Genomic DNA, 121,896 nt, shown 5'->3' with positions numbered 1-121,896 from the left:
TTATTTATTTATTTGTTTGTTTGTTTGTTTGTTTTTCGATGCAGGGTTTCTCTGTGGCTTTGGAGCCTGTCCTGGAACTAGCTCTTGTAGACCAGGCTGGTTTTGAACTCACAGAGATCCACCTGCCTCTGCCTCCCAAGTGCTGGGATTAAAGGCGTGCGCCACCAACGCCCAGCGATTTTCATCCTTTATATAGTAAATTATTGAAAGTTAAAATTACACTTCTGCAAATCTCTCACCGTATCTTTCCACATTAAAATATCATACTTGTTTGTTAAGTCTACTCTTATGAGAATATTTTAGTCTACTCATTGATATTCCTGTGTGTGTATTCATTTCGAAGTCTGCAAGGGATTATCAGAACACTGCTTTCAGGAATAGGTTCTGTATTGCCACCAGGTAAGATTCAGTCAGGCAGTGGAGATAATCATTCTTTCTGGCAATAAACCATTACTAGCTGATGCATCTCAATGTCCAATCACACTCATCTTTCAAACTCACAAAAGAATCAATTTAACCAATGCAGCATCACAGAGTTAATACTGGTGAGAGTTCCACACACTGTAGTTTTCACTGTGAGATCATTATGAGTTTGAGCAGAATGAGAAACACATATGGGAACACAATACTTAAATTGACAGACAGTTTAAATTTTATTCATTCTAAAGACTTTGAATATTTTCCCATATTTATTCCAAACATAAAGGCTTTCACCAGTAGGAAAAATTGAGTATAATAGTACCTATAGCTGCTAATGGATTTGTCACATAGCTGCACATATAAGGACTCTCCCCAGGGTGAGTTCTTGAGACCATCATAGCAGCAGCAACAGGTGAAGGATTTTGAACAATGCTTAAATGCATACAAGCACTGGGCTTCTTGTCAGTGCAAATTCTTCCATGAGGGTTACAGAAACTGGAGGTGGCCAAGGCTTTCCTACCATGCTGAAACTGATAAGGCTCCGCCCCAATGTGAGGTCTTTTATGTTTGATAAAATGACAAGAACAAAGAAAGTTTCCCAAATGTTTACAAAGGGTTTCTCTCCATTGTGAATGTTTTAATTACTGTAGTGCCAAGTGGAACTAGTGAAGGCTTTCCCACAATGCTAGCAAGCATTAGTCTACTGACCAGCATGAACTGTTTCATGTCTGTTATGATCACCAAAGCAGGTGAAGGCTTTCCAAATGCTTCCATGCATAAGGCCTGTCTTTTGAATGAACTCTTTCATGCCTGTTAAAATCACTAGGGTGAATGAACTGTTTCCCACATTTTACATACAAAGGGTTTCTCTTCGTTGGGATTTTTTTTTTCATGCAAGTTAGGACAAGTAGAAATGTTGAAGATTTTTCCACAATGTTTACATGCATAAGACTTCTCTCATGTGTGCTTTCTTTCATGTCTGTTGCTACCAAGGGAGTCCCTGAAAGCTTTGCCACAATGCTGGCATGCATAAGGCTTCTCTCCAGTGTGAACTCTTTCATGTCTTTTTTGACTACTGTGGTCAGTGAAAGCTTTTCCACAATGCCTACATGCATAAGGCTTTTCTCAAGTGTGACTTCTTTCATGTGTGTTATGACTACTAGAGTGACTGAAACATTTTCCACAGTGCCTACAAGTATAAGGTTTCTCCCCATTGTGAATCCTTTGATGAACATTAAGAATACTGGAGCTAGTAAATGCTTTTCCACAATGCCTATAAGCTTAAGACTTCCGTTCTGTGTGAGTTACTTAATGATTCTCAAAACATTCTGCATATTTAAATGTTTTGCCACATTGCCTACAATTGTACCTTTCCTGTCCAATATGGCTTTTTTCATGGTAGAAAAGGTCAGAGGGATCAATGAAGGATTCTTCACGGAGTTTACATACAAAGTGTTTCACTTCTTTATGGGTCCCTTCATCATTCTGGTCATGTGTGTCTCTCACAAAGTCATTCTCATTGAGTTTGTCTCCAGTGTGACTTCTCTCCTGAGGATGATCAGAAGAGAGACTCCTACATGCTTCATTACATGGTTGACACTTAGAACACTCAAGTACCTGATGTGATTCAGAATGAGTGGTACCTTTGCAATCTCCCTGCTGTCTATAAGGTGTTGCCATAGCTTCCATACACATAGATGGTATCTGTGTAGTTTGGTCTCTGAGATCGTCCTGTGAGGATGAATGGCCAATGATGTTTCTTCCAGGCAGTGGGCTGTCATGAACTCTTACTCCAGGAGGCATATCTTTACTGCTGATATTCTCTGTAATAGCTTCCTGCTTTTTATCACACTCAGTATCACATTCATATCCACAGTCTTCCTCAGCCATTGGAGTTCTACAAAAAATGAGGAAAGCATTAGTGTAGCCAAGGTAAATATTGGAGGCTAGACCACTACAACTATAATATCTTAGAGGCAACACCAGTATTTAGTCAATGTTAAGGACAATATGGACCATACATAAAGATGTGTAAAGATGTAGAGGATTGACTTTACTTCTAGAAGAACTGTGAAGGAGCCTTATCACAGATTGGGAGGTTAAAAACAATTTTTGCTATTGCAGTAGAACAGACTTTGATGACCAACATTCATGTGGATGTCACAAAGTTTCTGCTACTCTTGATCTGATAATCAAGGATCCCTTCCTCTCTTATCCCTTCCCCAAATGTTGTTAGCCCAGCTCATGTACACAAGAATACATACACATACACAAACAGGTAAAATAATTAAGAGACACAAAAAGAGTGGACAAGAAGGCAAAGTCCTGGTGATAGTAGACAATCATAACAATCACATAAGGTGGTGAAACTCTGTGGCCTCTGGCATTCTACATACTAAGCATGTGTTGGTGACTTAGTTATCAACTGGACCAATTGAGGGATGTTAGAGAACAGGGATCCTCAAAGGAGAAAATGCCTCAGGTTGGCCTGCAAACAAGTCTGTGGAAGCATCTTCACATTCCTGATTGATGAACGGTGGCTTAAATTATGATGTGTGTTGTTGCCATGGTTAGGAGGGCATGAGTTGTGTCAGAGAGGTACCTGTTGGACATTTTGGTAAATTTGACACAAACAAGGACACACATCTGAGAAGAGGGAACTAGAAAGGAGAAAATGACTTCATCAGACTGAAATTGAGGAATGTTTTCAGGGGCATTTTCCTGACCACTGACTGAGGTGGAATGGCCCAGCCCACTGTGGGTGGGGTCCTCCTACAGATGTGGACAACTGTTAAATAAGGCAGGTTTCTGAGTAAGGGATGAGGAACACACCAGGAAATAGCATTTCTCTATCACCTCTGGTTCAGTTCCTGCCTCCAGATTCCTGACAGGCTTGAGTTCCTGCCCTGGCTTCCCTTTATGATGGGACTGAGACAAGGAAGTGTAAGTAAAAGTGAGCTCTACCACAGACTCTTTTTTTTTTTTTTTTTCAGGAAAAGAAAGCAAATAAACCACAGCACTTATGTTCAAAGCCTCAAAATAATACATAGACATATGGCAAACTCTTTTGGATATGAAGAGGAGTTTTGTGTAATAAACCACTGTAAAAGCTCTTTCAGAGCTTAATGTTACATGACACATTTGTGAAATTAATAGATTACACAGATGAGATGCTCAAATACTGAATGACATTTCAATGCTCCATTACAGGAATTTATGGAGAGTCATTTTTCTTTTTTTGTTTGTTTGTTTGTTTGTTTCTGTTTGTTTGTTTGCTTTTTTGTTTTTTCGAGAGAGGGTTTCTCTGCGTAGCTTTGGAGCCTATTCTGGCACTCGCTCTGGAGACCAGGCTGGCCTCGAACTCACAGAGATCCGCTTGCCTCTGCCTCCCGAGTGCTGGGATTAAAGACGTGCGCCACCAACGCCCGGTGAGAGTCATTTTTCACTCAGGTGTATTTTGAGCTATTGATAGGTTCTCAGTTGTCCCACGATACCCATATGTTTGATATAAATTCTGTTCTACTGAATATAAATTATCCCATATTTCTCTGAGATCTTTGTAGTCCTCTTCAATATTTTCTTCTAGTGCTTTCTCTAGAGGATAATCCAGAGGACACAATATGGCATTGTCATATTCAACACAAAAAGTATTACAACCTAGGTAACATCTGTGGACCTGAAAAGTTCACTTGTTTCGTCATTGCTGCGTGGACTCTAATGTGCACATGTGCCACAGCTCCATTGTGCAGACATCAGCCGAGGAGCATCCAGGCTGATGCTTTTAACTATTGGCACTAGAGCAGCAGTGACCATGAGTGCGTGTTTGTGTTGTAGTGTGTGGACTTTTTTCATGGGGAGAGATGTGTAACTGGTGGAACAGTATGTTTGTTTTCCACTTTTGAGGCAAGTTCACACTGATTTGCTTCCTAACTGCAGCAAGTCAAACTCCAGTCAGTGGTCAATAATCAGTTTTCTACTCTTTCTCCATAGGTTATGAGACTTTCAAGTTTGCATGGAAAATATCTACCTGCTTACCTTTATGCATCCTAGTTCTGCAGCCTTTTGTTATATTGTTTTGCTATGCAAACCCACAACAAAACCTTTTAAATATATATTTAATATAGGGAATTTAATTAATTATACAGAACCAGTTATTCAAGGCCACAAGATCAGCAAGTGTTTAATCCCAGAATGCTTGAGGCAGAGAAGAGTGACCTCTGAGTTAAGGGCTAGCCTGGTCAAAGGATTTGTTCAGGCTACACAGAGAAATTCTGTCACCAAAAATAAACAGACAGGCAAACAAAAAAATCAAGGAAAGAAACAATGCTGTATTATCTATAAGTTAAAACTACAATGAAAATTTAACCGTACACACAAGAGTAATAAATATAAGTTTTTCTTCACTCAAGTCAACTTTCATCTAAAAACCATTTTCCCATCGGGTAGAAAGCACGCTTGTCTTTCTCTCACATGAACGTTCTACGGTTTCCTGAGGGGACAGGAATCACACTGTCTACCAAATCCACCTATCTGGAGGCCAAAGGAATGAGATGAAATATTAGTGTTTTCCCAAAGGGCTGCAATATTATAAAGTGCTTTTTACAGAACTGGCATTTCCAATCCCTTCTGTCTAAAGCAGCCTAGAGCCAAACAAGGAGCAACCACAAAAACACAGCCAATTCCATGAAGCTCTTGTCAGTCTCGCTGACCTTTTCACATTCTGTAACTTTTCAAAATTCTAATTGGGGGCTCAAATTAAAAGAAAAAACAAAATCACTGCAAACAAAATGTGAAGCAATTTTAAATTTTTCTCTCTCTCTTTTTTTAGTTCAAATTAGAAACAAGGCTGCTTCACATGTCAATCCCTTCTCCCTCTTTCTCCCTCTCCCTCCCCTCCCCCAACCCCCTACCAGCCCCGCCACCACCTCATCCCCCCTCCACTCCATGGGGCTTCCCCAAAGTCCATCACAGCATCCTGGGCAGGGTCTAGGTCCTCCCCCATGTGTCCAGGCTGAGAGAGCATTCCTCCATGTGGGATGGGCTCTCAAAGTCCCTTCTTACACCAGGAGTAAATATTAATCCACTACCAGGGGCTCCATAGAGTGCCCAGGCCTCCTCATTGACATCCACATTCAGGTGTCTGGATCAGTCCAGTGCTGGCCTCCCAGACATCAGTGTGGGGTCCATGCGCTCCCCCTTGTTCAGGTCAGCTGTTTCTGTGGGTTTCACCAGCCTGGTCCCGACCTCTTTGCTCTTCATTCCTCCCTCTCTGCAACTGGGTTCCAGAGTTCAGTTCAGAGTATATCTGTGGGTGTCTGCCTCTGCTTCCATCAGCCACTGGATGAGGACTCTAGGATGGCATATAAGACAGTCATCAGTCTCATTATAGGGGAAGGGCATTTAGGGTAGCCTCTCCACCATTACCTGGATTGTCAGTTCATGTCATCCTTGTAGATCTCTGGAAATCTCCCTAGAGCCAGATCTCTCCTTGGACCTATAATGGCTCCCTTTGTTATGGTATCTCTCATCCTGCTCTCCTCTATTCTGCCCCCCCCACCTCTTGTTTTTTTGGACTGGTAATTTTGAACAGCTGCTCTCAGAAGAACTAGGAAAAAATTCTTGTATATTATTACTAAAATAAAAAAGGAAAAACTGGGAAAAAACATGCAGTATGTGGTAATAAGGCTTACAGACACAGCTCTGTGGCAAACTTCTCTAACACCAGGAGGCATGGGGATCAATTCTGAGGCAGACCACATGGGGGAGGGGACTGCAGGAGTCAGGAAAGATCACCAAGGTGATAATGAAAAAAAAAACAAAAACAAAAACAAACAAACAAACAAAACCTAAATCAGCCTAAACAGAAGAACAAGAAAGGAAACTAAGGAAATTTCATGAACACACATGGAACAGTATGTACTCAGAATCACCAACCTGCCAGCGCTGAGAAATCAGTGTTTTTTTTGCAATTGCAAGGACGAAAGGATTGCCTGGAAGCAGTTTCATCAGGACAGAAAAGTGGGGGACACGGGGCTCAAGGCTGCTGCCTGTGGGGGGCGTCTCACTTTAAGAGCATCTGGGCACAGGCTCCTGGGCCAGACTCCACCTCCCACTGGACTGCACAGCTCCAGGGGGAAATGCAGCTGCTGGTGCTGCAAAGGAGCGAATGTCCCAAACCCACCTCTCAGGATCCCAGCAGCCCAAGGCACACTCACCATTTCGTGCTTCTGATGTGTCTAGGTGTCTCCCAAAGAGGCCTGAAGTCAGCAAAACACACAGTCACCAAACCAGGTCCTCAGAAAGATTCTCTCAGCTAGAGAAGTTTACAAAGGTTTTCTGGAAAGAGCACTGTGACTACCTGTGCTACTCATTGGACAGTTCAGTCCTCTGATTGGCCAACTTTATTCACTCTGCCCCCTCAGCCAAAAGCTTCTAAAACTTTGATGGAAGGCAGACCTCTGAGAAAATAAAATCATTCAAGGGTAAATGGGGAGACCCTAACTCAAAACCAAACAACATTCCAGACATGGTGGCAGACATTTTTAATTCCAGAAATCCTGGTGCCCAAGAAAAGAAGTCAGTAATTTGGAGGCTTACCAGGGCCAGAGTGCTAGTTCCAGGACAGCCAATAGAACACAAAGAAATCTGGCCCCAAAACCAAAACAAGCAAGCACTCAGGCAAAGATAAGAAAACAAAAACAAGGAACAAATTCAAAAGAAAAACACCTTAACATATTGTGTTTTGGGATAAATCTATGCCGTTTTGGAATTGCTTGGCAAGAAGGTGCTCTGGGATTCCCCATCTGGCTTTTCCTTAAATTGAGACCTTGAAATTTGTTCCGTACATTTTAATCTATTGCCCCAGTGAGAGACCCAGGCCTTAGCAGAACAGCAGCCATAGCACAAAGACCAGAGCAGGATGTAGTCCCACACTACTTAGTCAGTGGATGGGACTATCCTGGACCTTAACCCTAGTTACTGGATAAACCCTGAACACCTCACCCAGAGGGAGAAACCAATCACAAATGGAAAAACAACTCCATGTGTCCTGCTGAGACTAAAATGTCACAACGTCCCTGGACTCAAAATAGCCAATCAGATCAGTCCAGATACCCCTAGTGTTTGCTTCCGCCCATCTCAATCTGTAACTATGAGTTGTGGAATCCCCCAAGCTCCTCCTTGTCTACCTTCTATTAAAGCCCCCACCTCATGCTGCTCAGTGTCTCTCCTGCTCTGCTCTTCCAAGTGCTGGTTTTGCTTCACATTTGGTCTCTTGGTGGTCTATTGTGGTGGACTTTGGGCACAGCATTTGGGGGCTTCCCCAGGATCCCCAAACTATCATCCACTGAGTCTTGAGATGCCAACTAACAGGTAACTTTCTGAATCCTTCAGGGAAACTCTGTACCCTGCTTTCTGTTTCTGACTGTTGGAGCTCCCTCTGTGAAGACAGTTTAACATCTAGGAAGATGAGCTCAAGAGACTGTGGGATGCCTGGGGAATCCTGCTGGTAGATCAGGGATCCATTTGGAGAGGAACTGGATCCTCCTAGTTCCTTGGCAGAGAGTGAGAGATTGGAAATAGCAGACCTTTAATCCAGTGTCTCACTTTCAGATCTGTACATAGCCTACTCTTTGGTCTATTATTGTATGTGTGTCACACAAGTTTCTGTTACTCTTGATCTGATGATCAGGGATATACTCCTCTCTTATCCCTTTCCCAAATGTTATTAGCCCAGCTCATGCCCACAAGAATACATACATCTACACAAACAGGTAAAATAATTAAGAGACATAAAAGGAATGAACAAGAAGGCAAAATTCTGGTGTTATTAGACAATCATAGCAATCACATAAGGTGGTGAAACACTGTGATCTCTGGCATTCTACATACAAGCATGTGTTGGTGACTCAGTTATCAGCTAGACCAATTGAGGGATGTTGGAGAACAGGGATCCTCAAATTAGATAATGCCTCAGTTTGGCCTGCAAACAAGTCTCTAGAAGCATTTTCACATTCCTGATTGGTGAATGATGGCTTAAGTTGTGGTGTGTATTGTTACTGTGGCTAAGAGGGCATTTTGGATTTTAATCGAATGGTAAGAACATGCTATGGGATTCCCCATCTGCCTTTTCCTTAAGGTTAGCCCCTGAAATTTGTTCTGTACATTTCTATCTCTTGCCCCTGTGAGAGAGACAGACCTGAGCAGAACTGCAGCCATAGCACAAAGACCAGAGCAGGATGCAACCCCTCCTGCTTAGTCAGTGGGATAGGACTGCCTCTGATGTTAGCCCTAGTTACAGGAAAAACCATGAACACCTTGCCACCCACCCCACCCCCTCCCCCACCTGTAACACTGAACATGCCTTTTTAGGCACGGTCATTTCTTATATAGAAATATTAGGTACAAGACAAACTTTACAATTTAGGACGACTTTGTCATAATCTGTTAAACCTTTACCCTGGGACTGGATATATAGTTCATGCCAATTGCTCTGCGTTGTTTCACTGGCAGTAGGTCTTAAATTGTGAATGTTTTTACCTTTCCCTCACCAAGAGCATACTTGATATTTGCTATCATTATGTATAGTTTTGTATCTGAAAGAGGTAAACTAAACCCAAAGGCTTCACTTCTAATAAATCACTCTGGGGAGAAATTGTATGAATATAACAAAGCCTTAAGTTCCCATTCAACTCTTAGTATTCATACTGGGGAAAAACCACATAAATGTAAAGGTTATAAAAAAACCCTTCATAACAGATCCAGTTCCCTAGCCTCTAGGGAACAAAACTCCAAGACAACCTTCTTCTTAGACTTAGAAAGTACCTGGATACTGTGTTTGACAAACAAAACAAAACAAAACAAAAACACAGAATGCTCCCTCCCAGCATCAACCAATGGGAACAGACTACTGCAAGTAACAGACAAAGCCATAGAAACCACTAATGCTCCCATCTGTAGGCAACCAATCAAAAATACTAACAAACCAGTTGCCCTGACTCTGGGAAATTCCCCTAATTGTTCTCCAAATGTCAACCAATCAGGATCTGACCCATACCTACTGATGTAATCCAGAGATTTTTTTTTTTTTCCTTTAAATTCTGGCAATAGACAAGGGACTTTGCTTCCTCCAGGTAGCTACTGCATCAGCTGGCTGGATGAGGTCTCTACTGGTAGGATTAAACATTAAAGCATTGCATTTGCATTTTGGTAAAGTCTGTCTCTTTGTTGGTCTCTGAAGGTGACCTTCAATACGTGGACACAACATTTTGGTGCATTGTGTGGGAAACCCAGAGACCTCCCCTATACCCCAGACCCCAAAGGTTATCCCACTCAGCTGGGTAAGTCAGATCCTCTGTTTTCTGTTCTCTGTGTTCTCTGTCCTCCTTCCAGCCAGCATCTGAATTCTTCTGGCTGGTATCTTAATTAAAGTCTACATTGGTCTTACATACCTAGGTACACAAGCTGTTGTGTAGATCATCTGGACGGCGTCCCATCTGGGTCATCCAGTTGGGATCCTTGTATCCTGTCTGTTCATAGGGAGATTACTGAGGACAGTGATCCCCTGGTGTGTCTTGTACCTTCTGTATGGATTTTGGTCTGGTTGAGCTTGGTGAAAACCAACCCTCTGTATTCCTTAGAAATCTGATGCTCTGTTTTGGGCCCTTCTGTTTGACTGCAGCATTGTCTCTTCTCTGTCTTGTCTAAGTGCTGTGTTTGTTCATTTGTTTACTTGTCTTGTCTTGAAGATACTGAAAGTATGGAGCTGACTGGGACACAACCTCCATCCTCACCCCTTGATCTGACTTTGGCCCACTGGGGCGATGATAGAATGATTGCCCATAACAACGGTGTTAATGTCAAAAAAAAAAAAAAAAAGGACAAATGGGTTACTCAGGACAGAATTCCCTTTATAAAAACACGAAATTTCCTGCTGTAGCAGCTCCTGGCATGGAGGTTACAGCCTGGCTGCTGGTTTCTGGTCAATATTCTCCTGCTGGGTCCTGGTGCCTGGATGCAGTCTTTCTACTGTTCCTCTCCTTGGACGGATAGCAGCTAACTCAAACAGAACAGCCAAGTTACGGGTTTTAATGGGTTAATATGGTGTTGACTATCCTTTTGTATGATAGCCATTTGCCATCTAATGAAATGTCTGTTCGTGGCTTTTGCCTGTTTTCTACTTGGATCATTTGTTCATGTCACTATTGAGTTTTATGTAGGTCCTCTAACAGACGTGTGGCTGCTTGAAATTGTCACATAACTTGTGCCAGGGAGAAATAAGTACATTTTGCCAACCCTTCATGCATGGCCAATGACTGGCCAAAGGGATGTGAGGCTGGGAATGTACCTTAGTGGTAGAGGGCTAACCCAACATATGAAAGGTACTGGACCTGATTCCCCAACACTGGGGCTAAGTTGTACTCATTTGTCATCTGTTATCTTTCCCACTTCTCCCAGGAAAGTAACTAAAAGTCCATCCTTTCTGTAATCTTTAAACCCTGATGATCTGTCAAGGGCTTGTCTTAATTGCTCAGCTGAGAACATGCAAATTAACAAAATCAGGAATAAAAAGGGGGACATAACAATGGACACTGAGGAAATCCAGAGAATCTTCAGGTCATACTTTGAAAACCTGTACTCCACAAAATTGGAAAACTTAAGGGAAATGGACAATTTTCTGGATAGATATCACTTACCAAAATTGAATTAAGATCAGATAAACAACTTAAACAGACCTATAATCCCCAAGGAAATAGAAGCAGTCATCAAAAGTCTCCCAACCAGAAAAAGCCCAGGACCAGATGGCTTCAGTGCAGAATTCTACCAGAAATTCAAAGAAGAGATAATACCAATATCCTTCAAATTGTTCCACACAATACAAGCAGAAGGTTCATTGCCAAACTCTTTTTACGTGACTACCATTACCTTGGTACCCAAGCCACAAAATAATACAACTAAGAAAGAGAACTACAGACCAATATCCCTCATGAACATTGATGCAAAAATATTCAATAAAAACTGGCAAACCCAATCCAAGAACACATCAGAAAAATCATCCACCATGATCAAGTAGGCTCCATCCCAGGGATGCAGGGATGGTTCAACATACAAAAATCTATAAAGTGTAATCCACCATATAAACAAACTGAAAAAGAAAAACCACATGATCATCTCACTAGATGCTGAAAAAGCCTTCGACAAAATCCAACACCCCTTCATGATAAAGGTCCTGGAGAGATCAGGGATAACAGGAACATACCTGAACATAATAAAAACAATATACAGTAAACCAACAGCCAACATCAAACTAAATGTAGAGAAACTCAAGACGATTCCTCTAAAATCAGGAAGAAGACAAGACTGTCCACTATCTCCATATCTCTTCAATATTGTACTTGAAGTGCTAGCTAGAGCAATGAGACAACAAAAGGAGACCAAGGGGATACAAATTGGAAAGGAAGATGATGTCAAACTTTCACTGTTGCAGATGATATGATAATTTACATAAGTGACCCAGAAAAACTTTACCAGGGAGCTCCTACAGCTGATAAACACATTCAGCAAAGTGGCAGGATACAAAATTAACTAAAAAAAAATAAGTAGCCCTACTATATACAGACAATAAGAGGGTTGAGAAAGAAGTCTGAGAAACATCACCCTTTACAATAACCACAAACAACATAATATATTTTGGGGTAACTCTAACCAAACAAGTGAAAGACCTGTATAGCAAGAACTTTGAGTCTTTAAAGAAAGAAATTAAAGAAGACACCAGAAAATGAAAAGATCTCCCATACTCTTGGATAGGTAGGATCAACCTAGTAAAAATGGCAGTCTTGCCAAAAGCAAACTACAGATTCAACGCAATCCCCATCAAAATCCCAACATGATTCTTTACAGACCTTGAAAGAACAATATTCAACTTTAAATGGAGAAACAAAAGACCTAGGATAGCCAAAACAAACCTGTACAATAGGGGAACTTCCAGAGGCATCACCATCCCTGACTTCAAGCTGTATTATAGAGCTATAATCCTGAAAACAGCTTGGTATTGGTAGGTACCAAAAATAGGCAGCTACACCAATGGAATTGAATTGAAAACCCTGATATTAACCCACACACCTATGAACACCTGATTTTTGACACGGAAACTAAAATTATACAATGGAAAAAAGAAAGCATCTTCAACAAATGGTGTTGGCATAACTGGATGCTGGCATGTAGAAGACTACAGATAGATCCATGTCTATTGTCATGCACAAAATTTAAGTTCAAATGGATCAAAGACCTCAACATAAATCCAGCCACACTGAACCTCTTAGAAGAGAAAGTGGGAAGTACCCTTGAATGAATTGGTACAGGAGACCACTTCCTGAACCTTACACCTGTAGCACAGACACTGAAATCAACAATTAATAAATGGGACCTCCTGAAACTGAGAAGCTTCTGTAAGACAAAGGACACAATCAGCAAGACAAAATGGCAGCATACAGAATGGGAAAAGATACTCACCAACCCCATATCCAACAGAGGGCTGATCTCCAAAATTTACAAAGAACTCAAGAAGGTAGTTTCCAAAACACCAAATAATCCAATTAAAAAGTGGGGGCACAGAACTAAATAGAGAATTCACAACAGAGGAATCTAAAATGGCTGAAGGACACATAAGAAAGTGCTCAACATCCTTAGCCATCAGGGAAATGCAAATCAAAACAACTCTGAGATACCATCTTTTTTGTTGTTGTTTTGTTTTGTTTTGTTTTTTGTTTTTCGAGACAGGGTTTCCCTGTGTAGCTTTGGAGCCTATCCTGGCACTCGCTCTGGAGACTAGGCTGGCCTCAAATTCACAGAGATCTGCCTGCTTCTGCCTCCTGAGTGCTGGGATTAAAGGTGTGCACCACCAACACCCGGCTCTGAGATACCATCTTACTCCTGTCAGAATGGCCAAAATAAAAAACCCCAATGACAGTTTATGCTGGAGAGGGTGTGGAGAAAGGGGAACACTCCTCCAGTGCTGGTGGGAGTGCAAACTTGCACAGCCACTTTGGAAATCAGTATGGTGATTCCTCAGGAAAATGGGAATCAGTCTACCACAAGATCCAGCAATTCCACTCTTAGGCATATACCCAAAAGAAGTGTATTAATGTGACAAAGACATCTGTTCAACTATGTTCATAGCAGCACTATTTGTAATAGCCAGAAACTGGAAGCAGACTAGATGCCCCTCAACCGAAGAATGGAAACAGAAAATGTACACAATGGCATACTACTCAGAGGCAAAATAAATAAATAAATAAAAATGGAATCTTGAAATTCGCAGACAAATGGATGGAACTAGAAGAAACCCTCCTGAGTGAGGTAACCCAGTCACAAAAAGACTAACATGATATGCACTCACTCATTGTTGGATTTTACACATAGAGCAAAGGATTACCAGCCTAAAATCCACACCACTAGAGAAGTTAGGCAACAAGGAGGACTCTAAGAGAGACATACATGGTCCCCCAGAGAAGGAGAAAGGGACAAGATCTCCTGAGCAAATTGGGAGCATGGGGGGAGGGGAGAGGGAGCTAGGAGAATGAGAAGGGGAGAAGAGGAGTGAGGAGGACATAAAGAAGCAGGAAGGTTGTGTGGGGGGAAGAATAGAGGAGAGCAAAATAAGAGTTACTATCAGAGAGGGAGCCATTATAGGTTTAAAGCAAAATCTGGCACTAGGGAAATGACCAGAGATCTACGAGGATGACACCAACTAACCATCTAAGCAACAGAGGAGAGGCTACCTTAAATTCCCTCCTCTGATAATGAGATTGATGACTGACTTATATGCCATCCCATAGCCTTCATCCAGCAGCTGATGGAAGTAGAAGCAGATACCAACAGTGAAATAATGAACTCAACTGGAATCCAGTTGCAGAGAAGGAGGAGTGTTGAGCAAAGTGGACAAGACCAGGCTGGTAAACCCACAGAAACAGCTGACCTGAACAAGGGGGAGCTCTTGGCCCCCAGACTGATCACTGGGAAACCAGCATAGGACTATTCCAGACCCCATGAATGTGGGTGTCAGTGAGGAAGCCTTGGAAATCTATGGGGCCTCTTGTAGTAGATCAGTATTTATCCCTAGCATTGGAATGGACTTTGGGAGCCCATTTCATATAGAGGGATACTCCCTCAGCCTAGACATTATGGGAGGGGCCAGGCCCTCCCATAATGATATGACAGACTCTGAAGACCCCCATGGAAGACCTCACTCTCCCTGGGGAGCAGAAATGGTATGGATAGGTAGGGTGTTAGTGGTGGGCAGGGGAGGAGGGGAGGGAGAGAAAACCGGGATTGACATGTAAAACAATCTTGTTTCTAATTTAAATAAAAAATGGAGGAAAGATAAAATAAAATTAAAAATAAAAAATATATAAAAAACGAACAGCAACAGCAGAGAAGAGCAGCAGAACAGCAAAGGCTGAGAAAAGCGGCAACATTGTAACACTTCTGTCTGTGGAAAAATTCTTTTGACAGAGCAGAGTTGTTACACTGCGGGGGACTGGAGCCACAGGAGAAGCCCTTTTCTGCCAGAGCATAGCTGATACACTGGGGAAGCCCCCCTTGAAACAGGGCTATAAGCTGCTGTACTTACTGTGACCTGTGTTATTCCTTGGCTCCTGAGCTCCAGGATACGTTTCCAACTAAGCTGTGTAACACTTAGTATTCTGTGACTCCCGAGTTCCAGAATACCTGTCCCATCCGAGCTGCCCAAAAGGCTTACAGTTACTTGCAAAATACCTGTCCCATTGGAGCCATCCAAAAGGCTTACAGTTACAAAGATGCAAAGCCAATTTCAATACCATGGAACTCTTTTTTTTTTTTTAAGAATTTATTTATTTATTATGTATACAACATTCTGCTTCCTTGTATATCTGCACACCAGAAGAGGGCACCAGATCTCATAATGGATGATTGTCCACCATCTAGTTGCTGGGAATTGAACTCAGGACCTCTGGAAGAGCAGCCAATGCTCTTAACCTCTGAGCCATCTCTCCAGACCCATGGAACTCTTTTTATATTATTATTATTATTATTATTATTATTATTATTATTATTATTATTTTGGTTTTTTGAGACAGGGTTTCTCTGTGTAGCTTTGGAGCCTATCCTAGCACTCACTCTGGAGACCAGGCTGGCCTCGAACTCACAGAGAACTGCCTGCCTTTGCCTCCCGAGTGCTGGATTAAAGGCGTGAGCCACCAATGCCCAGCTCACCTTTTAATGTAAAAAAAAAATCAACACAAAGAAAGAAATAACCAAGAAGCTTGTCGCTGTTGTTTTGTAGAGGAGATTTCATGATTACCGGGTTTGAGAGACCGAGGCCAAAATGCCAGAGCGAGATAATGAGCCCTTTTCTAACCCTTTGGCTCCAGATGGCCACGATGTGGATGATCCTCATTCCTTCCACCAATCAAAGTTCAGGAAGACTTCAGGAAACTTCTCATGACCCCAAGGGCTGCACCTACATCTGCACCACCTTCTAAGTCACGTCACCATGAGATGCCAAGAGAGTACAATGAGGATGGAAGACCCAGCTGCACGAAGGAGGAAAAAGAAAAGTTAATATGCCAAGCTACGCCAACAAGAAAGAGAGAGAGAGAGAGAGAGAGAGAGAGAGAGAGAGAGAGAGAGAGAGAGAGAGAGAGAGAGAACTCGCAGAGAAATACCGTGATCGTGCCAAGGAACGGAGAGATGGTGTGAATAAGGATTATGAGGAAACTGAGTTGATCAGTACCACAGCCAACTATTGGGCTGTGGGCCCCACTGCAGAGGCGGACAAATCAGCTGCAGAGAAGAGGAGACAGTTGATTCAGGAGTCCAAATTCTTGGGCGGTGATATGGAACACACCCATTTGGTGAAAGGCTTGGATTTTGCTTTGCTTCAAAAGGTACGTGCTGAGATTGCCAGCAAAGAGAAGGAGGAAGAAGAACTCATGGAAAAGCCCCATAAGGAAACCAAGAAGGATGAGGATCCTGAAAACAAAATTGAATTTAAAACACGACTTAGCCGCAATGTGTGTCGAATGCTTTTCAAGAGTAAATCATATGAGCGAAATGAGTTGTTCTTACCAGGCCGTATGGCCTATGTGGTAGACCTGGATGATGAGTATGCAGACACGGATATCCCCACCACTCTTATACACAGCAAGGCTGATTGCCCCACAATGGAGGCTCAGACTACACTAACTACAATTGACATCGTTATCAGCAAGCTTACCCAGATTTTGTCATACCTGAGGCAGGGTACCCGAAACAAGAAGCTCAAGAAGAAGGATAAAGGGAAACTGGAAGAAAAGAAACCTCCTGAGGCAGACATGAACATTTTTGAAGACATTGGGGATTATGTTCCTTCTACAACCAAAACACCTCGGGACAAGGAGCGGGAGAGATACCGCGAACGGGAACGTGATTGGCAACGGGACAGAGACCGGGAGCGGGAGTGAGAGGAAGAAAAGAAAAGGCACAGCTACTTTGAGAAGCCAAAAGTGGATGATGAGCCCATGGATGTTGACAAAGGACCTGGATCTGCCAAAGAGTTGATCAAGTCCATCAACGAAAAATTTGCTGGGACTGCTGGTTGGGAAGGCACTGAATCGTTGAAGAAGCCAGAAGACAAGAAGCAGCTGGGTGATTTCTTTGGCATGTCCAATAGTTATGCAGAATGCTATCCAGCCACGATGGATGACATGGCTGTAGATAGTGATGAAGAGGTAGATTATAGCAAAATGGACCAGGGTAACAAGAAGGGTCCCTTAGGCCGCTGGGACTTTGATACTCAGGAGGAATATAGCGAATATATGAACAACAAAGAGGCTTTGCCCAAGGCTGCATTCCAGTATGGTATCAAGATGTTTGAAGGACAGAAAACCAGACGCTTCAAAGAAACCAATGATAAGGCAGAGCTTGATCGCCAGTGGAAGAAAATAAGTGCGATCATTGAGAAGAGGAAGAAGATGGAAGCTGATGGGTTTGAAGTGAAAAGACCAAAGTACAATTCCCTAGTTCAACCGTCACCCACATGGCTGTTCTTTTAGTTGTTTGTTCTACAATTCCTAGAAAGGTTGCAAACTATTTTTGTTTGTGAATGTTTATAAATGTTTATTGTATAACTATTTGTTTATAGATCTGCCTCCCAAGTGCTAAGATTAATGGCATGCAGCACCATGCCCAACATGATCCATTAAAATTAGTTAAACCTGCAAAAAGAAAAAGAGAAAGAACCAAGCAAGAAAAAACAGTAACAACAAAAAACAAATTAAAAAAAGACAAACACCTTGATGCATTATTCTTGTGTTCTGAAAAACAACAAAAAAACTATTCCATTTTGTTAACTCACTGCATACTACGATATGTTCTGGGATTTCGGTTCACTAACACATTTCCTTGCATTTCCAGTATTCTCCACCTGCTTCTTCTAGAAAGATATTGCCTTGAGTTTTTCTTTATATATTCCATGTTCTTGACCCAAAGGAAAAAAAAATAGGACTTCAGGATAGGAGCAGACCTCAAGTGGTGTCAAGCACAGGAACCACACAGAGGCTTTTATAGGAAACCTCAAAAATTAGGGAAGAGGCAAAAGCCCATGAGTTCCTCATAAGTCATGTTAATGTATCCATGGTCTGCAAATTAAATTAAAAAGTATTAATAAGAGAACAAAATTCCTCAAAGGATGAATAAAATAGACTTAGGTGTCCGGATAATTCCACTAAGGATTCAGTGTTATGAAAAGCATCGCTTGAACTAGAGAAAATGTTGTCTTTGCCCAACGTCATGAAGAAATTCTGCATTCTTTAGAGTTAATATTCACAAGTATCAGGACCACTCTGCCTGCTTAGACAGAAGCCCACAACAGTCATGCTCAAATGATGAGTAAGAGACACTAAATGATTAAGGTTGGGAACACGTAATGCATGCTATTGCCTCCAGGGCCATGCCACTGATGTTCATCAATATTTATTTCATTTCATGAGTATCTGTGTTTTTCTTGAATGTACAGCTGTGTGCCTCATAGTGTTTGCTGCCCTATCAGGCAGGAAGATGATATTCTAGACCTGAAACTGGAGTCACATACTGTTGGGGGCCATGATATAGTGCTAGGAGTCAACCGTTGTGCACAGGAACAGAAGTCTATGCTCTTATCTACTGAGGCATCTCTCCATCTGTTATTCACAGGACTCTTTTTAGCAGAAATAGACTGTAAAATCCACCAGTATTTCCTCCAGGAGTCTGCGAAATTGTGACTCTAATGGTGACCAACATGGATGTTCTTCACGAGAGGGGCTGTTTTGACTAATGGTAGTCATGATGTGAATGACCGCCTTTCTAGCTAAGCAACCTCCATCTTGGGGAATTCCAAAGTGCCCTCTTGAAAAGATTATCAGGGCTGGGATTGTTGACTCCTTAACCCTACATATAGGGATTGAGGATGGCATAGGATGCTCACCTGAGGATCCAGGTGAATGTGGTCTGGGGAAGGGCTAGAGTCATTTTAGGAGAAACAGGGCATGAGTGTGCCTTAACTGAACCTGAATTCTTTGCAAGAATGGTAAGCACTCATGACTGATAAGCCTACCTTCCAACACCTTATTATTATTATTATTATTATTATTATTATTATTATTATTATTATTTGGTTTTTCGAGACAGGGTTTCTCTGTGGCTTTGGAGGCCATCCTGGAACTAGCTCTTGTAGACCAGGCTGGTCTCAAACTCACATAGATCCACCTGCCTCTGCCTCCCGAGTGCTGGGATTAAAGGCATGCGCCACCACCGCCCGGCCCAACACCTTTTTAAAATGTTATTAAATAACAATCATACTTCCCTTTCCATTTCCTCCCTCCAACCTTTCCTATGTACTCATAATACCTTCTATGGTAGATGGCACAGTATTCTTTATTATTGTTTCATATATGGATTCATATATATGATAAAATATACCACTGTTTTTGTTGTTTGATTATATAGGATTTTAGATCTTAATATGCTTAATTGAATAACCAATTAGATGACTCGAACCTTGGATATACTACCTCTCCTTCTCTCAATAGTAGTTCATTTTATTTTATTTTTGTAGAGGGAGTACCCCATGAGACCTATGTGCCTGTTAGTATTGTCATTGTTCTTGTTTCCACAACTCTGTTGCTGCTGTATTATATGTGTTGCTTCTCTGTTAAAGCCGACACCTGGTAGCCAGGTTCTAATAATAATGCCACCCTTTCAGGGTATTCCCTGAGACTCAGGTGTAGGCATTGATTGTAGATGTACTAAGTAGGCCTGGGATCCTGACCTTCAATTAATCTCTACAATATGAACAAATGTGGTTTACTGGAATTGTCTGGTTTCTCCAAAGAGATTATTTAAAGAAATGCATGGGACATACTTTTGAGACTATAAATAAAAATTTTAATATAAATTTTAACACTAAGGAATTATGCTGACCTCCTAAAGTGGCAGTAGTAGGTTTTTTAAAATCCATGATCTCATTATACTGATGAATTGGTTCTGACTTATTGGCACGTTTTCTCTCCGGTTGAACAGGCATTAAGTCTAATTATACAGTAGCTGGTTACTAAATGACATGGATGACACTGCTACTAAACCTGTATTGACATTTTTGCCATGTTGATGAGCATTTAGGTCCATGGTGTTCTTATTTTCTTTCCAATTGGTGTGATGAGAATTCATGACCAAAACAAATTACGAAAGAAAATATTTCAGGACAATCGTAGTTCCAGATGTTGGAGCCATGATTATAGTTATAGGTAACAAGGCAGCAGGCAGGCAAGCATAACAAAGGCAGCATGATCTGAAAGTTGGAGGCAGTGAAAGAGCTAACTTGGACCAGTGATAACACTGAAGCCTCAAAGCAACCCATAAACTAATCCTCTGTAACTAAAACATCTTCTAATACTTTCCAACAGTTATACCAACTGGCAACTAAGCATTCAAATATGGGAATCTATGAGGTCCATTCTCATTCAAAACAACACAGATGTCACTCTTGGGGAGGGCTATTGTCTGCTTCTCTCACTTGGCAACTTACACTGTCTCTATTACTGTGACAGACTAAATGAAGGATGGCTTTAGGGTTAGATCCAACAGAACCTTTCCAAGTCCTGCATCCAAAGTGTGCAATGGCTCCAGCCAATTCAACTTACCTTCAATGTAGCATAGATGACCAAAGGAAACAGTGATAGCATAGACTACTTGGGGAATTGCATAGACTATCATGAGAAAGTAAAATGGGTATTTCCCATCCCTAGTAGTGTTGTTCCTCCTCCCTCTCCTAAATAGACTGTCACATTTCATTTCTAATAGAAATCTTCTCCACACTTTTCCCATTTTCCCACATCCTCAGTCGTTTCCAGCCATTACCTTCTTTACCCTCTCTCCTAATTCTCAATTGAAAACTATCCAGGAACACAAAAAATTTCAATCAAAAAATGGTTTGGCACATAGGATTAACAGAAATAAAGTGTGACAACCCAAACTTAGAATGAAAAATATCTTCTCTCTCTTTTTCAGTTCTTACCTTCCAAACTTGAGATGTGAGAAGGTAACCTGGAGTAACCAGAGAGACAATACTTCTCCTTCCTAATAAAAATATAATACAAAGTAAATTTCCTGTGTAAGAATGAGACAGAAATGAGAACACTCAAAATTTGAATGTACTTCTTTCAAGGTATTTGTTTCTAAAATTTTGGGAATAACTTCCAGAGAGTATTTAATTTATTGCTGACATAATGTTCAAGGACTTGAAAAGTTTCAAAACTTTTATCTCGTCAGGTGGTGGTGACACACGCCTTTTTTTTTAACCTGATTTTTTTTTATTTTAAAAAAATATTTTCTCATTTTACATACCAATTCCAGTTCCCACTCCCTCCGTTCCTCCTGCTCTCCCCACCTTCCCTCCACCCTTCCCCATTAACTCCTCAGAGATGGTAAGGCTTCCCATGAGGAATCAACAAAGGCTGGCACATCTTCCTGAGACAAGACCAAGGCCCTACCCCTTTATCTAAGTTGAGCAAGGTATCCCTCCAAAGAGAATGGGCTCCAAAAAGCCAGTTCAAGTACTAGGGATAAACCCTGGTTCCACTGCCAGTGGCCCAAGCTACAAACTGCCCAAGCTACAAAACTGTCACCCACATTCAGAGGGCCCAGTTCTGTTCCATGTAAGTTCCCCAGATGTCAGTCTGGAGTCAGTGAGCTCCCACTTGCTCAGGTCTGCCTTCTCAGTGGATCTCCCAAACATAGTCTTGACCTCTTTGCTCATATTATCTCTCCTACCTCTCTTCATCTAGACTCTGGGAGCTCTGCCCAGTGCTTAGCTGTGCATATCCACATCTGTCTCTATCAGTAGCTGGATGAAGGTTCTATGATGATAATTCAGGTAGTCATCAATCTGAATACAGGAAAAGACCAGTTCAGGCGTCCTACCTTCCAATACTTAGGATCTTAGATGGGGTCATCTTTGTGTATTTCTGGGAATTTCCGTACTGCCAGATTTCTCACTAGCCCCAGAATGACTCTCTCAATCAAGATCTCTCTTTTTTGTTCTCCCTCTCTGTCCTTCCTCCATCTTCATCAACCAGTTCCCTCATAATCTCCCCCATTCCTTTCTCCTCTACCTCTCCACTTCTCTCTTCCTATCCACTCCCTCTCAGTATCTGCTCCCATCTTTTCTATTTCCCTTTCCTAAGGGCCTTTCTCTAAGTTCTGCTTGTTACCTACTTTCTCTGGGGTCATGAGCTATAGGACCATTATCCTCTGATGTACATCTAATATCCACTCATGAGTACATACCATGCTTAACTTTCTGGGTCTGGGTTACTAAACACAGGATGGTTGTTTTTAGTTTCATCCATTTGCCTAAAATGTCCTTGTGCTATGAGAAGGCATCTGTTGGGCATATGTCCAGGAGTTGTATTGCTGGGTGTTGAGATAGATTGATTCCCAACATTCTGAGAAACCACCATACTGATTTCCAAAGTGACTGTACAAATTTTCACTACCAGCAGCAGTGAGGGAGTGTTCAGCTTATTTCACATCCTCTCCAACATAAGCTATTACTGGTGTTTTTGATGTGATCCATTCTGACTAGTGTAAGATGGTATCTTAGAGGCAATTTGATTTGCATTTCCCTAATGGCTAAGGATGTTGAGCAATTCTTTAATGTCTTTTGGCCATTTGGAATATTTCTGTTGAGAATTGTCTGTTTAGACCTGACCACATTTTTAACTGGATTATTTGATAGCTTGATGTCTACATTTTTTAGTTCTTTGTATATTTTGAAGATCAGTCCTCTGTCAGGTATGGGGTTGGTGGAGATCTCTTCCTATTCTGTAGACTGCCATTTGGTCTTGTTGGCTGTGTTCTTTAGTTTACAGAAGGTTCTCAGATTCAGTAGGTCTCATTTGTTAATTGTTGTTCTCAGTGTCTGTGCTCCCGGCATTATATTTAGGAAGTGTTCACCTGTTCCCATGCATTCAAGACTACTTCCCACTTTCTCTTCTTTAAGTATCAGTGTGGCTGGATTATTGCTGAGGTTGTTGATTTATTTGGACTTGAGTTTTGTACATGGGAATAGATATGGTTCTATTTGCCTTATCCTACATGTTATCCTACATCCAATTTGCCATTACAGTTTGTTGAAGGAGCTTTCTTTATTCCACTGTATAATTTTAGCCTCTTTGTCAAAAATCAAGTATTCACAGGGGTGTGGATTAATATCAGGGTCTTCGATTCAATTCCATTGGTCCACCTGTCTGTTTTTATGGCAATATCAAGATGTTTTCACTAATAAGTTCTATAGTAGAGCTTAAGCTCAGGGAGGTGGATGCCTCTAGAAATTTCCTTTATTGTATATGACTATTTTTCGATATTCTGGGTTTTGGTTTTCCATATTAAGTTGAGTATCATTCTTTGAAGGTCCATGAAGAATTGTGTTGGGATTGTGATGAGAATTGCATTGAATCTGCACATTGCTTTTGGTAAGATTGCAATTTTCTGGTATGTTGTTGGTTGTTACACTCAGACTTCCGCTAAGAAAGCCATGGAAGGCAGCTCCTTGAAACAGTCACTACCAGGAAATGGTTTTATGGACATGGATGCTCTGAAGAACAAGGAAGAAATGCATATTTACAATTGAAGGGATGGGCTGCAATGCTCACACTTGTAATGAAACAAGTTTAGGAACTGATAGTTAAAGGACAGACCTCAGGAGAGCTAACACTGGAAGATCCCAGCAGGGGAAAGAGTTTGGCAGTTGATCAACTTGATCATGGTGGATAATTTTTTCATATGTTCTTGGATTTGGTTTGTAAATATTTTCTTGAGAAGTTTTGCACCTATCTTAAGGGTTATTGATCTATAATTTTCTCCTCCTCCTTCTTCCTCCTCTTCTTTTTGGTTAGGTCTTAGTGCCAGGCATTGATGGCACACACCTTTAATTCCAGAACTCAGGAAGCAGAGGCAGGTGGATATTTGAGTTTGAGGCCAGCTTGGTCTACAAGGCAAGTTCTAGGACAGCCTCCAAAAAGAAAAAAAAAGAATTCATCCATTTCTTTTAGATTATCCAGTTTGGTGGAGTATAGATTCTTTTTTTGAGTCAGGGTTTTTCTGTGTAGCCCTAGCTGTCCTGGAACTTGCTCTGTAGATCAGGCTGGTCTCAAATTCATAAAGATTAACCTACTTTGCCTCCTAAGTGCTGGGACTAAAGGCGTGTGCCACCATGCCTGGCTGGAGTACAGATTTTAGTGTATGTTCTAAGGATGGATATCTTTAGTGCCTGTTTTGATGTCCCCCCTTTTCTCTAATTTTATTAATTTAGATCTTCTCTCTCATTTTTTAGATAATTTGGTGAAGGATTTGTCAGTCTTACTGATTTTCTCAAATAATCAACTCTTCCTTTTACTGATTCTTTGTACTCTTTTGTTTGTTTCTATTTTATTGATTTTAGCTCTAAGTATGGTTATTTCTTGACATGTATTCTTTTCAGGTATTATTTTTATTCTAGAGCTTTCAAGTGTGTCGCTATGTTGCTAATATGAGGTCTCTCTAATGTTTTTTATGTAGGCACTTAGTGTTATGAAACTTGCCTCAGCACCACCAGCCATGTGTCCATAAGTTTGGGTATGTTGTGTTTTCTACCCGCCCCCCACCCCAGGAGGGTTTCTCTGTATAATGGTCCTAGCTGTCTTTGAACTCACTTTGTAGACCAGGCTGGTCTCAAACTCACAGAGATCCGCCTGCCTCTATCTCCCGAGTGCTGGGATTAAAGGAGTGCACCACCAATGCCTGGCTGTGTTTTATTCTTATTCAATTAAAAAATTGTAATTTCTTTTTGGATTTCTGTCTTGACCCATTTCTCATTCAGCAGTGAGTTGATCAGTTTCCATGAGTTTGTATATCTTCTGTTGTTTCTGTTGCTGATATCCTGCTTTAATGCATGGTGATCAGATAGGATGTTATTTCATTTTTCTTGTCTGTGGCCAGTTTTGGAGAACATTCTATGAGCTGCTGAGAAGAATGTATGTTCTCTTGTGTTTGACACATGAGTGAATTGTTCTGTAGATCTCTGCTAGGTTCATTTGATACATGAAGTTATTTAACTCCAGCATAGATCTGTTTAGATTTTGTCAGAAGGCTAGTCTATTGGTGAGACTGGACTATTGAAGTTACCACTATCGATATGTGAGGTCAATATGTTATTTTAGTTGTGGTTTTTCTTTCGTTAACTTGGGTTCCCTTGTGTATTGTATATAAATGTTTGCAATTATAATACCCTCTTGGATTAACTAAAAAATCAGTAGCCCTCCTATATACAGTTGACAAATGGGCTGAGAAGGAAATCAGAGAAACATCACCCTTCACAATAGTCACATATAACATAAAATATCTTGGGCTAACTAATCAAACACACAAAACACCCATACGACAAGTACTTCAAGTCTTTAAAAAAAGAAATTAAAAGAAGATATCAGAAAATGGAAAGATTTTCCATGCTCTTGGATAGGCAGGATCAACATAGTAAAAATGGCAATCCTACCAAAAGTAATCTACAGATTCAATACAATTCCCATCACAATTCTTCACAGACCTTGAAAGAACAATACTCAGCTTCATATGGAAAAACAAAACAAAACAAAACCCAGGATAGCCAAAACAATACTGTATAATAAAGGATCACCATCCCTGACTTCAAGCTGTACTATAGAGCTATAGTATTGAAAACAGCTTAGTACTGGCTTAAAAACAGACAGATGGACCAATGGAATCGAATCAAAGATCCCAATATCAACCCACACACCTATGAACACCTAATTTTTGACAAAGAAGCTAAAAATATAAAATGGAAAAAAGAAAATATATTTAACAAATGGTGCCGGTATAACTCGCTGTCAACATGTAGAAGAATGCAAATAGGTCCATATCTATTGCCATGCACAAAACTCAAGTCCAAATGGATCAAAGACCTCAATATAAATCCATCCACACTGAACCTCATAGAAGAGAAAGTGGGAAATACATTTGAATGCATAGACACAGGAGACCACTTCCTAAATAAAACACCAGTAGCACAGACTCTGAGAGAAGCTTGAACCCTCTTCCAGAAACAGATGGAAGCAGATGCAGAAATCCACAACTAACCAATGGGCCAAGCTCCTGGAGTACAATCAAAGTGAGGGAGGAGCAAAAATATGAACAAAGGAGTCAAGACCATGATGGAGAAACCCACAGAATCAGCTGGCCCAAGCTAGTGAGAAATCACTGACTCAGGTCTGACAAATGTGGAACTGGCATAAGACCAAACTAGACTCCTTTAATATAGGTGACAATGGTGTGACTGGAACAATATGTGAGGTCACTGGAAGTGAAAGGTTTTAGTTTGCTGAGAGAAAAAGGTTTGAAAGATTTTAGTTCACAGAGAGTAAAAGCTTCCCACAGGCCTTGGCCCATTACAAGGAAGTTGGCCCAACCCCAGGCACATCCTATGGTTTAGACGGGGGCAATCGCCAAGACAACTCTCTTTGAGTCACACCTGGCTGGCCAACAGACAATCAAGGACTTTTCAGGGTACGTTCTGTGGTTTTTCCTTTGTGAAAAAGCAAGTAACACCTGGGTGACCACTCTAACATGAGATCATACTTTGTAATCAATCACTTTGTGCCCCTTGCCTGTATGCTGATCTGCAGTTTTTTCCTATATAAGGAGCCTATAATATAACCCTTGCTGGGGTGTGCAGCTTCTCCGATATTGCTGACACCCGAATATGCATTTGTTCAATAAACCCTCTTGCTTCTGCAGCTCTTGGTCTGGCTTCTGAGTCTCAGGGGCTTCTCGGGATCCTGAGGCCCTTAGGGGTCTGGGGTCTTTCAGAAGTGGGCCTAAGATCTAACACTAATGCACAAAATGACTTAGTGGAGCCCTTTCTTTCTTTCTTTCTTTCTTTCTTTCTTTCTTTCTTTCTTCCTTTCTTTAACATTAACCAGTTTATTGTAGGGTGGGAGAGCTAGAGGGGGAGAGGAGAGAAATGGAAGAATAGAGCAGGGCAGAGAGTAAGAGAGAAGAGAGAGAGGACAGCCACCAGAAAGAGAAAGAGAGAGAGCAGTGGAGCCCATTCTATATGGAGAGATACCTTACCCAGCCTAGACACAGGGGTGTGGGGGTGGAGAGGTGCCTTGCTTGGTTCTGCCTCAACTAGATGATGGGACTTAGTAGACTTCCTAGGGAAGGCCTTACCCTCTGCATGGAGCATATGGGAGGAGGGGGAGTGGAGGGCTTGAGAGGAAAGGAGGGAGAGGGAACTGGGATTGGAATGTAAAAAATTAACAAAAAATGAAAAAAAAACAAAGTTGAAAAAAATAATATCCTCTTGGTGAGATTTTCATTTGATGAGTGTATAGTGTCCATTTCTATCTCTTTGGATTAGTTTTGGTGTGTGGTCTATTTTGTTAGTTAGTAAAATGGCTACACCAGCTTTCTTTTTAGGTCTATTTGCTTGGAATATCTTTTTTTCATCTTAGGTGATGTCTTTTTGTGTAGCCTTGGATGTCCTGGAACTTACTCTGGAGACCAGGCTGGCCTTGAACTCAGAGATCCCCCTGCCTCTGTCTCCAAGGTGCTGGGATTAAATGAGTGCACCATCATCTGGTTCTGAGGTGATGTCTGTCCTTGGTAGTGAGGTGTGTTTCTTGGATGCAACAGAAAGATGTATAATATTTTCTGATCCTAATCTGTTAGTTTCTATCATTTTATTGGGAAATTGAGACCAATGATATTGAGAATTATCAATGAGTAGTGTTTATTGATTCCTGTAATTTTGTTGTTATGGTATGGTATTTCCCCCATCTTTTGATTTGCTGTCTTGGGAATGTTTATTCCTTGTGTTCTCTTGAGTGTGGTTAACCTCTTTAGACTGAAAAATTCCATCTAGTGCCTTCTATAGAACTGGCCTGGTAGATAGAAATTGCTTAAATTTGGCTTTATCATGGAATGTTTTTCTTTCTCTGTTGATTATGGTTAATAGTTTTGCTGGGTATAATAATCTTGTCTTACATCTGTGGTATCTTACAGTTTATAGAACATCCAACTATCTATGTAGGACTTAATGGCTTTCTGAGTCTCCATTGAAAAGTCAGGTGATATGACATTGTGAAATTTGCCAGCAAATGGATGGAAATAGAAAAGATCATCCCGAGTGAGGAAACCCAGACCCAGAAAGACAAACATGGTATGTACTCACTCATAAGTGGATATTAGCCAAAGTAAAGGAAAACCATGACACAATCCACAGACTCAAAGAACCTAAATAACAACAAAGGCTCAAGTGGGCAGGGGGATGGGGATGACTCACATGTATCTCACTGCAAAGGGGAAATAGAATAGACATCACAGGTGGGTGGGGTATGAGTCTGGATTTGGGGTGATCTAGGGACCAGGTAGGGGAGAACGGAGGGGGAGAGTCATGGGAAAGACAACTGCAATTAGGGGCATCTCTGGGATGAGCTAGAAACCTAGTGCAACGGAAACCCCAAGGAATCTATGAGGATGACCCTAGCTAAGACTCCAAGCAAGGGGAGATACAGAGCCTGACCCAGCCATCTTCCATAACCAGGCAAGACTTCTAGTGAAGGGCTTGGGATACCAATCCAGCCACATAACTTCAGACCTGCAATTTGCCCCTACAAGATATGCTGGGTCAAAGGTGGTACAGAAATTATGGGAGTGGCCAAACAATGACTGGTCCAGCTTGAGACACATACTATGAAAGGGAGTCCACTCCTGACAATGCCTGGAGGGTTTGGACGGAGAGACTTGACACCCCAGAGACCTAGGATAGAACTAAACACGACTGTCAAAAAAGAAAAAAAGTAAATGAAATTATTCTTAATGCTATACTCACCAAAGAGGCTTCACCCAGAAACTGATGGGAACAGATGCAGAGACACACAGCCAAACATTAGGGAGACCTCAGGGAATCCTGTAGAAGAGGGGAAGGAAGGACTTTGGGAGCCAGATGGGCCAAGGACATAACAAGAAAACTCACAGAATCAACTAACCTGGGATCATGGGAACTCACCAAGGCTGAACCGCTAACCAGAGAACTAGCACAGGACTGATCTGGGCCCTTTGCACATGTGTTGCAACAACATGTGTTGCAGTTGTGTGGCTTGACTTTCTTGTGGGACTCATGGCAGAGGGAGTAGGGGCTGTCTCTGATTCTGTTGCTTGCTCTTGGGACTCTTTCTTCCTGCTGAGTTGCCTTGTCCAGCCTTGATAGGAGGGGAGGTGCCTAATCTTGCTGCAGCTTGATAACCCATGGCTGGCTGACATACATGGAAGGCCTGCACATTTCTGAAAGGAAAGAAGAGGGAGTGGATGGGGGAGAGGGGAGTTTGGACTGGAGGAAAGGAAGGGAGGGAGTGGAGACTGTTATTGGGCTGGGAAAATCAATTAATTGATTACTTAATAAGAAATTTTAAAAAAGAATTTATAAGAAAAGTCAGGTGTTATACAAACATGTCTGCCTTTACATGTTTCTTGCTATTTTTTCCCTTGCAGCTTTTAATATTCTTTCTTTGTAGGGTTAGTGTTTTGATTAATATATGTTCTGAGAAATTTCTTTTATAATTCTATTTGGTGTTTGGTATGCTTCTTGTACCTTGATTGGGACCTCATTCTTTAGGCTGGGGATTATTTTCTTTGCCTTTGTCCTGGGTTTCTTTTCCTTCCTCTACTCTTACTATTCACAGATTTGGTCTTTTCATACTGTCCCAGATTTCTTGGATAGTTCATGTCTGGATTTTTTCTTTAATTTATTTTCCTGAGGTATCCATTTTTCCTACCTTGTCTTCACCACCTGAGATTCTCTCTTACATGTCTTGTAACTTGTTGGCAAGGCTTACCTCTGAGGTTTTTGTTTGACATCCTAAATTTTTTATTTGCAGTTTTATTTCAGTTTGGATTTTCTTTAGTGATTCTATTTCTTCTTTCATGTCTTGAGTTATTTTCATTATTTCTTTAAAATTATGCATTTTTAAATTATGTGTATGACAGGTGGTTGTGAGCCACTTGATGTGAGTGCTGGGGATCAAACTCAGGTTCTCTGGAAGAGCAGTACATGTTCTTAACTACTGAGCCATCTCCCCAGTCCTCATTATTTCACTCAACTGTCTCTTTGTGTTTATTATGGGATTTATTCATAGCATCTTTAAGTGTCTTGAACATATTCATAATTGCTATTTTGAAATCCTTGTCTTATGATTCAGAAAAGCTGCTTTTCTCAGAGCCTACTGTAATAGGCTCACTGTGCTCTAGTGGAGACGTATTGTCTTGGTTGTTCAGGTTTGTGTTTTGGGGCTGAGGTCTAGACATCTGGAGTTAGGATGTTTTTATTTATTTATTTATATTTAAATTCTTTAATTACTACTCATATTTACATATCTATCCCCCCATTCCCTTGCCCTCCCATCCTCCCATGTTCCCCACCAACCCCCCAACCCATCCCCCAACTCCTCCCCAGGGATAGTGAGGCCCTCCACGGGGGACCTTCAAAGTCTGTCATATCGTTTGGGGGAGGGCCTAGTCCCTCCTTGCTGTATCTGGGCTGCAATAGTAGCCCTCCATAGGGAATGGGCTCCCAAAGTCCATTTGTGCTCCAGGGTTAAAGACTGGCTCCACTGTTAGAGGTCCCATAGATGGCACCCACATTCAGAGGGCTTGGTTCGGTCCAGTGCTGTTTCCCCAGCTTTATGACTAGGATCTCCATGCTCTCACTAGGTCAGGCCAACTGTTTCTTTGGATTTCTGCAGCATTGTCTTGGCTCCTTTGCTCATCCCTCCTCCCTCTCCACAACTGGATTCCAGTAGTTCAGTGCTTAGCTGTGGGTGCCTGTTTCTGCTTCCAACAGCTACTGGATGAAGGCTCTAGGAATGGTAACCAAGGTAGACACCAATCTCATTATAGGGGTAGGGCATCAATGGCATCTTCTCCACCACTGCTTGGTTTCTTAGTTGGGTCATCCCTGTGGATCCCCTAACATTTCCCCTGTGCCAGACCTCTCTCCATACCTGTACTCTCTCCCTCTCTCAAGGCATCTCCTTTCTTGCCCTATTCTATTCCTCCCCTGTCTCAGTCCTCTTGTTCTCCTCCCCCCTCCCCTTCTTCCCTTCCCACCTCCTTCCTCTCCACCCATGCCCCGTGCTCCCACTTTGTTCAGGGGTTCTTGTCCCCCTCCCCTTCTTCGAAGGACTATGCAATCTTCTCTTGGGGTGCTCCTTGTTTCCTAGCTCCTCTGGCAGTGTGAATTGTAGACTGGCAATCCTTTGCTCTATGCCTAAAAATAAAAAAAATGAATGAGTATATGCCATGTTTATATTTTTTTTGATTGGGTTACCTTACCCAGGATGGTTTCTTCTAGTTCCATCCGTTTGCCTGTGAATTTCAAGATTCCATTGTTTTTTTTTTTTTCTGCCGAGTAGTACTCTATTGTGTAAATGTACCTCATTTTCTCTATCTAATCTTCAGTTGAGGGGCATCTAGGTTGCTTCCAGATTCTGGCTATTACAAATAATGCTGTTATGAACATAGTTGAACAGATTTCCTTGTTGTATGAATGTGCATTCTTTGGGAATATGCCCAAGAGAGGAATTGCTGGATCATGAGGTAAACTGATTCCCAATTTCCTGAGAAACCACCATACTGATTTCCAAAGTGGCTGTACAAGTTGGCACTCCCATCTGCAGTGGAGAAGTGTTCCTCTTTCTCCACATCCTCTCCAGCATAGACTGTCATTGGTGCTATTGATTTTAGCCATTCTGACAGAGGAGTAAGATGGTATCTCAGAGTGGTTTTGAGCTGCATTTCCCTGATGGATAAGGATGTTGAGCACTTTCTCAAGTGTCTTTCAGCCATTTCAGGTTCCTCTGTTGAGAACTCTCTATTTATTTCTGCACTCCACTTTTTAATTGCATTGTTTGGTGTTTTGGTGGGTAGCTTCTTGAGTTCATTGTATATTTTGGAAATCAGCCCTCTGTCAGATGTGGGGTTGGTGAATATCTTTTCCCAGTCTGTGGGCTGCTGTTTTGTCTTGCTGACTGTGTCCTTTGCCTTACAGAAGTTTCTCAGTTTCAGAAGGTCCCATTTATCAATTGTTGATCTCAAAGTTTGTGCTAATGGTGTAATGTTCAGAAAGTGGTCTCCTTTACCAATTAATTCAAGGGTATTTCCCACTTTGTCTTCTAATAGGTTCAGTGTGGCTGGATTTATGTTGAGGTCTTTGATCCATTTTGGACTTAAGTTTTGTGCGTGGCGATAGACATGGATCTATCTGCAGTCTTCTACATGTCAGCATCCATTTGTTGAAGATGCTTTCTTTTTTCCACTGTATAAATTTAGCTTCTTTGTCAAAAATCAGGTTCATAGGTGTGTGGGTTAATATCAGAGTTTTCAATTCAATTCCATTCCATTGGTCTAACTGTCTATTTTTGTGCCAATACCAAGCTGTTTTCAGGACCATGGCTCTGTAATAAAGCTTGAAGTCAGGGATGGTGATGGCTCCAGAAGTTCCCTTATTGTACAGGGATGTTTTGGCTATTCTGTGTCTTTTGTTTTTCCATATAGAGTTGAGAATTGTTCTTTCAAGGTCTGTGAAGAATTGTGTTGGGATTTTGATGGGGATTGCATTGAATCTGTAGATTGCTTTTGGCAAGATTGCCATTTTTACTATGTTGATCCTACCTATCCAAGAGCATGGGAGATCTTTCCATTTTCTGGTATCTTCTTTAATTTCTTTCTTCAAAGACTCACAGTTCTTACTATACAGGTCTTTCTAATTTTTTGATTAGTGTTACCCCAAGATATTTTATGTTGTTAGTTGCCATTGTAAAGGGTGATGTTTCTCTGACGTCTTTCTCAGCCCATTTACCATCTGTATACAGTAGGGCTACTGATTCTTTTGAGTTAATCTTGTATCCTGCCACTTTGCTGAAGGTGTTTATCAACTGTAGTTGTTTCCCGGTAGAATTTTTTGGGTCACATATGTAAATTATCATATCATCTGCAAATAGTGAAGAGTTTGACTTCTTCCTTTCCAATTTGTATCTCCTTGATCTCCTTTTGTTGTCTTATTGCTCTAGCTAGAACTTCAAGTACAATATTGAAAAGATATGGAGAGAGTGGACAGCCTTGTCTTGTTCCTGATTTTAGAGGAAACGCTTTGAGTTTCTCTCCATTTAGTTTGATGTTTGCTGTTGGTTTGCTGTATATTGCTTTTATCATGTTTAGATATGTTCCTTTTATTCCTATTCTCTCCAAGGTCTTTATCTGGAAGGGATGCTGGATTTTGTCAAATGCTTTTTCAGCATCTAGCGAGATTATCATGTGGTTTTTCTTGTTCAGTTTGTTTATATGGTGGATTTCATTGATGGATTTTTGTATGTTGAACCATCCCTGCGTTCCTGAGATAAAGCCAACTTGATCGTGGTGGATGATTTCTCTGATATGTTTTTTGATTCAATTTGCCAGTATCTTGTTGAATATTATTGCATCAATGTTCATGAGGGAGATTGGTCTGTAATTCTCTTTTTTTATTGTGTCTTTGTGTGGCTTGGGTACCAAGGTAATTGTAGCCTCATAGAAAGAGCTTAGCAATGTCCTTTCTGCTGCTATTGTGTGGAACAATTTGAGGAGTACTGGTATTAGCTCTTGTTTGAATTGGAGTTAGGATGTTTGAGGTGTTTGTTGGTGTAGATAGCTGATCTTGTCTTTGTTGGGAGGGTGTTCCATTCTTTGGTTGCTATTGACCTCTGGGGATCCTAGGCAAGTGTGGTGGTTGTGGGGTTTCTGGTCGGGTGTCTCTGTGGGTTGGATGGTGGCAGAGGCAATGAAGATGGACTATGAGGAAGGTCTGAGAAGGGGGAAAGAGCTAATGTGTGATATTTTGATCATGTTCTGATAATAAAGCTTATTTGGAGTCAGAGGGCGGAGCTAGCCACTAGCTGACAAAGATTAACCATGGATGTTTGGAGAACTTTGGACAAATAGGAGACAGGAGGCAGTTAGGTGGTCCTGAGAGAGATCTCAGCCTCTTTTGGAGGAAGGAACAGAGCAGGTAGGAGGTGACTGGTGGCTTCTTGGTTCTCTGATCTTTCAGGCTCTTACCCACATATCTGACTCCTGATTTTTTTACTGATAAGGAATAATTAGGGGGGAGGGCTGGAGAGATGGCTCAGAGGTTAAGAGCACTGGCTGTTCTTCCAGAGGTCCTGAGTTCAATTCTCAGCAACCACATGATGACTCAAAATCATCTATAATGAGATCTGGTGCCCCCTTTTGGTGGGAAGGCATACATGCAAGCGAAGACTACATAATCAATCTTTTTTTTTTTTTTTGGCCTGTGGGGACATTTTGTTCAAACCATCCCAGTGTGTGTGTGTGTGTGTGTGTGTGTGAGAGAGAGAGAGAGAGAGAGAGAGAGAGAGACAGACAGACAGACAGACAGACAGAGAGAGAGAGAGAGAGAGAAGAGTGTGTGTGAGAGAGAAGAGTGTGTGTGTGAGAGAGAAGATTGTGTGAGAGAGAGAAAAGAGAGAGTGTGTGTGTGTGTGTGTGTGTGTGTGTGTGTGTGTGTGTGTGTGTGTGTGTGTGTGTGTGCAATAGGCAGAACTGCCTGAGACCTCAGCTTGGGTTGATCCCTGCTTTGATGAAGTGTTTACATAATAAATCTTAAAAAATCATAATATTTAGATTAAGGCTTCTTCTGGTGCCCAAGGTGAGGCATGAAAGCATGAGAGAGAGCCACTCGCCCCTGGCTCATGGTGCCGCCAGAGTCAGCTGGCTTTTCCTCTCTTGCCTCAAGCCCTGAGAGCGAATCTGGGATTTTCCTGTTGCAGCCTTTCTACAGTAGTTTCCACAGGCCCCAAACTCCACAGGCATCTGGGCTCTAAATGCCACCTGAGTTAGCTGCTCACCACGGGCTGCAGAGGCCTTCAGGCTGCTCTGTAGTCTCCCTTCCGGCCCATCATGTTTGCTGCTTTTGCATATCCACCTGTGTGGCCTTTCAGAGAGCTTGCTCTTTGGCTCCTTTCCACACTAGGTTAGCCACCTCAACACCTGCTGTGACTTCTACTGTTGCTGCAACTCCCACATACTCTCAGTTCACACAGCTGTCCTCAGCTAGGCCGTGCACTGACTGTGTTCTTATCCAAGCATTCTACACAGTGACAGCCAGCCACACACTTCACTGTTATCATCAGCATATCTGATGGACACCTGGGAATTCTTTTTTTTATTATTAAAATTTTTTTATTAGTTCAAGTTAGGGAACAAGCTTGTTTCACATGTAAGTCCCTTCTCCTTCTCCCTCCCCTCACCCCCATCCCTCCTCCCCACCCCCGACCCCCACCCCATCCACCCTCCACTCCCCAGGCAGGGTAGGGCCCTCAACGGGGCTCTGCAAAGTCCACCAAATCTTCCTGTGCTGGGCCTGGGCCCTTCCCCATGTGTCCAGGGCCAGAGTGTAACCCTTCACATGGAATGGGCTGTCAAAGTCCCTTCTTGCACCAGGGAAAAATACTAATCCACTTCCAGAGTCTCCCTGGAGTGCAGAGGCCTCCTTATTGACATCCATGTTCAGGGGTCTGGATCTTGTACTGGCCTCCCAGACAGCAAGGGGTCGATGTGCTCTCCCTTGTTCAGGCCAACTGTTTCTGTGGATTTCTCCAACCTGGTACAGACCCCTTCGATCTTCATTTCTCCCTCTCTTCAACTAAGTTCCAGATTTCAGCTCAGTGTATATCTGTGGATGTCTGTCTCTGCTTCCATCAGCCACTGGATGAGGGCTCTAGGATGGCATAAAGAGTAGTCATCAATCTCATTTTAGGGGAAGGGCTTTTAGGTTATACTCTCAACCATTGCCTGGATTGTCAGATAGTGTCCTCCTTGTAGGTCTCTGGAGATCTCCTTAGTTCCAGATCATTCTCAGACATATAGTGGCTCCCTCTGATATGGTATCTCTCATCCTGCTCTCTCTCCTCTATTCTTCCCCCAACTGAATATTTCTGCTCCTCGATTTCCTCTCCTCTACTCCTCTTCTCTTGCTCTTATTGTGGCAGCTCCCTCTCCCCTACCCTCATGCTCCCAATTAGCTCAGGAGTTCATGCCACTTCCCATTCCTGGGGTTCATTTATCCCTTAGAGTCCTTCATGTTTCCTAGTTTCTTTGGTGAAGAGGATTATAGGCTGGTAATCCTTTGCTCTATGTCTAAAATTCATATATGAGTGAGTACATACCATGTTTGTCTTTTTGTGACTGGGTTACCTCACTCAGGATGGTTTCTTCTAGTTGCATCCATTTGACTGCGAATTTCAAGATTCCATTGTTTTTTTCTGCTGAGTAGTACTCCATTGTATAAATGTACCACAATTTCTCAATCCATTCTTCAGTTGAGGGGCATCTAGGTTGCTTCCAGGTTCTGGCTATTACAAACAATGCTGCTATGAACATGGTTGAACATATGTCCTTGTTGTATGAACATGCACTTTTTGGGTATATACCCAAGAGAGGAATGGATGGATCTTGAGTTAGACTGATTCCCATTTTTCTGAGCAACCACAATACTGATTTCCAGAGTGGTCTTACAAGTTTACACTCCCACCAGCAATGGAGGAGTGTTCCTTTTTCTTCACATCCTCTCCAGCATAGATTGTCATTGGTATTTTTGATTTTAGCCATTCTGACAGGTGTGAGGTGGTATCTCAGAGTTGTTTTGAGTTGCATTTCTCTGATGGCCAAGGATTTTGAGCACTTTCTTAAGTGTCTTTCAGCCATTTCAGATTCCTCTGTTGAAAATTCTCTATTTAGTTCTGCACCCCACTTTTTCATTTCATTGTTTGGTGTTTTGGTGGCTAGCTTCTTGAGTGCCTAATATATTTTGGAAATCAGCCCTCTGTCAGATGTGGGATAGGCGAATATCTTTTCCCATTCTGTGGGCAGTTGTTTTGTCTTACTTGTCCTTTGCCTTGCAGAAACTTCTCAGTTTTAGGAGGTCCCATTTATTAATTGCAGACCTCAATGTCTGTGCTACTGGCGTAATGTTCAGGAAGCGGTCTCCTGTGCCAATTTGTTCAAGGGTAGTTCCCACTTTCTCTTCTAGAAGATTCCGTGTGGCTGGATTTATGGTGAGATCTTTGATCCATTTGCACTTAAGTTTTGTGCATGGTGACAGGTATGGATCTATCTGCAATCTTCTGCATGTCCGAATCAAATTGTGCCAGCACTGTTTGTTGAAGAGTTGAAGATGCTATCTTTTTTCCATTGTATAGATTTAGAACCTTTGTCAAAAATAAGGTGTTCATAGGTGTGTGGGTTAATATCAGGGTTTTCAATTCGATTCCATTGGTCTATCTGTCTATTTTTGTGCCAATACCAAGCTGTTTTCAGAACTATGGCTCTATAGTAGAGCTTGAAGTCAGGGATGGTGATGCCTCCAGAAGATCCTTTATTGTAAAGAGTTGTTTTGGCTATCCTGTATTTTTTGTTTGTTTGTTTTTCCATATAAAGTTGAGTATTGTTCTTTCAATGTCTGTGAAAAACTGTGTTGGGATTTTGACAGGGATTGCGTTGAATCTGTAGATTGCTTTTGGCAGGATTGCCATTTTTACTATGTTAATTCTCCCTATCCAAGAGCATGGGAGATCTTTCCATTTTCTGGTATCTTCTTTAATTTCTTTCTTTAGAGTCTCAAAGTTCTTATTGTACAGGTGTTATGATAAATCTTTCCACCAAATGTTGCCTGAGCCCCACCTCCACGTGTGTGCTTTACACCAGCTGCCTGCCTGAGTTAGGCCCAAATAAATACACAGAAACTTGTATTAGGTACAATGATGCTTGGCCAATGACTAGGATTCTCATCTGTTAGCTCAGTCTCAATTATCATACATCTATATATTTTATAAGACTTATCTTATTGGACGCCTTATTGGCATCCCTCCTTGCCGGTGGCTCACATCCTGCCACTGGAGGAGGCAAACGGGAAAAAAGGGACCCTTCCTGTTTCTCCTTCGCTTAAATATGAGTCCCCTTGCTATGTCATTGCCAGCCTGGATCAGCACTTCTCTACTACGTTTCCCAGAATCCTCTTTGATTCCTAGGTCCCATCTACTTGCTGTCTCATTGGCCAAACAGTATTTTATTTAACAATCAATAAGATAAACATACACAGTACATTCCCCATCATACAGGTCTTTCACTTTTTTGGTTAGGATTACCCAAGATATTTTATGTTGCTTGTGGATATTGTGGAAGGTGATGTTTCCCTGATTTCTTTCTCATTGGGTTTATCATCTGTATATAGTAGGGCTACTGATTTTTTTGAGTTAATTTTGTATCCTGCTACCTTGCTGAAGGTGTTTATCAGCTGTAAGAGTTCCCTGGTAGAGTTTTTCGGGTCACTAATGTAGACTATCATGTCATCTGCAAATAGTGAAAGTTTGACTTCTTCCTTTCCAATTTGTATCCCTTTGAGCCCCTTTTCTGGTCTTATTGCTCTAGCTAGAACTTCAAGTACAATATTGAAGAGATATGGAGAGAGCGGACAGCCTTGTCTTGTTCCTGATTTTAGAGGAAACGCTTTGAGTTTCTCTCCATTTAGTTTGATGTTGGCTATTGGTTTGGTGTATATTGCATTTATCATGTTTAGATATGTTCCTGTTATTCCTGTTGTCTCCAAGGTCTTTATCATCAAGGGATGTTGGATTTTGTCAAAGGCTTTTTCAGTGTCCAGTGAGATGATCATGTGGTTTTTCTTGTTCAGTTTGTTTATATGGTGGATTACATTGATGGATTTTTGTATGTTGAACCATTCTTGCATCTCTGGGATGAAGCCTACTTGATCATGGTGGATGATTTTTCTGATATGTTCTTGGATTCGATTCGCCAATATTTTACTGAGTATTTTAGCATCCATATTCATAAGGGATATTGGTTTATAGTTCTCTTTCTTAGTCATATCTTTGTGTGGCTTGGGTATCAAAGTGATTGTAGCCTTGTAGAAAGAGTTTGGCAATATCCCATCTGCTTCTATTTTGTGGAACAGTTTGAGGAGTACTGGAATTAGCTCTTGTTTGAATTTCTGGTAGAATTCTGCAGTGAAGCCATCTGGCCCTGGGCTTTTTTTGGTTGGGAGGCTTTTGATGACTGCTTCTATTTCATTAGGGGTTATGGGTCGATTTAAACTGTTTATCTGATCTTGGTTTAATTTTGGTAAGTGATATTTATCCAGAAAACTGTCCATTTCCCTTAGATTTTCGAATATTGTGGAGTACAGGTTTTCAAAGTATGACCTGAAGATTCTCTGGATTTCCTTAGTGTCCGTTGTTATATCCCCCTTTTCCTTTCTGATTTTGTTAATTAGCATGCTCTCTCTCTGCCTTTTGGTTAGTTTGGCTAGAGGTTTGTCTATCTTGTTGATCTTCTCAAAGAACCAACTCTTTGTTTCATTGATTCTATGTAATGTTTTCCTAGTTTCTACTTTATTGATTTCAGCCCTCAGGTTGATTATTTCCTGGCGTCTACTCCTCCTTCGTGAGTTTGCTTCCTTTTGCTCTAATGCTTTCAGTTGTTCTGCCAATTCTCTAATGTGACTTTTCTCCAGTTTCTTCATGTGGGCACTTAGTGCTATGAACTTTCTCCTCTTAGCACTGCTTTCAGAGTGTCCCATAACTTTGGGTATGTTGTGTCTACATTCTCATTAAATTCTAGGAAGTCTTTAATTTCTTTTTTTATTTCTTCCTCAACCCAGGATTGGTGCAATTGGGTGTTATTCAATTTCCATGAATATGTAGGTTTTCAGCTATTCGTATTGCTGTTGAATTCTAGCTTTAATGCATGGTGATCTGATAAGATACAGGGGGTTATTTCAATTCTTTTGTAACTGTGGAGGTTTGCTTTGCTGCCTACTTTGTGGTCAATTTTAGAGAATGTTCCATGTGACACTGAGAAGAAGGTATATTCTTTTGTGTTTGCATGGAATGTTCTATAGATATCTGTTAAACCCTGTTGGGTCATAACTTCTGTCAGATCCTTTGTTTCTTTAAGTTTCTGTCTGGCGGTCCTGTCTAGTGGTGTAAAGGGGGGGGTGTTGAAGTCTCCTACTATAAGTGTGTGTGGTTTTATGTGTGGTGTGAGCTTTTAGTAATGTTTCTTTTACAAATGTGGGTACCTTCGTATTTGGGGGCATAGATCTTCAGGATTGAGACTTCATCTTTGTGGACTTTTCCTGTGATGAGTATGAAATGCCCTTCTTCATCTCTTTTGATTGATTTTAGTTTGAAGTCTAATTTGTTAGATATTAGGATTGCTACACCAGCTTGTTTCTTGGGCCCATTTGATTGGAAAATCTTTTCTCATCCTTTTACTCTGAGGTAACGCCTGTCTTTGAAGTTGAGGTGTGTTTCTTGTAAACAGCAGAAGGATGGATTCCGTCTTCGTATCCATTCTGTTAGCCTATATCTTTTTATGGGTAAGTTAAGACCATTGACATTTAGGGATATTAATGTCCATTATTTGTTGGTTCTTGTTTGTTTTGGATTTATTGTTGGTGGTGTCATTGTGTGTGGATTTCACCCTCCTGTTTCTTTTTGTGTTTGGTAAAATTAGATTATCTATTGCTTGTGTTTTTGTGAGTGTAGTTATGTTCGTTGGTTTGGAGTTTTCCTTCCAGAACCTTCTGTAGTGCTGGATTTGTGGATATGTATTGTTTAAATCTGTTTTTGTCATGGAATATCTTGTTTTCTCCATCTATAGTGATTGAAAGTTTTGCTGGGTACAGTAGTCTGGGTTGACATCCATATTCCCTTAGTGCTTGTAGGGTATCTATCCAAGATCTTCTGGCTTTCAGAACTTCCATTGAGAAGTCGGGTGTGATTCTGATTGGTTTGCCTTTATATGTTACTTCGCCTTTTTCCTTTGCTGCTCTTAATATTTTCTCTTTATTCTATAGATTTGGTGTTTTGATTATTACTTGGTTATTATTATTATTATTATTATTATTATTATTATCATTACTTGATTATTATTTGTTGTTGTGGGGACTTCTTTTTGTGGTCCAGTCTGTTTGGTGTTCTGTAAGCTTCTTGTACTTTCATAGGCATATCCTTCTGTAGGTTGGGAAAGTTTTCTTCTATGATTTTGTTGAATATGTTTTCTGTACCTTTGAGCAGTGTTTCTTCACCTTCTTCTATACCTATTATTCTTAGGTTTGGTCTTTTCACGGTGTCCCATATTTCCAGGATATTTTGTGTTAGGGATTTGTTGGACTTGAGGTTTTCTTTGGTCGATAATGTATAACCTCTAGCGAGTCTTCAATAACTGAGATTCTCTGTTCCATCTCTTGAATTCTATTAGTTATACTCACATCTTTAGTTCCTGATTGTTTATCCAGCCTTTCCATTTCCAGCATCCCCTCATTCTGTGTTTTCTTTATTGTGTTTATTTCAGCTTTCATGATTTGAACTGTTTCAAGAGTTTCCTTCACTTGTTTGGTTTTTTCTTGGGTTTCTTTAGATTCTTTAAGAGATTTGTTTATTTCTTGAATTTTTTTGATTTGTCTTTTCCTCCATTTCATGTAATTTTTTGCTTGCTTTTTCTTCTATTTCTTTAAGGGATTTTCTTGTTTTCTCTTTAAAGGTCTCTATCATCTCGCTGAGATAATTTTTGAGGTCCATCTCTTCTTCATGCTCTGTGTTGGGCTTTTCTGATCTTGCTGGAATGGAGTCCCTAGATTCTGGTGGTGTCTATTGGTCTTTCTGTTGTTGAGTGGGTTCTTATTCTGTCTTCTTCCCATATCTTCTTCCAGTGGGTGCAGGTGGGGTCTCTCTATCTCCTCTTGTGACCCAGTGGTGTGTGGGGGCCAGGGATTCAATGTCCGCAGCTCTGGATGGTCTTGCCTCTCCTGTTAGTCTCCTCACTCTGAAGGAGTTAGGCCTCCATAGGGGTCAGGTCGGTGGAACGGGAAGGAAGAGTGGGGTGTTTCCAAATTCAGGGAGCTCTTCCTTGCCTGGGTGTGTCTACCCCAAGCAGGCCCAGGGAGTTTGGAGTGAATGGGGCTTTGGACAGGAGTGGGGTAAGAGCAGAGGGCCACTCACCTCGTTATGGATCAGGTCCCACCTGGGAATTCTTTAAGGGGGAATTACTTAAAAAGAGAGAGAGAGAGAGAGTGAGAGAGAGAGAAGACATTCTTTTTTCCCTACATTAAAAATGGGAAACAATTCAACACACAGAGTTAGTTCTCTATATGCATGGTTTGAAAATGGAACAATTAAATGAAGGGATAATCAACTTAGCTGTGATTGACATAATGTCAATTATCATTTTGGTAATTCTTGTTTTCTCCCTAAAAAATTTGTTTGATATCTGCCAAATATGAAAAATTGACTGATAAGATAAAATCCTTAGAAAGACAGACTAATGGAACTAAGAAAAATATTCACACAGACAGTGGAGTTTAGAGCAGAAGTTGCCACATCATGGCATTGTGAAACTGAACGGGAGCTTCCCAAGGTTATTAGAAAACCTTAATTTATCTAGTTACCATTCAAGAATGACCACCAGATGATAGGCATTCCCAAGGCTATTCTAGAGTTAACTGGGATCCTTTAAACATGTTAGATGTGAAGAGTTTAAGGAAGCAATAGTTTCATATGATTTGCACTCACCTTTTGTGAAGCAGATGTTAAATTCATGGGCCACTTGGAACAGGGTTATTCTACAAGACTGGAAAGATTTAGTTACAGCAGTATTGGAGTGGGTCCTCAGTTATAGTGGAAAACATGGTGAAGAGAGGAAGTTACCATCACTGAACTGTGAGGTAGGGTTAGCAGTTATGAGATTTCCTAAGATCAAATCCTTGGTGAGGGCCATTATGCTGATGTGAAAAACAGACTCCATATGTCTGTCTTGGCCCTATATCATACAGCAGATTGAATGTTTGGGACAAGATTGAAAAATCAGGAAAGAGGACTGGGCTATTTACTAAAATTATACTAGACCCACAAAGAAGCCCTCATTGATTTTTTTTTTACAAAGATTGACTTCAACTGTAAATAGAATGATATCAGATCCAGGAGTTAGACACATATTAATTGAATTTTCAGCTTTTGAAAATGCTAATCCAGAATGTAAAAGGATGATTAGTTCTTTAAGGGAAAGACCAGCACCAATGGATGAATGGGTTAGCAATACAGCTGATATTGGATCTCCTGCTTATGATGATACTTGGATAGGAAAAGTAACTTCTAAAAATGTTAAGAAAAGTCAAAGGTTAGATGTTTTAATTGTGTTAAACCAGATTATCTGAAAGAAATTGTAAATAAGGTGCTCCTAAGAACATTGTTTTTTTCTAGAGAAAATCCAAATAGAAGGCCCTTGACTTCTGGAGCATGCAGAAGGTATGGCAAAAAGACTGGCATTGGACTAATGAATGAAGGTCAACATGGGACAGGCAAGACAACCCTTTGCTATTGGGAAATGCCATAGGGGCAGCCACTCCCAGGCCCCCATATCAAATATGGATCAGTCATTCCCTGTCAGCATTGGGGAAACTGCTCCACAGGGCAATTAAAAGACTTACTGTCTGTTGTGAAAAACCACACTGTGGTGGACACAGAACACCTTTAGAAGGTAAAACAAAAATTTCAGGAGAAACTATAAAGCAAATATCGTGACAAACTTCTATAAATGATCAAAGTCCAAAGTTAAAAATATGAATAAGGCCAACTTGGGGAAGAGTAATGGCTAAACATCATCCAGATTTGATTTTCTGCCACAAGCAGGCTGGTGTTGCTATCGGAAGACTGTGTGAAAATGTGATGGCAAATGTGTGATTTGTGATTCCCATGTGCAACCCTGCACCCTGGTTCACACATGTGATGAGTGTAACTCTGGATCTTACCAGGGCCGGCGTGTGATCTGTGGAGGTCCGGGAGTCTCCGATGCCTACTATTGTAAAGAGTGTATCATTCAGGAGAATGGTGCGTTCTATGAACACAAAAAATATAGGTGATGGGTGGGTGGCTCCTTCCTCCTCCATCAAGCTGCTGCAGCTGCCAGAAAAGACACCTACTACCACCAGCAGAAAGGGACCCGAACCCAATGTATCATTAGAACAGCCTGCTAGAGCTAGTGGCCCCCTGCCCCTGTCTTTCCCTCACCATTCTGGTGGGGATGGAAGAGAGGTCTTCACAGAGTACTCTAGCAGACTGGAAGAAAAATTGCTAGGTTAGTTCATAGTTTGTTCTAGTTGGAGAAACAAGGCTCTGCTCTCTACATTGATAGATTCTCTCCACACCAAAAGCTTCAAAATGAGTCTTCTATCTGCGGCCTTGACAATGAAGCTGCTACAGGCAAAAGCATGACCTTGCAGCAGCTATGATGGTGGTGGTCTTCCGTCACCCTCAGTGTGGCCAGGAGCCATCAGAACAGTAATGTGATGCGACACTTCCCAGGTGGTGCTAGCTTCATGTTATTTTCCTTCTTAGAAATTGGAAATTTCTGTTGTTCTAGTAAAGTTGGTGTTCTTTTTTCATGGTAGTGAACACCTTAAATCCAAGCTCTCAGAAGGCAGAAACAAGCAATCTGTGTGTTCAAGGCCAGCCTGATCTACAGAGTTGAGTTCCAGAACAGACAGGGATACACAGAGAAACCCTATCTTGAGAAAAATAAAAATAAAATAGAACAAATAAACCACAAAATGGAAGCCCAGAGTGGGGACACACATGAGGACCCTGCCCTCAGGAGGCTGAGGAGTCCAGGTCAGCCTCAGCAACAGAGCAACAATTTTGCCAGCCTGGCACAATGGCACACGCCTTTAATCCTGACACTCAGGAGCAGAGGCAGGCAGATCTTTCTGAGTTCGAGGCCAGCCTGATCTACAAAGTGAGTTCTAAATAACCACAACTATGTAGTAAGACCCTGTCTCAAAAATATTTCCTCAAAACCACACTAAGCCAAACCACAACAGAAAGCAAATAAATCTCATGAGAATGGTATTTTACACACAAAGGATGAACATTCCTCATCTGAGAACTACAAACATTCCAGAACCCCAAAAGTTCAATCATGCCTAGTATAGTAGCCCAGGCTGGTCTGGACCTTCTCATGGCCCTGCCTTCTATGCTTCAATGACTTGGCCCACCCCACAAACACTAGGCCCAACTAACAACTGTGGTAAGCCCATCTGCCTCAGCCCCAGGAACTAAGAGTGCTTGCACATGGGCCTGTGGGGCAGGACTGCATCTCTTGGTGCTCACGTGACCTGGGCCTGTGGGGATCCAGGTCCATTCTGAGCACCTTGGGCAAGATAGAAGAGAATGCAGAACAGAGACCCGGAGTGCATCAAGCATTCCAAGTAGGGCAAGGCCATAGATGAGGGAGGCTCTCAGTCACCACAGAGCTTCTTGGATACAGTTAATCTGAGGCTGGTGGGATATCACAAGTTCTGAGGTGGAGGAGGAAGCACTGAAGGAATGTGGACAGTGCAGTGAGCCCCCACAAGCATGCCAACTGCCCTGATGAGAAGCCATGTGCAAGTGTTACCACTTCCATCTTGTCCACTGATGTCCAGCTCCCAATGGCAGCCACTGCCTCTGCCGAGCAGGCAAGCTAGGATTGTGGCTGCTTCCCAGTGCTGGGTAGCTGCTCAGTCATAACAGCCACATAGTAGGTAAGGATGATGACACTAAGCTTTCAGGACACCCAGGGAAGTCAGTACTCCAGGAACTGGGGGAACACGGAGTACACCTGGGAGCCAGCCAGGGCAACTGGAATGGACATCTCTGGTCCACACTGAGCCTGGAGGAGGGACATGCAAAGTCATCATCTATTCACCTGATGCAGAAACTTCTCTGCCTTAGTCCTGGCAGGTAGGGACTAGCAGATGAGGGTCTGTTTGGTTATCAAATTTCTGTTGTTCTATTAAAGTTGGTGTGTATTTTCTGGTAAAAAATATGAATAAATGGCATTATAATTGAAGGTTTGGTAAACACAGTGACAGATGTAACAATAATTGCACCAAAATCTTAGTATCCAAATTGGCTTCTTTAAGAGGTAAACATTCAGCTTTTGGGGACTGGAACTTTATCTCAGGTAAAACAGAATGAGAGATGGGTCAAATGTGTAGGGCCAGAAGGACAGAGAGGAAAATTAAAGCCATATGTGGCTAGCATAGCAAGGAATTTACAGGGATGTGATTTGTTATAGCAATGGAATACCCAGATTAACATTTCTCCAATCTCAGAAACAAACCATAAACTAATGTATGTTTCTGAGAAAAATATTAAAAGCTATTGTAAGGAATAGTCACTGACCATTCAGGTTGTACATAAACAGGGCACACCAGCTACTGATCTTTTTAAGGTACCTTCAGCCCCCCCTTTAAAATGAGTAACTGTTCTGGAACAATGGCCTTTGACATCAGAAATATTACAGGCATTAGAACAGCTGGTACAGGGGCAGTTAAATATTCAGCATATTGAAGAATCAACCAGTCTGTGGAATTCTCATGTATTTGTTATTAAAGAGGACTCTGGAAATGGAGAATGTTAACAGATCTAGGAGCTATTAATATGGTGATTCAGCCACTGGACTCCTTACAGCCTAGAATACCCTTGTTTTTCCTATTCCTAAAGGATGATCTATTGTAGTGATTGATTTAAAAGACTGCTTGTACACATGGGGGTGGGTCTAGGCCCTATCCCAAAGGATACGACAGACTCTGATGGAACCTATGGAAGGCCTCACCCTCCAGGGGGAACAGAAAAGATATGTGATAGGTAGGGTTATAGTTGGGGGTGGTGGTAGGGGAGGACAGGAGGGAGAGGGAACTGGGATTGACATGAAAAACAATCTTGTTTCTAATTCAAATAAGAAAATCTGCAAAAAATACTGCTTGTTTGCTATGCCTTTGCAAGAACAGGATAGAGAAAAATTTGCCTTCACGGTGCATACTTACAATATGCAGCCTGTTAAAAGCATCAGTGGAAGGCAGCTATGCTCACCACTATATCACCAACTTATCCCTAGTACATGAATGGACTTTGGGAGCCCACTCCACAAAGAGGGATACTCTCTCAGCCTAGACATATGGGGAAAGGCCTAGGTCCTGCTCCAAATGGTATGACAGACTTTTAAGATTCCCCAATGGAAGGCCTCACCCTCCCTGGGGAGCAGAAAGGGGATGGGATAGGAGGTCGGTGGAAGGCAGGGGAGGAGGGGAGGGAGAGGGAACTGGGATTGATATGTAAAAGAAGCTTGTTTCTAATTTAAATTTTAAAAAAAGGAAAAAAAAGTATCAGTGGAAAGTTATTCCACAAGGAATGTTAAACAGCCCTACCTTGTGTCACTATTTTGTACAACAGCCATTGGGAATAATTTGAAATCAGTTTCATCAATGTATAATTTGCCATTATATGGACGATATCTTACTATCTGATTCAGATGCAGATACCTTAGGAAAAATGTTTGAAGAAGTAAAGAAAACTTTTGCCTTGTTGGGGATTACAGATTGTTCTTGAAAAAAATAAAAAAGGAAGATTCTGTTAATTCCCAGGATATAAGATAGGTTACAAAAAATTCAACCACCAAAAATACAAATCAGGAGAGATCAGTTTTGAACTCACAATATCTTCAAAAATTGCTGGGAAATGTTAACTGGCTATGGCCCACAGTTGGATTGACAACTCAAGAACTAAGTAATTTATTTCAAACCTTACAAGGTGATAAAGACTTAAATAGTCCAAGCAAATTATCAGCTGAAGCTGAAAATGAATTGGTTCTGATGGAGAAAAATATTACAGGATGAACATGTGTATCATTTGGATCCAGAGATTAATTGTATTCTAATTATATTCTACTTTCTACCCATTCTCCTACTGGAATTTTTTGAGATGGGGTTTCTCTGCATAGCTTTGGAGCCTGTCCTGGAACTTGATTTGTAGACCAGCCTGGTCTTGAACTCACAGAGATCTACCTGCCTCTGCCTCCAGAATGATGGGATTAAAGGTGTTTACCGCCACTGCCCAGCCCTGCTGGAATTCTTATGCAGAGAGAAGATATTATTTTGGAATGGATTTTTTACTGCACAAACAGAGCAAAAACCCTAAAGGCCAATGTAGAAACGGTTTCTGAATTGATTCTAAAAGGAAAATTGAGACTTGATCAATTAACAGGAATGGATCCAATAGAAATTGTATTACCTTTTACTACTAATGCTGAAATTTCCTCTTTATGGGTGGAAAATAAACATTGGCAAAGAGCTTGCAGTAAATTTCTGGGTGAGATTAGCAACAAATATCCCAAACGCAAGAGACTTCAATTTATAAAAAGAACTACTTAGGTCCTTCCTCACATTGTACAAGGAACACCAATATCTGGAGCCCCTACATTCTATACTGATGCAAAAATAAGGAAAGGCAGGTTATAAGTCAGGAAATTTAAGTAAAATGGCTCAAAGTCATTATGATTCTGTTCAAAAGTAAGAATTATATGCTATTCTCATGGTATTATTATTAGATTTTTCAGAACCTCTTAATATAGTTACTGACTCTCAATATGCAGGAAAAGTTGCTTTATATATTGAAAATGTTGAACCTATTCCAGATGACTCAGAATTAACTTTGTTATTTATTCAATTATAAGAAATAATTAGAATTAGAAATCATCCCTTGTATATAACAGGTATCAGATCCCATACAAGTCTACCAGGCCCTCTAGCACAAGGTAATGATGAAACTGACCAACTGTTGGTAGGAAATGTGCTAGAAAACTCAGAATTTCATAAGAAACACCATATTAATAGCAAGGATTTGAAAAAAGGATTTTCCATCACTTTGCAAAAAGCCAAGGAAATTATAAGGCAATGTCTTTCTTGTTCTTGGTATAACCAAACTCTACCTGCAGGAAGTAACCCAAAGAGTACTCAAAGAAATAAATTTGGCAAATGGATGTGTTTCATTTAGCAGAGTTTGGAAAATTAAAATAAGTACACCATACCGTAGATACTTATTCAGGATTGCAATGGACAATTGTTTTGAATTCTGAAAAGGTTGATTCCATAATTATACATTTATTAGAAGTTATGGTCATCATGGGGATACCTGTACATATTAAGACTGATAATGCTCTAGCATATATCTCTAGTAAACTGAAACAATTGTTTGTGTATTACAACATAAAGCATATTACAGGCATATGTCACAATTCTACAGGGCAAGCAGTTTTAGAAAGATCTAATTATACTGTAAAAGATATGCTTAATAAACAGAAAGTGGTGATAAAGACCTCCAGAGATAGATTGCACAATGCCTTATTAACTTTAAAATTTTTAAATGCTAATGAAAAAGACTGACAGCTGCAAGAGACATTGGATAATAGAAAAAACTGCTGAATTAAATCAGCCTATATATTTTAAAGATGTGTTGACCTTTGAATGGAAACCAGAACATGTGTTACGTTGGGGAAGAGGTTTTGCTTTTGTTTCCACAGGAGAAGAAAAACTATGGATACCATCAAAACTGATAAAGATTCAAAAAGGAGAGACCTCTTAATTAGAAGAGGTGATAGTTCATCAAACAACATGGTCATTCAATATAAACTAACTTATAAGACTAGCAAATGCCTTTTATTTGATCAGATACAATCTGCCAAAAAGGAAACTCCCCCAAGTTAGTATGGGGCAGGATTTTGTCTTTCCAGGAGAATGAAGGCATCCAGCTAAGGAGTCTGAATACCACTGGGAAAATGAGACAGCTACAGAAAAAGGGTGAATCATCCAGAGAAAATGTCCCAAGAAAAGAATAAATTGGTATATTGGTATATTACAATTTCAACAGGATAAAATTTCATAAATCTTCCCAAATGTTTATTTCTGCTGTTCTCTACAGACAAATAATGCTATTGGTCTTTTTTGTCATCCCACTTCAGTTAAAAATTAAAGCTGGCTTTGGAGTTGAAGCCTGGTTTTCTCCCTCTCTAAACCCAAACATGCTTGTTAAAGTAAAACCCAAAAATCTCAGTCTCATGTCAGAAGAGCCACCTGATATAGGACAGAAGAAAAAATCAAAATTAAGGGACTATTCTATTGCAATTGAGCTCATAATTCTTTAGTTTTATTTTGACCCTTTAAAACTTTTCCTAAAGGGATCTCATTCTACAAAGAAATAGGGGGACAGAAATGATAGAATAAAAGGGTAGATTATTGAATCTACTTTTAAACCAGAAAACCACTTACTAGTTTTAAATATTGTACACTGGTATGTATTTTTGTATATTGGTACAAATTTGAGGTTATTTTTGTTATACTGTATATATGTTTCTACTCTTGTTTAAGATAGTTTTGTATATTAACATGGTATGTACTCACTCATAAATGGATATTAGACACAGAGCAAAGGATTACCAGCCTACAATCCACACCCTCAGAGAAGCAAGGAAACAAGGAGGACCACTGTAAGAGAGACATACACAGTCACCCAGTGAAGTGGAAACCTCAAGAGCCCCTGAGCAAATTGGGAGCATGGGGGAGAGGGGAGGGAGGTAGGAGAAAGAGGAGGGGAGAAGGGGAGGGAATAAGAGGAGGGGGGAGGAGAACATGAGGGATCAGGAAGATTGAGTGGGGAGAGAAATAGAGAAGAACAAGAAAAGAGACACATCAATAGAGGGAGCCACTATAGGTTTAAAGAGAAATCTGGCACTAGGGAATTGGACAGAGATCCACAGGATGACCCCAACTAGGAACCTAAGCAATGATGGAGAGGCTACCTTAAATGCCCTTCCACTATAATGAGAATGATGACTACCCTAAATGTCATCCCAGAGCCTTCATCCAGAAACTGAAGGAAGAAGCAAAGACCCACAGCTAAGCACTAAGCCCAACTCCTGGAATCCAGTTTCAGAGAGGGAAGAGTGACTAACAAAAGGGCCAAGACCACGCTGGGAAAACCTGCAGAAACAGCTGACCTGAGCAAGTGGGAACTCATAGACCCCAGTCTGACAGCTGGGGTAGAAACATAGGACTAAACCAGGTCCCCTGAACAGCCTTCATCCAGTAGCAGATGGAAGCTGAAGCAGGCACCCACAGCTAAGCACTGAGCCATACTCCTGGAATCCAGTTGTAGAGAGGGAGGAGGGATGAACAAAGCCATCAAGACAGTGCTGGAGAAACCTACAGAACCAGCTGACCTGACCTAGTGAGAGCACATGGACACCAATCGTAAAACTTGGGAACCAGCACTGGACTGAACCAAACCCTCTGAATGTGGGTGCCAGTTAGGGGTCCTGGGCAGGCTATGGGAATTCTAACAGTGGAACAAGTATTTATCCCTAGTGCACAAATGGACTTTTGGAGCCCATTCCTTATGGAGGGATACTATTTCAGCCTAGATACATGGAGGAGGGCCTAGGCCTCCCCTCAAATGATGTGACAGACTTTCACAATCCCCCATGGAAGGCCCCACCTTCCTTGTGGGGTGGATGGGGTGGGTTGGGGGGGTTGGAAAGGGGCATGGGAGGATGGGAGGGAGAGGAAACAGGGCGGGGATTGATATATAAAATTATTGTTTCTAAATATAAAAAATGATACTCATGCTTGCTTTGTTTATAGTTCCATTTGATTGGAGTCCTTTTGTCCATAAGACTGTGTCTATCTTTAAAGCTAAAATGTGTTTCTTGTTGACAACAGGTAGATTTTTGTTTCTTCATCAATTTAATCCATCTATTTCTTTTGATTGGAGAATTAAGGCCACTGATAGTGTGATAACTGAAATGTGTGTGTGTTAATCATGGTCTTTGCATCTTTGATTTTGGCAGTGTTATTTGTGTCCTTGTGTTTTAATTATTATGACTTTGTATTTCTCTCAGTCTCTGTACCCTGCTCCTTCTTCTCTTCATCTTGAAATATTACTTCCTGTATTTCCTTAGATTTGGATTTTGTTAGATATAAAAATTTAGCCTGTTTAAAACATACAAAGTGTTCATTCCCTCTCAGTTATGGTGGATGGGTTTCTGGGTGTGTTGATCTAGGCTGGACTTTTAGGACTTGGAGTTCACTTTTCCAGGCTCTTCAGCTTTCATAGTTTCAATTAAGAAGTCAGCTGTTTTTCTGATAGGTTTTCTTTTAAGTCATTTGCATTTTTCATCTTAGAGGTTTCCATATGCTTTTTTTGTCCTGTATACTTAGTGTTTTCAACATGATATGCCTTTGGGTTTTTTTTTCCTGTTGTCTTTGGTCTTCTGTCTGCTTCTTCTATCTTCTTTTCCTGCGATGTTGTTGAAGATCTTGTCTAGTCCACTGTTTTGAGATTCTCCAATAATTTGAAGATTTTGTTTTTGTTTATAATATTCCACAGTTCCTGTGTATTCCTTTCCTGTGTTTAATTTTTCCTATTGATGTTAATTTACTCTAGATGCTCTGCCTTATACTTGAGTCATGATGTTCCATATTCTGCTTGCTTTAGTCTATGAATAATGCTTTCATTTGAGTTTGAGAGTTGAGCTATTGGGTTTTTAGTCCATCTTAATTTCAGTTTAAGCCCTCTTTAACATTTTTAATCTCCTTACTAAATTGCATTTTTCAAGTCTTGGGTTGTCTATGGCATCTCCATCAGCCTTGTGTTTGTGGATCCTTGGCATCACTCAGATGTTTATTCTTCTTAAGCTCTTTATCCTTAATTTCATTGATCTGTTGTTTTTAGTTTGACTCTCTCTCTCTCTCTCTCTCTCTCTCTCTCTCTCTCTCTCTCTGTGTGTGTGTGTGTGTGTGTGTGTGTGTGTGTGTGTGTGTGTGTGTGTTCTTTGAACTTCTTGTATTATTTGGTGAAGTTAATGATTGTCCTTTTACATTGGGACTCAACTCAAAATTCCTCAATGTCAAACATTTCTACAGGACTGGTGGGCACTGGAGAGAAGATACTGGCTTGATCCTTTTTTTAAAAAAAATAGATTCTTCTCTCATACAATAATCCCAACCACAGTTTCCTCTTCCTCCATCCCTCCCCAACTCCTCCACCTCCTCACTCCCAGATCTGTTCCCCATCTGTTTCTTCATCAGAAAACAGCAGGTCTCCAAGAGACAACAAGCCAGACAGGACAAAACAAGACACAATATGACAAGGCTAAAACCCTCAAATAGAGGCTGGATAAGACAACCCTATAGGAGGAAAAGAGACACACCCACCTCTACTGTCAGGAGTCCCACAAAAACACCAAGCAAACAGCCATAACATATACACAGAGAACCTGATGCAGACCAATGCATTCTGTGTGTTTGCTGCTTCCGTCTCTGAGCCCCTATGAGCCCTGCTTAGTTGATTCAGTGGGCCATGTTCTCCTCGTGTCCTCCATTCTTTCTGTCTCATTCAATCTTTCTTCCCCTTCTTCCACAAGGTTCTCCAGCTCTGAAGGAAGGGGCTCCTTTGAAGACCTCCAATTTAGATGATCTCTCCACATAATGTCTGACTGGTGGGTTTCTTCACTAGCTCCAATCTGCTGCCAGAGGAAGCCTCTCTGATTATGACTAAACTGAGTATAGCAGAATCTCATTAGGAATCATTTCATTCCCTATTTGGACCCTAGGCCTCTAAGTTGTATTTGGACCCTAGACCTCTAAGCTATCCAGTCTCTGACTCCTGGCCATCCATAGGGCATGGGGCTTCCTCTTGTGGCTTAGGCCTAGAGTTAAACAAAACATTGACTTGCTACTCCCATTAAGTTTGTGCAACATTGCCCCAGTACATCTTGCATGGAGGAAAGATTGTAGGTAGTTTTGAGGCTGGGACGGTCTAGGTATATTCTCTCTGCAGAGTACATTCTCTTGACAAAGAGACTAGAATATAGGGATGACGGTTCCGTGCAAGCAGGTACCTACTCAACATCTCTACATATGATGAGCTATATGGATGTTTCCTCAGCAAGGGAGCTGTGATGTCAGTTTTCAGAGAGCCACCCTCTGTCCCAGCATCAGCCCAAGCTGTTTAGGGATCTCCACGGGACCCCCTTGACCAAAAATTCAATCAAAAGAAACCCAGTTCCACAATTGGAAGCCTTGCCTGGCTACAAAAAATGCCCAGCTCAGACTCATATATCCTCCATTGCTAGGAGTCTTCTCTAATGCCACCTTCATAGATTCTAGGAGGTTTCCACTGCACTGGGTTTCCACACTGAGCTATGAGGCCCCCAGTTCCAGCTATCTTTCCCCAAACTCTCTCCCTCCATCACTTACCCCCAACCCCTTTGGCTCCCAACCCCACCCACTCCCAGTCTTTCTGCAAAATTCTATTTCTTCTTCCCAGGAGGACTCATGCACACAAACCACCACACCCCCGCCCTCAGCACTCCTCTTTAGTAACCTCTGTAGATTTATGGATTATTTATTTAAAAGCTAATATCCACCTATAAGTTAATGCATAACCATATTTGTCTTTCTGGATCTAGGTTACCTCTCTCCAGGTGATTTTTTTCTAGTTTCATCCATTTGCCAGAAAACCTCATGTAATTTTTTAAATAGCTGAATAATATTCCATTCTGTAAAGCTGCTATGAACATAGTTGAGCAAGTGTCCTTGTTGTACAATGGAACTTCCTTTGGCTATATGCTCAAGATTGGTACAGCTGGGTCATGAGGCAGAGATTACCAACTTTCCAAGACATCACCATATTGATTTCCATAGTAACTGTGTAAGTTTGCACTCCCAACAGAAGTGGAGGAGTATCCCAGTGAAGAAGACATCAGAACACGGAAAGATCTCCCATGCTCATGGGTTTGTAGGATTAACATAGTAAAAATGGCCATCCTCCCAAAAGAATCTACAGATTCAAGGCATGCCTCTTCAAAATTCCAACCAGTTCTTTACAGAACTTAGGAGGACAATTCTCAACTTCATATGGAAAAGCAAAAACTCAGGATAGCTAAAACAATCCTGAAGAATAAAGAACTGCTAGAGGTATCCCCATCCATTATTTCATGTTGTACTACAGAACTATAGTAATGAAAATGGCGTGGCATTGGCATAAAAACAGAAATGTTGGTCAATAGAATCAAACTGAAGATCCAGACATAGGCAGACATATAGGCAGGGGGGACCAGATGAGACTAGAACACTGAATAAGGGTTCCAGGTTAGATCTGGTGGGTTGGGGAGAAGGTATAGGTGATCAGACATATGAAGTTAGACCCTGGACAATGGCATGGGAGATCTGGCTGGGAACAGAGTTTGTGTGATTCAGAAGGGACCTGTGGGTGATGGCAGGTATCCAGTGATTGGCTGCAGGGTAGCAGGGTGTCAGACTAGGCTGGGACACTGGCTGTGGGATCTGGGGTAGATGCTGTGAGTTTGGGAGAAGTGGTGGATGAGGGGGGTGGGGTCAGGGAGACTCACCAGACTGGACTCTTAAGGATGTGGGAGGTCTGGCTGGTGGAGAGGTTGAATGCAGCACAGATGGAACCTGACTGTCTCTTAAAATAGTTGTCCTTTGTAGTAGGCTCTGAAGTCCTTTGTGTACATGCCCAGGAGTGGTGTCTGGTAATGTGGCCATTCTACTTCTAGTGTTTGGAGAAGTTCTAAGATTGATTTCCAAAGTGTCTGCACTAGTGAACATTTCTCCCACCTGTGTGCAAGAGCTGCCTTACCTTCACATCCACGCCAGCTTGTTGACGTTCATATTCCAGTGATGAGCAGTCAGATTGGCTGAGATGGAATATTAGTAGAGTTTAGCCTGAATTTCCCTGAAGGCTAAAAAGGCTGAACACTCTTAAATGTACTTACTAGACATTCATTTTTTTCTTTTGAGAATTTGTGTTCTTTTCCATAGCTTATTCTTCTGGGTTGTCTATTGTCATGATGTTTAAATTTTGTGGACATTGTATGCTTGGGATGTCTAAATCTGTCAATCTGTGGTCCAGGGTTGTGATGACTTACAGTTGCACCACAATAGACTATTTCATTCCTCTGAAGTGAGAGATGTGTTTTGTGTCCACACATCCTTACTACATCTCCTCAGAGGGATAAACCTCTTACACACCATCCTCATGGGTAATTAGGGCCCTCTCCTGCCCCCACTGAGTATACCCCATTTGTCATTTAATCAACTTGATCAACTGCCAAACTCTTTCCCCTGCTGGGATCTTCCAGTGTTAGCTCTCCTGAGGTCTGTCCTTTAAGTTTCTAAACTTGTTTCATTACAAGTGTGAGCATCGCAGCCCATCCCTTCAATTGTAAATATGCATTTCTTCCTTGTTCTTCAGCGCATCCATGTCCATAAAATCATTTCCTGGTAGTGACTGTTTCAAGGAGCTGCCTTCCATGGCTTTCTTAGCTGAAGTCTGAGTGTAACAACCAACAACATACCAGAAAATAACATGACAATAGCCTCTTGAGTAAATATCTGAGACTTCTGCCATCCTATGAGACAGACAGAAGACTTACTCTATGGCCGTGTGCACAGTAGAAGTAGAGATTTAGGATCAAGGGAAGTAAACACACAGCAGGCTGAAAGACCAGAGAATGGCAGTCCATATGAAAGAAAGAAATATGTGAAATAATATTTATAGAAGATGACTATATTTCCACAATGTAATATATTGTGTGTTATTGTTGTCCCTCCTGCTTCTTCTAACCAAATGGTGTTTAAATAAATGTTACTTTGGAGACATAAACATTGGGGTAATAGAACCTGGCAGCAGCTAATGCATCAGCTGCTCTCACAGCTTAGAGTAGGACTTGCTGATCACAAGCATATGACCCATATGCCCTGGACATTAGCAAGTTCATCCTGGTGACATCACCTGTAATTACTGTGCTCAATGTTGAAAGGTGTTCTAAAAATCTATCCTAATCCATAGGTCTACATGATAGGGCACATACTTATACTTGTTTCATTAACTGTGTGGAAACTAACAGAAACTCCATAGTTCTACCTCAGGTTAGCCCTTCCTTTTCCTATAATATATAAAAAAGTGACATATCCATAATAGAAAATGATGACTATCAACAAAATGTCACTGGCGATAAGCACACAGCTCCACACCACACCAGCCCAAGGAGTTCTTTTCAGAGACCTCTAGTCAGGAAAACCAAATTCTGTGACTTCAGCAAACAAATAAATGGAGTCTCTGAACAAGCCAAATGCAAACCAAACATGCTTACATGTGGAAACAGGGAGCACTAGTCTTCTTCTCCAGGAACAGCATACCAATTGGTTACCAATACCAAGTGGTCAGCCCTGAAAATGTACACACAAGTAACATTACACACCCTGAGCAGATTGTATCCGCATGCGCGAATGTGTGTGTGTGTGTGTATATGTGTGTGTGTGTGTGTGTGTGTGTGTGTGTGTGTGTGTGTGTGTGTGAGAGAGAGAGAGAGAGAGAGAGAGAGAGAGAGAGAGAGAGAGACCAAGTAAAGAAAAAGAGGCTTTGAATTAGAAAGAGAGAGGGAGGTGGGAGGACAAGGAAGGGAAATGATGTGATTTTGTTGTAATCTGAAAAAAAATACAATTATTTTAAAAGGTCTCAACTTCTTTACTCATCTGCTACCCCCACCTTGGCCATAGTCCCTTTCACTTCCCTGTCTTCTACAGGTATTTCAGGGTAAGTTCTCACATCTGAAGATTAATGTCCCTTGAAAGTCTCACCTTTTCTAAGGGAGCCAAGGGAAGATAACATGGAGCCGAGCGTGTGCAGGATGGTTATCTGAGGGGATTCTGAGAGAAAATATATCATTAGTCAGAACATTGAATCACATAGCCATACATCATGCAACAAATTGTTATGCCCTGTTCTGAAATGTGTGCCCCCAAATGTCATGGCCTTTTCCCACCAGGAGGTCCCCAAGAAGATGATGTTCATAGCAAGTCATGAAGTCCTAAATCAAAATCTGGCATAGATATAATGTGAGGACTTCAGTCTTGGAAGACTGAGCACACATGTCAGTGGTCATGGATAGCCATGACACTCTGAAAATGGCACAGGTTCTCCCCACATTGCTGCCCACATGTCAAAGGCCATCTGTGTCTGAAAGACTTCTATGACAGTTGTCCTTGTCATCCCATAGACTGTAAAAGAACATAAATGTTATTCCAGGTTTCCATTATTTGTGTTCAGATGTTATTGGGCAACCTTGATCATCATTCTAAGAGCAACCATCATTGGAGCTGAAGGCCCATCATCCCTTTGGGACTTTGGCCAGTCTCCTCCATGGTGATTTTTTAGGGTTCACGAGAAGTCCACACAAGACCATCATTCACACATGCAACCGGCAAACACCTTTATTTCCTATGCCAGCATATGCGGCACCATTCACTTGTACAAAATGGCAATGACTCTGAGTAGAGTGTGCAGTCTCCTTTAAGCACAGCCAAGGGGCGCTCCAGGGACAGTTAGGTTATCCTACCTGTAATTGGCTGAGCAAGTGGCAGTTACAGTAGTACATTTCTGATTGGCTAGGGCTAACATGGCCTAGGGCTACAATTCTTCCATCTATGGGCATGTTTGGATAATTCCCAGGGTCTGTCCCTGTATTGGTCATTGCCTTGAGATATTGTGAGGATGTCTGAAGGCCTTGTTTGTGTTCTCTCCTTTGGCCCCAAATATAATTTGTTGATAAATGCCTCCTGCCCTTTTGGGAGAGACACCTTTTTGCCCCTCTCAGAGAACTGAAACCTAAATTCAGTTGTAAAAAGGGGAGAGTTTAACCCCTTTGATTTTCTGTTTATTATTTGTGTGTGTGTGTGTGTGTGTGTGTGCTGGCTTACCTGCAGATGCCCACAGAGGCCACAAGAGGATGTTATGTTCTCTGGAGCTGAGTTACAGGTGTTTTTACCCATTTACATGGATGTTGGGGACCAAGCTCTGATATGCTATAAGTGTAATAAGTCCTCTTACTCATGGAGTCATTTCTCCAGTACCCAGAAAACATTTTTAGAAGATAAATTTGCTCTGTGATAAAAATCCAGAAAAACAAAATCTAAAATACCATTAACAGTCCTGGAGGCCTTGTTTATTCATTTATTAAGCAAACTTGACCAGTGGATATGTTATGTTATTTTATAGCAGATATTTGAATACTGTCTTTACTAAAAGCATTTATTTTTATTTTGGGCTCACCAAAGTCAGGATGAAAGCTTAGCATCTTGATCTTTAGTAATCTGTGGAAAACTTGGAAGGCACATGGATAAATCATAGACTTAAATTTGTGACTGTATTTTTTCAAATACTCAGTTTTGACCTGGATAGCCAAAACAACCATAAGGAAAAAAAATGAACTTTGGAGGAAATACTATTTCAGTTCTTAAAGTATATTACAGAGTGAAAATAATATGGAATTGGCACAAAAGCAGACATGCAGACCAGAAAACAAAACTGAAGACCCACACATGAGTACATGTTACTTTAACCATTTAATATTTGACAAAGATGCCAAAAACATAAACTGCAGAAAAGAACGCATCTTCAGCAATGGTACTTGGAAACTGGATGTCCAAATGCAGAAGAGTGAACCAGACCTGCATCTACCACCTCACACAACACTAACTCCAAATGCATCAAGCCCTAAACACAAAACACTGAAACCACCAGAAGAAAGGACAGGACATTCCCTATCTGATACAGGTATATAGGACAGGACTTTCTGAACAGGAGTCCATTTGCATTAGAGTTAAGGCCAACACCTGATAGGTGGGGCTTGACAAAACTCAAAAGCTTTGAGGCAGATTAAGAAATAATAACCAGGTGAAGAGGAATCCCCCAGAATGGCCATGAATCCTTGTCAGCTGCACATCCACAGAGGACTGATATCCTGAATATACAAAAAAAAAAAAAAAAAAAAAAAAACTCAGAAAACCAAGAGAGCCTAGCCTAATTGTCTTCAGAGAGGCTTCATCCAGCAACTGGTGGAAACAGATGCAGAGCCCCAGTCAAATATCAGGCTGAGCTCTGGGAATCCTGCAGAAGAGATGGCAGGGGTGGGGTGGGGTGGGAGGATTGTAGGAGCCAAAGAGACCAAGGACATCACAAGAAAACCCACAGAATCAACTAACATGGGCTCATAGGGGCTCAGAGTCTGAAGTGACAACCAGGGAGCCTGCATGGGACTGAACCAGGTCCACTGCATATATGGTACAGTTGTGTAGCTTGGTCCTCTTGTGGGACTCCTAACGGGGGAACAGGGGCTGTCTGTTATGATAAATCTTTCCACCAAAAGCCACCCGAGCCCTACTGCCACATGGGCGGTCTCCGCCAGCCGCCTGAGTTCTGCCCACCGAGTTAGGGCCCCAATTAATTCACAGAGACTTCTATTAGGTACAAATGCTGCTTGGCCAATGACTAGGATTCTCATCTGTTAGCTCAGTCTTAATTATCATAAATCTATATATTTTATAAGACTTATCTTAAAGGACGCCTTCCCTTGCCGGTGGATCACATGGAAAATCTGAAGAGAGGGCCCACTTCCTTCTCCCATGTTTATGTATGAGACTCCCTGCTGTGTCATTTCCTGCCTGGATCATCACCTCTTTACTACATTTCCCAGAATCCTCTTTGACTCCTAGTCCCATCTAACTTGCTGCCTCATTGGTCAAACAGTACTTTATTCAACAATCAATAAGATGAACATACACAGAAGTACATTCCCCATCAGCTGTCTCTAACTCTTCGCTGACTTTTGGGATCCTATTCCTTATACATTGGTGCCTTTGACCAAGGTGAAGTGCTTAGTCTTCCTACAACTTGATATTCCCTGCTTTTTGGTACCCACAGGGGGTGAGCCCATTTCTGAACAGAAAGAGTGATTTGGGGGGACAGATGGGAATTGTGTAGGGGAAGGACTGGGAGGAGAGGAGGGAGGGGAAACTGAGGCCAGGGTGTATAAATTTAACATAAATTAAACCCAAAACAAAACAAATTAAAAGCACCAAAACAATAACCCATTGAAAAACAGGTCTAAGACCTGAATAGAAATTTCTCAAAAAAAGAAAAAGAATCTAAGAAATATCTTAAAAACTGTTGATTGTCCTTAGTAATTAGGGGAATGCAAATCAAAATAACTTTGAGATTTCATCTTACCCCAATCAGAAGGGCATAGATCAACAGAACAACCTACAACAAATGCTGGAGGTGATGAAGGGAAAAGGACATTTGTTCACTGGTGGTGGGATTGCAAACTGGTGCAGTCCCTCTGAAGTCAGCATGGAAAATTCTTAAGAAGTTAAAATTATGACCCAGCTATACCTGATCTTGGCGTAATGACTGAAAAACTTGACGTCCTACTCCACAGATCCTTGCTCAAGTCATGTTCATTGCTCTGCTCCCAACAGCTAGGAAAAGGAAGTAACCTAAATGACCTACAACTGGTGGATGAATAATGAAAACATTGAGTGAGGCAAGCAAGACCTGCAAAGACAAACGTTGTTGCATGTTCTCTCTCATCTGAGGCTTCCAGCTCCAGATCTTCAGATGTGAGTACATGGCCCAGGCAACTGCAGGTACCAGGTACAGAAAACAGGACCATTGCCAGGATTGGGGAGTTGAGGATCAATGGAGTGGGGTGACAGAGGGGTTGGTGTGCAATTGGGGAGGGTGACAGGGTACAAGTGATCTGATCAGGGAGGCAGAAGGGGGGCTTCTTAGGGAGGTAAATACAGAGAAGGTTGGAGGAGGGAAAATAACCAGGATGTCTGAAAGAATTTCAAAGAATTGCACTGTAAGTATTACAGCTGGATGGAAAGTTATCCTGGCAGCCAGATGTCAAGGGAAACCAGAAAGTCACACCATACAACAACAAACCTCACATACAGCATTGAGAGGAAAAACAAAAACAAAAACAGGAGGGTGGCTGCATCTGCTTGGGCAAGAAACAGCAGCAAACTGGGTAGGATACAGGGCTCATACATGGCTTCTTGGGAATGGATGGCAATTTTGAGAGTGGAACTTTCCAGAGTGGAGATTGGTGGGATTTCATGTCCAGAGATTGGACTTTTTACTCTGTAGGGTGGGGGCAGTTAGAGTGTTCTGTTGGTAGAACCTGGCAGTCAGAGATCCTTGGGGGAGGGGTCTGGCCATTCATTTTGCTGGAGGAGCCTACACACACTATTAACTGTTTACCTAAAAAAGCACTAATATACATAATTCTTTGTGTAAATATACATATAAAGTTTTCTTTAACTTTTCTAATCTTGTCTGTTGGTGCTCCTTTCTAAGAGCCAAATATCACATGTTTTAGTTAGGGTTTCTATTGCTGTGATGAAACACCATGACCAAAAAGCAAGTTGGGGAGGAAAGGCCTAGTTGGCTTAAACTTCCATATCACTGTTCATTGTCAAAGTAAGTTCAGGAACTCAAACAGGGCAGGAACCTGGAGGCAGGAGCTGATTCAGAGGCCATGGAGGGATGCAGCTTACTGGATTGCTCTTCTGTTTTCTTTTTTTCTTTTTTCTTTAGAAACAATCATTTTACAAATCAATTTCCCTGTTCCCTCTCCCTTCCATTCTCCCACGCCCCCTACCAAGCCCCCAACCCCTTCACCCACTCCCCAAGGACGGTAAGGCCTTCCATGGGGGATCATCAAAGTCTGTCACAGCAATTGAGGGGAGGCCTAGGCCCTCTTCTGAGTATCTGGGTTGGAATAGTATCCCTCCATAGGGAATAGGCTCTCAAAGTCCATTTGTGCACTAGGGATAAATACTGGTTCCACTGTTAGAATTCCCATAGCCTGCCCAGGACTCCTAACTGGCACCCACATTCAGAGGATTTGGTTCAGTCCAGTGCTGGTACCCCAGCTTTATGACTGGGGTCCATGTGCTCTCACTAGGTCAGGTCAGCTGGTTCTGTAGGTTTCTCCAGCACTGTCTTGATGGCTTTGTTCATCCCTCCTCCCTCTCTACAACTGGATTCCAGGAGTATGGCTCAGTGCTTAGCTGTGGGTGCCTGCTTCAGCTTCCATCTGCTACTGGATGAAGGCTGTTCAGGGGACCTGGTTTAGTCCTATGTTTCTATCCCAGCTGTCAGACTGGGGTCCATGTGCTCTCCCTTGTTTAGGTCAGCTGTTTATGTGGGTTTCACTAGCCTGGTCCCAACACCTTTGATCTTTATTCCTCCTTCTCTGCAACTCTGGGTTACAGAGTTCAGTTCAGTGTATATCTGTGGATGTCTGCCTCTGCTTCCATCAGCTGCTGGATGAGGGCTCTAGGATGGCATATAAAGGAATCATCAGTCTCATTATAAGGGAAGGGCATTTAGGGTATCCTCTCCACCATTGCCTAGATTGTCAGTTCGTGTCATTCTTGTAGATCTCTGGAAATCTCCCTAGTGCCAGATCTCTCCTCGGACCTATAATGTCACCTTCTGTTATGGTATCTCTCATCCTTCTCTCTATTCTTCTCCCAACTCACCGTTTCTGCTCCTCTATTTCCTCCCCTCCCCTCTCTTCTTCTCCTCTCATTCTGCCAGCTCCCTCTTCCCTACCCTCATGCTCCCAGTTAGGTCAGGAGATCCTGGCTCTTCACATTCTCTAGGGTCCATGCATTTTTCTCTTAGAGTCCTTGTTTCCTAGTTTCTTTGGTGAGGAGGATTGTAGGCTGGAAATCCTTTGCCCTATGTCTAAAATTCATATATAAGTGAGTATATACCATGTTTGTCTTTTTGTGACTGGGTTACCTCACTCAGGATGGTTTCTTCTAGTTGCATCCATTTGCCTGTGAATTTGAAGATTCCATTGCTTTTTTCTGCTGAGTAGTACTCCATTGTACAAATGTACTACATTTTCTCTATCCATTCTTCAGTTGAGGGGCACCTAGGTTGCTTCCAGGTTCTGGCTTTTACAAATAATGCTGCTATGAACATGGTTGAACATATGTCCTTGTTGTATGAACTTGCATTATTTGGGTATATGCCCAAGAAAGGAGTTCCTGGATCTTGAGGTAGACTGATTTCCATTTTTCTGAGCAACCACAATACTGATTTCCAGAGTGATCTTACAAGTTCACACTCCCACCAGCAATGGAGGAGTGTTCCTTTTTCTCCACATCCTCTCCAGCATAGATTGTCATTGGTATTTTTGATTTTAGCCATTCTGACAGGTGTGAGGTGGTATCTCAGAGTTGTTTTGAGTTGCATTTTTCTGATGGCCAAGGATTTTGAGCACTTTCTTAAGTGTCTTCCAGCCATTTCAGATTCCTCTGTTAAAAATTCTCTATTTAGTTCTGCACCCCACTTTTTCATTTCATTGTTTGGTGTTTTGGTGGCTAGCTTCTTGAGCGCCTTATATATTTTGGAAATCAGCCCTCTGTCAGATGTGGGATAGGCGAATATCTTTTCCCATTCTGTGGGCAGTTGTTTTGTCTTATTTGTCCTTTGCCTTGCAGAAGCTTCTCAGTTTTAGGAGGTCCCATTTATTAATTGCAGACCTCAATGTCTGTGCTACTGGCGTAATGTTCAGGAAGCGGTCTCCTGTGCCAATTTGTTCAAGGGTAGTTCCCACTTTCTCTTCTAGAAGATTCCGTGTGGCTGGATTTATGGTGAGATCTTTGATCCATTTGCACTTAAGTTTTGTGCATGGTGACAGGTATGGATCTATCTGCAATCTTCTGCATGTCCGAATCAAATTGTGCCAGCACCGTTTGTTGAAGAGTTGAAGATGCTATCTTTTTTTCCATTGTATAGATTTAGCACCTTTGTCAAAAATAAGGTGTTCGTAGGTGCGTGGGTTAATATCAGGGTTTTCAATTCGATTCCATTGGTCTATCTGTCTATTTTTGTGCCAATACCAAGCTGTTTTCAGAACTATGGCTCTATAGTAGAGCTTGAAGTCAGGGATGGTGATGCCTCCAGAAGATCCTTTATTGTAAAGAGTTGTTTTGGCTATCCTGGGTTTTTTATTTTTCCATATAAAGTTGAGTATTGTTCTTTCAATGTCTGTGAAAAACTGTGTTGGGATTTTGATGGGGATTGCATTGAATCTGTAGATTGCTTTTGGCAGGATTGCCATTTTTACTATGTTAATTCTCCCTATCCAAGAGCATGGGAGATCTTTACATTTTCTGGTATCTTCTTTAATTTCTTTCTTTAATGTCTCAAAGTTCTTATTGTACAGGTCTTTCACTTTTTTGGTTAGTGTTACCCCAAGATATTTTATGTTGCTTATGGATATTGTGGAAGGTGATGTTTCCATGATTTCTTTCTCATTTGGTTTATCATCTCTATACAGTAGGGCTACAGATTTTTTGAGTTAATTTTGTATCCTGCTACCTTGCTGAAGGTGTTTATCAGCTGTAGGAGTTCCCTGGTAGAGTTTTTCGGGTCACTAATGTAGACTATCATGTCATCTGCAAATAGTGAAAGTTTGACTTCTTCCTTTCCAATTTGTATCCCTTTGAGCCCCTTTTCTTGTCTTATTGCTCTAGCTAGAACTTCAAGTACAATACTGAAGAGGTATGGAGAGAGTGGACAGCCTTGTCTTGTTCCTGATTTTAGAGGAAACGCTTTGAGTTTCTCTCCATTTAGTTTGATGTTGGCTATTGGTTTGGTGTATATTGCATTTATCATGTTTAGATATGTTCCTGTTATTCCTATTCTCTCCAAGATCTTTATCATGAAGGGATGTTGAATTTTGTCAAAGGCTTTTTTGTCATCTAGTGAGATGATCATGTGGTTTTTCTTTTTCAGTTTGTTTATATAGTGGATTATTTTGATGGATTTTCGTATGTTGAACCATCCTTGCATCCCTGGGATGAAGCCTACTTGATCATGGTGGATGATTTTTCTGATATGTTCTTGGATTCGGTTCGCCAATATTTTATTGAGTATTTTAACATCAATGTTCATGCGGGATATTAGTCTGTAGTTCTCTTTCTTAGTCATATCTTTGTGTGGCTTGGGTATCAAAGTGATTGTAGCCTTGTAGAAAGAGTTTGGCAATATCTCATCTGCTTCTATTGTGCGGAACAGTTTGAGGAGTACTGATATCAGCTCTTGTTTGAATTTCTGGTAGAATTCTGCAGTGAAGCCATCTGGCCCTGGGCTTTTTTTTGGTTGGGAGGCTTTTGATGACTGCTTCTATTTCATTAGGGGTTATGGGTCGATTTAAACTGTTTATCTGATCTTGGTTTAATTTTGGTAAGTGATATTTATCCAGAAAACAGTCCATTTCCTTTAGATTTTTGAATTTTGTGGAGTACAGGTTTTCAAAGTATGACCTGAAGATTCTCTGGATTTCCTCAGTGTCCGTTGTTATATCCCCCTTTTCGTTTCTGATTTTGTTAATTAGCATGCTCTCTCTCTGCCTTTTGGTTAGTTTGGCTAGAGGTTTGTCTATCTTGTTGATCTTCTCAAAGAACCAACTCTTTGTTTCATTGATTCTATGTAATGTTTTCCTAGTTTCTACTTTATTGATTTCAGCCCTCAGGTTGATTATTTCCTGGCGTCTACTCCTCCTTCGTGAGTTTGCTTCTTTTTGCTCTAATGCTTTCAGTTGTTCTGTCAATTCTCTAATGTGACTTTTCTCCAGTTTCTTCATGTGGACACTTAGTGCGATGAACTTTCTCCTCTTAGCACTGCTTTCAGAGTGTCCCATAACTTTGGGTATGTTGTGTCTGTATTCTCGTTAAATTCTAGGAAGTCTTTAATTTCTTTTTTTATTTCTTCCTCAACCCAGGAATGGTGCAATTGGGTATTATTCATTTTCCAAGAGTATGTAGGTTTTCTGCCATTCGTATTGCTGTTGAATTCTAGCTTTAAAGCATGGTGATCTGATAAGATACAGGGGGTTATTTCAATTCTTTTGTAACTATGGAGGTTTGCTTTGCTGCCTACTATGTGGTCAATTTTAGAGAAGGTGCCATATGGCGCTGAGAAGAAGGTATATTCTTTTGAGTTTGGATGGAATGTTCTATAGATATCTGTTAACCCCAGTTGGGCCAATTATTTTAAGGTTTTTGTACCTGTTGGTGTTTGCTATGTTGCCAAGTATGTGGTTGATTTTAGAGAAGTTCCATGTGGTGCTGAGAAGAAGGTATATTCTTTTGTATTTGGATGGAATGCTCTATAGATGTCTGTTAAACCCAATTGTGCCATAACTTCTATTAGTTCTTTTGTTTCTTTGTTAAGTTTCTGTCTGGTGTTCCGGTCCAGTGGTGAGAGTGTGGTGTTGAAGTCTCCCACTATAAGCGTGTGTGGTTTTATGTGTGATTTGAGTTTTAGTAATGTTTCTTTTATGAATGTGGATGCCTTTGTATTTGGGGCATAAATGTTCAGAATTGAGACTTCATCCTGATTGATTTCTCCTGTGATGAGTAGGAAGTGACCTCCTTCATCTCCTTTGATTGATTTTAGTTTAAAGTCCAATTTGTTGGATATTAGGATTGCTACCCTGGCTTGGGTCCATTTGATTGGAAAATCTTTTCCCAACCCTTAATTCTTAGGTACTGTTGGTCTTTGAAGTTGAGGTGTGTTTCTTGTATGGAGCAGAAGGATTGATTCTGTCTTCTTATCCATCTGCTAACCTGTGTCTTTTATAGGTGAGTTAAGACCATTAATATTGAGGGATATTAAGGACCATTGATTGTTCATTCTTGTTTGTTTTGGATTTGGTGATGGTAGTGAAATTGTGTGTGGGTTTCCACTCCTTTTTTCTTTTGGCTGTTGGTAAAGTGGGATTATCCTTTAAGATCACCTGTAGTCAGGCTCCCAGTAATGACACGGAGACTTATTATTAATTATGAAAGTTTGGCTGATAGTTTAGGCTTGTAACTAGCTTATATAACAAATTAATCCATATCTTTAAGTCTTTTATGTGGCTCAGTTACCTTTACTTTGTAATTCTCCATGCTTCTTGCTGTGTGTCCCTTCTTTTTCCCAGCATCCTCTGTGCCTGGAAATCCTGCCTAGCTATTGGCCATTCATCTTCTTGTTAAACTAATCAGAGTGACACATCTCCACAGTGAACAAAACGATTATTCTACCCTGGTCTCCCTGCAAGATATAGCAATCCTGCTCTTCTAGAGAGAAACATTACAGCTGAGCTCTGCCTGGTCCCCAACAGGGCTCAGCAGAAATGTAGCAATCTCCTCTGGCTTTGGCAAAAAGTTGTTACTTTTCTGCTACAGACTTGCTCAGCCCCCTAAAGGAACTTCCCAGTAAGTTTCTTCTGTTCTCAGCCTTCCTTAGTCCCCCTAAGGGAATGTCACAGTAAGTTTCTTCTGTTATGTGCAGACCAGTGAAGATCTTCACCCAAGATTCTTTTGAGAAAGAGATTTATTTAGGAAGGAGGAGTCCAAAAGAGCAGCTTCCTCTGACAGGGTGGGAAAGGACAACCCACTACTGAACAGGCAGCAGGGCTTAGATAAGGCTTCTTGGGGGTGGAATTTTCCCAGGGAGATTTTTTTCTGCTCAGGGATTGGTTAGTTTTCCTGCTTAGGGATTGGTTGGTTTAGTTGGTCAGGGATAGAGATGGCTCTGGTGTCAGGGCCAAACTGTTTTCTTCACTGGCCTTTTTAGCCTTTTGGCTCTAATTTTAGGACCAGGGTGTATTTCCGTCACTGGCTCTGATTCTAGGGACAAAGTGTGTTTCTTTGGCTGTGGTTTCCAAGTCAGGGTGTTTTTCTTTGGTTCTGGGTCCAGGGATAAAGTGTTTCTTTCTCTGACTCTGCGTTCAGAGTCAAGGTGTTCAGGGATTGGTTGGTTTTTTGTTTCAGTTGGTCAGGGGCAGAGTGGACTCTGGTGTCAGCTGGTCAAAGTGGGTTTCTTTGGCTGGCCTTTTTGCCCCACAAATTGGATCTGAGAGAATATAGGGAGAAGAGAAGATCTGTAGTCAGCCTACCTGGTTTAAAAATTAAATAAAAAATATTGTTACTACTGCTTCATTAATTAGCATATCATGTCAAGCTTATGTTTGGGGATGCTGCTAGAACCAAGACCATTTGTTTTAGAGCTTTAAGTATGTTGGTACACTACGAACTAAAAGAACTGTAGTTAGCTTAACAGTTTTAATTTACTTGAGCACTCACTCGTAAGTCAAGTTGGTATTGTGTAAATGTTATACCAATGACTTGTACAATGAAAGCTGTAAGACACTGAAAAAAGAGGTTGATGCATATAGCAGAAGACTGAAAGACCTCTTACATTCATTGATTGGTGAGATTAACATTGTGAAAATGTCCATCCTACCAAAAGTAATCTTCAGGTTCAACATAATCTTTAAAATTCCAACACAGTTCTTCAGAGAAATTGAAAAACAAGTTTTACTTTCATGATAACCATTTTATTAGTATATATTTAGGTTTTCCTTTATAATTATAAAGTTTACAGAAAAAAACATAAAAGTTGTTGACATTAGAAAAGTCACAATAAGCCAGGAATGGTGGGACACACACTTAATCCCAGAACTAGGGAAGCAGAGGCAGGCAGATGTCTGTGAGTTTGAGCCAGACTGGTCTACAAAGCAAGTTCTAGAACAGCCAAGGCTACACAGAGAAACCCCGTCTTAAAAAGAAGAAGAAAGTAAAGTCACAATATAAGGTAAGATCCACCCCTTTCTGAGTCTTTGATGGGTTGAACAGGGTGATTCATAGAAACTACTGTTTTCTCATCGAAGGAAAAAAAAATAAAACCTTTATCCCATTGAAGAATGCAAGCAAAGGTATGGGGCATGTCTTTCAAATGTATTTTTTTCTGAAAGTTAGCAAATTATTTTAATATGAAGACCTATGTCTCCTACTGGAATAAATTCAGTTTTACTATTTAGTAAATCTGCTCCTAGTTTATCCTGGTGTTCACATGGGAAATCCAGTGACCCAGTCCTCTGCCTTCCCATCTTCATTTCATTCATTTGCTTTATCTACACAGTTATGTTCTGTTTGTTCAAAAATAGCCCATTTTAGTAGATCAAAAAATTTTATGTGTGTAAGTATGTACATGGTATCTTGAAAACCTAATTATTTTTTATCATGTTTATTTGCCAGCATGGTTATTTGACTCAAATTCAAAGTCTAAACCCTTTTAACACTTAAATAACATCACTTTTAAGTCATCCACTCCAAAACAAAATTCAAAATGCCAAATCTTTTGTGTCTGTTCATGGTTTGACAAAAATTTCAAGCTCCATTTTGATGACAAGTTTCAACAGAAAAACAATCTTAATTTCATATGGAAACACAAAAGGTCTAGGATAGACAAAACAATTTTGTTATTGGGTTTTGTTGTTGTCATTTGGAGACAGGGTTTCTGTGTAGCCCTGGCTGTCTTGGAACTTGCTCTGTAGACCAGGCTGGCTGGCCTTGAACTCAGAGATCTGCCTGCCTCTGCCTTCAGTGCACTGGGATTAAAGTGTGTGCTACCACTGCCCAGCTAGAAAACAATTCTGAGAAAACAATAGTACTGATGGAGGTATCACTTTCCCAGATTTCAAGCTATATTACAGAACTATAAATGAAAACACCATGGTACTGGCATAAAAATATACTCATGGACCAACAGAAGGCAACTGAATGACCACATATAAACCCAGGCGCCTACAGCTACTTTTGTTTTTCAAGAAGCTAATAATCCACATTAGAGAAAAGATAACATCTTTGAAAACAGATGCTGGTCAAACTGAATAGCTACGTGAAGAAGAGTGAAACTTAATCCCCATCTCTCACCCAGCTCAAAAGTCAACTCCAAACAAATCAAGGACCTCAGCATAAGACCTGATACCTTAAATGTGACAGACTAGAAAGTATGGGATGTGCTCATCCATATTCACTGTTGCTCTATTTACCACAGCTAGGAAATTGAAATAGGCTAGATTTCCATGAACTAATGAATGGATAATGAAAATGTCATTTGTACAATTACTCAGCTATTAAGAAAAACGAAAGTGTGAAATTCATAGGAAAATGGATGGAACTAGAAACATTTACCCCAAGTGAGGTAGTCAAGACCCCCCAAAGACAGAAATATCATGCTTTTTCTCATTTGTGGTGTTATTGGATTTGGAATACCCTCAGAGTTCAGAAAATCAGAAAATGGCCATGGGAAGGGGCTTTCAAGGGAGGAGAGAATACACTGGTTTAACGGGTTAGAAAGGAACTGTGAAACAGGAAGGGATAAACTGGTGTTCAAGAGGAGAGGACAGTGTAGAAGAGGGAAACTATAAGGGTTAAGTAACACTAAGGACTTTTCAAAAAAGTCAGATGGAAACTACTGTGCAAGTACCCTAGAATAGCTCTATCCATGCACATAAAAAGAGATAAATAATTATCTGATAATGTATCAACAGTGTGTTTACTAAGCAACAGAGGCTAACAAAAAAAAAGTCCCAGGCCTGGGAATGAGCTATTTCTTTTGTAGTGATTGCCCAGTTAATTCTCAAAGACTCCCAAGCATTAGCATTACAGATTATTTCCAACATTCTTGGTTACTGTCCAGAGTTTGATGGTTAAGACCATATTGCTGAAGATACTGCATACTTGAGTCATAGGTCTGGAAAAATCAAATGGTTACCATAATGGAAGCTTCATCTTCCTGGCTAGCTTTCATTGTGCTGGAATGTGTAAGAGGAGAAAAGTAAGCATCAATCACACCCAGATGTGAACCCTGTGAGCTATCGTAATGACAGCCTGGCAAGACTTGCTCTCTGGCACAATAGTGGCATGATGTCATGGAAGTAGCCAACCCCACTTTGGTCAGATTTAAGGTCTTCTACACAAGATGAAACCCATACCTGGTACCATTATTGGGCCAAGAACCTATGGCTGGATAGATAATAGACAATAGAAGATAATATACTGCTATTATTCTGCTAAATTGACATAAATGTTAAACCAACTCCTCATGAATTATCATTTCATCCCTAGATTAAACCACATCTCTATGCTCATCATGGGAACTTTTGCTTGCAGTAGATGATAGTTAGCACAGAGATCCACAGCTGGCCAGGAACAGGAGACTATAGAATGTTCAGCCCTAAATGGAACATATATATATTATACTCCTAAAGGTTCAGGGATCGTTGTAGAAGAGGAGGCAGAAAAACTATAAGATCCAAAGGTGGTAAATGGCTACAAAAAACCTAGAAGGCAGCAGAAGTCCAAGGACTTTGGTCAAACTCAGCCAAAGAACACATAGATCTGGATCCAGGCCTGGCCTGAGGCAAGAGAGCTCACAATGTGACTCCTGTCTGGACTTGGAGGGGAGACATGGACGGATGGCACAGTGTGACAATCCTGAGCTAGAATCCTAACTGGGGCTGAACACGTAGTTGGACTCTGTAGGAGACAGAGCTGAGTCAGACTCATGGAGAGAGCTTGCAAATGTGACTCCACCTGAGTCTGGGCCTGGAGGCTTGGAGTGGACAAGAGTATCTTGGAGTTAAGAGTCCTGGGTCAGACTCAGCAAGGCAGTGTGTAGATGCCTAGACTAGGGATGTTTATATCATTGAGATGACTATATCACCACCTATAATCACTTATTTCCCCAGAACTCAGCACATATTCAGTGTTCCCTGTATACAAGGACACATAATTAGTTTTGTCTGATGGAGCAGAGTAACAACATTAACTTGGAGGTTCGAATGGTGTGTTATAGGCATAGATACTCTCTTCTGTGACTTTACAAACAATAAACTAAATTGATCGCATTTTCTAAAACTGTTGCATCTGAGAGTGGCTCAGAGGATTCTATGCCCTGAGCCCTAATGCCTGGGCCCAATTTTGAGCAACTTAGTGTTTGGTGACTTGTGTCTATTTTCTACAATCAACCAAGTGTTAATTAAACCCAGTGCAGCATCTCCATGGCAATGACTTTGGCATCATGAGACCCACTGAAGATCTTGTACTACCAAAAAAAAAAGTAACTACTTTATGGTCACTATTAGCTGTGACTGTGCTAGTTGGTTAATTAATATAAAGGGGCATGAGAAGGTTAATTACATTTGATTGTGGTCTGGGTCCCGGACTCTAGATCACAATTATATGTCTGAATCAGACTTTAACACTTCAGTGCTTCCTCCCTTCTTCTAGCAGTTTAGTGTGGCTTCTGTCCAGTTGCCTCTTTGTCTCTGACCTTTCTCAGAATAGAAAAAGGAAAGAGGAGTTTGCTCATGGAGAGCAGACGTCTACTTTCAACTGATACTATTAACAGTGGGAAGCAAGAGGAAACACCTCCCTCCAACAGCACATAAGTTTTCATGACTCAGGTAAGAACAGAGAAGGCTGATGGGTCCAACCTAGAGCTGTGCCAATAACAAAAAAGGAAAGCCACACTTAAGGACACAGGTTCCAAACAACGTTAGTTAGGAATAACTAACCTTAAAGTGAATGTCTACAAAGCTATACGTTTAAATTTCATACTTGTTCTAAATTAACTTAATTGTTGCTCTGCCTAAATTTACATAGATCTATTCATTAAATTCTGATTTAATTCAGCAAGTCACTCAATAGTATTTTAACTATAAAAGTTAAATATTGAGGTACTAGGTAAGATTTAGAAAAAATTACACTACTTATCACTGAGCTGATAATTCAGTAAATGTACAAATAATTGTACCTGAAGAGTGTAAAGAATTCCTGCATTCTGTGAGCTCAAAACTACAAACAGTCAAGAAGATTGGCAGATACACATAGAGAACAGGGAGACAACTATAAAACACAAGCAAACTGCTAAGTAAAAAGAGCTATCTATCTCCAAGAGCCGGCACCATACTGATGGGTAACACTCCCCCAAGCACAGAGCAACCTATGCTGTTGCCAATGCCCTCACTCTGCTTCCTGGCCTCACTACCTTCCAGTTTCCTGTCTGTCAGCTGAGTCTTCTAGGCTAGATCCTTAAGATTGCTCATGGCTGTGACATTTACAACCCTGACTTCCTAGACAGCCTCTGGATAAGTGATGAGGATTAGCCAGTGCTGTGAAGCTTAATCATCAAGCTCACCTTGTCTATTTTTTCCTATACCAATAGAAATGCAAGAAGCAACGTGAAAGTTACTCTCCAAGCTGTCAGCTCTCCTACCCTGAGCCTTTCTCAGTCTTTCTCAGTTATTTGAGAATTTCATACAATGTGTATTGGTTGTGTTCAACCCTTTACCCTGCTGCCCCCAAATCTATCTCCTCTTTCCAACCCACTCAACTACGCTTTTTTTTTTTTTAATCCATCAATTCCAATTTATGCTGCCCAAATACTCTTGGATGTGTGACCCTCACTGGAGGATGGACAGCCCACCACCGGCCACACTCTTAAAACTGACCCTTCCTCTCCCCAAAGGTATTAATTGCCAATACCTCCTTGGCTAGAGGTGTGACTTCATGCCCACCTGCCCTCTCCATGCTGGAATTTTGTCAAGACAAGAGGGCAGCATCCTTTCACTGTCCTTTTGGATGGAGGTAGTTATAGAAAAGGACATCTGCTAAAATTCATTGGGACCCTGGTCCCAGCTCCAGCATGCATTAACTTTCAAGGTAAAATGGATGAGATGATGTCTCAACAGATTGCAAAGATGTTTTTTGCTTTAAATATAATCGAGGATAGTGAAGGAATCCCTGCCCTCCCTTCCTTGTCCCCTCCCCCATGGAGCCCACACACACAAAATACAGCACAGTCTAACCCTGGTTCCATTAGCTTTGGGAGTGAACCTAGATGGAGTCCCAACATCTATGATTGTCAAAGTTCTCATCTGTATAGTGGCAATATTGAAAGTGCATGGCTGTTTTGAGGACCAAGTGAGATTACATAATAAACACTAATTCTGTTGCATTGCTACAAGACAGATACAAATCTTAGTTAAGAAAATGAGTCTGAGCAATGGTGGTGTAGGCCTTTAATCCCAGCACTCATGAGGCAGAGGGAGGTTGATCTCTGTGAGTTCAAAGCCAGCCAGGTCTACAGCTCAAGTTCCAGGACAGAGAGGGCTATTCAGAGAAACACTGTCTCAAAAACCAACCAAACCAGAGAGAGAGAGAGAGAGAGAGAGAGAGAGAGAGAGAGAGAGAGAGAGGGAGGGAGGGAGGGAGAATGATAGTAAGATTGAGTCCTGTAATTTTTCTTACTGAAAACATCACAAACAATATTAATCAACTGATAGCCATGGGGTGATATTTGCCAGAGATTTGATTGGACTTGTATTTTAATGTTTTGTTGTTGTTGTTTACTTGTTTGCTAGTCTATCTTTTGTTGTTGTTGTTGTTGAGACATGGTCTCACTACATAGCTCTGGATGGCTTTGAACTTGAAGTTGTAATTCTGCCCCTGTCTCCCCAGTGTTGTGATCACAGGAGTATGCCATATCACCTGCATTTATTTATCTATTTATTTATTTATTTATTTTGTGAGCTGAAAGCCAAAATTGTATTTATTATGTACAAAAATGATAGCTTGAAGAATAAACAGATAATTAACATATAACACTTCACATAGCTTTGTTTTTATGGTGGAAATGATACTGTTAGAATTTCCCAAATATAGTATTGATGCTTGCTGTGGCTTTATGACCTCAACATGAAGTTTATTGTAAGGAAACAGAAAAAAACTGGGGAGAAAGTTGCCTCTCATCTTACTGGCCTGTATCAATCTATTTCTCTTTAGTAAATGTGCTGTTTCAATGTGTACACAGCAACACATTAGAGTACTTTTAAATTCCAATGGCCAGTTAACAATGAGGAAATAGCTAAATAGCTCAATCAAAATGTCTACATGCTTAGTGCCAGTTATGAAATTACTTACTGTATTCTCAAGATTATTCTCAAGTAATTGTCTTGGGATATCTTTTTACATGTTTGTAATACTCTATCTTACAATGTTTATAGTTGTACTCTCTTATCTGAGAAATTATTTGATATTCATCAATTTAATTGATATTTATATCTATAATATGACACAATAGGTGAGGTGATAATAAACTATTGTAATTATTAGGCAATTTGTCCCAGTCTTTAGAAGCTCCATACACTATTGAAGCAAATGCATAAAATGTTGAAGACATAATTTATTATAAATGTGTTTAATAAGTATAAGCCATTCTGTAATGAGAATCTTCTAACTTGATAATGCACGTATGTTCAAGATCATCTGTACTTTGATCTTCAGTGTTTATCTCCATCTGCTGTCCTCCAAATAAAAAAATTGGAAACCTCCTTTGCTGTCTAGCACATGTAGAAAGCCTGCATGCATGTCTCTGAGCAGATAAAGAATGTTTGTGGCTGGGGAGAGCACTTGCCTTTTCACAGTGCAGAGCAGGACTACCTGGGAAGCAAATTTACCTTCAGCTAGCATGAACTGTATGGGAGACAGGGTCTCACCATAGAGCTCCTGTGCTGTGCTCCTATGGTGCTCACTGTGGCTGTGAACTTGTAGTGATCCTCCTGCCTCTGCCTCTCCACCACACCACGCGCTTGGATTATAGGTGTGTGCCACAGCACTCATAATTATTTACTTTAAGTATAGGTCCTTCTTAAGCATTCTCTGTTCATAGAATTAGCTTCGTGTGTGTGTGTGTGTGTGTGTGTGTGTGTGTGTGTGTGTGTGTGTGTGTGTGTAATCTCTGTTAACCCCTACTAGCCTTGAGAAACAGTAATTGCTCACTTCACCAGAACAGTAAAAAATCAGAGTTATAGAATTTGCATCCAACAGGTCAGAGTCAAAAGTAAAGCCCATATCTGCCTGAATGTCATCTAACTTCACATGAGGACATACAGAAATTCACTAGCAGGCCAAGAATTAAAAAACTTGGACTTAGAATTGAGAATAGTTTCACCAAACTATCAGTCAATAAGTGCTTTATGTGAGGCTTTGGGCAAGTAACCAGAAGAATAAGTGAGGGGAAGAAAAGGATGTCTGTCTCTTCCCAGGTCTGAGGAAGGCTAAGAACAATTATAAAAACAAAATATACCAGAAACAAGACAGCTCTCCTCTGGAAGCATGGACAGGCCATTGTTTTCACCAGAGTTATTTGTCTGTTTAGATTAAAATTATAAATACTGAATAGTGTCCAGTTTCATGAATGTTGTTCCCAGAGTGCTTTGGTCATATAACAAATAAAAGAATCAAAGATAAGTTGAATACCTTGATTTTGAATACACAGCACTTCTACTTGTATCCATTTCAATCATCACAGCTTTAACAATGATCTCTTCTACTGAATGTATTTTACCTTTCACCCCTGAGCAAATAGATGTCTTGCCTGGGACCTGTTCATCTATTTGTTACTACTGCACATCTAGTGCCTGAAAAATTATTGTAGCTTCACAGCTAAGTACTTCCTCTTACTATTTGATGGCTTCTATTGAGATCTCTTGTAAGGTAGGCTATATTGCCAACTTTTTAAATTATTAATATTAGTTAAAGTAATTTCTAATTGTTTTTGAATGTGATGCATGCAATGTTATATTTGTATGCCTTTCTCACTTCCATAGGTTCCTATGTTCTAGAGAGTAGCAAGTGCACCCAAGCTTAGAATAACTCTAGACAACACAACTCCAAACCCACATTCTCCTCAGTGCCTTTTCCTCATTTTTAAGATGATTTTACTTTTATTTTATGTGCATTGGTGCTTTACCTGTGTTTATGTCTGTATGAAGGTGTCAAATAACTTTGCACTGGATTACAGACAGATGCAAAGTGCCATCTGAGTGCTGGGAATTGAACTCAGGACCTCTGGAAGAGCAGCCAGTGCTCTTAACTGTGAGCCATCTCTCCAGCCCCTCTTTTTCCTAATTTTTATTGTTTGTGTTTTGTTTTTTTGTTTGTTTGGTTGGTTGGTTAATGATTTTTGGTTGTTGAGGTTTTTTTTTTTTTTCTTGCTTTTGTGACTGGGTTTCTCTGTGTAGCCCTAGCTGTGCTGGAACTTGCTTTGTAGACCAAGCTGGCCTCAAACTCACAGAGATTCCCCTGCCTCTGTCTCTCAAGTGCTGGGATTAAATGCTAGTGTGCTACCACTGCCCAGCTTTCCTATCTTTTTTTGATGGGGGAGGGATTTCCAGATAGGCTTCACTGTAGCTTTGGAGGCTGTCCTGGATCTCACTCAGTGGACCAGGCTGGCCTCAAATTCACAGAGATCTACCTGTCTCTGCCTCCCGAGTGCTGGGATCAAAGGCGTGCACCACCATCACCCTGGGCTTTCCTAATTTTTAAACTAAATTTGTCTTTAAGGTTTGCATGGGTGACATCTAGGCCATTGGCACAGAAATCCTTAAAATATAATGGAGCAAGCAATCCTCATGCCCAAGAAGAAATAGCCCTGGGACTCTGGGTTCTCATCCAGACCCAAGGCCAATAACAGCTGCTTAGCCTTGCAGATAGTTAATAGTGATTTGTGAGAAACTGTTAAGTGCACAATGTGTTCCAAGACACACAGGAAAATTTGAGTCCAATATTTGTCAAATTCATATCTTTCTCTCAAGGGTACAAATGTATTGAAGAAAGCTATGAAAACAATGCAATACAGTATTTCAAAAATGAAGGGAAAGTTAAGTTTTTCATTCAATTCTTTACATGATTTCTAAGGAAGAAACAATTTTATCAGAAATTAGCAAAAGCTTTCCCAAATATGTGATTTGAATGAAGTCTAACTACAAAGCACCTATAAATAAAAACATGAATAAGCTAAATTAAATAATAGAGGCAAGGATGCACATTCCTCTTTCCTGCCATGTGGGATGCACACGTTCAGAACTTAAGAACTCTGGGGGTGTGTTACCAGAACTACTGTGAAGACAATTCTCGTGGACTGCAGCGTGATTTCCAATCTTCATTGCGTGGAACCACAGGAAGGAGGAGGAGTGGCGAGTTTAGAATAAACCCTGGGAGCACAGGCAGTGCCGCTGTCAGTCTCTGTGCTTCTGCTAAGGTGTAAGGACCTCCCCTCCCTGCCTGGGACTGAACGCTGGTGACAGGGCCTTCATGGAGTGTGTAAACAAGACTGTGGTGAAGGAGTTTGTCTTCCTTGGCTTCTCGACTCTGGCGGAGCTGCAGCTGCTGCTCTTCATAGTCTTCCTGCTCCTCTATTTGTTTACTTTGAGCACCAATGCCGTGATTATCTCCACCATTGTGCTAGACAGGGCCCTTCACACCCCCATGTACTTCTTCCTTTCTGTCCTCTCCTGTTCCGAGACCTGCTACACCTTTGTCATTGTGCCTAAGATGCTGGTTGACTTGCTGGCTCGGAAGAAGAGCATCTCGTTCCTTGGCTGTGCCGTCCAAATGTTTGCCTTCCTCTTCCTTGGTTGTTCCCACTCCTTCCTGCTGGCAGCAATGGGTTATGACCGCTATGTGGCCATTTGCCACCCTCTGCGATACACAGTGCTCATGGGACACAGGGTATGTGTGGGGCTAGTAGCTGCTGCCTGTGTCTGTGGCTTCACTGTGGCACAGATTATCACATCCTTGGTGTTTCACCTGCCCTTCCAGACGTCTAACCAACTCCGTCACTTTTTCTGTGACATCTCCCCCGTTCTCAAGTTGGCATGCCACCACGCCCACTTCACTCAGATCACCATTTTCCTGCTCTGTGTGTTGGTCCTGGTAATCCCTCTGTTGTTGATCTTGGCATCATACGTTCACATCATTTCTGCCATCCTCCAATTCCCTTCCACATTAGGCAGGTACAAAGCATTTTCTACCTGTGCTTCTCACCTCATTGTGGTCATAGTCCACTATGGATGTGCCTCTTTTATCTATCTAAGGCCTAAGTCCGGCTACTCTTCAAGCCAGGATGCTCTGATATCCGTATCCTACACTATCCTAACTCCGTTGTTCAACCCGGTTATCTACAGCTTAAGAAACAAAGAGTTCAAATCAGCTCTTCATAGAGTTATAGGAAGAACAGTTACCCTAAGACAATGCTAATCTGTATCCTGCCTGTTTTCAAATAACTAAGAATAATGGACACAGAGGGAAATTCTCTAGATGGAAATAAATAAGCAATTGCACATCGTGTTCACAAATAGAGAATATTTTCCCTGACTTCCAATATAAAATTCAGAAACACACAAATTCTTGCCTTGATGATATGGAACATTGTCCAGTAAAGAATATTACATGAACCCACTTCTGTTCTAGGAGGCCAGTGTTGCAGCTAATCGCGGCTGTCAATTCACACAGGAGCTAGAATCAGCTAAGACACAGACTTCTGGGCAGACGTGTGAATGCATTTCCAGAAGGGATTAGCTGAGGGGAGATCTTCCCTCAGAGTAAACAGAGCCTTCAACATGTAGCCCAGATGTAAAGATGTCTGAGGAGAGGGATGTTGCTTGCCTGCCTGCTTTCCCAAATTGCATCTATGTCTGTTATTTTTGTTGTTGCTGCGCTACTACTGCTGCCTCATTTTGATGGCTGCTTTGGAATCCCAGCACAGACAAGTGGATCTCCAGGGACCATCCAGGTCTTAAGCACAAACTTTTTGACTGCTGAGAAATCAGCCTCATGGACTGAGCACCTCTAATGCCCTCAGCCTCTGCAACATGCACATAGCCAGTACTGGACTGTGTAGTCAGTTCCTCCTGTGTGGACGACTCTAGTGGCTCTGTCTCCCAGGGAGCCCCATCTGATGCACTGGGAAGTGCTTTATATCTAGATTGTGCTCTTTCTGAGTGATTTCTGAATTGTGTTATTTCAATATAATTAAGTTACAATTTTAATGAGATAATTGGAAAACTGCTAGTCAAAGTTTGGTGCATATAATACAGGCAACTGATGCTCTCATGAGAAAGTTATAAAACAACTATTTTGGTGTTTCTTTAAGTTTTTATTCAAATATACTGTGTGTTAATAATATCAGTGTATCTAATGAATAGACTTTCTTTTCTAACGTTTAAATAAGTTTAAAACTTACTTTACTCAACATTCACCAAGTGGAAAGCTGTGTGGAGAGTCACGAGTGAGTCAGGGATCCACAGGAGGCCAGGACCAGAACCAGAGAAGGCCTCTTGTGAAGGATGGGGAAACATACGGATGTCTGTTCATGTTTCTTTCTGTGGTCTGCTTGTGAATAAAAATTTCTGAATTCATTTTTTTCTTCCTGTTTTCCTTTTCTTCAACGAATTAGTTCTTCAGTGGTGAAGATTGGTGGTGTAAACCTTTCAGGTAGTGAAATAAGAAAAAAGAAAAGGAATATCCTATCAAATGCCTGCTCATTTTACAGCCTGTCTGCTAGGGTGTTAGCCCACTTCATTTCTTCTGTATCTTTAAAGCTTGAGACAGTATACAGATAGGGCTTGAAGGAAATGGGTATTAAAGTTAACTTATGTAGCTGCTAAGTTATTTTCTTCCTTTTGCTTCATAATTACCGCAGTCTTCTGGCCTATCAAGTTGTCTCACGGAAAGGAAATGGACTTAACCCCTACTATGGATCCCTTTAACATGTCAATTGTTTGCACTTGTAGTGTTTCTTTAGAAGGTTGCTTCATGTGTACCTTAAAGCAGCCTTGAGAAGTATGCATTATGGTCCACATTTTATAGAAGAAAAAATTGATACTAAGAGAACTAAAATGATTTCCCTACTGATGAATAGAAGAACTTGAGAGCACATCTGATGTTGAAATTGTGCACTCCCATGACCCTTTGTAATACTGATTGTTTTCATTAATAGAGAACAGAACATGTAAGTATGTAGATGACTAATTCCCCTGACATCTGTAGAAAACACCTCAGCCTTAGATAAATAGCCTTCAAATCTTGTTCTTTTTCAAGAATAGTGTACACTGTCTATTTGGTGTCATATTACAGAGGACAAACAAACAGAAAAATCATTGTGTATCAAAAGGTCATGGCTATAAGGGTCAGGAAGATGGCTTGGTGGGTAAAGGTGTAAGCTGTCAAGCCTCAACGCCTGACCCTAGAACAAATATGGTGGAAGGAAAAAATTAACTCCTGCAAGTTAGCATTTGACCCCCACATTCATGCAATGGCATGTGTACACCAGTGTACACACACACACACACACACACACACACACACACACACACACACACACACACACACACACACACACACGATAAATAATGGAAAGCCCTTAAACAGAAAACAAACAGCACCCCTCAAACAAACAACAAAAAGGTCATGTATGTTAGATTGCATTTTCTGACATTCAATCCTTCCTCCTATTTTTCCTTATGAATAAAGAGTTAAATCTACCTTGGACCCATGATCTCTTAAGTTTAACCTGAACTTCTTGGTCATTCTAGTCACACACACACACACACACCCCTCCAAATACAAATATAACTTGAAGGAAAATGGTACCATTCTGAGATTTACAGTTTGCTTTTAAAGAGACCAAACTCCTGCAGGCCATATGCCTAGGCCACAAGTTCCAGCTGAACTTACCAAAAAACTAGCCTTTGAACATCAGGCATAAGGAACTACAGTGACATGGGGGAGAAAGGGCTAGAAAGGGAGGAAGCTCTGCTATCAAGAGTGGATATGCTTCCATTGTGGAAGAAGACAAGACAGCAGACTCCATGGAAGATGGCCTAATGGTCCACCAACACAGTACATGTTTCCTAAAAGATGTTCTGTGAAAGGCAGTAAGTAAGCTGATATCACACAGCAATGCATCCCCACAGATACCTCCATCGAGGACAGTAATAGGACTGGACTTAGGGCAAAGATGATATGAACTTATATATGAAATACTTTCATTTCAACCTTGTTACAAAGTATGTACCATGGGCATTCTTAGAGAGGGAGCATATAGCTTTCTTAGCAACCTTTAGGGATTCAACTTGAAAGCCACCAAGATTGCACATATACCAATTGTAAAAACCAAAAACAAAAACAAAAACAAAAACAAAAACAAAAACGAGGGTGGTGGTAACCCATGCCTTTAATCCCAGTGCTTGGGTGGCAGGGGCATTCAGATCTCTGTGAGTTAAAGGCCAGCCTGGTCTACAGCGCCAGTTCAAGGACAGCCAGAGCTACACAGAGAAAACCTGTCTCAGAAAAAAAAAAAAAAAACTATTCTATTTTATTCTATTCTAGATTTTGGGAATTGTCTGGGGATGGGTGGAGATAGGAACAGGAGGGATTAGATGGGGAGGGAGGGGTGGAGGGAGAGAGTATGGGGAGAGATGATAGGGAATTGGAGGGAGTTGGGGGGCAGGCGATGTGGAAAACAAGTGCAGTAGAAACTTCCTTGAAATTAAGAGGGTGACCCTATTGAGAACTCCTAGTGATGGGGGACACTGAGCCTGAACCATCCATCTCTGTAACCAGGCAAGGCTTCCAATGGTGGGACTGGGACACCAACCCAGCCACACAATCTTCAATCTACAGTTTGTGCTGCCTGCAAGATGTACTGGGGAAATGATAGCTCCAGTGGGAGTGGCCAAACAATCATTGGTCTAACTCGAGGCCCAAGTCACCAAAAGGAGCCTATGCCTGACATTGCCTGGATAACCAGGAACCAGAAACTGGATGGCCCAGAGACCTAGGGTAGAACCAAACATAATTGACCAATAATAATAGTAATAATATATCATTGAAATGACTCCTAACACAATTTTGCTATACTCATAGATCAGTACCTAGCCCAGTCATCATCAGAGAGGCTTCTTCCAGCAACTGATGGGTGCAGATGCAGAGATCTACAGCTCAACATCATACAGAGCCAGGGAACCCTGTGGAAGAAGGGGAGAAAGGATTGTAGAAGCTAGAGGATTTGAGTGTACCAGGAGAACATGGCTCACGGAATCAACTAAGCAGGGCTCATGGGGTTCACAGAGACTGAATCAGCAATCATGGAGCCTGCGCTAGGTCCTCTGCAATGTATTGGGTTGTTTAGCTTTGAGTTTTTGTGGGACTCTTAACAGTGAGAGTGGAGGTGTCTCTGACTCTTTTTCCTGCTCGTGGGACCCTTTTCCTCCTACTGAGTTGCCTCCTCCAGCCCTGATAAGAGGGTTTGTGCCTAATCTTATTGCATTGTTATGGTGTGTTCAGTTGATATCCCTGGGAGACCTGCTCTTTTCTGAACAAAGACTGAGGAGCAGTGAATCTGGGGGAGGGGGACTAAGATGAATGGAGGGAGGGGAGGCTGTGGTCAGGATGTATTGTATGAGAGAAGAATAAATAAAAAGAAAAGAAAAACCAAAGAAAGAAAGGAAAAGGAAATTCAACCTATTTTGTTCAGCAGTAGTGATGCATGCTTTTAATTCCAGCACTCAGAGGCAGAGGCAGACGCAGGTGGATCTCTGTGAGTTTGAGGCCAGCCTGGTCTACAGAACAAGTTCCAGGACAGTCAGAAATACACGGAAAAACCCTATTTCAAGAAAAAATGATAATTATGACTCTTCTGAGTACACATAGCTTGTTATCCTTTGCCAGGTGGTATCTGTTTGCTTTCTTGCCTGGACAATACTTGCCTCAGTTTTAATTCTGTAAAGATTTAAAATGGCCCTTAATGGTTAATAAAATACACCGACTTTCCCTTAGTTGGAGTAGGCTAACAAGGCTGTTTCTCAAAGTGGTCAGCCCTGAAATCATATACAGACAACAAAAATTGACTTAGCAGGTTGTGTTTAAATATTCGTGAGTATGTATGTATATGAAACAACAGTAATTAAGGAAAAAGAAGCCATCAGATTAAGAGATTGCATTTTTCTTGGTTCTATCTGCTGCAAAGAGATAGGAGGTGTTGGAGGGAGGGGACATGGAAGGACGGGAGGGGGAAAAGGGATGGGGAAGTGATGTAACCATATTTAAATAAAACTGTGTTTTTCTTCTCCATTTTTGAGATTATAATTACAACATTCCTCTCTTCCCTTCCTCCCTTAAGCTCTCCTATATACAACTCCACACTCTCCTTCAAATTCAAGGTCTCTTTCATTAATCATCATAATAGGTATACATGTATGGGCACATGCATATATATTCTGAAATATAACCTGCTCTGTCCATACAGTTACTGGTATGTATGTTTTCAGGACTGATCATTTGGCAATAGACAATCAACCCTCCCAGCTTTCCTCAGTTGCCTATAACTCTTGATGTAGGACTGGGGCCTAGAGGGCCTTCTCACTCACTGTGTCATGTCCATTGGTATAGTTGGTGTTCAGCTCATGTTGGGCAGTCATGGGTGTAGCTTCTGACATTACAGGAGATACAATCAAACGACAGACTCCCTGATCCTACAATCTTTCTGGCCCCGTACCCAGCAATGTTCACGAACATTGAGTCTGGTAGTGTTTTGTAGATTTATCCATTGGGACTGAGTTCCACAACTCTGCATTTCAGGTCTTTACCTCCATTCGTTGTGCACTGAATTTTAATATCTACCCATACCTGTTATCCTGTGTTTCTAGATCTAAAGTTCCCTGGTCTGGAAACCAAGGGCTAACTGTTTGCACAGTCAGATGACCAGTGCTAATTTAAATTCCCTTTTTCTTAAGTGTATGTTTAATAATATCAGTGAAGAACCATCTTTTGTTAGACTGTCTCTGATCCATCTAGAGGGAAAAACAAACACAAAGGGGGAAAACATAAGGGGAAAAAGTAAATTACTCATCAGTCTTTACCTGACACTTACGTGGTCAGGGGGGCTAGGGGCACCCTGACTGACATCCTAACCATACTGAACCATTCTAGAATTGCCTCTTCCCTGGACAGTCCTGAGATTACCTTTTCAAGCCCCTGTTCCTGGCACCAGGTGCTGGGGGGGGGGGGGATGGGTAGCCCTCAGCAGGTCAGAGAAAGTTTAGAGGAGGTGTAGAGTCATCCAAACTGCAGGTACACACAGGACACTTTATCTGAGGGCTCAAAATTTAATTCTTTGTTTTCATTAACAAAAGCATCTTAACCAGGCCTTCCTAACATGCATGTCTGTATTCTCTCTAAGGGTGGTGGTTGAATCATTAATCTGCTCCAGCAGCAATGCTTGGAAAAAGTCAGTCACTATTACTATAAGCACCGGTGACACTGCCCAGTGAGAGGATAGAAACCCTCTTATAGTTCTCATACAACCCATAGAGTATGAAGGACTTGGTTACTTCGAGGGCAATCAGCAGAGCTGTGCTCAATAACAGCATGAGGTCCTTAAGGAAATGCAGTCCTTGGGGCCCTGCCTCTGTAAGCCTAACCCAGCGTGATTATGCTAACCGCTGAGCCTTTTTCCAAAGCTGCTTGCCATGCCTCTCACATGACCCCCAACATCTCCCCCTTTTAAAATTGTTAAATGAAGCTTATGAATATCGCTGAGCAGAGTGGATGGCAGCTCCCAGATGTCTGAAGATGACTGCCCCTAACCCAGTGCTCACTAGTCCGGGATCTGCAGCGCTGTGTGAGAGACTCCTACCCACACCAGGCATTAGAGAGTTGCCTCTTCCTGGACAATCCTCATGAGAATTGCTGCTCTCTGGACAATCCCCGAGGGCCACTGCCTCTTCCCTGGACAATCCTCAGTAAATTATCTCTTCAGGGTCAATGTTTGGATGCCACACGATGCCAAGAGAACCAGCTCTCAGCAGGCCAGAGTAACTAGAGAGGCAGGTGAACTACTGATTGGCACAACTGTGTACTCACCTGGGAGACTTTTCCTGAGGCCCAAACTTAATTCTTCATTTTCTTCTCTTACTGCTCTTACTCTTTCTTTCTCTGTTCTATTCTTTTACACTGTTGTCCCATTCTATTCCTTCCGTCTCCCTTCTACAAATTTCCTGATGTTTCCCTTTTCTTCTCTTAATTTTTCTTATCTCTTTTATATCTTCTAAGAAAAAAAATCTATGCAAGAGAAGATTACCTCACAACCACAAGTACACAGTTTCCAATAACAAATTAAAATCTTTACACAGGAAGAAATCACATGATCATAAGTCACATGTTTTTCTTAGAATCCCACAAGTAGTTAAACATTTTTTTGTATTAATTTCCCCACCATAATATCTTCACCCCAAAGCAATGATTCTTTTCTAATTGATTAACAATAAGCAGTCAAGTGTATTCCAGCTGCTTCCTTGTGTACTGGCTGGCAGCTGTTTGCAGTTACAATGTAGCAGATTTCTATTTTATTTCTACTCTACAGAAACGTTAAACAATAGTCAGATAAGCAGAAGGATCTTCTGCTTATCTTCAGCAGAAGGACCCCTGAAGTTGTTTGTCCATTTGTGATTGGCTTCTGCCTATGGATGAGGTTTTTAGGGTTTTTCCTGTAACTAGCGCTAAGGTCAGGGGCAGTCCCATCCACTGATTAAGAGTGGGAGGAGGGGATGCATCCTGCTCTGTTTTTTGTGCTATGGATGACGTTTGCTAACACCTGCATCTTTCACTGGGGCATGAAATTTAAATGTGTGGAACAAATATCGGGGACTAACTTTAAGGAAAAGGCAGACGGAGAATACTGCCTGTGGGAGGGAGAAAGTGAGTGAGTACTTCCCAAATCCCAGAGCATCTTCTTACCGTGAAATTAAATCCCAAAATGGCGTAGGTTTGTCCCAGAGCACAATATGTTAAGGGGTTTTTCTTTTACATTTATTCCTTGTTTTTGTTTTCTTATTTTTGCTTGATTGCTTGCTTGTTTTGGTTTTCGAGACAAGGTTTCTTTGTGTTCTATTGGCTATTCTGGAGCTAGCGCTCTGATCTTGGTGAGTCTCCAGATTACTGACTTCTAGCTTACACATCAGGATCTCAGGAATTAGAAATCCATGTCTGGATGTTTGTTTGATTTTGAGTCAAGGTCTCACCATCTATCCGTGAATGACTTTATTTTCAGAGGTCACCCTTCCATTAAAGGCTTGAACCTAGTACTTCCTAAATGTTTTAGAAGCTTTAGGCTGAGGGGGCGGAGTGAGTAGAGTTGGCCAATCAGGGAAAACATTGCTAAAAGGAATGAACTATCCAATGAGTAGCAAAGATAGTCACAGTGCTCTTTCTGTGTGTATTTTCAGGCAAATGGACCTGTGACTGTGTATTTTTGCTGACTTCAGGCCTCTTTGGGAAACACCTAGACACATCAGAAGCAAGAAATGGTGAGTGTGCCTTGGGCTGCTGGGATCCTGAGAGGTGGGTTGGGACATTAGCTCCTTTGCAGCAACAGCAGCTGCATTTTCCCTGGAGCTGTGCATTCCAGTAGAAGGTGGAATCTGCCCAGGAGGCATGCCTGTGCCCACGTGCTCTTGAAATGAGCGTCCCACAGGCGGCAGCCTTGAGCTGCATGTCCCCCACTATTCTGTCCTCATGAAACTGCTTCCAGGTAATTCTTAGCCCCCTTGGTTTAGTTCTTGCTGTGAATCTTCAGCTGCACAGATTTCCCAGCGCTGGCGGGTTGGTGATGCTGAGTCCAGACTGTCCTCTGTGTTCATGTTTTTTCCTTAGTTTCCCTTCTCCTTTTGTGCTTCTGTTTGGGCTGACTTAAGGGTGTTTGTTTGTTTGTTTGTTTTGTTTTGTTTTTTTCCTTATGACTTAGAGTTATTTCCTCTGACCTTCATTCCCTTCCTGCATGTGGTTTGACTCAGGATTGATCCCCAGGCCTCCTGGTGTTTTTGAAATTTGCCACAAACCTGTGACTGCGCCACTTATCACCACAACTTCTGTGTTTTTTCCTTTTTTTTTTTTTTTTTTTTGTAAAAGTGTGAAAGAGTTTTTTCTAGTTCTCTTGACAGCAGTTGTTCAACCTTACCAGTCTGAAAATAGAGAGATATTCAAATTTGCTTCACATTTTGTTGGCAGTGATTTTTTTTTTTTTTGAGGCCTCAGAAGTTTGAAAAGTTGCAGAATATGCAAAAGATGTGAGACTGGCAAATAGCTTCATGGAATTGGCTTTGTGTTTTTGTTGCTACTGCTTGTTTGGCTGTAGGCTGCTTTAGACAGAAGGGATTGGGAATGCAAATTCTGCACAAGTAATTTACAGTGTTGTAGCTCTTTGGGAAAATATAAATATTTCATCTCTCCCTTTGCCTCCATAGAGTTGGTTTTGGTAGACAGTGTAATTTCTTTCTACTCTGGAAACTTTAGAATGTTCATATGAGAGAAGTCAAGTGTGCTTTCTACTGGATTAAAAACTGGTTTTTAGTGGCTCTGTATAATTAATATTTCCCGTAAGGTCCATTTGCCTGAAAATTTCACTTGTTTCATCATTGCTGCGTGGACTCTAATGTACACATGTGCCACAGCTCCATAGTGCAGACATCAGCCGAGGAGCATCCAGGCTGCTTCTTTTAACTATTGGCACTAGAGCAGCAGTGACCATGTTGTGTTGTAGTGTTTGGACATTTTTAGTATATGTGGACAGTTGTATAACTGGTGGAATGGTGAAACAGTGAATCTATTTTCTACTTTTAAGGCAAGTTCACACTGATATGCTTCTTAGTTGGAGCAATTCAAACTCAGGTAAATGGTCAATGTTTACTTTTCTACTCTTCCTACTCACCATTGTCACAAACACAGAACCTACAGTACCAAGAGTCAAGGAATATTATTCTTTCCTTCTTAGGTATCAAGATGTTCAATCTCTGCCCCTCACTCCCTCCGTCCATCACTTCCTCCTTCTCTCCCTTTCTTTTCCTTTTTTAAAAGGGATATGTACAACCATTTTTCTTCTGCTTCCCCTGACTGCAGTTGCTCAGAATTATCAGTCTTGAGAAGGAAATTTAATTTTCCTTAGTTTCCCTTCTCCTTTTGTGCTTCTGTTTGGGCTGACTTAAGGGTTTTTGTTTGTTTGCTTGTTTGTTTTGTTTTGTTTTGTTTTTTCCTTATGAATTATTTCCTCTGTCCTTCACTCCCCTCCTGCAGATGAGGGCAGATGAGAAGTTGTCAAATTGTCAAATAGCTTCATGGAATTGTAATGTGCTTCTTTCTGCTGCTTGGTTGGTTGTAGGCTGCTTTAACAAGAAGGGATTGGCTGGGGCTGTAGAAATGGCTCAGAGGTTAAGAGCACTGGCTGCTCTTCCAGAGGTCCTGAGTTCAATTCCCAGCAACCACATGGCGGCTCACAAACGTCCATTATGAAATCTGGTGCCCCTTTCTGGTGTTTAGATACACATGGAAGCACACTGTTGTATGCATAATAAAAAATACAATCTTTTAAAAAAAGAAGAAGGGATTGGGACTATCAATTCTATAAACTAAAATTTCTTCAGAGAAATGGTAACATTACCTCTCTTTTCTTTAGCTTTACAATAGCTGGTTTGTAGGTAGTGTAATTTCTGACCATGTTGAAAACTTAGGAATGTTCAGTGTGCCTTCTACTTGTTGGGGAAAATGTTTTCATTTGAAAATGGACATTGAGATAAAACACATTCATAATAAATTTATTGTTCATGTGTATAGTCATTTTATTTTTAATATACATGTAATTTTTCCCTTTTTAAAAATTTATTTTTATTTAAATTAAAAACAAGCCTGATTCACATGTCAATCCCAGCTCCCTCTCCCTCCCCTCCTCTCCCCCACCAAACCTCCACCCCATCTCCCCCTCTGCTACCCAGGTATGGTGAGGCTCTCCTGGGGATCACCAAAGTCTGTCATGTCATCCAGGGCAGGGCCTAGGCCGTTCCCCATATGTCCAGGCTGAGAGAGCATCCTACCATGTGGAATGGGCTCCTAACGTCCAGTCATACAACAGGGATAAATACTGTTCCACTACCAGAGGTCCTATAGATTGTCGAGGCCTCCTCACTGACACCCACAATCAGAGGAGGTCTGGATCACTGCCATGCTGGCCTCCCAGCTATTAGTCTGGGGTCCATGAGTTCCCTCTTGTTCAAGTCAGCTGTTTCATGGGTTTCACCAGCTCAGTCTTGATCCTTTTGCTCTTCACTCCCCCCTCTTTGCAACTGGATTCCAGGAGTTCAGTTCAGTGTTTAGCTGTGGTTGTCTGCCTCTACTTACATCAGCCACTGGATGAAGGCTCTAGGGTGACATATAAGACAGTCATCAATCTCGTTATCAGGGAAGGGCATTTAAGGCAGCCTCTCCACTATTGCTTAGATTGCCAGTTGGTGTCATCCTTGTAGATCTCTGGAATTCACCCTAGTGCCAGATCACTCTTCAATTCTATAATGGCTCCCTCTATTATGGTATCTCTCATCCTGCTCTCCTCTGTTTTTCTCCCTACTCAACCTTCCTGATTCCCCATTTCCACCTCTCCCCTTGTCTACTCCCCCTCTCTTTCTTCCAACTCCCTCTCCCCTCCCCCCATATGGCTCAGGAGACCCTATCCCCTTCCTCTTCTCCAGGGAACCAGGCATGTCTCTCTTAGGGTACTCCCTGTTTCCCAGCCTGTCTTCCAGTGTGGATTGTAGGCTGGCAATCCCCTAATCCGTATCTAAAATCCACAAATGAGTGAGTACATACCATGTTTGTCTTTTTGTGACTGGGTTACCTCACTGAGGATAGTTACTTCTAGTGCCATCCATTTGCCTGTGACTTTCAAGATTCCATTTTTTTTTTTTTTTTTTTTTTTTTTTTTTTTTTTTTTTTTTTGCCTCTGAGTAGTACTCCATTGTGTAAATGTACCACAATTTCTCTATCCATCCTTCAGTTGAGGGGCATCTAGGTTGCTTCCAGTTTCTGGCTATTACAAATAATGCTACTATGAACATAGTTGAACATTTGTGGTATGATTGTGCATCAATTGGGTATATGCCTAAGAGTGGAATTGCTGGATCTTGTGGTAGACTGTGTAGCGCCTGCACTACAACACTTCCACAGTATAGGGCGAGGGGCTTGAGGATTTAATTAAAGACGAGACAGCCGATCTTTCTTTCAGGGAGAATGCCATTTATTCCAACCAGAGTGGGGGCTTATATACCAGTCAGCAGGCATGATGGAAAACTACCCAGATCACATGTTCAGGTTCCCAGGCCCATCAGGCAATCCTGAATGGGCGAATAACAGGATAACAGGAACTTGCACTCAGGCCTTCAAGGAAGGAAGAAAACAGGATGTACTTGCTAGGTAAGCTCCTAGTCACAAGGTGGTCAGCAGACCCCTATGGGGGAAGGGCCCAACAAGACTGTTTCCCAATTTCCTGAGGAACTGCCATACTGATTTCCAAAGTGGCTGTACAAGTTGGCACTCCCACCAACTGTGGAGGAGTGTTCCCCTTTCTCCACATCCTCTCCAGCATTGTTAGATTTTTGTTTAAATTAGAAATAAAGAAGAAGAAGAAGGCGCAAGATGAGACATATTAGACATATTAACCAGTTTATTATAGGCCCGGCAGAGTAGGGAGACTAAAGAGAGAAGAGGAACATGGTTAATGCCTGACTGCCATGGCCGGTCATCATAGACCAGGAGAGAAAAGAGAAGCAGAAGCAGACAGAGAATAGGAGAGAGAGAGAGAGAGAGAGAGAGAGAGAGCGTGTGTAAATAGTCAGGGGTCTGTCTTTTAAAGTGGTCCTCTGCACCTGTGTGCAGACTTAGTTCCCATGGAACCCTGAGCTGACCAGGGTACTGCCTGTTCTGTCAGGTAGCAGAGGCAGGCCAGCATAATGCCTGAACTTTTCAAGCATAAACTGTCATTGGTGTTATTTATTTTAGCCATTTTGACAGGAGTAAGATGGTATCTCAGAGTTGTTTTCATTTGCATTTCCCTGATGGCTCTTAAAGGATGTTGAACACTTTCTTAAGTGTCTATTATCCATTTTAGACTCCTCTATTGAGAACTCTCTATTTAGTTCTGTACCACAGTTTTTAATTGGAGTATTTGGTGTTTTGGAGACTAGCTTCTTGAGTTCTTTGTAAATTTTGGAGATCAGCCCTTTGTCAGATATGGGGTTAGTGAAGATCTTTTCCCATTCTGTGGTCTGCCTTTTTGTCTTGTTAACTGTGTTGCTTGCCTTACAGAGGCTTCTCAGTTTCAGGAGGTCCCATTTATTAATTGTTGAATTCAGTGTCTGTGCTACTGGTGTTATGTTCAGAAAGTGGTCTCCTGTACCAATTTGTTCAAGGGTACTTCCCACTTTCTCTTCTAAGAGATTCAGTGTGGCTTGCTTTATGTTTAGGTCTTTGATCTATCTGGACTTAAGTTTCGTGCATGGTGATGGACAGGGATCTGTCTGCAGTCTTCTACATGTCAACATCCAGTTATGCCAGCACCATTTGTTGAAGATGCTTTCTTTTTTCCATTGTATAATTTTAGTTTCCTTGTCAAAAATCAGGTGTTCATAGGTGTGTGAGTTGATATCAGGGTTTTCAATTCGATTCCATTGGTTTACCTGTCTATTTTTGTGTCAATACCAAGCTCTTTTCAGGACTATAGCTCTGTAATATTTCTGACTTTTGGTAAAGTGAGATTATCTATTGCCTATGTTTTTCTGAGTATAGTTGACTTCCTTGAATTAGAGTTTTCCTTCTAGAATTTTCTATAGGACTGGATTTGTGTCTATGTATTGTGGAAATCTGGTTTTATAATGGAGTATCTTTTGTTCTCCATCTATTGTGATTGAGAGTTTTGCTAGGTATAGTAGTCTGGGCTGGCATCCGTGGTCTCTTAGTGTTTCCAGAACATCTATCCAGGACCTCCTGGCTTTCACGGTTTCCAGGAGAACTCAGGTGTAATTCTGATAGGTCTGCCTTTATATGTTACTTAGCCTTTTTTCCATTGTATAATTTTAGTTTCCTTGTCAAAAATCAGGTGTTCATAGGTGTGTGAGTTGATATCAGGGTTTTCAATTCGATTCCATTGGTCTACCTGTCTATTTTTGTGTCAATACCAAGCTGTTTTCAGGACTATAGCTCTGTAATAGAGTTTGAAGTCAGGGATGGTGATGCCTCCAGAAGTTCCTTTATTGTATAGGGCTGTTCTGGCTATCCTGGGTCTTCTGTTTTTCCATATAAAGTTGAGAATTGTTCTTTCAAGTTCTGTGAAGAATTGTGTTAGGATTATGATGGGGATTGCATTGGATCTGTAAATTGGTTTTGGTAAGATTGCCATTTATACTATGTTGATCCTACCTATCCCAGAAAGAAAGAAAGAAAGAAAGAAAGAAAGAAAGAAAGAAAGAAAGAAAGGAGGGAGGGAGGGAGGGAGATTTTTCATTTTCTGGTATGTTTTTTTTTTTAAATTTCTTTCTTTAAAGTCTCAAAGTTTTTGCTATACAGGTCTTTTACTTGTTTGGTTAGTGTTACCCCAAGATATTTTATGTTGTTTGTAGCTATTGTAAAGGGTAATGTTTCTTTGATTTCTTTATCAGCCCATTTATTGTCCCGCGCGCTCTGTATTTCTCGCCAGCAAGAAATCATACACGGGACACTTGGATCCTTCTGCAGACAAGCTTTAATGCATCTTGAGAGTGAAAGAGCATAAGCTTCCCAGAGCGGAGACCCCGAGCCAAGAATCCCGTCCCCTAATAAAGGCTGGCAACCGCCGCCTCGGACGTGTCACCCCATGATTGGCTGCAGCTCATCCGGCCATATGACGCCACGGAATAGGCAGAGATCAAGGAATGGAAAATTACTCAGCGCCTGCGCAATAATCTTGTTTACATTCGGTGCCTGCCGGATGCAGGCGCCATCTTGTAATGGAGAATGCAGGGACGGCTCCCTACAATTTATCATCTGTTTATACTAAGTCTACTGATTTTTTTTTTGAGTTACTCTTGTATCCTGCCACTTTGCTAAAGGTGTTTCTCAGCTGTAGGAGTTCGCTGGTAGAGTTTTTTGGATCACTTATGTAAACTATCATATCATCTACAAATAGTGAACATTTTACTTCTTCCTTTCCTATTTGTATCCCCTTGATCTCCTTTTCTTGTCTTATTGTTCTAACTAGAACTTCAAGTACAATATTGAAGAGATATGGAGAGAGTGGACAGCCTTGTCTTCTTCCTGATTTTAGAGGAGTCACATTGAGTTTCTGTCCATTTAGTTTGATGTTGGTTGTTGGTTTGGTGTATATTGCGTTTATCATGTTTAGATATGTTCCTGTTATCCCTGATCTCTCCAGGACCTTTATCATGAAGGGGTGTTGGATTTTGTCGAAGGCTTTTTCAGCATCTAGTGAGTTAATCATGTGGTTTTTCTTTTTCAGTTTGTTTATATGGTGGATTACACTTTATAGATTTTTGTATGTTGAACCATCCCTGCATCCCTGGGATGGAGCCTACTTGATCATGGTGGATGATTTTTCTGATGTGTTCTTGCATTGGGTTTGCCAGTTTTTATTGAATATTTTTGCATCAATGTTCATGAGGGATATTGGTCTATAGTTCTCTTTCTTAGTTGCGTCTTTGGGTGGCTTGGGTATTAAGGTAATTGTATTCTCTTAAAAAGAGTTTGCCAGTGACCCTTTTTCTTCTATTGCGTGGAACAGTTTGAGGAGTTGTGGTATTAGCTCTTCTTTGAATTTCTGGTAGAGTTCTTCAGTGAAGCCATCTGGCCCTGGGCTTTTGTGTGTGTGTGTGTGTGTGTGTGTGTGTGTGTGTGTGTGTGTGTGTGTGTGTCTGCTTCTATTTCATTAGGGGTATAGGTTTACTTAAATTATTTATCTGTTCTTGATTTAATTTTGGTAAGTGATATCCATCCAGGAAATAGTCCATTTCCTTTAGATTTTCGAATTTTGTGGAGTACAGGTTTTCAAAGTATGACCTGAATATTCTCTGGATTTCCTTGGTGTCCGTGGTTATGTTCCCCTTTTTATTTCTGATTTTGTTTTTTTGTTTGTTTGTTTTTTTTTGTGGGTGTTTAGTTTTTCAAGACAGGGTTTCTCTGTGTAGCTTTGGAGCCTATCCTGGCACTCACTCTGGAGACCAGGCTGGCCTCGAACTCACAGAGATCCGCCTGCCTCTGCCTCCCGAGTGCTGGGATTAAAGGCGCGCACCACCAACGCCTTTTTTCTTGGCTGTTCTTAATATTCTTTCTTTCTTCTGTATGTTTGGTGTTTTGATTATTATGTGGCAAGGGGACTTTTTTTTTTTTTTTTTTTTTTTTTTTGGTCCAGTCTATTTGATGTTCTGTAAGCTTCTTGCACTTTCATAGGCATGCCCTTTTTCAGGTTAGGAAAGTTTTCTTCTATGATTTTGTTAAATATGTTTTCTGCACCTTTGAGCTGGACTTCCTCACCTTCTTCTACACCTATTATTCTTAGGTTTGGTCTTTTCACAGTGTCCCACATTTCCTGGATATTTTGTGTTAAGGATTTGTTGGATTTAAGATTTTCTTTTATCGATTAATCTATTTCCTCTAGTTTATCTTTATGGAGATTCTGCCTTCCATCTCTTGTATTCTGTTGGTTATGCTTGAATTTGTAGATCCTAATCGTTTACCCAGCTTTTCTATTTCCAGCAATCCCTCAGTTTGTGTTTTCTTTATTATCTCTATTTCAGTTTTCAGGTCTTGAATTGTTTTTGTCATCTGTTTTGTTTTGTTTGTTTGTTTGGGTTTTTGGGGGGGGGGCTTTCCTTAAGAGATTTGTTGATTTCTAGCAATTTTGGGGTTGTTTTTACTTCCATTTCTTTAAGGGATTTTCTCATATCTCTTTGAGGGCCTCTATCATTTTCATGAAACTGTTTTTAAGGTCATAGGTCATTCTCTTCTGATTCATCTGCATTGGGATAGTCAGGTCTTGGTGGTGTAGAGTCCCTAAACTCAGGTGGTGTCATATAAGTCTTTCTGTTGTTGGATGTGTTCTTATACTTTCATCTTCCCATTTCTTCTTCCATTGGGTATAGGTGGGGTCTCTCCGTCTTTTGGTGCATATGGGTTCTCTTGTCGCTCCCTGGCTCACTTGCTGGCTTACTCTGCACTCGCTCTACTGGAGGGTGGAAGGGGAAGGCAGTAATGGCGGCTGATGCTGGGTACTTTGGACTGCCTCCAGGTCCCTATGCAGGATTCGGTGGGAGGAAGGGTCTGGCAGCCTCCAGAAGTCAGGGGACTCTGAGAGGGAGAGATTGGGTGTAGGAGCCCCTGGCTCTCACCACTCTACAGGAAGGTGAGGGGGAAGGCCTATACATGTAATTTTGTCCCCAGGCAACAGCATTTATTAATTTAGGCAGTGTTTCCCAATAAAAATATAGAAATATTTAAATTTACGTCTTACACTGTACCAACACAAAGTCAAAATCCACAATTACAAACTCATAAAAAATCAGAACATCATCTTCAGAAGAAGCAGTTTCTATACAGGATTTACAGACCTATAACCACACACTGTGTCTTCAGTGTGCTACGGAGTTCAGAGGTTCTGCTCGGATGTTTCCAAAGTCCAGTGCAGAGTCTGTCTCTTCATCTATTTCGCCAATGACTGCTATGTCATCACCTCTCATGATGTATAATCCTAATACCACTTGTTTTACTCCTTGTGAAGAGCTGAATACCCTCTCATGGCTTTCATCCAAAATCAAATTAATGGCCCGGTCAAAACCTTTTAGAGTTCCCACAATCATTCTCCCATCAGAAGTGATAACAGCTACGGTTTAGTTGATGTAGTTCTCCAAGGCAGATGTCAGGCTGCTAAGCCCGGAGGTCCCAGGAAGAGGAGACACCCCATCAATAAGGAGATAAGACAGGGCCCACCAGAAACATGTAATTTTTAAATTATTACATTTTTCATCGTTTTGGTGACAGGTTTCTGGTGTAGCCTTGGAATTTGCCGTGTTTAGTAGGCTAGCCTTGGACTCAGACATCACCCTCCTTTGCCTCATGCATTCCAGGATTGAAGGTTCCCATGAACATGCCCTGATTTTTGTTTTTGTTTTGTTTTTGATATAAGGACATTTGTGTTTCAGGCTGACCCGGAAATCACAGTAAAATTGATGAAACCCTGAACCTTGATAATCCAACGCCCCCCCACCCCCAGTCTTCTCTTCCCATTCCTATTCTCTGCATCCCATCCCTAAGTACATCCACCTCTCTACTCATGCCACGTGCATCCCACTGTCCCTGTGTGGCCATCCTCAGCACCCACAGGTCTCGTGGGTCCTTTCTTCTCCTCCATCTGTTCTCCTGCTCACTCTGGTTTTGAAACAAATGGGTGAGAGGAGAAAGATGGAATCAGGTATAAGAGAAACTGACAGTGTTTGACTTTGTGGGCTTAGGTTACCTCACTCAGTATATTTACATTTCCAGTTACTTCCATTGCTGCAAATTTCATTCCAGTTTTCTTCCTTGCTGGGTGGAACTCACTGGGTTTATGTGCTGTATCTCCATCATGTGGACATCAGCTGATGGAGATGCAGGCTGAATCTTTTTTCTACCTACTGGGACTACAACAGCAATGACCATGAATGTATATATCTATATCTATATCTATCTATCTATCTATCTATATATATATATATATATATAGTCTTTGGGGATATTTTCAGTATAAGTCTAGAGAAGTATATCTTGGTGAGATGGTATTTCCAGTTTTCTCTTTCTGAGGCAGGCACACACTGGTTAGGTTGATAAGCTTAGCCTTTATGCTTACACCAATGATAAATATTCACTTTTGCACACACCCTCCAGGTTTACATGGCAGTATCTTTCCAATATCTTTGACCTGCAAATATACATTTGTAATGTTTTGTTATTTGAAAACCAAGGAATCTGCCGGGCAGTGGTGATGCACACCTTTGATCCCAGCACTGGGAGGCAGAGGCATGTGGATCTCTGTGAGTTCAAGGCCAGCCTGGTCTACAAGCCATACAGAGAAAGCCTGTTTCCAAAAACCAAAAAAAAAAAAAAAGAAAGGAAGGAAGGAAAAAAAGAAAAAAGTTAAATATATGTTTATGATTGTGGATTTTCTACATATGAATGTAGATAACATGTGTTAATCATATATATCCAAGACCTGACTCTTTTATGTGTATTTTTCTATGTCTTTCTTTTATTACTAATCCACTGAGCTCAGTGACATTCAGATGTATGTGACCATCTTCCCCACCATGGGCAATCTACCAGTAGCAATACTATGAAGAAAAATGCCTCTCCATGCCCCTGTAGCCATCAGTTGTCATTACCTGTTTATCTAGGCTGGCCTTCTCTTTTGGATTTTTGAAGCAGTGTTTCTCTGTATGGTGTGGCTGTTCTATAATTAGCTGTGTTTCCTCAGTAGTTTTGAAGTCAGAGTTCTGCCACCTTCTGGCTCTAAGTACTGGGATTAAAATTGGACAACTGCTTCCTGCTAGGGGTGAACTTTTTTTTTTTTTTTTTGAGACAGGGTTTCACTGTGGCTTTGGAGGCTGTCCTGGCACTCGCTCTGCAAACCAGGCTGGTCTGGAACTCACAGAGATCCGCCTGCCTCTGCCTCTGCCTCCCAGTGCTGGGATTAAAGGCATGCGCCACCAACGCCCGGCTCAGGGGTGACCTTCTTAAGGATCAAGCACCTTCTTCCCAGATTTTTGACTGACGTGATCAAAGTGTCAAAATTTACAGATAAAATTCAACACTATAGGAACATCCACTACCCCAAGTGTCACTAAATGATGTGCCACATGGTCATAAACATAGCTATCATTGGAGTTAATAATGTCATAAATGGACCTCCTGGGAATCAACAGTTCACTGCTGAAAGACTGGTGATATATCATTTAAAATTTATTAAAGCTTGTTGGAGAATTCAGAAAACAAAGTCAGCAACCAGTTATAGAGATCAGGAAGTGGTGGCTCCCACCTTTAATCCCAGCACTCAGGTGAAAAAGGCAGATGGATCTCTGAGTTCAAGACCACCCAAGGCTACACTAGTTTAAATCAGTCTAAAAGAGCAACAGCGTTCACACCATTAATCCCAGCTCTAGAGAGGTGTAAAAGATAGGAGCAGCATTGTCTTGAGTTGTCAGTCTCAGGATTCTCCAGTCACATCAAGGAGAGCATAGCCGTCTGGGATTGCACTCTGAGTTTTGGTGGAGTGAGGATTGCCTTTCAGTCTGAAGTGTAGGCTAGAGCAGTGACTTTTCTGACCTTCAGCTTGAAGCTTGAACTCCAATATCTGTCTCTGGGTATTTTATTTTTCATGCTACAGAGAGCCATTATCACTTATTACAGAAGTAGCAATTAATATTCTAGGTATAAACCTACCAGAATCAAATTGTGATGGAGAAGACTTGCCTTGCAAAGTCTGCAAGAAATAGAGACTCCAGAATATTTGTTCTTATGAATTTTTCTTTATAATCTTGGTATATAGGGAGGTGGTGGCACACACCTTTAATCCAAGCACTCAGGAGGCAGAGGCAGGCGGATCTCTGTGAGTTCAAGGCCAGCCTGGTCTCCAGAGCAAGTGCCAGGATAGGCTCCAAAGCTACACAGAGAGACCCTGACTCGAAAAAATAAAAAAAAAAAAAACAACCCTCCCTCCCAAAAATAATCTTCATATATAGGATACATGCAGGGTGCTTTACATTCTCAAAACAGCCCCCAGAGAAAGGAAATTCCTTCTCACTGGGGTGTCAATGTTAAGAGCTGCAGCCTCTGGATCTCATGCAGCCCCCTACTTCATTTAACCCTCCCGCACCTCTTAAGTTTGCCCACTTGCTTTACAAGTGAGGAATGTGGCTATAGGCAGGAGTTTGTTTATATCACAGTTGAAGGTGTGTATGGTTCATAAAATGCAGAACTGTGAAGCTGCTAGTCACAGTGCACACAGTCAGGAAGAGAGTAATGTATAGTTGTGTTACGATAAATCTTTCTGCCAAAAGTCGCTGAGCCCCACTGCCATGTGTACGCTTTATGCCAGCCGCCCGCCCACCCAAGTCAGGCCCAAATAAATACACAGAAACTTGTGTTAGGTACAATGTTGCTTGGCCAATGACTAGGATTCTCATCTGTTAGATCAGTCTCAATTATTATACATCTATATGTTTTATAAGACTTATCTTATCGGACGCCTTATTGGCGTCCCTCCTAGCTGGTGGATCACATTGTGCCGCTGGAGCAGGAGCCGAGGGGAAAGGAGAAACTTCCTGTTTTCTCGCTTAGATATCAGACTCTTTGCTATGTCACTTCCTGTCTGGATAACCACTTCTCTACTACATTTCCCAGAATCCTCTTTGACTTCCAGTCCTGCCTAACTTGCTGTCTCATTGGCCAAGCAAGTACTTTATTTAACAATCAATAAGATAAACATACACTGTACATTCCCCATCATAGTTGTGTGTCTCAGCTCCCTATTTCCACTAATATAATCCCTATAGAACTAAAAAAAAAAAATGCTGCCTATCAAGTTGGTGTGTGTGTTGTTTTGAATGCATTCCAGCTCTATGGCTATCTGCTTCCCACAATGTAATCATTAACTAACCCTCTAAAAGTGTAACAAGCCCCAGTTAAATGCTTTCTTTTATGGGAGTTGCTTGGTCATGATGCTTCCTAAGGGCAGCTGAATGGGAACTGAGACAATGATCTTACTTGTATAATCAGTTTGAGGATTTTCAGAAACATATATACTAGATGATTCTGTATCCTGACAGTCTGTTAGTTACAATTAACCTTACTAATATATGTACTCCTAGGAGCCAGTGACCTTTGAGGATGTGGCTGTGGACTTCACCTCAGAAGAATGGGCTTTGTTGGATTCTAGTCAAAAGAAGCTCTACAGAGATGTGATGAAGGAGACATTTTTTAACCTGATCTCCATAGGTAAAAAAAAACAAACAAAAAACAACTCAACATGCTCCCATTGCTTATTCAGTCAGAAAACAGTTGTATCCTGCTTATGTGTGTAGTGTTGGTATTAGAAGTGAATAATTGGTGAATACAGTGTGAAAACCCATATCATAAGACCTAGGTTGTAATGCTGTGTTGACTATGACAATGTCATAATGTATTGTTTGGATTTTCTTCTAGAGAAAACACTAGAAAAAAATATTGAAGAGGACTACGAAGATCTCAGCAGAAATATGGGGTAATTTATATTCAGTAGAACAGAATTTATATCAAACATATGGAAATGTGGGACAACTGAGAACCTACCAATGGCTCCAAATATACCCTCGTGAAAAATGATTCTCCACAAGTTCCTGCAAAGGAGCATTGAATTGTCATTCAATATTTGAGCATGCGCTGTGTGTAGTCTATTAATATCACTAATGTGTCGTGTAACACTAAGCTCTGAAAGAGCTTTTATAGTGGTTTATTACACAAAACTCCTCTTCATATCCAAAAGAGTTTGCCATATGTCTGTGTATTATTTTGAGACTTTCAACGTAAGTGTTGTGGGGTTTTGCTTTCTTTTCCCAAAACAACAACAAAACAAAAAAGTGAGTCTGGGGTGGAGCTCATTTTACTTACACTTCCTTGTCTCAGTCCCATCATAAAGGGAAGCCAGGACAGGAACTCAAGCCTGTCAGGAATCTGGAGGCAGGAACTGAACCAGAGGTGATAGAGAAATGCTATTTCCTGGTGTGTTCCTCATCCCTTACTCAGATACCTGCCTTATTTAACAGTTGTCCACATCTGTAGGAGGACCCCACCCACAGTGCCCTGGGCCATTCCACCTCAGTCAGTGGTCAGGAAAATGCCCCTGAAAACATTCCTCAATTTCAATCTGATAAAGTCATTTTCTCCTTTCTAATTCCTTCTTCTCAGATGTGTGTCCTAGTTTGTGTCAAGTTTACTAAAACTATCCAACAGGAACCTCTCTGACACAACTCATGCCCTCCTAACCATGGCAACAACACACATCATAATTTAAGCCATCGTTCATCAATCAGGAATGTGAAGATGCTGCCACAGACTTGTTTGCAAGCCAACCTGAGTCATTTTCTCCTTTGAGGATCCCTGTTCTCTAACATCCCTCAATTGATCTAGTTGATAACTAAGTCACCAACACATGCTTAGTATGTAGAATGCCAGAGGCCACAGAGTTTCACCACCTTATGTGATTGTTACGATTGTCTACTATCACCAGGACTTTTGCCTTCTTGTTCGCTCCATTTATGCCTCTTAATTATTTTACCTGTTTGTGTATGTGTATATATTCTTGTGTACAGGGAAGGGATAAGACAGATCCTTGATCATCAGTATTTTCCTTGGCTACACTAATGCTTTTCTCATTCTTTGTAGAACTCCAGTGCTTGGTGAAGACTGTGGATATGAATGTGATACTGAGTGTGATAAAAAGCAGGAAGCTATTACAGAGAATATCAGCAGTAAAGATATGCCTCCTGGAGTAAGAGTTCATGACAGCCCACTGCCTGGAAGAAACAACATTGGCCATTCATCCTCACAGGACTGTCTCAGAGACCAAACTACACAGATATCATCTGTGTACACAGGAGCTATGGCAAAACCTTATAGACATCGGGGACATTGGAAAGATATCAGTCATTCTGAATCACATCAGGTATTTGAAATTTCTAAGGGGAAACCCTGGAAATTTCAACCATGTAATGACGTCTGTAGGAGTTTCTCTTCTGATCATCCTCAGGAGAGAAGTCACAATGGAGACAGACTCAATGAGAATGACTCTGTGAGAGACACACATGACCAGAATGATGAAGGAATCCATAAAGAAGTGAAACACTTTGTATGTAAGGTCTGTGGAGAATCCTTCATCAATTCCATTGACCTTCTCAACCATGAAAATATTCATATTCGACAGGAAAGGTACATTTGTTGGAAATGTGGCAAAACATATACATATGGAGAGTATTTTGAGAGTCATGAAGTAACTCACACAGAAGGGAAGCCTTACGCTTGTAAGCATTGTAGAAAAGTGTTTACCAGCTCCAGTATTCTGAATGTTCGTCAAAGGAAAGAAAAACGTTATACAAGTAAGCGTTATGGAAAAGCCTTCTTTGTTGGCTCTAGTAGTCATAAGAAACATGAAAGAAATCACAGTGGAGAGAAGCCATATGCTTGTAGGCATTGTGGAAAACACTTCCGTCACGCCAGTAGTTGTAACAAACATGAAAGAAAGCACACTGGAAAGAAGCCTTATGAATGTAGGCATTGTGGAAAAGCCTTCTTTGACCGCAGTAGTCAAAAAAGACATGAACAAGTTCACACTGGAGAGAAGCCTTATGCATGTAACCTTTGTGGAAAAGCTTTTACACGCTCCTGTACTCTGATCATTCATGGAAGAATACATGCTAGAGAAAAGTCATATGCATGAAAGCATTGCTTCAAAGCCTTCAGGGACTCCAGTAGTCGTAACACACATGAATGGAGATACACTAGAGAAGCTTTATGCTTGCAAGCATTGTGGCAAAGCTTTCAGGGACTTCTTTTGTAACAGACATGAAAGAAAGCACACTTGAGAGAAGCCTTATGCATTAAACATTGCAGAAAAACCTTCAACATTTCTACTTGTCCTGAATTGCATGAAAACAATCCCAATGGAGAGAAACCTTTTGTATATAAAATGTGGGAAACTGTTCATTTACTCTGGTGATCTTAAGAGGCACTGAAGAGTTCACTCAAAAGACAGGCCTTATGCATGGAAGCATTTGGAAAGCCTTTACCTGTTCTGCTAACCATAACACACATGAAACAGTTCACATTAGTCAGTAGGTTAATGCTTGTTAGCCTTGTGGGAAAGCCTTCACTAGTTCCACTTGGCACTAGAGCAATTTTTTTTTCTTTTTTTCTTTTCCGAGACAGGGTTTCTCTGTATTCCTTTGGTGGCTGTCCTGGAACTTGCTCTGTAGACCAGGCTGGCTTTGAACTCACAGAGATCCGCCTGCCTCTGCCTCCCAGGTGCTGGGATAAAAGGCGTGTGCCACCACCGCCCGGCTGGCACTAGAGTAATTAAAACATTCACAATGGAGAGAAACCCTTTTTAAACATTTGGGAAACTTTCTTTGTTCTTGTCATTTTATCAAACATAAAAGACCTCACACTGGGGCAGAGCCTTATCAGTTTCAGCATGGTGGGAAAGCCTTGACCACCTCCAGTTTCTCTACATTTCAAATATTTTGAAGAATATTTGAAATGTAGAATTTGCACTGACAAGAACCCCAATGTATGCATTTAATATTGTTCAAAATCCTTCACCAGTTGCTGCTGCCATGATGGTCTCAAGTATTCACCTTGGAGAGAATCCTTACATGTGGAACTATGTAGCAAATCCTTTAGCAGCTATAGTTCCTCTTACAATCATTTTTCCCTTCACTGGTGAAAGACTTTATCTTTAGAATAAATGTGGGAAAATATTTGAAATGTTTAGAATGAATAAAATTTAAACTGTTTGTCAATTTAAGCATTGTGTTTCCAAATTTCTTCGTTTCTCATTCTGCTTAAGCCGATAATTGTCTCACAGTGAAAAGTACAGTGTGTGGAATCTTACTAGTATTAACTGTGTGACAGTGCATTGGTTAAATGGCTGTCATTGTGAGGTATGAAAGATGAATGTGATTGGACAGCGAGATGCTTCGGCTAGCAATGGTTTATTGCCATAAAACATGACTATCTCATGTTTATCTTCCTGGATCTTACATCTTGACAATAGAGAACCTATTCCTGAAAGCAGTCTTCTGATAGTTGCGTGCATACTTCCACACCCACAGGAATACCAATGAGTAGAATATAGTATGTACACAAGAGTAGACTTAATGAACAAGTACAATATTTTAATGTTGAAAGAAATGTTGAGAAATCTGCAGTAGTATAATTTTAACTCTCAATATTTTATTATATAAAGGATGAAAATCCTTGCAGTATGTGCAATGATCCTTGTTTTTCTTCTATTTTTATTTATTTTTCGTAACTACAGCTAGGGTTGTAGCTTTGAAAATAACTGTAGTCATGGTCCACTTGGAAAAGGCCCCATAGGCTATTTGAAATTGCATTCTCATTGGTGGAATGGTTTGAGGATGATTAGCAGCTATGGCCTGTGATGAATATCTGTCACTCTAGGAAAATTTAAGATTTTTTTTTCGAGACAGGGTCTCTCTGTATAGCTTTGGAGCCTATCCTGGCACTCGCTCTAGAGACCAGGCTGGCCTCAAACTCACAGAGATCTGCCTGCCTCTGCCTCCCGAGTGCTGGGATTAAAGGCACTCGCCACCAACGCCCGGTGAAAATTTAAGATTTTAATAGACACTGACACTCCTATTGTATTCTCTCTGCCTCTTGATTATAGATTATCATGTGATCCCTATGTTGTTCCTGCCACTATGCCTTTACCCCACCATCACGGACTGTAACCCCTTATCTATCTCTGAGCCTAACGTAACACTTCCTTTAAAAAGATGCTTTAGTCCTTGTGTTTTGTAACAGCTATAGAGAGAAACTCTGATAACCACCTTGGGTATTTCAGAAGAATCATAGGCAGTAAGAGAAATTCCCATTGCAAAACTGTGAAAAGGCTGGTTGTCATTTTAAGAGATAATAGCTTTTCATGGGAGGAGTTTGTCACAGGGTTCTCTATGCAACAGTGCTCACTGTCTAGAACTAGCTCTATAGACTAGATTGGCCTCAAACTCAAAGAAATCTGCCTGCCTCTGTCTTCTGAATGCTGGAGTCAAAGGTGTGTGCCAGAGGCAGTCTGCTTTAGCACCACCCCATGAAAACCTATAATCTACAAATCCCACTCAGACCACCCCCTCACTTCCTCCCATGTTCTCAGTGGCCTCTGAGACACTGACTTGGACTGCACAGACTGGATGAAGAGGTAAGTGATCAGCCCCACAGCTGACCAGCCCAGTCTCCATGCCCTGGGGCAGAAACTTGGACCCTACCCCAACATGCCTCAGCCACACTAGCAGGGCAGTACCCAAGCCTCCTCCAGACAGACTTCTCCAGCAGCATCCAATCTGACCCAGTAATCTACAATTTCCAATCTGCCCCCAAATCCACACACCCTCTGTGAACTCAGAGACTCCCTGAGACATAGACTGTGACTGCACAGAGAAGACCAAGAGACAGCAACTTCAAAAATCATGAATAGAGTATGTCTGAGACACAGACACCTAATGCAAAGATTGAACCAAGAACCTGCACCAGTTAGAGGAATAGATGGATAGACACCAATGCAAGAATACTTTCAACAACCTAAAGATCAATATGGCAGCACTACAACCTAATTATCCTACAACAGAAAGACCTGAACATCTTAACCCAGATGAAGCAGAAGAAAATTACATTAAGTATAACTTCATGATGATAGAGACCCTCAAAGAAGAAATGAAAAATTCCCTTTAAAAGAGCAGGAAAAGACAAAATATTGGAAGAAATCAAATCTCTCAAAGAAAGCCTAGAAAACCAAGTGTGTGTGTGTGGGGGGGGGGGACAGGTGAAGCAAACATTTCAAAGAATTCATGACTTGAAAACTGAAACAGAGGCAATAAAAAAAAAACAGAAACCAAGAGAAGTCTGGAAATGGAAAATTTAAGTAAACAAACAGGAACTACAGATGCAAGCATAACCAAAAGAAGATGGAAAAGAGAATCTCAGGAGGTGAAGATACAATAGCAGAAATAGAATCATTGGTCAAAGAAAACGTTGAATCTAAAAAATTCATAACACAAGACAATAGGAAATCTGGAACACCGTGAGGAGATCAGGCCTAAGAATAATAAGAAGGAGAGGTACAGCTGAAAGGTGCAAAAATATATTCAACAAAATCATAGTAGAAAACTTTACAAACCTAAAGAACTATATGCCTATGAAGGAACAAGAACAACACCAAATAGAGTGGACCAAAAAAAAAAAAAAGTCGACTGGACATATAATAATTAAACACTAAACATATGGAATAAAGAAAGAACATTAAGAGCTGCAAAGGAAAAATGCCAAGTAACATTTAATGGAAGAACTATCAGAATTACTCTCCACTTCCTAATGGAATCTCTGAAACCAAGAATGTCCTGGACACAAAGACACCAGACATAGATGGAGAAAATAATATATTCCATGACAAAACCACTTTTAACAATACGTATCTACGCTCCAAAGCTACACAGAGAAACCCTGTCTCAAAAAACCAAAACCAAACCAAACCAAACAAACAAACAAAAATGTATTCACAAATCAAGCCTTACAGAAAGTACTAGAAGGAAAACTCCAGTCTAAGGTAGTTAACTACACCCATGAATAACCTCACAATTGCAAACCCCAAAGGAAGGAAACACAGAAACTTTACCACTGAGAAATAACAGGAATTAGCAATTACTCATCATTTAATATCCCACAACACCAATGAACTCTATTTACCTATGAACAACTCAAGCTAGCAGAGGATGAAAAACAGGATCCTTCTGCCACATACAAGAAACACAGCTCAACCACAAAAACCTCAGACTAAAGTGTTGGGGAAAGATTTTCCAATCGAATGCACCTAAGAAACAAATGGGTACAGGTATTCTATTAACAAAAACATTGACTTCAAACTAAAATCACCCAAAAGTAATGAATAAGGTCACTTCATACTCATCACAGGAAAAATCCATCAAGATAAGTCTCAATTGTGAACATCTATGTCCCAAATGCAAGAGCAAATACATATGTTTAAGAAATATTACTAAAGCTTAAATCACACATCAAATTATTTTCTCCTACACACAAATAGTAGAAAATTTCAACACCCCACTCTCACCAATTCATAGGTCTGCCAGACAGAAACTTAACAGAGAAATAAGAGAACTAGCAGATTCCATGGCTCCAATGGACTTAACAGACATCTATAGAACATTGCAACCACAAACAAAAGAATATACTTTCTTCTCAGTACTTCATGGACCCTTCTCTAGAACTGACCACATACTCACAAAGCAAACTTCAACAGATGAAAAAATTGGAATAACCCCCTGTATCTTATCAGATCACCATGACTTAAAGTTAGAATTCAACAACAATGAAAATTGCAGAAAGCCTACAATGTTGTGGCAATTGAACAATGCTCAGTTTTATCATCACTGGGTAAAAGAAGAAATAGAAATTAAAGACTTCCTAGAATTCAAATAAAATGAAAGCACAACATACAATGAAAGCTGTGCTAAGAGGAAAGTTGATAGCACTAAGTGCCTACATAAAGAGAGTAGACAAATCTCACAAGACCAACTTAACAACAAACCTGAAAGCTCTACAAGAAGCAGAGTCACCCAGTAGGAGAATATACCAAGCAATAATCAAATGGAAGACTGAAATCAACAAACAGAAAGAAAACAATGCAAAGAATCATGAAACAAAGATATGGTTCTTTGAGAAAATCAACAAGATAGTAAAACCTTTATCCAAACTAACCAAAAGTTAGAGAGAGAATATCTAAAATGTCAAAAATATAAATGAAAGGGGGGCATAGGTACAGACACTGTGGAAATCCAGAGAATCATCAAGTCATACTTTGAAAACCTGTACTCCACAAATTTGGAAAATCTAAAAGAAATGAACTATTTTCTGGATAGGTACAACATACTAAAATTAAATCAAGACCAGATAAACAATTTAAATACACCTAAAGTCCCTAATGAAATAGAAACAGTTTGAAAGACTCCCAACAAAAAAAGCCCATGGCTGGATGTTTTCAGTGCTTAATTCTACCAGAACTTCAAAGAAGAGGTAATATCTATACCCCTCACATGGTTCCACACAATAGAAACAGAAGAAACACTGCCAAACGCCTATTATGAGGCTACAGTAACTCTGATGCCCAAACTACACAAAGACTCAACTAAGAAAGAGAATTATAGGTCAATCTCACTTTTGTGTATCGATGCAAAAATACTCAATAAAATACTGTCGCCGGGCATTGGTGGCACACGTCTTTAATCCCAGCACTCAGAAGTCAGAGGCAGGCGGATCTCTGTGAGTTCAAGCCAAGCCTGGTCTGAAAATGAGTGCCAGAATAGGCTCCAAAGCTATACAGAGAAACCCTGTCTTGAAAAACCACACACACACACACACACACACACACACACACACACACACACAATACTGGCAAAATGGATTGAAAAACACATAAAAAAATCATCCCCTATGATCAAGTTGGCTTCATGCCAGACATGCAGAGATGATTCAACATATGAAAATCTGTCTACTTGATCTGCCATATAAATAAACTGAAAGAAAAAAGAAACATATGATCATCTCATTAGATGTTGAAAAACCCTTTGACAAAATCCAACACCTCTTCATGATATCAGGCTTGGAGAGATCAGGGATACAAGGAACGGATCTAAACATAGTCAAAGCATATACAGAAAGCCAGCAGCCAACAACAAATTAAATGGAGAGAAACTCAAAGCAATTCTACTAAAATCAGGAACAAGACAAGGTTGCCCACTATCTCCATATCTATCTAATACAGTATTCAAAGTTCTAGCTAGAGCAACAAGACAACAAAAAGTGATCAAGAGCATACAGATTGGAAAGAAAGATGTCAAACTTTTGCTATTTGCAAGACGATATGATAATATATATAAGTGACCCCCAAAGTTCTACTAGGGACCTCATACTTCAGTAATGTGTCCAGATGGAAGATCAACTAAAAAAATCATTAGCCCTCCTATATACAAATAATAAAAGTGCTGAGGAAGAAATCAGGGAAACATCACCCTTCACAACAGCCACAAATAACATAAAATATCTTGGAGTGATACTAACTAAAGAAGTGAAAGAGATGTACAATAAGAACTATATGTCTTTGAAGGAAGAAATTAAAGAAGATATGAGGAAATTGTAAGATCTCCCATGCTCTTGGATAGGGGGTCCAACATAATAAAAATTGCAATCTTACCAAAAGGAATCTGCAAATTCAATGCAATTCCCATCACAATCCCAACACAATTCTTCACAGACCTTCAAAGAATAATATTCAACTTCATATGGAAAATAGAAAACCCAGGAAATCAAAAAATAGTCCTGTATAAAAAAGGAACTTCCAGAGGCATCACCCTCTCTGAGTTGAAGTTCTACTCTAGAGCTTAGTAATGAAGACAACTTGGAAGTGGCATAAAAACAGACAGGTGGAACAATGGAATTGAACCAAAGACCCTGATATTAATCCACACACCTATTTATGCCTGATTTTTCACAAAGAATCTAAAATTATACAAGGGGGGAAAAAAGCATCTTTAACAAATGGTGCTGGAAAAACTAGATGTCAACATGTAGGAGAATGCAAATAGATCCATATCTATCCCCATCCACAAAACTCAAGTCAAATGGATTGACGACTTTAACATAAATCCAGTCAACTTTACCTCATAGAAGAGAAAGTGGGAAGTAGTCTTGAATTCCTGGAAACGGGAAAACATTTACTAAATATAATGCCAGTAGCAGAGACACTAAGAACAATTAGTAAATGAGACCTCCTGAAACTGAGAGGCTTCTGTAAGGCAAAGAACACAGACAACAAGGCAAAATGGCAGCCTACAGAATAGGATAATATCTCCACCAACCCCATACCTGACAGAGGACTGATGTCCAAAATATACAAAGAACTCAAGAAAGTAGACATCAAAATTCCAAATAATCCAATTAAAAATGGGGTCATATTTAAACAGAATTCTCAACAGAACAATCCCAAATGGCCAAAATGCACTTAAGGAATTGCTCAACATTCTTCGACATCAGGGAAATGCAAATCAAATTGCCTCCGAGATACCATCTTACACTAGTCAGAATTGATCTCATCAAAAACACCAATAATTGCTTATGTTGGAGATGATGTGAAGTAAGGGGGACACTCCCCCATTGCTGGTTGGAGTGCAAATTTGTACAGCCACTTTGGAAATCAGTATGTTGGTTTCTCAGAAAGTTGGGAATCACTACCTCATTAACCAGCAATACCACTCTTGGACATATACCCAATACATGTCCTCTCATAGCACAAGGACATTTTCAGGCAAATGGATGAAACTAAAAATAAAAATCCTGAGCTTGGTAACCCAGACCCAGAAAGACAAACATGGTATGTACTCACTCATAAATGGATATTAGATGAACAGCAAAGGATAACCATTCTACTGATCATGACCCCAGAGATGCTAGATAACAAGCAGAAACCTGAGAAAGACATACATGGATCCGCTTGGGAAAGGGAAATAGATAAGATGGGAACATAGTGGGGGAGGAGATGGGCATGCTGAAGTAGAGGGGGAAGGGAGAAAGTGATAGGGCAGGAGAACTTGAGGGAACTGGATGATGGAGATTGGGGAAGGACAGAGGGGGAAAGCAAATTGATTGATGGAGTAATTATGGAGATAGTGAGACACCTCACAGGAGAGAAATTCCCAGAAGTCCACAAAGATGACCCCTACTTAGACCCTAAACATTCGGAGAGGATACCTGAAGTGGCTTTTCCTTGGAATCACATTGATGACTACTTGAATTATTATCATAGACCCTTCATCTAGGTACTGATTAGAGACAGATGTGGACATCTACAGCTAATCACTGGGCAGGGCTCACACAGTCTAGGTGAAGAGAGGTAACAGCGATAATATGAGCAGAGGTCAAGACCATGTTGGGGATACCCCAACAGACACCTGACCTGAGCTAGTGGAAGTTCACTGACTCCAGACTAATTGCTGGGGAACTTGCATGGAACAAAATTGGGCCCTCTCAATGTGGGTGACAATTTTGTGGCTTGGGCAGTCTGTGAGGCCACTACCAGTGTGACCAGGATTCATCCCCAGTACTTGAACTGGTGATATGGAGTTCATGATCTTTGGAGGGATACCTTGCTCAGCTTAGATATAGGGGTAGGACCTTGGTCCTGCTCAAAGAAAAGTGCCAGCCTTTGTTGACTCTCCATGGGAAGCCTTACCCTGTCTGAGGAGTTAATGGGGTAGGGTGGAGGGAAGGTGGGGAGAGCAGGAGAAACAAAGGGAGTGGGAACTAGAATTGGTATGTAAAATGAGAAAATATTGTTTTAAAATAAAAACATGTAAAAAAAATGGTGTGTGCCACCAGCACCTGATAAGATAAGTCAAGCACTTCAAACTTATGTCAGTAATAAGTTAAACACTTTGTGGATGTTATTTCCAAAATTTTAGAAGCAAACGCTTTGAAAGAAGTACATTCATATTTTGAGCATTCTTATTTCTGTCTCATACTGGAAATTTACTATGTATTATATTTTTATTAGGAAGGAAATGTATTGTTTCTCTGGTTACTCCAGGTTACCTTCTTACATCTCAAGTTTGAGAGGTCAGAACTGCAAAAGAGAGAGGAGAGACTTTTCTACCTAAGTTTGGGTTATCACACTATTTCTGTTAATTCCATGTGCCAAACCATTTTTTTATTGAAATTTTCTGTGTTCCTGGATAGTTTTCAATTGGGAATCAGGGGAGAAGGTAAAGAAGGGAATGGCTGGAAGTGACTGAGAATGTGGGAAAATGGGAAAAGTGTGGAGGAGATTTCTAATTAGGCATGAAATGAGGATGGTCTATTTATGAGAGGGAGGAGGAATAAATATCAATGTTGTTAAAGGTTAAGAAGTGGTTATTCTGGGGGCTGGAGAGATGGCTCAGAGGTTAAGAGCACTGACTGCTCTTCCAGGGGTCCTGAGTTCAATTCCCAGCAACCACGTGGTGCCTCACAACCATCTGTTATGAGATCTGGTGCCTTCTTCTGGTGTACATGGAAGCAGGATGTTGTATACATAATAAATAAATAAATAAATAAATAAATAAAATCTTTAAAAAAGAAGTGGTTATTCTGTAAATACCAAACGTATATTATATGTAAAGTGATTAATATATGTAATATCTATTATTATGTACAATATATTTTAATGGTATATTACATATAATATGGGTGTGAATATGAGATTATTACACACTTATGAATATATATACTCATACATATTGATGTGTCTATATTTAATGATGCTATGTCTCTTGGCTTAACAGTAGAAAAACTCAAGAAACCTATATTAATAAAAACAACACTACTAGGGATGGGAAATACCCATTTTAGTTTCTCATGAGAGTTTATGTAATTCCCCAAGTAGTTCATGCTATCACTGTTTCCTTTGGTCATCTATGCTACATTGAAGGTAAGTTGTATTGGCTGGAGCCATTGCACACTTTGGATGCAGGACTTGGAAAGGTTCTGTTGGATCTAACCCTAAAACAACCTTCATTTAGTCTGTCACAGTAATAGAGACAGTGCAAGTTGCCAAGTGAGAGAAGCAGTTAATAGCCCTCCCCAAGAGTGACATCTGTGTTGTTTTGAATGAGAATGGACCCCATAGATTCCCATATTTGAATGCTTAGTTGCCAGTTGGTATAACTGTTGGGAAGTATTAGAAGATGTTTTAGTTACAGAGGATTAGTTTATGGGTTGCTTTGAGGCTTCAGTGTTATCACTGGTCCAAGTTAGCTCTTCTACCTCCAACTTTCAGATCATGATGCCTTTGCTATACTTGCCTGCCTGCTGCCTTGTTACCTATAACTATAATCATGGCTCCAACATCTGGAACTACGATTGTCCTAAAATATTTTCTTTCGTAATTTGTTTTGGTCATGAATTCTCATCACACCAATTGGAAAGAAAATAAGAACACCATGAACCTAAATGGTCATCAACATGGCAAAATGTCAATACAGGTTTAGTTGTAGTGTCATCCATGTCATTTGGCAATCAGCTACTGTATATAATTAAGGCCTGCTCAACAGGAGAGAAACATGCCAATAAGTCAGAACCAATTAATCAATATAGCAAGATCATGGATTTTAAAAAACCTACTACTGCCACTTTGGGAGGTCAGCATAATTCCTGAGGGTTAAAATTTATATTAAAATTTTTATTTATAGTCTCAAAAGTATATCCCATGCCTTTCTTTAAATAATCTCTTTGGAGAAACCAGACAATTCTAGTAAGCCACATTTGTTCATATTGTAGAGATTAACTGAAGGTCAGGATCCCAGGCCTACTTAGTACATCTACAATCAATGCCTACACCCGAGTCTCAGGGAATACCCTGAAAGGGTGGCATTATTATTAGAACCTGACTACCAGGTGTCTGCTTTAACAGAGAAGCAACACATATAATACAGCAGCAACAGAGTTGTGGAAACAAGAACAATGACAATACTAACAGACAGGTACATAGATTTCATTGGGTACTCCCTCTACAAAAAGAAAAATAAAATAAAATAAACTACTATTGAGAGAGGGAGAGGTAGTATATCCAAGGTTCGAGTCATCTAATTGGTTATTCAATTAAGAATGTTAAGATTTAAAATCTTATACAATCAAACACCAAAAACAGTGGTATATTTTTATCATATATATGAATCTATATATGAAACAAATATAAATAATACTGTGCCATCTACCATAGAAGGTGTTATGAGTACATAGGAAAGGTTGGAGGGAGGAAATGGAAGTATGATTGTTATTTAATAATACTTTTAAAAGGTGTTGGAAGGTAGGCTTATCAGTCATGGGTGCTTACCATTCTTGCAAAGAATTCAGGTTCAGTTAAGGCACACTCATGCCCTGTTTCTCCTAAAATGACTCTATATACTCTAGCCCTTCCCCAGACCACATTCACCTGGATCCTCAGGTGAGCATCCTATGCCATCCTCAATCCCTATCTGTAGGGTTAAGGAGTCAACAATCCCAGCCCTGATAACCTTTTCAAAAGGGCACTTTGGAATTCCCTAAGATGGAGGTTGCTTAGCTAGAAGGGCAGTCATTCACATCATGACTACCATTAGTCAAAACAACCCCTCTCGTAAAGCTGTATCTAGACCCCCAAAACACCTCAGCCAGTATGGATTTTGGACTTTTTAATTTTTTCTTTTAAATGCTAATGTGAAAGAAATTTTTCTTGTTTTCTGACTACAGTAGGCCAAAATTACCAGTATGAAGAAAGTGAGAAATTCGAATTTGTATCACGTTTTATTTGCTTGCAGTGATAATTTTTAAGGTTATAAGTGGACTTTCAGAAATTATCCTAAACTCTTCTGAATGTGAATTGCCAACAAAGGTGGTAAAGAGTTCCATGGAATTGAAATTTTATTGCATGTTTGTGACTGCACCTTGTTTGACTGTAGGCTGCTTTAAACAAATGTCTCAGTGATTCAGAATATTTGCCTTGCAGAGGTCCTACCTGCCCTCACCTGGTGGCTGGTAACCATTGGTAAATTCCAGTTCCTTGCAATCCGATGCTTTCTTCTGACCTCTCTATGCACTAGGCATAATCTCCTTGTGTATACATACATGCAGGCAAAACAGGTATACTCAACGTTTAAAAATTTAGAAAACAGCATTGCTCATTTTACATGTATTTGTGGATTTTCTGTAGTTTTTATTACTATTGATATCTACCTATATTTAACTTATTTGATACCATGGAGGACATTATTCCTTCTTAAATTTTTATTACATTTGCTCTTTGACAGTCTCATACATGCATGTAATAAATTCTTAGTACTCTCACACACAAATCCTCTTTCATCTCTCTTTTTCCTGCTAACTCTACACTTCCCTGCAAGTCCCTTCACAACAGTAGATTCTTCTGTTTCTTTTATGACATACTAAGTTTAGAAAGAGGACTTAGGTGAAAGTAATTTAACAATTTATAGTATAGTGAGGCTCAGAAAAATTTCAGAAGGTTGAATTTTAACAGAATTGATTATTTCCTTATGCACACAGATATGCAGCACACCTCTGTGTTACAAAAAAAAAAGTCTGCATGTTTTTGGATATAGCTGTTAAGCCTCCATGTCAAAAACCTTCTACCTCAGGTAATGTAGAATAAAATAGAGGGACTCATTTCTAATCGATTAAAGAAACTCTTAGAAGAGCTTATGGGAAAATTATAGATAAAAACAATTTTCTCATTATATGTTCTTTTAACGAATAAGCAGCAACAAATTGTCTTTGACTAGCAGCAGCTCACCAGGCAGTGTTGGCACATGCCTTTCATGCCAGCACTTGGGAGGCAGGAGCAGACAGATCTGTGTGTTTAAGGCCAGCCTGGTCCCCAGTGAGTTCCAAGATATCTAGGGCTACACAGAGAAACCCTGTGTAGAAAACAAACAAAAGAAAAAAAAACAAAATCGAAACAACAAAAACAAAAACACAACCAAAGAGGCACACACAATAACAGACAAAACAGGCATCTGTGTACTGATCTGAAAGTGAGACACTGGATTAAAGGTCTGCAGTTTCCACCTGCTCGCTCTCTGCAAGGGAACTAAGAGGCTGCAGTCCCCCTCCAAGGCCCCCCTGACCCACCAGCAGGATTCCCCATGGGTCCTCCAGTCTCCCAGCCTGTCATCCTTGAGCACATCTGCCTAGATCTTAAACAAGCTTGACAGCAGGCGCTCCAAAAGTCACAAACAGAAAACAGAATACAGAGTTCCCTTGGCTATTCAGAAATTTACCTGTTAGTTGTCATCACAAGACTCAGTAGATGATGGCTTGGGGATCCTGAACCAGCCCCCAAAAGCTGTGCCCAAAATCCACCACAATAGACCACCAAGAGACCAAAACAAGCACGAGGAACAGCAGAGCACTAGAGACGCTGAGCAGCATGAGGTGGGGGCTTTTTTTTTTTCATTTTATTTTTATTTATTTTTTTATTAGTTCAATTTAGGGACCAAGCTTGTTTCACATGTAAGTCCCTTCTCCCTCTCCCTCCCCTCACCCCCATTCCTCCTCCCCCACCCCCAACGTACCCCCCACCCACCCCATGCGCCCACCACTCCCCAGGCAGGGTAGGGCCCTCAACGGGGGCTCTGCATAGTGAGGTGGGGGCTTTTATAGGAGGTAAACAAAGGGAGAGGGAATGGAGGATTCCAAAACTCATAGTTACTGATTGGGATTGGCTCAAGCACAGATTAGGAGTATCTGTGCTGATCTGATTGGCTATTTTGGGTTCTGGGAAGTTAAAACATTTTAGTCTCTGCAGAAGGACACCAGGAGTTGTTTGCCCAATTGAGATTGGCTTCTCCCTATGGGTGAAGTGTTCCGGGGTTTTTCCTGTAACTAGAGATAAGGTCAGGGGCAGTCCCATCCACTGACTAAGGGAGGAGGGCAGTACTGCATCCTACTCTGGCCTTTGTGCTATGACTAGAGTTCTGCTAAGACCTGGGTCTCTCACTGGGGCAAGAGATTAAAATGTATGAAACAAATTTCAGGGGCTCAATTTAAGGAAAAGGCAGATGGGGAATACTTCATGTTCCAAGAAGTGAGTGAGTCCTCTCAAAATCCCAGAGCACCTTCTTACCATGCAATTATATTGCAAAGTGGCTTAGGTTTATCCCAGAGCACACTATGTTAAGGTTTTTTTTCTTTTATATTTATTCCTTGTTTTTGTTTTCTTATTTTTGCTTGATTGCTTGCTTGTTTTGGTTTTTGACACAAGGTTTCTTTGTGTTCTATTGGCTGTTCTGGAGCTAGCATGTTAAGGTCACTAGGATGAATGAATGTTTTCCCACATTTTACATACAAAGGATTTCTCTCCTCTGGAAATTTTTTATGCAAAGTAGGACAAGTAGAAGCATTGAAGGTTTTCCCACAATGTTTACATGCATAAGGCTTCTCTCCAGTATGCTTCAAGTTTATAATGACTCTAAGACTCCCTGAAAGCTTCTCCACAATGCTTGCATACATACAGAGGCTTCTATGCAGTGTGACTCCGTTCGTGTATGTTACGACTGCTGGAGTACCTGAAATCTTTTCTGCAATGCTGGCATGCATAAGGCTTCTCGCCAGTGTGAATTCTTTCATGGGTGATGAGAGTACTGGAGCGTGTAAATGCTTTCCCACACTGCTTACATGAATGTAGCTTCTCTCCTGTGTGAAGACTTTCATGTCCCTTCAGATTCCTAGAGTCAGTAAAAGCTTTTCCACAATATTTACATGAATAAGGCTTCTTTCCAGTGTGAACTTGTTCATGTTTGTAACGATTTCTGGCAAGATGAAAGTGTTTCCCACAATGCCTACAAGCATATGGCTTCTCTCCACTGTGATTTCTTTCATGTTTCTTATGACTACTAGAGCCAACAAAGAAGGCTTTTTCATAACGCTTACTTGTATAACGTTTCTCTCCACTGTGAATCCTTTGACGAACATTCAGAATACTGGAGCTGGTAAACATTTTTCTACAATGCTTACAAGCGTAAGGCTTCCCTTCTGTGTGAGTTACTTCATGACTCTCAAAATACTCTCCATATGTATATGTTTTGCCACATTTCCAACAAATGTACCTTTCCTGTCGAATATGAATATTTTCATGGTTGAGAAGGTCAATGGAATTGATGAAGGATTCTCCACAGACCTTACATACAAAGTGTTTCACTTCTTTATGGATTCCTTCATCATTCTGGTCATGTGTGTCTCTCACAGAGTCATTCTCATTGAGTCTGTCTCCATTGTGACTTCTCTCCTGAGGATGATCAGAAGAGAAACTCCTACAGGCGTCATTACATGGTTGAAATTTCCAGGGTTTCCTCTTAGAAATTTCAAATACCTGATGTGATTCAGAATGACTGATATCTTTCCAATGTCCCCGATGTCTATAAGGTTTTGCCATAGCTCCTGTGTACACAGATGATATCTGTGTAGTTTGGTCTCTGAGACAGTCCTGTGAGGATGAATGGCCAATGGTGTTTCTTACAGGCTGTCATGAACTCCAGGAGGCATATCTTTACTGCTGATATTCTCTGTAATAGCTTCCTGCTTTTTATCACACTCAGTATCACATTCATATCCACAGTCTTCACCAAGCACTGGAGTTCTACAAAGAATGAGAAAAGCATTAGTGTAGCCAAGGAAAATACTGATGATCAAGGATCTGTCTTATCCCTTCCCTGTACACAAGAATATATACACATACACAAACAGGTAAAATAATTAAGAGGCATAAATGGAGCGAACAAGAAGGCAAAAGTCCTGGTGATAGTAGACAATCGTAACAATCACATAAGGTGGTGAAACTCTGTGGCCTCTGGCATTCTACATACTAAGCATGTGTTGGTGACTTAGTTATCAACTAGATCAATTGAGGGATGTTAGAGAACAGGGATCCTCAAAGGAGAAAATGACTCAGGTTGGCTTGCAAACAAGTCTGTGGCAGCATCTTCACATTCCTGATTGATGAACGATGGCTTAAATTATGATGTGTGTTGTTGCCATGGTTAGAAGGGCATGAGTTGTATCAAAGAGGTACCTGTTGGATAGTTTTAGTAAACTTGACACAAACTAGGACACACATCTGAGAAGAGGGAACTAGAAAGGAGAAAAGGCTTCATCAAGTTGAAATTGAGGAATGTTTTCAGGGGCATTTTCCTGACCACTGACTGAGGTGGAATGGCCCAGCCCACTGTGGGTGGGGTCCCCCTACAGATATGGACAATCCTGACTCCACCAAAACTCAGACTGCAATCCCAGACTGCTATATACTCTCCTTGATGTGACTGGAGAATCCTGAGACTGACAACTCAAGACAATGCTGCTCCTATCTTTTATACCTCTCTAGAACTGGGATTAATGGTGTGAATGCTGTTGCTCTTTTAGACTGATTTAATCTAGTGTAGCCCTGAGTGGTCTTGAACTCAGAGATCCATCTGCTTTTTTCACCTGAGTGCTAGGATTAAAGTTGGGGGCCACCACTGCCTGATCTCTATAGCTGGTTGCTAATTTTGTTTTCTGAATTCTCCAACAAGCTTTAATAAATTTTAAATGATATATCACCAGTCTTTCAGCAGTGAACTGTTGATTCCCAGGAGGTCCATTTATGACATTATTAACTCCAATGATAGCTATGTTTATGACCATGTGGCACATGATTTAGTGACACTTGGGGTAGTGGATGTTCCTATAGTGTTGAACTTTATCTGATAATTTTGACACATTGATCATGTTAGTCAAAAATCTGGGAAGAAGGTGTTTGATCCTTAAGAATGCCACCCCTAGCAGGGAGTCGTTGTCCAATTTTAATCCCAGCACTTAGAGCCAGAAGGTGGCAGAACCCTGATTTCAAAACTACCGAGGAAACACAGGACAGCCATGGCCACACAGAAAAACACTGTTTCAAAAATCCAAAAGAGAAGGCCAGCCTAGCTAAATAGGTAATGACAACTGATGGCCACAGGGGCATGGAGAGGCATTTTTCTTCATAGTATTGCTACTGGTAGATTGCCCATGGTGGGGAAGATGGTCACATACATCTGAATGTCACTTAGCTCAGTGGGTTAGTAATAAAAAAAGACATAGAAAAATACACATAAAATTAAGAGTCAGGTCTTAGATATATATGATTAACACATGTTATCTACATTCATATGTAGAAAATCCACAATCATAAACATATATTTAACTTTTTCTTTTTTGTTTTTTTGGTTTTTGGTGTTTGGAAACAGGCTTTCTCTGTATGGTTGTATACCAGGCTGGCCTTGAACTCACAGAGATCCACCTGCCTCTGCCTCCCAGTGCTGGGATCAAAGGTGTGCACCACCACTGCCCGGCAGATTCCTTGGTTTTCAAATAACAAAACATTACAAATGTATATTTGCAGGTCTAAGATATTGGAAAGCAGGTCAAATACTTTCCATGTACACCTGGAGGGTCTGTGCAAAAGTGAATACTTATCATTGGTGTAAGCATAAAGGCTAAGCTTATCAACCTAACCAGTGTGAGCCTGCCTCAGAAAGAGAAAACTGGAAATACCATCTCACCAAGATATACTTCTCTAGACTTATACTGAAAATATCCCCAAAGACTACAACAGATATATACATTCATGGTCATTGCTGTTGTAGTCCCAGTAGGTAGAAAAAAGATTCAGCCTGCATCTCCATCAGCTGATGTCCACATGATGGAGATACAGCACATAAATCCAGTGAGTTCCACCCAGCAAGGAAGAAAACTGGAATGAAATTTGCAGCAATGGAAGTAACTGGAAATGTAAATATACTGAGTGGGGTAACCTAAGCCCACAAAGTCAAACACTGTCAGTTTCTCTTATACCTGACTCCATCTTTCTCCTCTTACCCATTTGTTTCAAAACCAGAGTGAGCAGGAGAACAGATGAAGGAGAAGAAAGGACCCATGAGACCTGTGGTTGCTGAGGATGGCCGCACAGGGACAGTGGGATGCAGGTGGCATGAGTAGAGAGATGGATGTACTTAGGGATGGGATGCAGAGAATAGGAATGGGAAGAGAAGACAAGGTGGGGGGATTACCAATGTTCAGGG

At 40.9% G+C, this 121,896-nt stretch overlaps 3 protein-coding genes, 2 long non-coding RNA genes and 2 pseudogenes across 10 annotated transcripts; 3 read left to right on the top strand and 4 right to left on the bottom strand.

Annotated features, from left to right (window-relative positions):
• Positions 1-5,727: 5,727 nt before the first annotated feature.
• Positions 5,728-29,394, bottom strand: LOC113835848. The gene is made up of 4 exons (XR_003485607.2): positions 28,862-29,394; positions 20,990-21,051; positions 6,636-6,677; positions 5,728-5,770 (listed from the first exon to the last, which is right to left on the bottom strand). It is a non-coding gene; the product is annotated as an uncharacterized LOC113835848 (long non-coding RNA).
• Positions 15,746-17,656, top strand: LOC100771211 (annotated as a pseudogene).
• Positions 29,395-35,743: 6,349 nt separating the features above from the next.
• LOC103162323 lies at positions 35,744-59,961 on the bottom strand. 5 transcript variants are annotated; one of them, XR_004770234.1, is made up of 7 exons: positions 57,635-59,961; positions 57,148-57,223; positions 55,632-55,689; positions 43,907-43,992; positions 42,672-42,766; positions 42,102-42,148; positions 35,744-35,800 (listed from the first exon to the last, which is right to left on the bottom strand). It is a non-coding gene; the product is annotated as an uncharacterized LOC103162323 (long non-coding RNA). The 5 variants fall into 5 exon arrangements; XR_003485604.2 differs by having other exon boundaries at positions 42,672-42,729; XR_004770236.1 differs by lacking the exon at positions 42,672-42,766 and having other exon boundaries at positions 35,760-35,800.
• A 604-nt stretch (positions 59,962-60,565) lies between these two features.
• On the top strand, positions 60,566-104,936 carry LOC103162325 (zinc finger protein 433-like). 2 transcript variants are annotated; one of them, XM_027416932.2, is made up of 6 exons: positions 60,566-60,700; positions 61,313-61,453; positions 87,829-87,909; positions 101,308-101,434; positions 101,642-101,699; positions 102,860-104,936. In XM_027416932.2, the coding sequence occupies exons 3-6, from the start codon at positions 87,907-87,909 to the stop codon at positions 103,908-103,910; spliced, it is 1,239 nt and encodes a 412-aa protein (XP_027272733.1). In that variant the 5' UTR covers positions 60,566-60,700; positions 61,313-61,453; positions 87,829-87,906; the 3' UTR covers positions 103,911-104,936. The 2 variants fall into 2 exon arrangements, with proteins under 2 accessions (XP_027272733.1, XP_027272732.1); XM_027416931.2 differs by having other exon boundaries at positions 61,313-61,487.
• On the top strand, positions 78,392-81,537 carry LOC100750789 (olfactory receptor 10K2). Its single transcript, XM_027416934.2, has one exon. It carries the CDS (start codon positions 78,857-78,859, stop codon positions 79,799-79,801), a length of 945 nt encoding a protein of 314 aa, XP_027272735.1. The 5' UTR covers positions 78,392-78,856; the 3' UTR covers positions 79,802-81,537.
• Positions 96,461-97,647, bottom strand: LOC107979309 (annotated as a pseudogene).
• Positions 104,937-118,322: 13,386 nt separating the features above from the next.
• Positions 118,323-119,234, bottom strand: LOC103162324 (zinc finger protein 14-like). The gene has a single exon (XM_027416962.1). The coding sequence runs from the start codon at positions 119,232-119,234 to the stop codon at positions 118,323-118,325; it is 912 nt and encodes a 303-aa protein (XP_027272763.1).
• Positions 119,235-121,896: the final 2,662 nt, after the last annotated feature.

Source organism: Cricetulus griseus, chromosome 5, assembly GCF_003668045.3.
Source record: "Cricetulus griseus strain 17A/GY chromosome 5, alternate assembly CriGri-PICRH-1.0, whole genome shotgun sequence".
Classification (NCBI taxonomy): Eukaryota; Metazoa; Chordata; class Mammalia; order Rodentia; family Cricetidae; genus Cricetulus; species Cricetulus griseus.
The sequence above is the reverse complement of the archived record's forward strand: the minus strand, read 5'-3'. Positions and strand labels throughout refer to the sequence as shown.

Bases quoted from the DNA above. Each gene is read 5' to 3' on its own strand.
- LOC103162325 (XM_027416932.2), top strand. The intron at 101,435-101,641 runs GTAAAAAAAAAC...ATTTTCTTCTAG, and splicing joins TTTTAACCTGATCTCCATAG to AGAAAACACTAGAAAAAAAT. The intron at 101,700-102,859 runs GTAATTTATATT...CATTCTTTGTAG, and splicing joins GATCTCAGCAGAAATATGGG to AACTCCAGTGCTTGGTGAAG.
- LOC100750789 (XM_027416934.2), top strand. From the start codon at position 78,857: ATGGAGTGTGTAAACAAGACTGTGGTGAAGGAGTTTGTCTTCCTTGGC.
- LOC103162324 (XM_027416962.1), bottom strand. From the start codon at position 119,234: ATGGCAAAACCTTATAGACATCGGGGACATTGGAAAGATATCAGTCAT.